The sequence below is a fragment of the Sander lucioperca genome, chromosome 4 (assembly GCF_008315115.2).
Source record: "Sander lucioperca isolate FBNREF2018 chromosome 4, SLUC_FBN_1.2, whole genome shotgun sequence".
NCBI classification, from domain to species: domain Eukaryota; kingdom Metazoa; phylum Chordata; class Actinopteri; order Perciformes; family Percidae; genus Sander; species Sander lucioperca.
In genome coordinates, this window is record NC_050176.1 from 30697999 (window position 1) to 30842177 (window position 144179).

The following is a 144179-nucleotide window of genomic DNA, read 5'->3' on the forward strand; positions in this document are numbered from 1 at the left end:
CATTCTGATTGTTGTGTCTTCAGTTATATCAAGAGTGCCTTGACATTTTCAGTTGAACATGTTATTTGTGAGGGAAACCACAATTGGGAATGAAGGTGACAAATGAAAGGGATGGAGGACGTCATGCAAAACTTGTTAAATATGCAATGCTAATAGTGACATATCTGATGACATGCCTGTGTGTGTGTGTGTGTGTGTGTGTGTGTGTGTGTGTGTGTGTGTGTGTGTGTGTGTGTGTGTGTGTGTGTGTGTGTATGCGCGCTTCTTATGGCCTTGTTATGGGGGGTGGGGGTGAGGGGTTGGTGGAATGGAGTGGAGTGAAAGGGTGAGGGATTTGTGTCAGTTACAATATTCGTAAAAGCCCTTTCAGACTTAGAAGCTACAACCACCGCGGCAAAACTTACTGCTCGCTCTGCATCCAGCTGCAATTGGCAAAGGTTTGACTTGTTTAAATGTAAGGGGCAAAAAATAGGAAAATCTGTAGTCTACCTGAAGGTGACAAGTGCATCTCACCTTTCCAGTTTGAAAAAGCCTTATGTATAAAAACTGAAAGATTTACTTGGGTTATCAAATGTGCATGCGTGCCTGCGTGTCTGCTTGTGTGTAAGCTTGGAAAAAGAAGCTGATAATTGGTTTTCCTCATGATCCATAGTCTTCAGTCACAGTAAGGCTTTATATACTCAAGAGGCCTGTTTGACAAAAGGTCTTTTTGTCCTGTGTCACTTAATGTCACAGTTGGCATTGCATCAATCCATATATTTTATCTTTTGCTAAATATACAGGGACATAACCTATTTAGACTATATTGCATCAACACTCAAGAACAAAGGAGAACTTTCCCTATTATGTCACTGGTTTTATCTGAAAAGTTACTGGCTGATGTAGCCTGATGTGTTGGAACTGTATGCCTCACTGAATCCTATTGTCATACCTCTATGTGTGGTTAGGATTTGGCCTGACATTACTGTTGAATTGAGTTGTCGGTGCTTCAGTGAATACTTCATGACTTGTGTTAGTACAGATCAATTAAAAAAAAAAAAAATCTGTCTACACTTTATATTTTTGTAGATAATATATATTTATTTTTATTCATTGTTGAATAAAGTTTAAATTATTGTATCACTCAAATAAGTTACTTCAATATGTGTGTGTGTTTTTTTTTTACTTCGAACCCCCACAGATTCTCACTGAAGATTATCATTTTTAAATATATACAGGAAAGCACAACACAGAAAACAGGCAGTTAGAGTATGGCTTTATTAGTGCAAGTATCAAAATCCTGTGCAATTCTAATCTTTTTCATATACTTTATGGGCGTTACAAATAGTGCACTTTTTACAGGTTATGTTGGTATAATTAGACTCAATACTGTATGTAATCTTGAAGTCTAACATCTCACTTTAAAGTTGTGTTGATCAGTTTGTTCTAACCCCTCTTGAAAATCCTCTTTGCGTCCACACCTTCATAGTTGTAGCTCTGTTGACGAAAGATTATGTCAGATACGATTATTATATAACTTCATAGTTTCTGCATCTGGCTGAATTATCAAGAGGGTTTACTCTGACTAATAATGAAATTCTAACATATGGAAATCGGTATAAGATTTATACATCAGATTTTGACTGGTATATGTGTATTTAAGTCATATTACAGTATTTTGTAACAATAAAGAATACCCTGTATCCCAACTACCAGCACCTTCTATAACAGCTTCCCAAGTATTTGATATAAAATGTGGATTTTTGGTGGGCTAATTTGTATGTACATAAATTCACCCCACCTGTATAAGTTCATCTCCTTGGACGATTCTGGTTGTTGTCAGTTGCTTTCCGTTGTCCTTTCTGCTGAAGATCCCCTTCAACATGTCTCCCTCCATGGTCCATGAGCCCTGCGGGTTGAAACATGAAAGTTATTTCATAACATGAATGCTAGGTGGGAAAGGTTTGGCAGAAGGTTGACTGTTTGATGGCTGGTACTGTTCGTGGTAGTGAGTTAAAATCAACTGGGCACAAGGATTACCACAATAAAAGTCTAAAGTCAAGCCGTGAACTAACAAATTTCTTTGCAGCTCAAAGGTTCAAAGTCTTGTGATTGAAATACCCAGCACATCTCTAAGTATTTAGAACTAAACAACTGATTACACTAAATGACTAAAATTCTGATAATTGGAGACAAACTTGAGTCTGTTCTCGTAAAGGTCAGTTTCTGAGTAATTATAAAGTGTAATGATAGAAAAGGTGCTTACTGATAGTTCTGTCCCATCTGCAAGGCTGTAGTCAAAGGTGACCCCCAGGGTGAAGTCTATTTCCAGAGTGCGGAAACTGCTGCTCTCCTTGACATGAAACTTGTCTCCAGTCTGTTGGATGGTTATCTTGAGATTGTCGTGAGCAGCCAGCTTTCTCTTCACCATGTTAATTCCTATTAACAGACACATTGAAATGTGTTCAATAGGCTCTGAACAATCAGAGGAAGTTTGTCAGGATTTAATCACTTTTTAAGCACATGTAGTTCCTTTGTTTTTGTTATTTATAGAGGGTAAGTAGGTACAAAAGCCAAATCACAAATATGTTCAGTAGGCCATTGTGCCGCCAAGTGTTTTCACGTGAGACTCCAGTATTTGTTTCAGTCTTCTATGTAAGCGTTTCAGAACTATTAACTAATAACTTGTTACTGCACATATTTTTTTAAAGCTCATAAATAAAACAAAACATTCGCACGAATTATCAGTTTGCTGCATAACTGACATTTTGACTTAGAAACAACTATCTTGATTAAATTAAAACTGTATCAGTGCTTTATCAACTGCATTATCAGAGCTTGATTATATTGTGGTCATCTTATTACACAGAGAGTAGACATGATAATGCACTGTGATTTTTCGACCAATGCATCAAATTCCACACTTTAAAAAATATGCTACTCAGCATTTTATCAGCTCAGTTTGACATCACTCACCCATTTGTTCCATGAATTTCTCATAGTTATCATTGCGATCAATTTTCCAGTTGCCGTCGAAGGTCATGGTGGCTGTGTGGGTGAGCTGGATGATTGTGCAGCGAGCAGTGTCTTACTCAAAGTCTGCCCCTCCTTTTAAACCACACACCCTCCTATCTCATCGTCTAATCTCAATGCTGATGTGGCCGTTTAAAGCTCATGTGTTCTTAAGGCAATATCCACAGCTGCAGCTGATTGGGCAATGCCATTGTCCTGAACTGAACCGTGCATACCCAATAAACCATACCATATGATACTGTATACTTTTTGAATAACAGTCGTTAACAATAGTTGACATCCTGTTTTACTTGTCTCTCTGTTTGCAAAGGGTGTTGGTCATAACTTAAAAATTGATTCAGTGCAGAACTGCAGTAACTAAGCAGGCAGCTACTAACTGTAAATTAAAATATAAATGTAACTTTAAACACAAATATGTTTTTAATGTCTTATGTTTTGGTCACTGTATGTTTAGCTAAGACCAAAAAAAAAAATAACTAAACAAACCTGAACCTGTTGAAGCATATGTGAACACAGTTTTTCCACTACTTTGAATTTGACCGTCTCTGATGTAATTTTGCTCTTATCACTTAGCCAAGTACAAATACAGCTGTGATCATTATGGTTGATAATGCATATCCAATGATACCTTTGACCTTAATCTGACCATTGTTGATAAAAGAGACCTCTGATATTTAAAGTTAATATTAAACTGGCACACTCATTGCATGTAACACTAAATTAAATATGATGTATTTTATAGTTTTTCTAGGTAAACATAAAGCTTATGCGAATGACAAAATTATCTGTGTAGTGTGTGTGTGTGTGTGTGTGTGTGTGTGTGTGTGTGTGTGTGTGTGTGTGTGTGTGTGTGTGTGTGTGTGTTTGAGTTTGGGAGTATTCTGTATACCGTATTTAAGTTCTATTTGGGACAACAGAATGATGTGAACACAATCTACTGACTCCAAACTAACTGGAGTGTCAAAAAATGTCAATAAAGTATTTATCTTAAATGGGCAGAGAGGTAAGGCAGCAAAAATGCAAATGAAAAGGTTTTTCTTTTTTAACATCCCTACCAAGTCTTAAAACATGCACAACATGTAAATTCTCTTTCTTATCTCAGTTTCCTCTCATCTGGCTAGCCTGACATGGTCATACTCAGATCACTGAAAACAAAAAAACTTGGATCAACTTAAAAAAATGTAAGTAATCGATCACACGAAATAGTTGACATTGACTCAAAGTAAATAATTTTATTTAGTTTAACCTGAAAAGTTTAACTCCAAGCAACCACCTTTTAAAGGTTGGGTCAAACTAATTATTTATACATCCGAGTAAATTAATTATTTTAGGTTGCCTCAAATAAAAAACCAACAGTTGTCATTATTTCAAACGTATAGTAAATCAAATTTGAAAAAAATGATTTTAATACATTTTGATCAATGACTACTCAGAACACTTTCCTTTATAACACATTTATATTTATTGTTTAGTAAATTGATAACATTTAACATCTGTTTCAAATGTATTAAGAGAAACAGTCTGCTTCAGCTGAACACCCGAAACGAGACTATTGATGTCATCAGAAGACAAATCATGGAGCTGTGATTAGTAGCACAACTCCTAAGACATCATGCAGTACCTATGGTGAATTTACCGGGACATACATTTTATAATTCAGGTGTGAGCCTTACGGTAAAGATCCATTTGTCCAACACAACTGAAGCGCGGTGTCGCAACGTCATACATCCATGGTTGATGCGCCACGCCCCTGACCGGCAGCTGATTGGACGAACGCGTGTCGTGGGTTTGGCTTCTCGAGAATTTCAACAGATCTAATAAAATTGCTCTGATCAAATGAATAAATTCAGTTTAATGTCCCGCTGCCAATTTATATTGTATCCATATAAAAAAAATGGATTCAAGAAAAATACACATTAAACGAACAACAGCAATGTTAGACTTTTTTCAGTGATTCTAGTCAGAAGCGAACTTCCCGACCTCGAATGTTGTGGGCGGGGCTAAGTTCGGCTGGCATCCAGGCTAATAAGTGGCTCAAGAGATCTTTGCCTGACCTTCACTTCCACCTCAATGAATCTGTCTCTTATCACACAAAAGACCTTTTTAGTATGACTGCTGTGATGAAATTGACAGGTAAGCTTGAGACATACTTGATCAAGCCCTGTTTGTAGCTAATCTTTAACACAATTATATCCCACAAAGTGTTATCCTTGTTGTATCAGCTACATAATAACATGGTCTATAAATGGAGATAACACACTGCAGTGAGTGTATGTGTATAAAACCTGTTGCACTCTGTGGATTCCAACATTTTACAAACTGTGAAGATTTCTTCGTAGCATCGATCCAAGCATAAGGGGTTTTGGGGTAGAACAAGGTTAGAAGCAATTGAGTAAGGCAATAATCGTTAACTGCTCCAAGATGCTCTGTGGCCATTAGATCAGATTGTGGTTGAATTGAGAACATATTACCCATTTGTTTTAGGGTTATTTTTAAGATTGTTTTGAGTACTACAGCTCTTCTTGGCTAGGCTCCAGGTTACATTTCAGAATTATTTTCTATTTAGTGACCTGTGCCCAGCCTGAGGTCCTCAAACAAAGACCTGCTCCAACTGTCTGAGTATGAACACCTAGGGCCTTTCTGAAAAGAGAAAACTTATAATACAGGGTAGCCTCTGGAAGGGAGGGGGGGGGGTTTGAAGAATACATCAAAACAGACAATACGCTGTAGCTAACACAAGGCTGAGCTAACACCACAAAGGCCTTATTCACAGCTGATTCTTGTCACTCATCATGGTAGAAAACGCACAGGTGTATTTAATAGGCTCGTTCGAGATGAGCCAGATCTGTGCAGAATCGATCGAATCGGCGATCGCCGCCCAATGCATGCGTCCGACTTGATCCCATAGACAGTATATAAGAATGGACCAACAGATCCCGTTGCTCTGGACGGAGACCAGTGAAAGCCATTAGAAGCACTTTTCCGGTGAGTGCTGAGCGTTACTGCACAGCCTCCAACTGAGAGAAACGATGTAAATGTGACGTTTTTATAAAAATAGGCTAACGATTGTGTCATAACCACGCGACTTACTGTCGCATAGTAGAGGAATTACCATATAGTACAGGAGAAGCTCGCAGGCAGTTTCGACTCACATTAGCTGTTTAAGTTTAATTACTAATGTTAACTAGCATTTTAGTTAGCAATAATTAGCCTGTGTCCATGTTATCTCCTTACATATACCTACGCTCTCCGTCTCTGCAAGATTGGGAATTATTGAGATTTCTCTTGGCACCGCTACCAGAAGACTTACAACTTTCAGACACGTTGCTCACATCACATTTACATTGTTTCTCTCAGTTGGAGGCTGCGCAGTAACGCTCGGCGCTCACCGGAAAAGTGCTTATAATATAAGGTGACCAGATTTCTGAGACAAAATCCGGGGACATTTTCAACTCAGAAGCATAAATACCTCAAAAACAGGTAATGTTTTTATCTTTGTAAACTTAAAACGGGGACACTGCCCCAGGGACGTCACTAGACCTAGAGCTGCTTGTGCCCCAACAAGCCCCCCTAGGGGGGTCCATGGGCATGCTCCCCTGTAAGAAAATTGTGTCTATTTTAACATTTAAATGCATCAATCTGGTGCACTTTGAAAAGAAATTCAGAGGTTAGACTTGATTATTCTTATCTATGGATGGAAATATTTGTGCTGTAGCCTGAACTATTTTGCACTTCAGAATTTTAACCATGCATACACAGGTGAAATAGTTTTTTTTTTATCCTAATCACCCCTGCTGCTACTTCATACTTGTACTCCACTACACCTCAGAGGGAAATTATGTAATGTTTACTGCACTACATTTATCTGACAGCTTTAGCTTTATTGCTTCACACTGGGCTTGTTTCTGCAGCAGCTCATTGAGTATCGCATACAACTAAAACTATTAAGGAAATATTTTCCTTTGACATTGGTCCAGTATTACAACATCGCTGCAGTCGGCAACGGCGAAACAAGACAATTGTCCAGCTTGTATTTACGTTCATAAAAGTGCTTGTTTTGCCGCTGACAGCCTCAGATTAATATTATAAGTGTCAGACAACATTATGGAAAGGATTTCTAAGGAGGTCGACCTTTCTGTTAAAGAGTAAGATCCTTTTTTTAAACATAAAAAGTCCGCAAAATTGCATTCGCTAAACCCACCAGACTCCATGTAATAAACAGCAATTTTAGCATCGTAAAATATAGGCATTCTAAAACATCTCTGAGCTCTGAGCAGTGCTCGCTCTGGCTGTCTTGAGCCTGCGTGTATAGGGTGCACGACTATACGTTTGGTCAATGTTTTCTTTCTTTCATTCCAATTTCGGGTCTGTCAGTCACAGTGAAAATCGGGGACATTTCCGGGGACAGGTCACCGAAACCGGGGACTGTCCCGGAAACCGGGGACGTCTGGTCACCCTATTCTAATATCCTTCACTGGTCTCCGTCCAGAGCAACGGGAACTGTTGGTCCATTCTTATATACTGTCTATTATGGAGGGAATATTTATTCATAATTCAAATTGAAAGTCCAAAGAGAAAACGAAGCAAGACCCTCCCACCAGCCGTTGGGCCACGCCTCCTTATTTAAATTGACACCTGTCATTTCTAAATGAAAAGCTTAATGTTAAATCGAGATGTAAAAGGTGAATCTTAAAATGTCAATGTCAAATGTAAAACATAAAATTCAAAAGATAAAATGTCAAATTGAAAATTGAAAATTATAAAGGGGAAAGGCAAATTCAACCAATCACCATGACTTTGGTGCAACTCGCAATTTTGACCAATCACCGCAACTTTTGACCAATAACTGGAGTTTCCCGCGACTTCAACCAATCCCAGCAGTCCCACGTGCCAGACTTTGCATCAGTATGTGACTCTGATACATATTGTTTTGAGTAAACACTAATGTTGAAGAACCTGCCTACACATTCATTCTCTAAAATAAAATAAATGTTGTGTCAGGCGGATATGATATGAGTGACAGAAGAGTTTCAGAGTTTTCAGCAGCAGCAGTTTCATGTTTACAATCAGTCTGCATCTCAAAAGTCCAGTTTTCATTTTGCTGCAGCTCCAGAGAATGAGCTGAGATGCTGGGTGATGTACTTTTTATTCAGTGTGTAGTTCATCATTTGTATTTTTTTTTTTTTAACTTATATAAAAATCTATTTTGACTTATTTGCTCTTGTCTTGTTTGAATTTAATAGCAAGTATGTTTAACATTAAAACATGATTTATAAAAGGTTTGTATAAAGGCTTTAGGCTGCCCTACATGTTATTATAGGCCCAGTTTTATATGCAACATGACTATATGCAACATATATTTTATACAATATATGTAGGGGGTCCCTGATCCGTCTCTCTTTCAGTTAAGCGGTCCTTGGTTTAAAAAACGTTGAAGCCCCCTTTTCTAAATACATGAATGTATTGATGCTGATCCTGCACAGTGAGAGGAGACAGTATACCAGTGTTCTGAACCTATTCAGCTTGTGACCCTTTAAAATAAAGCAGCATGCTCTTGTGTCCTCTAATCACAAGGTTTTTAGTGTGGACATAGATGAGCCGTGTCCCCTCTCAGATAGCTTGATGTATTTGAAGGTTTTGTGGGAAAAGTAAACATGATTTTGTGCTACATTTCTTTTCTTTTTGTCCCCCTATTATGACTCAAAATTGTCTTGGGACCCCATGGGAATCACTACTGCATGTTGTGGTGCAGAAGGCCTGTCGGTGGCGTTGTGCACCTTAATGAAATTTGCAGTCCACCATCTGCAATTTAAAAGTACACAAATAAAGGTATTTGTTGTTTTAATTAAACATCAGTAACAGATAAACCTGAATATAAAAAAGTGATTTAAAAAACTGTAAGGACACTTAGGCTAGATTCAATTAATCTAAGATACTCTGGCCAATGAGTTTCTCAAATAAAATAAATCCTTAAAGCTGCACTGATCAATATTTTGTATTATTAACTATGGAAAAAATGACTAGGTATAATGAAAAAGGGGTCGCTCGTAGTGACAAACTAAACTGACAACGTCCAGGTCATTTCTTATGTTTCGTAGCCTACAACTTCACTCTCACTGCTCTCTTCAGCACAATTTCAGCAGCAAGCAGCTGTTTTAAGTGAAAAAAAGTTCTGATAAAGCCACCTAACCAGCACCAAATGACAGATAGAAACCGTTATAACTAGCATAGTTGAGCATTCGGCAGCTAAAAAGCCAGATATTGCTCTCATGAGTAGGCCTGTCGCGATAGTCAATACATGGACTTATCGCACGATATATGGAAATGAGCTTGGTAGCTTTTGCTGACGCAATATATTGCAATTGATAATTTGTAAAATTGAAAATAAAGATGTATTCATTTTGACATACAAATGAATGTTACCAACATTTTAATTGTAGATCGTCTGCTTTCTGTGTCGGAGGAAGAGGCGTGGCTCAGGCATATCATTAAAGGTGCAGTAGGTAAGACTTATAAAACTAACTTTCTGTCATATTTGCTGAAACTGACTCTATGTTCGAGTAGAACTACATGAAGCAGGTAATTTAAAAATAATTTAATTTAAAAAAACTGCACCACCTACAGCCTGCAGTGTGATTTGCAAAAATCCACCACTCCCTGTTCAGATGCACCAATCAGGGCCAGGGGGGTGTCTCATTGTGTGTCAGTCACTAGTCATGCACACGCATTCATTCTCCCTTGTGGGGGGAGGGGCTTAGGAGACCGTTTTGGGCTTTAGCAGAAAGGGGGGAGGGACTGAGAGGTTGTTGATGTTCAAATTTGTTGGCTAAGTCCTGGATCTTCCCAATCCTACCTACAGCACCTTTAAACCAAAACTACATGTATTAAAATCATAGGATTTATTAATTATTCCCAAAACAAAAAAGTAAACTGATAATTGATTTTTACCAAATAATTCAAGTTTGAAGCTGATTTGACAGTAACCAGTGTATATTCTAAAGCATTTCTTCTTCATAAAACTTTGAATTGCAGCTGTTTGAAAGGCTCTATGACACTAAATAAACCTGTTTGGTCTTAAAGTCTAAAGCTACATGAGACTCATAGTAAACCTGCAAAATGTCCCCGAAAGAAATGCTCCCGTGTTGTTAATTTAATTATTTTCTTTGGATGACCAACATATACCTCCAGACAAAAACCTATATTTAGTATATTATATTTAACATATAAAATAATTATATTTTTGGGGTTTAGGATGCAAATGAGTGTTTGTCCCCTGATTTCTGCATCAAACTATATTACACATGACTGTAGTGCAACTTAACATTTAAACAACAATAGACTAGCTCAACTTAACCAAATTGCCTCAACAGCAACTAACTGGGATTAATTAAAGAAAGCCACAAACAAGGTTCTGGTTTTATACTCACGGCAAACGAGCTCCCAACTTGTTACAACCGGCTCACAGGCCACAACAAAAGAGGGAGATGCACAGCAACGTAACAATAATAAAGTGACATTTATTAAATAATGATGCAAACAAGAGAACGATGAGGTGTGATTGTCAGTATCAGTGATGAATGAAGGTGTATGGATGTAATGGAGAATGTGAGGTGCATGTTGTCAGTAGTTAACAAAGGGAAAACTCAAACAGAGAGAAAACATGTTGGTGCGCAGTCAGGAGAATGCGGCCACCTGGGGCCTGTTTCACAAAACCAAGATAAGGGATTAAGCCGGGATTTATCAGTTATCCTGGATGATTTAAGCCTTGACTCGGTTTCACGAAAGTGGAGGCACATAAATCACCATGGAGAATTATTCTGTACAGCTAGCCTGCTCCCGACCAGGCTAACAGCCAGGATTTATTTAATCCTGGAGCCTTTTCTGATCACCCAGCAGTGGTTTTACCCTATTGTTATCAGCCTGGATTAAAATACAACAGGTGCATATTGCTGTTCATTTAAGTACTGTTATTATTTAAAGTTTTAAATTATAATTATTCATGTGACAGTCATTGTTACTGTTACATTGCTGTATGAAGACTGCTGTTCATATTGTTGTTAGAAGTATGATTAATATATTATGGCAGTTGTTGAGATAATTAGAAAAGGCTGATAACATTTCAAATGTGTTTTAAATGAAGTCTGTTACTAAGGGCAATACACACAACGCTATACATTTCTATAGTTGACCAATGCACCTCGAATTATTTTAGTTGATTAATTTTTGTTTTAATTCTTTAACAATAAGGATCATGTTTGTTCCTCTTCCATGTGCATTGTATTTGGCATTCTTAGCACACAAATTGTGTTGTCCAGTAAACTGGGACTATAATTTGGGAGGATTGTACAATTTAAAGAACATATCCTAATTGTACAATCCTCCCAAATTATAGTCTTAGCTCACTGGACCAGTAACTATCTAGTGATGTAGGCTACTGTACATTCATGTAACAACAGGGAGAGGACACCTCAATGGTTTTTGACCTTATATTTTGTTGGGGGGGAAATAACTGATGAATATACTCTGTTCCATTCATGTTTACAGTGTGCATGGACTGTATCATTTAATTATCTTTATAGTTAGATTTTAGAGTCCAATTTCTTCAGTGTCTTTATTTTCTATGTCCATATATACAAGGGTGCAAGGAATATAATATGTAGAGAAGGAAACTCGTCCTCTATAAAAAATTTAAAAAAAACGCGAGAAAAAGCATGGCTGATAATAGCGGACCGACTGAATGATAGTCTAAAAATATACATGTATGAACTACTGCTCTTAACTGAAACCATTCAATGAGTCACTTGTCATTTGCAAAAACGAACAGTTGTACACTTTGCATTAAAAGCGAGCAGTGGAAGTTAATATGACTTAGGTAATTTATATTTTAGCCCATTAAAGAGAGAGGGCGAAACAGAGTGAAAGAGATATTTACGCATCATACTTTGCGTTGTAGAAAATTGATCTTCATGGTAAATTTCCTGAGTAACATTATCTTCTGCTTACTTTTAAGGCAAAGAGTACAACTGTTAATTTGTGCAAATGATTAGTAGCCTGATCCTTGAATGGTATGATTATGACGGTTTCAATTTAGAGCAGTGGTCATGTATATTTTTAGGCTGCTTACACATTCAGTCAGTCCGTGATCGTCTGCTACGCTTTCTCTCGCTGTTTCATTACAGCGGCCGTGTTTCTTTTCTTTTTATACAAATAATGTGTTTCACGTGATTATACTTCCACAAGAAGCTGCTGCTCACTCTGTATAAAGTATGAACAATGCGTATTCTCCATTTTAGCATCAGTAAATCTGTGATCGACCTCGTGGTCTTTTGAGGAAAGCCGTGGACGCGAATCTATCTGAATTACTTCAGCCTGGCTCGACCTAGTCGCTCCTCCTCAGCCTGGCTTGGCCTTCGTGAAACGCAGCAAGCCAGGATGCACAGATGAGACTAGGTCAAGCCTCGCTTTATCAATTATCCTGGATTTATATATTCTGCTTTTGTGAAACAGGCCCCAGGTCTCGGGGCAGGCAGGGTTAAATAGTCTGGGAGGACCGGCCAGGTGATCACAGTCATCTCATTATCGCCTCCGCTACACCTGCAAATTAACAAGACAAACCACAGTACACATGTACGACAGGCCCAGGGCCGTCACACCAACAAACAGACATCATTTTTATGCATTTATTTTAAAAGATTATTTGTGTAGCTAGTGTTTGTGTGTATGCAGTAGTTATTATATAGTTGTGAGGACTAGTTTCAGTTTTCTCACATCGCCACAGGACTTTTTTGGGGGGTGGCGGCAAGAAGCTTGCGCATAGGTGAGGATTAAGGTGACGGTGTGGGTGCGCAGACCTCATTCCCACCATCTTCACTCCTACCAGATGGACCTCCAGTGCCATGAGGGAACCCATGACGACCTTCGTCTGGCAGGAGTTGCAGGGGGCTGCCGGTGGTCTGGTCAGTTGGACTCCGCCTGTGCCTGTCCCCAGGTGTAGGTCTTCGGGGTTTGCTCCCCTAGCCACTGTACCCTCCCAAGTTAACCCACGTGGCTGTGGGGTTGCCTTCTTCCGCCTTCCCAGCCGTTGTGGTGGTTCTCAGACCAACATCTTCCGCCTGCGCTGCCGTTGGGGTAGAGCTTAGATCGGCCCAAAAAATCAAGCCCGAACCTGCCCGAGCCCGAGCACGTTGCGTCCGAGCCCGGCCCGGCCTGGCCCGACACATTACCTGTAATTATGAGCCCGAGCCCGATTTAAACCCGACAATTTTTTAATACGTGGGCCACTGACATTTAGAATAATACAACAAGGACGAAGCATGTAAACTGCGCTGTTTGTTTAGAATGGAACAGATCGCCAAGTGGATCCGAATGAAGAAACGTAAAAAAAAAGAAACAATGATGAACAACATATTGTTGTCATTGCCCACGACTTGTTTAAACTTCTTCCATACCTCCGACTTTCCTCCACACTTGCTCAAAGTTAATTCTTCTGTTTTTCTTTTTTTCTTTACATCTTCAAGCTCCCGGTGTGATGCGTGCGAGAGGAGCAGACTCCGCGCATGACACGTGCTGCATTTTGTGACTGCAGCCTAACTTTTGTACACATTTGTTACTTTTATATAGCCTATATATATATATCATCCGACCCGAGGATGTGGCGGAAAATAACGGCTCGGGCTCGGGCCGAGAATCTAAACTCTACGTTGGGGTCTCACTATTTACCCATAGATGGGGCTATTTACCCATAACTGGGACAGTGGTTGACGGGCATCAGGGCGTTTCCACTCACCGATGGGCCTGCATGCCACGTCTCTGGGGCCCACTGCTGCTCCGAGATCCTGTACAACTTAGCCTGGAACCACAAGGGACCAGTTACCATGTGTGCCACGGGGAGGCGTGTACGAGATCTTGGCAGTGGAGAGGCTATGTACCGGCTGAGGAGGCTTACACACTCAGCTCCTCTTTTCGCCCCTGAAAACAAAGGGCTATCCGGTGGCAGTAGCTGAAAGCACAGAGTGGCAAGCAGAAGCAGCATGCACTAAGTACAGGCACTATACTCCAGCACTACTGCACTGACGCATCACACGCCCTGCGTGCAAATGCGCACACACACACACACACACACACACACACACACACACACACACAGACCCACACACACACACACACACACACACACACACACACACACACACACACACACACACACACACACACACACACACACACACACAGACCCACACACAGACCCACACACAGACCCACACACACACAAACACAGACAGACAGACAGACAGACAAACCTACCCACACACAGACAGATAGATCCACACACAGACAGACAGACAGACCCACACACAGACAGACAGATAGACCCACACACAGACAGACAGACACACCGACACACAGACAGACCCACCCACACACAGACAGACAGACAGACAGACCCACAGACAGACAGACAGACAGACCCATACAGACAGACAGGCAGACACTATACAAGTACAAATGCATTTTCTTTTCCTCAGCCAGGCAGAAGCTTTTTGTACCACTTCTTCTTCTTTGGCTTTTGCATTATCTGGCTCTGAAGATCTACCAGCTGGGACCTCATGGTGCTCTCGGTCCTGTCCCACTCCTGCTCTTTTTCCTGCTGAGTCAGCTTCAGGCTTTCTGTGGCCTGAAGGAGGGATGCCTTGTCCTCCTTCCACTGGTTGAGATTACTCTCCAGCTGCTGCTCAGCCTTCTTCAGAGCAGCCATGAGGTTCTTGTTGCTTTTGCCTGCATCTCCAGCTGGGCTCTATGGGAAGCCTGGGATCTTTCCAGTATCTCCTTTGCCTCCTCTGCCTGTTTTCGGAGAGTTTCCTCCATCTTGCTCAATTTATCCTTCAGCTCCTGAGCTTGAACCCTCTCAATCTCCAGATAGCTCTCCAACATCACGTTGGTGGTCTTACCTACCGCGAGCATCTGTCTCTCTTTACGAAGCTCGATCTTCTGAGTCTCCACATTGTTTTTAAGGGCCTCCTTCTCTCCCTTCATCTGCTCCAATTCGACCTTCAGGTCTTCAGTAATGAAGTACTGCAGGTCGAGATCTTTTTGGGGTTTTCGCAGCCTGTTGCTGATTTTATCCAGCTGGGATTTCAGATACTCTGTTTCCCTGGGTGGGGAGTGGACACGTTCAGCCAGCTGAACTTTCAAGTCACACATCTCCCTCTGCATCAGCTTTTTGTCATGGCTCAAAGTGCTGCCCTCTCTCTGTTGTTGGAGCTGATCGAGGACATTGGCCAGCAAGTCCTCTCGGATTATCAGGTGAACTCTTCCCTCAGATTCACATTGGGTGAGCCTCGCCTCGCTGTCCTTCAGTTCATGCCGTACTTGTTCTTCAAGTGAACTGAGATAGAAATTAATTTGTGGTTCAATCTCTCTGGAGTGGAATTCCATGTTTTCCAACTTTGTATTCTGCTGGACCAGTGTTTTTTCTCTCGTTTCTCTTGTCTGCACCTTTGGATTGTCACAGTCAAATGACTCTCTGATACAAACTGCTGTCTGAGTGAATTTGTGTCAGAACTAAAGTTGGGTCCCAGTATTCATAGTGTGTCGTTATGACAACAACAACATGCATTCTTATGTTTTCAATCCAAATGGTTATTGATTCTATTCCATTCTATCTTTGATTCTATTGTTGCTATCGTATACCAGTTTGTTTATGTTTGAATATACAGTATGAATGTTATTATTTCTGATTATTCCTAAAATATGGCAAAGAAAGAACACTTTACGAAATATGGAAAGGAACAACATGGATGTCTTTGCACAAGAGCAGTACACACAAGTATGCGCCAGTAGGGACGGCATTTTCTCTAACTCCAATAACCACGTGCGCTCAGCAACTAGGCCTACCTATTATTTAAGATGTGCATTCACCACAATAATTTTTTTTTTTTTTTTTTAACTTTTATTCAAACTGTCCAATACTTTTTATGTTGGATTTGAAAAGCCGTTTAGCCCCTGCTCATGTTTATTTTGCACATGTTAAAAGTTGTCGTAAAGGAAGCGAAATATGAAGCTATCCCTATCCCTCGCTGCTGCAACAGTGAGAATTTCCCCATTATGGGATTAACCAATTATGATCAACCAAAAGGTCAAACAAATGATAGAATTATGTTATGCAGCTTCACAGTTTTTCTTCTATTTGCCACACAAGCCATTTACATATGGGGGTTTCCGTGTACCATCTTCCAATGCCACCCTGCCAAGACCTTTCGCCACCCCTTTGCCACCCCATGTCAAATTTTCTAGATCCGCCACTGCGGTGGATGCAGGAAAAACCGGAGATGAGACGTACAGGATGACTTAAATTTAGGACAGCTACGCTCGTTATTGTAAGTTCAATGATAAGTTAAAGTCAGTACTTTATCAAACCGTATGAATGTGTGTCCCAGGCCAGGCCATGATTGGAAATTAACTAACAATGTAAAGATCAACAAGCCACTGACAGATATGTTCAAATTTGATAAATAAATCAAATAAATAATAATAATAAATAAAAATAAATTATTTTTTGTCTTAAATCCACCAGCCATTTTCATATTATACCAACAATCAACATTTGCAGCATCCTGAGCCTTTTTGGTAAAGTTATTAAGAAAACTCAGCCTAGAGTAGTTTTATTCTCCCCAAAACAAGTTTCGTTTTTATTTTTAAAGAACTATACAAAAGAGGGTTTTAATTGATTTATTTTGCTTGTGAAGCACTGTGTGACTGTCTGTGATAAGTGCTGTATAAAAAAAAGGTCTCGTAGGTAAGTACAACTTTGAGGTAGGCTACTTGAGTATTTCCATTTTATGCTACTTTATACTTATTCCATTTTCCATTTTGAAACCCAATAACTGCTTTTAACGTTATTTGGTAACGTTAGGTAGGCTATACTTTCTGATTGAGATTATGAAAATAAAAACAACAAAATGTATGATGTAGCCTTAGATGCCACCCAGCGCTAATAGGCCTAAAGTAGGCCTAATTAAAACTAGCTCCACCCTAACCAGCTGCAACATTAATGTATCAATAATAATAATCCAACAACATGAATATACATTATTCTAAAACGGGCCACTCTGCATGGAGGACTGTTCTATAGTGCAAAATAAAATCCCATCAGTGATTTTCTGGGGGACTATCAGTGAAATTGTTCAGTTAGAGTGTTCGAGTTTGAAGCCCTGACACCAAATACTAAAGATGTCTTCAATGGTGTGTGTGATGCACTAGCTTCTGCATTCATGATAAACATTAAAAAAAAGGTTTGGAGATAGTTAAGTGAGGTCAAAACCAACCACTTCACAATAAAGCTGGACCAGGCAAACGGATTAGTGTCCAGTGGGGGTTCTGTTGTAAAGGTTAACAACTTAATTTCCTGCAGAGGTGAAACATACATTGCCTGCCACTGCTATCAAAAACAACAGTCATTACAGATATCATTTGTGAACCCACTGAGATGCGCAAGATTGAATGCATACATTAAAAACACTGATTTCATGGCCGGGTTGCTCAGTGGTAGAACAGGCGCACATATACTGAGAGGTTTATGCCTCGACGCAGAGGTCCAGGGTTCGAAACCGACCTGTGACAAATTTCCTGCATGTCTTCCCCCCCTTTCTCACCTAGCTGTCCTGTCAAAACATAAAGGCGGAAAAGCCCAAAAAATTATCTTAAAAAAAACCCACTGATTTCACTCATTTCCAACACGGATGACACCGAATCAATTATTCTCTGTAACAGTTATACTGTAATATGTTACACACAGGGTCTTAAATCAATGCTTCAAGTAAAACAAAATGCCAAACGGTTGTTGTTGTCTGTGTACAATACGTATGTATGTGTCTTAAAAAAGTATAACATAAATAAAAGTTTGCACCCTCTTTGTGGTAACCCCACTGAAGACATATGTTCTGCGTAAAAGTGAAAACTGCTTTAGTGACAATAACAGAAATGCACAGCAACAAATGTATATTTTGTCCCCAGGATTGTTATCTTCTGACCGACCACTAGAGAGAGCTCTTTACAAAATAATCTACTTTATATTATTAGAGACTTGAACCAATGTCTCTGCTGTGTATTACAATACTGCCACCATGAAAGTCAAGATATGCATAACTTTTTCTGTTCATCTGTAAAGTTTAGTCTTTATAAGAGCCACAGTGAGCAGATGGATAGCAAAGCTTGTGCTGTACAAAGGAAATATTTAGTAACCGACCACTCTTAAAATTATATTTTATTGAGTTACCTCCCAACAAACATTAGTGAAATTAAACAATCATGTCTTACAAGCACAGACATGGACTTGTACAGTACAGAGGCACCTGTTTGTTTCTTACAAAGGAAGCTGCATGGTTGGAGGTCTCCTTGCAAGGACATTGATTTATGACATTGTCTGAAATATAGGGTGAAGAAGTGTGATGCATTTACGCATGTGAAATTAATCCAACACATACAACATAGTTTAACTTATAGAGGCACAAACAGTAGTTCCACCCCTAATAAAGTTTACTTAGTTACTAGTTCTTATCAGAAAAAAAGAATACATTTCAAAAAACACGTTTAACTAACTAAATATGTAGATCAATATCGCAACGTTTGGTATAACTGAACATGGTATTCAATTTTTTTTACAGAAGCAGACAAAAAGTGAGTAAAGAGGTGCAATCAATATACAAAGTAGAGTGTAATGCTCATTTCAGACTATTTTAATAACTCTGTGATAGATGCGTTATGATACAGGTTTGCCAACGGCTGAACATGTATCATTTGCGACTTTTTTTAAATAAATCAACATGAAACCTACATCTTTGAAATGTAATGGTAGCAGTAGTTGTATGTAATATTTTGTGCCAAAGTACTGGTGAATGTGATGATATAAATCTTTAAATACACCACCTATAATATCTAAATTCTCATTAATTTTAATGGTTTTGATGCCAGTGTAACATATACAGTGTAAAACTCTCACAGACAATGAACAAAAATGGGTCTCTCAAATAGTGACAGTAATGTATTCGCACAAACATGATATCAAGCTATTGAATATATTTTTATACACATTAGTTATTTGGGCTGATAATAGAACAAATGCAGTACATGACAAAATTAGCAACTAAAGTATTTAAGATATATGGAAAATGCTTTGCTTATCAAAAGCTTTAGTGATTTTATGTACAATAACAATGTGAGAATATTTTATTCCAAAAATGTATCAAACTTGAATATCACTAACCTCTACTATTCATGAAACACTTCACTATTGTGTCTACGCTAAAAAATATAGTGAGGTCACGACAGATCATGGTCAAGCAGAAATGAGCAGGAAGAGCAATGGTACAGGTTCATCATATTAAAAATATCTGAGGATAGATACTCATTTTTTATTTATTAAACTGATCCAACTCATCCCTGCCTCAAACTTTACACAATTTTTATAAAGAAAATTTGACTACACAGTACCATACTGAAGCTTCTGTTAGATGACACGTGTGATGTTTTAGTGTTGAATCTGAATTGTTAAACTTTAGCTTTAACAATCTGTGTATTACAATTTAGTCTGTGGTGGACTCTGTGTCGGTGGGCTTCCTGGACAGAAACCACACCTTCATTGGGTCCTTCTTTCCTTTCATGGTGATGGGGCCCCGATACTCCAAATTAAACTGAGGGTCAGCGTTCTCAGCAGACTGCAAACACCTGCAATACAACATCAACACCATCATAAATCACTCGCGCTGTACGGTCTAGGAGGATTCTGTATTATTTTCACCAACTGACTGAAACGATTAAAACAACCTTACTTGTTTTAATTGTGCATGTGACATATATCTATATAAAAATAATTTTGTACAGTTCCAGAAAGCTACTAGTTAATAGAATAGAGTACTTTACAAAATAGAATATTTTATTACAAGAGGAAACAATTAAACAATATAACTAAGTTTTAGATGAATTAAACAATAACCACATGACCGTGAATGAGTTTCAGAAAATTTAAAGCATATAACCAGTTTATATATTACAGTATATGCAATGTATGGCAAGTGGATGAATTGTAATGGTGAATTATGTATAATGAGTTGTATGGGTGTAAGTCACAAGTTCAGGACCCCGGATGGCCTGAGGGAAGAAAACTCCTCCTCATCCTCTCTGTTTTGGCCTTAAAGTAGCGGTAGCGCCTTCGTGACCACAGCAGAGAGAAGAGTCTGTTGTTGGGGTGATTGAGGTCTTTTATGATTCTCTCCGCCTTTTGTCCTGCACCTCCTGGTGTAAATGTCTTGTGAGACAACTTGTTCTTTATGCCTAATACTGGTATTTTCTTAACAAATCACAAATCCTTTTTTAATACTGTTTAAACAACTCACAAAGCTCCTTCAAACCCACCTAATTTCTCTACAGCCAGTAATAAAATCCAAAAGTGACTTCACTCGAACAAAAAAAACAGATGACAATATGCCACGTATATGAAATAAGAAGGTATATCTACTTACCGGTAAGTGTATTCGGAGACATTTATTTTTCCTTTTTCACCAGTAGTTTCTGTACGACTTGTGAGGTTGACCGTATTTCCAAAAAGGCAATATCTGGGCATCCTCTGGCCAATCACCCCAGTCACCACTTCTCCTGTGTGGATTCCAATAGTAATCTGAAAAGAGGAGAATGAAAAAAAAGAGTCTTGATAGAGTCCTCTGCAATTCCACCGTATGTCAGTTATATTTAAACTAATTAAATAAATATGCCAAAAAATATCCCCATTTCTTGTTAAGTGCTGGCAAACCAAGCTTAAAAAATGTATTATAGGATATACAGAGCGCTTATCATTAGTCATATGCACTAAATTCATTACTCAATGCAGCACATGACGCCTGAGAAGATCAAGTATTTGAATAAACCTGTGTATATTTTTAATCAAGGAGGTAAATGAGTTGTGCTCCACAGAGAGGGATAAAAATGCTTCTTAGTTTGTTGGCACAAGTTCTTAAAGCTATCTACTGAAAAGGTGCAACATTTGGTGGGTGGATATAAGGTTAACTTTGCCAGAAAACACACAAAATTAGATATTTATTTTCTTTAGGTTTGCAATAAAGTAGCAATTCCAAAAGTAGCCCCAGGCAATTTTCAGACTAATATTTACACTTGAACTTGTAGGCACTTCAGCGCTTGTTGTCTACAGAGCATGAACCCGCTGAGAGTGTCTGAGACAAATGAGAATCTATTTTTAGACACCGGATCGTGAGATGATTTGAGTCTGTTTCTGCTACTAAACCAGACTACTCTTCTGCCAGTGCCATGTCCCAAATAAACAGCCTTTTGTTAACCAGACATGATTTTCCAAAGTCTCAACAGTCATTGATACAATAACAATCTCCAACAGTCAGTTAAACACAAGTCTGCTGTTTTTTATCCAACATTTCACTGTGCATTACTTCAGCGTCCACATGCACACATACTATTATGCTAAAATAAATCAAAAACTCTAGAGGGCAAAGTGTTGTGTTTGGATTAATGCCAGATGCATTGCTACAAAACAGTAACAGGAAAATAGTCTGAGAATCATGACCGAGACGTACTGTACACAATAAATATAGAAATATTGCTCATTGGCATTCATGTGCAAACACAAACCATCTGCCAATCTAAAAGAATTAGTGTTTAATTAATTATAAAAAAAAAGATTTTTGTGCCCAGAATTACGCCAGTCTACGATGTTATTTGGATAATTATATATTATGGAAATATAAATTTAAAAATATGATATATATCTCTATCAATATACAGTATCTATCACACTTAGTGTGTGCTCTGTGAGCTTATCAACACAAAATACATACAAATAACAGTATTTAGTTTTTGGCAGTTTATCCTACAGAATTGTATAGAGCCATACAATGCAGAAAACTTTTTCTGATCATTATATCACACCTGTACTGGTTGATCATCCACTTTGACTTGTCCAGCAATCTCCAGCATATCAAGAGCTAGGTGGCAGATGGACTTGGCGTGGTGTGTGCACGGCTCTGGTAGGCCGCTCACTGTCATGTACTTATCACCCACGGTTTCCACCTTTTTATAAAAAAAAATAAATTAAAAAAAATAAACCTTTTGTTATTGTTTATGTGCATTTTATCATAACCTTTTTTTGCTCTGCTTTACTTTGTGCTACGAAGCTTCTTTTTTTTATGCACTGTGCGGCTAGAAATAAACTGAAACACCCTGAAATAAACACTTAAACACTTACATCAGCTTTAAAACATTCAGGGCCTCTTTGAGCCCTGCTAAAACCAGAGGACCACCTAGCCATTCAGCTTGTAGAGTAAATATTACTTCTTTTGGTGACCCAATGCCTAAAGCCGATCCCTGGAAGTGCCGAGGTCTGTTTGACTTCTTAAAGTGCATTCTTGTCTGAAAGCCTGACAGTAAATCTGCTCCACGAGGCCTATAATATTGGACAGTCCCTCTGTAAAACTACACTGTTTAGAAGTTAGTACTACTCTTCTTATGGTGAAATACTCAAGTCAACTGATATAAATAGTCACTCACTGACTTGTATGTGCATAATTGCATAACATTATTCACCAAGAGGGTCTGTGTGCTTCACTGGTGCATCTAAGCTGAAGAAGCAGCACAGGACACAGTAGTCAAAAGCCCTCAAATCCTCAATTTTAGATCGTAGACTTCTAGTTTTTTGTACACTTTGATTATTATCAGTTTGCTGCGTAGATCCTTATTTTTATTTGTGTACATTTTAAGAAATGTACACAAATACATGATATACTTTCATGGTATGATTCTTGCTTCCAACCTTGTATACATAAGGATTGTTCCGAGAGTCTGTCAAGATGTCAAAACGTGTGTAAACATCATTGAGTAGGTTGACTATCTTGATGGCTCCCTCGGCCGAGGCGTGCTTGCTGCAGAAGGCATTGAATCCTACAATGCCACTAAAGAGGATGGTCACGTTGTCGTAGCGTTTTGCTGGGACTGGACGTTTGTGTCGCAGCTCGTTGGCAACAGATGGCGGCAGAACGGAATAGAGCAATCTAAAAGTGAAGAAGAGAAAAGAACATTTTGAGCAAAAGTGTAGTTATGGTGTACTCGAGCAGCAGCGTAATGGGCTTGGGCTGCCAGAGTGAAGTCCATCCTTTTGGATCAGCATTTTATTTGCTCACCCACCACCTTTTGGGCATTTCGCTACACAAGCTGCTCTGAGATGGGAGGGTGGTGTTTCTATGGTAACTGGTTAGATCATGGCGGCCTGTTAAAAGCTAAATACCTTCCATGATGCATCATAATATGAGGACACATAATACATACAGAACAGATAACAGTCACCACACAAAAATCTATACATGGAAATAGAGTATACAGTATTTACCCAGGAGACGAGACTATACGTATTCATTTGTAACATCTTTTAACATACAAGGGCATACAGCGTTTTTTTTCTCTTAGTAAGGTGCATGCCTGAATGGCAGCGAAACAGCATAATATGTTTTCATTATCAGAAAACAGTGTTTTAAAGTTTTAAAAGGCAAAGACAGAACAGCAGCAGTTCTCTTAAATATTCAGAGAGGAACCATGAATTCTTTTCAATGTTCGAGTCCCAAGGCGCTTTGAGACCGGAGAATGGCGAGAATAATAATATGGGGATCTAAGAGGCAGAGTGAAAGTATTTTCCTACAAGAAGATGGGGCTTCTACAGCAGTGTTTCATCCTCTCCAGCTGTCAACCACTGCTGTGCCAAATTATTATGACAGGCCCTTTTTTGAAAGCCAACTGTCTTCACGATAACAGGGACTGACGAGTAGTTTAGGCAAACCTCAACGTGGGTATAACAATAGCTTCTGACCCTAGGTGGTCCTACTGTCACGTAGGACATAACTCTATGGGAATGACACCTGTTAGTGTCCTGCTGTATCTTCAGTGTTTCTTGTCTCAAGTCTGTCCTCAAGTGAATATAATTTATTTTTCCAACAAACAAAGATAAAACAAGAATGACAGCACTGTTATTGTAGTGAGTTGGCGGTTGACTTACAACCTACAGATAATGATAGGGCTTTGGAATACAATTACATGTAATAATGACTGTAATATACAATTTATACTCCAAGGGGTCGCAATGTGAATTTAAAGGATTACTACATAATAACCAAAATCAGAAAGAAACTATATCTGGTACATAACACCATGACATTATCTTATCTTTCCTTTTTCCTTGGTAAGTTCCAAGTAGTTTTACCTCATTATGCCTCTAAAAATATTTAAATTAAACTATTTGAGAAGATGAACATTCTTTGTTTGAGCTGCTCACTTTGGGTTCACAACTCAACCAATAAATATCTACTTCAGCAGGTCTGTGGATAATGTAGTAAAACTATTTACATGATACATTGGTATGCGGTTGTAATTCCTCTACTGTTATTCCCACTAGAAAACTAAAAGCTGAAGCTGCAGTTTACACCTGAGGAAAAAATGTCTGACCTGTCTGTCTTTTTTTTCTCGTCCTCCAGGGCCCTGAGTGTGTGCTGCAGACGATCTGTCAAGATTTCCAGCTCCTGGGTCAGCTTGTACTCCTCACGAAACTGCTCGCCTAGCAGCACCAGGTCACGTGTGGCGTCATGTAGCGGGATGTCGCTCAGGTAAAGCCCCCTTCGTGTGAGATCATCCAGGTTCATAACACTAGAAAAACCGGGAGAGGAGAAAACAGTGAGAAACTCATTATTGCTGGTGCTACAGTGTTATTTTAAAGCAGCCATATTATGCTCATTTTCAAGTTCATAATTGTATTTTAAGGTTGTACCAGAATAGGTTTACATGGTTTAATTTTCAAAAAACACCATATTTTTGTTGTACTGCGCCACTCTCTCTCACTGCTGCAGATCCTCTTTTCAGCTGGTCTCTGTTTTAGCTACAGAGTGAGACCTCTTTTCTTCTTCTGTACTATCTTTGATTGCACTTGCACATGCCCAGTAGCTCAGATGTAGATCATGTCAGCTAGCTAGCTCCATAGACAGTAAAAGAAAGGCTGTTTCTACAACTTCGGTCAGTTACAAGGCAGGATTAGCTGGGAGACTTCTAAATGAGGGCGCACATGTAAGTAGTTCTTTTGTAGATTATGGTGAACTTGTGTGTGTTGTAGCAGTGCTTTGCTATTGAGAACGAGGTAGCATGCTAGCGTTAGCATGCTAGTGTTAGCATTAGCGTTAGCATGCTAACACTAACGCGAGCTAATGGTCGCGGTTAGCCTGCTCGTTTCGGCTTGTGACGTCACAAGTCGTGCCGATTTTGAACAGCTCACCCAGAGACTGAAGGCAGGACACATTCAGAAACTGTATCTCACTCTAAACAGCATGGATGGATTTTTTTCAAAGTTGGTATGTGTGTGGAAGCACCAGAGACACAACATAACACCCCAAATCCCAGAAAAAGTGTTTTTTTCATAATATGGGCACTTTAACAGCAAAATGGCAGAAAATGTCTGATTTGTGTCTAAGTGTAGAAAGAAAACTATAGCCTTTGTTTTCTTGGTCTTTGTTCATATCAATAATCAGTGTAAATTAAACAGGACATATTAAACGGAACATAAAGTGTGAACCACTAGCAATGAGATCACCATTGTCCTTTCAGGGCTGAGCCTACTGTTTCCAGATAAATGTTCTGTTGTTAAGGGTTAGTTCAGACACTGTGTTGTATCAGTCTTATCTGGTCAGGTGAACAAGCCCCTGTTGTTTCCTGTCAACCCTTTGTGAACACACTGATCTTGCCCTCTACATAGTGTCTTCAATCTGTGAGGATCTTTTCAACCCTGCTCTCCTGGGTACCATATTTCACTAGAAATGTCTGATTGGCTACAAGGGCGAGGCTAATGGAGGTCACAACAGAAGAACCAATGTAATTATGTAGTATATGACCATTCTATAACTTTCTATAAACTTTGCTTAAAGGTTTGTTATAAGGGAGTCCTATGAACTTTACTCTACATTCACTGAGAACATCTGGAAATTGTTAACATGAGTAGGGGTCCCCCCAAGACAGAAGAGACCTTTTTTGGAGTTGTGCCAGATAACAGGCATCGATTGGTCAGTTATCCATCCAATGGTATACTTACAAAATTACGTCCTATGATGATACAATGCATAGGATATAGATGTTGCTCACACAAAGAAAAGTCGGAACGATTTTTGGAAGAATTTGGATTGGTCGTTCTCCAAGCTCTCTGCAGGAGTTTGTAAAATTGATGCTGAATCTTTGTTTGTAATAAACCTTTTTATAATCAAGAACAGTGTCGGCGGATTCCTCTTCATACAGCATCACAGCATTACTATTTAAGACACCACAATTACCATCTCACAGGTTTCTCTGTGGGGTTTTTTCTCTGACCATGTATCGCATGAAAGCGATATAGCCTATTTCTTGGTGTCATAGTCCATTGCTGTCAAAACAAAACTATTAAAGGGGTATTCCCCCGATTTTGGACATAAAGATCTGTTTACTTGTCACATGGAGTACTACTTATCCTGTGCAAACAGTTTTATGTCTTCTCATAATGAAATGTATAACAGAAAGCTTGCACAAACTGGGGGTGTGGAGTTTGATTGGCTTGGGCATTTGAAAGGCAGGGAAGAGAAGACGCTATCAAGTTTATAGGAAGTGTAGGATCCAGGGTTGTTGGAGCTTGCCCCCAACTTCATAAAAGTGCCTGAATATCCTTTAAAAATGAAATAAATGAGGCACACCATTGCACTAGGTGACATTTGTATTTATTATGGTGAGCATTTTGCCAGACACTCCTCCAAAGCGCACTGAAGGAGAGTCTGGCTACTCCACACAACCGTCGGGATGGGAAGAAAACTTGCTCTGGTTTTATGGCATTTCTTTAAACCAATCAGAATCGTCATGGGCGGTGCTAAACTCTGCACAGAGGCGCTGCAAAATAGTTGTGCGAGAGAAAACTCAAGATTGGACAGATAGTCTAGCTAGCAGTCTAAATTTACCATACATAGATCTGAGTCAACAATAGTCAACAATAGTCCTCATAAATCCACCGAATTTAAAATTCCAACACAAAAAAGCAGAAAGAAACTGAAAATACATGCATCCAGCGGAATTTCCTGCATCACCGGAGCAATCCCGGAAGTGGAACGCGAAGGATATAGACTAATCCCACATAAACTGCCCCGCTTCCGTAAATACTTGCTATCACATATTAATCCGCAACTGAAAATAATCCCTAACGAGCGCACTATTTACTCCTGTTTGAGTAACATTTGCTAAAAACTACAGTGCCCAGATGTTTTAGGTAATTACTGAGCTTTTTCGTTTTTAAATGAAAGAATTTGTTTGTGACCCATTTTTTAAGATTTAAGTCTTCAGCCTCAAGGCCATTTGTCCCTACTCAACACCACAAACAGAGTACAGTAGGGAATGGAAAAGTATTGAGAGAAAGACCAACACATTGTAGGTACAGTGACCTTCCTGCATATTACCAATATAGTGGTACAAAGGAAACGGTAAACAAAACTGTGGAGGCAACTTGTCAGTTTTACTTAAAATGCTGGTGTATGTATATAGTGGGATTTATTTTCTATATGCATAAAACAGCAATGGTATTCATCAAAAATAAAATTAACACCTTGGAATTTCGGATTCCAGGACTTTAATCTTCAGAAATTGGCGTGTACCCTTTCAGTGGCTAAAGAGAATCAGTGTTTTTGTTGTGTGTATATTCAGTTTGCTTCTGTCAGGACAGACTGTGCGTTTACCTGGGTGAGCAAAGAAAAAGGATGTTCTCCGCCTCTGGCAAGTAAATCATCTGTCCTTTCAATCTTAGACAGCTGATCTCCACCCCCGTCAGCTCATCCTCGTTCTCTATAGTCTCTACGTTCAGTAGCCCCTCCTGTCAGGATTACATCACACTTATAAACTATTGCATTATATGTTCTTCTCTACATCTGCTTCAAAACTGGGCACCAGTTTAGCTCACTCTTTATTTTTAAATCTGTATGTTTTTTTCTATTTGCCCAAAGTATCACATGCATCATCCACCATTTGAGAGTATTAGTTCAGATTGTATGAGTGTAAAAAATAATCAACTTTTAAGTAGCATCCCAGGAGTGGCAGCACTGTGAGACCACTCTCTTCCCAGTGACTACAATCTGCTTTATTGCATTTTCATGGCAAGTCACGGCAGCTATTATATTTAGAACCTATGCATTTTGCCTCCTGAGTTTCCATTTGCAATATGAAATGCTACATATCAGTTTCTTTAATTGATTAATTGTTTGCATGCTCAGTAATCTCTGCATGTAAAAAAGTGTTATGCAGATGCTTAAATTATCAATCAGCTAAAATGATCAGTGAGCTTATCAATATTAATATATTAGACTATAAACACATTCTGTCATGTACAATCAAACCCTGTTCTGGAAAAGAATGCTAATATAAGACAAGTATTGATGTGATTGGCCAACAACGCTGTGACAAAAAAACTAATTAATATGGTATATCTACCTTGCTTCGCAGAACAAAGACGGTGTTGATGTGGGAAAGGATGCCATGAAAACTGAAGTCAATGTGAGGACGGACTAAAGAAAAAACTGAAGGAAGGATACAGGTACCAGGCTGGAGCTGTGGAATAAAATAAAATATACATGTTTCAGTAACATGAGATTAAAAGTTTTTGCTTTACCTATATAATTAATAACTGCAGAGACTGAAACAAATACAAGTCAACTAAAACATAATCAAGTGCTGACGTGATGAAACGGTGTTTGCTGCATCATTTAAAACAGACTGTTACATAATTGGATGTGAAACCACACCTGAGGCAGGATTCGATAAATGGCGTTCCCACACTGTGTGAGCATCAGGTCTTTGTCAAACATGAGGTGAAACGGGAAGGATTTGCAAAACGTGTACGGGCTGATCCGAGTCTCCTGTGTGCCGTTCTCCTCAAAGCCATCCAGGTCCTCGTAGAACGCCTCTTCCTCCGAGTCCTTCTCCTCAATCAGAAACTTGATGTGGTCGCACTCTGCACTTTTGGGTTGGATCATCTGCATTACATGGAGTTAAATAATAGATTGAATATTGATGTTATCGTTACAAAACGGACATAATAGTTTAAATGAAATCAAACGTTCCTATATTGTAACACTGTTACAGCAATTAATAAAGTGTAATTACATATTTCACCCACACAATTAGGTGTTTCATTAATAATATTCCATTAAAAATGTCATTGACCTTGCTGTAAGTCTTTTATAGAATTAAGACCCTGTAAAATGACATTATTCAGAGGGTTTATGTGCATAAGGCATGCTGACATCAAGCTGCTGTCTCTGCACCCTGTTTCCACAGCAACAGTGGCTAATATTTCCAGAAATTGGGTGTCGCATTTGGAGCGCCATTTTCTGTTCTTTCATTACACACACAATTACTGAAAAATATGATCCTGTCTGTACAAGATGATTAGGTTTGGGAGAAAATGTTGCTCGCTTATGAAACCAAGAGAAAACTCCAGCCAAAGTACAGGGGCTGTCTTTGGAGGATAATGTGCCGCAGTTATTGGTACAGATTACAGGCTGTGATTTGTGGGCTGCACATTAACAAACAAATAAAAATACCAATGACAGTTCATGACATCAAGTTATTCATACTAGTTTAGACAAAATCTGATTAGTGTGGTCGGGTAAATGAGCCAAGATCAAAAACATGGATCTCTCCTCAGGGTGAATTATCTAATAAATGAGCAGTCAATGGCCAATTTAAATTAATTCACAGTTTGATAGTTAAACTAAAACTGTCAAAGAAAAAACTCCCTGGAAGACTCCCAAGCTAGAGACTCTATAACTTAGATCTAAAAATGTCCTCTGACTCACAGACATTAGCCTAAAAAAACTCACTGCTGAACTGCAGTTGTCACAGTGCTGCACTATTCACGTTTGTATGTTTTGGAAGTTTCTGTTCTGTTTAACCTCTTCAGACACACACACACACACACACACACACACACACACACACACACACACACACATATATATATTCTAAAACATTACAGAGACTAGAAGGCTTCACTGAATGTTAAACCATAAATTAAGAGAGGAACAGGGAAACAACATAAAGTCATCTTCATTCATCATCAGTAGCAGAGTGAGCCATTAGAGCTGCGGGAATAAAAGGAACAAAAACAGCAAGCAGACCTTCATCTCTATCTCTGTCCCATGGATTTGTTGAGCGACAGTTTTAATGATGCCAATCACAATGTCTTGCAGGCCTTCTCTCTCTGAGTAGTAGTGAAGAATCAGATTGTTCCCCTTCTCTGCATCGGTGCAGCGGAATGAGGGAGCCCTCATCCCGGGATAAATGGTACCCAGGTGGTCATGTAGGGCATCCAAATTCTGAAAATTTAGATTAAAAGATAAAATATGCAAAATACAATTACGGCACAGTTAATTAAAACCTGGCTGAGGTATAATAGATTGATGATGCTGTACATTAAACATGAATAATTTAAGAGGTATGGGACGTGTGAGAGACAAAAAAAAGTCTCAAGCCCAAACTGAGATTACCCTAATGACATCACTATGTTATTTTCTCCTCCTGAGCCACACAAGACATTATACAACGGTTTTCCATGGCTGAGCAATAATCCTGGTAATGAGTAAACAGACGTTCATGTGTGAAATCAATGGAGTCCCACTTTAAACATTGCATTTTAGAAACAATGTTGGTTAATGATACCATCCAGCTCTTCTACATTCAAAGAGGGGAGAGCCTACCTGCAGGAATTCACGAACATTTGATCCTAACACTCGTAAGATGGTGTCATATCCCGACTCTTGGCAAAATTCAAAAAACATCTTCCCAAACATCTGCAGAATGTCTCCTGCATCAATCTCTGAAATACAGAAAGGATCTCATCAGTATTTTATCTTACAATACAAATTCCTGTTATAATATCACCACATAGTGTTGTTTTTATTCCAATAATTGAAAAGAAAACTGTTGTTACTTACTGAGAACTTTGCTTGCAGCAGAAACAAGATCGTATGTTTTGCCATCTTCATATATGATTCTAACAAGGAACTGACCCTCAATATCAAGCTGAGCCTCCCTCCTGCAAACAAGGTGAAGCCATCATTCATGAGAAAATGTCACAGCAGAAATAAACAGTAGGCAGAAATACATTGTTGGCAGCTTGTTTGACAACCAATAGTTTTGCCTTTTTGGAACTGCTTAAATCACAGAGGGACTTCTGCTTACAGCAATAACACAATAACAACGTATTTGTCTAATTTGTGGCCAGACAGTGAGGATTACGGTAACAAAAGAAAGGTTTCCATATTACTTTGAAGTGGTTGTGTGCACAAATACAGAAAATCAGGTTTAGCGCCAAGCTCAGACTGCTATTTATACATTTGACAACCCAATTTTTACAAAAATGTCAGAAAAGTTAATGAGGTTCTGATTAGTACTGTTTAACAGAGAAAACAGAAATGATTTAGAGGCCTGGGCAGCAGCCGCCATTCTATCACAATGTGTAACAGCTGAAAAAACATACCAAGCCTTGAAAGCTTTTGTAAAGAAAATAATAATTTATTTTCAAATGATTCAGCTCATCAAAGGTCTCAACGCGACCAAACATGATAAATTGTGCATTAAATAACAATGAGTTAAATTTGCAGAGATAACATAAGATGGTAGCTGAAGAATGACCACTTTGAAAACATTTACACGAGGCAGCTGCTGCCTTTTTTTTTTTTATTTGTCTTTTTTTAGGCAGGGTCACATCTAGGGCAGTTTGAGCTAAACATCTCAACATGCTGAAAAAATATATCTTCCCTCCGCTCCCACCCCTTCCCTCCCTCTCTTTCTCTCCATCCATTTTTGGGTTTTCATTTTTATTCATAGGGTGATCGGGGTGGAGGGAAGAGTGTCTGTGTTGAATGTAACACATTCTCCCTCTATGAAGCAAACGCATTTGATTGGGGAGTCTACTTTATTTATATATACAAGTATTCCCCACCATAATTGTATTCTTGGCAGTCTGCAGAGCCCCTGTCCAGTAAAAACCATGTGTCTCCTAATTTGGTGATTTTCAATTTTTCAGATAAACTTAAGCATTACCTGTTATTGGCTGAGAATATTTCTCCTACATCTTACACCAATTTAAAACTAATCATTTGACCCACCATGTTTTTCTTAGCTATTGAAAAGTAGATGTTGCGAAATAAAAGTTACTAAATAAAAGTTATTACTAAACTGTTAAAGTAATAAATAAAATATATATATATATTTTTAAATCCTTATTATTAAAAAAGAAACTTGAGACTTCATTTTAGTTGCCTGGTTACATTATTTCGGGGGGGAGGGGGGGGGGGGGACTGACTAATGACCTCAGTATTTATAAAAGCCTGGCTACGGCCCTGTTTCAAGGTACTTAACTTGAGTGCTTCTATTTTGCTTTTTGCTGCACATTTCAGAGGGAACAGTTTTTACTCCACTAAATTTATTTGTCAGCTTAGAATTAATAGTTACTTTGCAGATTAGTTTTTTTGTTTGTTTTTTTGCATGCAAAACATATCACCATTTCATAGAATATATGATACATTGTTTTAGATTAAACTACCCAAAATATATATAAAGCCATAGAGATTAGTTTCACCTCGGCCAGCTACAACATTAAAATGTTAGTCACACATTAATGGAGTAGTAATAATAGTCAAATAATATATAACACTTACAGGACCACTTTTCCTCATAATGAGTAGGCCTGGTTTTACTTTTAGAAATTTTCATACATGCCTATTTTTACTTAAGTTAGATTTTGAATGCAGGAGTTTAGTAATATTACTTTTCGGCATGAACAAATAGGCCTATTTTCTGGCATCAAATGTCAGCCTACAATTATTGAAGCTCTTGTCTAAAAGTGAAGTTTCTATTGGTCAGAATTTAAAATGTGATATTTACCAACTATATGAGTTTCAGTGTGAGTCTGCAGAGGATGAAGGTTAATCATTAAAGTAAAGGCAAATGCCGGCCTTTCCCAGCTAACAGTGTGTCAGCTGAAGGTGCTGGCTGTACAATAGCCCTGTCTTGTATCCTTGTTGTGGTCTGATTGGCCACAGTGTAACCTATGATACCAACAGGGCCAAATAGTAAACACACGATCCAGAAACTCACTTGATGTCTTCCCACACTTCCGGGCCATAATTCCTTAAGACGAGGAGCTCCAAGGCGTGATTCACAAACCCATACTGTAAATGTATGATGATAAAAAGAATTTAAAAAAAAATACGAGCAACGTGAATATTATTTGATGGAAACAGGAATTTTTACTAAAACATACCTGGTGCCTGGCTATGTGTGTTTCGTTAGCCTACGATGTATTATATGCTAAAAACATAGCCTACTATGCGCTTAAATGCATATTCTGCTCAACTGTTAATATGCACAGTTCAATCAGGAAAATGATTGTATAACAGCTACATAGCGGTCTCCTAACAGGAAATGTCAAACGAAAATGCACCACGTCGCGTGACAAATAGACTATTTGCCAGCATTAAAACATAATACAAAATATTCGTGAACATACCATGATGACAGCCGCTCTTCTTTTTCTTATTTTTAAGCGAAATCCGTTGGATCTGACTCAACCTTCATCGTTAGTTACAGATGCTGATCGTCTCTGCGTCCATTCCACCTTTTTTACCCCTCAGCTAACAACTGACAGTGAGTCTGTCCAATATCAGATCAGACATGGTCTTACGTAAGCCATCCCAGACCAATGAAAATGCAGCTGCGTTGTCCAACTGATGCTGATGAACCACCGCAGGCAACTAGTTTCTGATGTTTAACATCGTGTTTTACGCTATGCACTTTAAACTAATGTTATCTGAGTACCGTAACACAAAAATAAACATAATATATCTTCAAAAACGTCAACAAAGCGGATATTTTTCAAAAAAAGTCACATGTATGGAAAACCTTTCAAAAGATGTAGCCTATCTTATCATCATTTGGAAACTCTGGTGGTCCTTTACTTTAAAAGCAGCAATACCATAATGTTAAATTATTTTTAAGGGTAATGCATTCAAAATGTAGGTAAAGTAAAAAATGAAAATGGTAAAAAAAAATGCACGAGGTAAAAGAAGTATCAGCAAAATGTAGGCCCTACTATCCAAAGCATAAGTGCTTTGCATATGATTAAATTACTATTATTTATGCTTTAACATCTAATTAGTAATTTAATGTTGTAGCAGGTCAAAAGGGAGCTAATTCTAACTAACTTGATATGCTTTATGGGTTGTTTAATCGCTAACAATAAACCATAGCCTATATAATGATCTGATCATAGGTTTCTTTTATGTAAAATCCTAATCTCCAAATTAAGTAGTAACTACAGCTGTCAGTACAAGTATGTAACTTGAGTAAATGTACTTAGTTACTTTCCACCATTGCATATCATATCTTATCATATTATAAAGGTTTGTGTCAGTAGTAACATTTAACATTGCAAATCTTTTATGTTACAGAAAAAGCTACTATATACACTTTGGAGTCACTTACAGTAAGTATGTTAATGTCAATATTTATTGCACTTTGATTACATTACAATAATGATGAAAGCACATCGTTATTAGGGATAGAACATTCATTGTATTCCTGATGTGTCGTTTTCCCGCTGTAGCCTATAGGAAAGGAGTACTATGAACCCAATGTAATAAATACAGTATAAACAGTACAGTGGGGAACATTACGTACATTACTTATATTAGGATAATGCAATCTTAGAATGCGTTATATCTATGGTCTAAAGTCTAAGTTTAATGTTATCACAAATATATACTGGAGTTGGAACCACACACCTCTGGAAGAAGTTATTGACATGTGAATTCATGGTGAAACATATCTAAATAAAAAAAGAAAGTAAAGATAACATGAAACATCTGTGATCCTGCCGGTATATTTCTATTAAGGCACCTGAATATGCTGATTTTTTTATTATTTATTCACTGCTGCTGCACTGATTGCCACCAACGAAATTGTGTTGTGTTCATACAATGACAATAAAGTATCTTGAATCTCAGTTTAATAAGGCGGGATGTCTCCTACATTTTTTAATAACTTTATAATTTCCTTCAGCTTTTCCAAATTATTTGTTGTGAAATTCTCCACTGAAACACACAAAGCTAATTCAGTTTTTATCTTGAATTCTTTTGCCGTACCAATAGGCCAAGGTGCTTTTAGCAGCTGTAGTCTCAACAGATGTAAATGGACCAGTCAGATATTTACAGAAACAATCTTAATAAAAGGAACCAAACATTACATTGAGGATCAACATCCAAAAATGTATTTCATATTATGCAAGATTATGTATTAAATTCTTTACAGCAAACCAAAAGCAGTTTAGGTATTTTGTGCCTCTTCAATGTTACATTTAACAAAACAGTCAAAGAAAGCCATTTGTATATCATATGAGATCATATTACAGAGATGACTCATTCTGGAAGAAAAATAAAGGAAGTGAGTATTTCTCTGCGCTACAACCAATACATCCATGGCTACAACTGTGCAAATGGATAATTGTACAGAGACAAGACTCATGTTTGACAGCAAACTGACAAGTCTGTAATTAAGCAGCTGCAAGAGTTTGACTATAGACACTATCATCATTATTTAAACAACCCAACCCAAAATATACAAGGTATTCACACTGGGTTCACTGGATACGTTTATATTTCGTCATATCTAATGTTTTTGGGCTCTTCAGCAGCTTGATTTAACTTCAGAGTCAGTTTTAAATGGCGCCTCCAAAAAGTAACAAACACCAGGGATGTCTTCTGGGAAGTTGGCCGGAAGCTCCAGTCTCCTCCTGGGAACAAAGACAAACTCTGGCCGATTCTTCAGCAATCTGGGACAAAGAACACAAATAAAACATGAATCTAAAAACAATGTGGCAAATTATTTGACGCAAGAGGAAACACAGTGCTCTTCTAAAAGTGAAGTTTCTTGGCTAGAGCCCTTTGTGTTTTTTTTCTCTGTAACAACCACTTCTGGCAACAAATAATATTATACAGTATTGGCTCATTAACGTCTGACATCTATTTCGCTTTGTGTCTTTCAGTCAAATAAAAATGTTTTAGAGCGAAGTTAAGAGTTTGCATTGTAAATCTAATAGAAAACACAAGAGTTATTTGCAACTTGAATTAGCTGTGTTACCTCACCTGTGAGTTGTAGGGCTGATGTTGATTTTTCCAGGTTGGCTGCAGGATTCAAACTTGTTGGCCATTGTGACATTGTTACCGAAAAGGCAGTAGCGCGGCATTCTCACCCCAACTACACCAGCCAGTACTGAACCAGTGTGGACTCCTATACGCATCTGAGGAAACATTCAACATGATTCAGGCTTCTGCTTGTCTTTTGTTCAACAATACTATTACAGTGCATCAAAGGCTTCCACTCCACTCTTTAACCATACATGATTGTAGTTGTGGTGCTGGCACTGATACAGAACCCTGTATTTCCTTCAGGCATCTGCAAATGAAAATAGTCCCTACATGATTTACTCCAGTTTAAAGGTACCCTGTCAAGTTTTTGACAACTAGTAGCACTATGGAGTAGGCTTGTGCCGATTGGTGATCAGATCGTATAATTACAAACCAGTTTGCCTTCTCTTTTCCATGCATCTGACACCTGATGGGCTGTCTTTCGGGCTGTAACCCAGCCTCCTGGCCTCCCGACGACTGCCAGGGGACGGGAACTACATTAGGTCAGCCCGCACCGATTAGTGTTAATGGGGTCTAAGATACAGCAGCTAACATTAATGATCGGGTTTCCCTAGTGCAGAACGTTTGCCTCCAACACGACAAATAAACTAACATTACAGTTATAACGTGTACAATTATCACATTAGGAGGCAGAGGAATAGCTAAATTTGACGCGCAGATCAACAGAGAGCCAGATTGTGAGAGAAGAAATCGCTAACTGCTAAACTAAAGTAGCTAACAGAGCTAATAGCGTGTAAACAACTGTGGGATTAGCGAGAAAGTTGCTAAAAGAAGATCACTGAGTGCTTGATGAACTAGTGTAACGTTAAGTTGTAAATGTAAAGTGCATAATTTGCCGCTGTTATGAAGAATATGACCATAAATGCCTTATGACGGAAGGAAGGAAATGCACTTTTTGTAGGATACACAAATTTACTGAATGTAAGCAACTTTTTGAATCTGTCAGCTACTGTAGTTGCATGCTTTTTTAATTAACTTTTTTTGATACTGTATGTCCATTGTTGTCAGCGGCTAGTTACCATACAGTAAAGATGAATGAAAAGGCAGATTTTGGTGCAGAGTTAGGTACCATTGAGGACACTGAGGCCAATCCTCTGTAATTATTCTGGTAATTTGAGGGGTTTAATGACATGAGGATTTTACATGTTGCTGATTATGATATTTTTAGGTTAAATATCTTAAAATGTGAATGTTTGTAGGCAAACAAAGATGTGCCACATATACTGTCTGTTATACTTACATTATTAGAAATTAAATATCTAAACTCAAGACACCATACTTTTTTTTATGGCTGCGCGTTTGCATCAAATGGAAAACTAAATGTCTTTGACATAATTTTGTAAACATTTCCCTGTAATTTGCCATTTTTGTGTTTACTTACATCAGTATATTCAACAGATCTTATACTTTCCATTTATTACTTTTAGTTCTTTGATATGGTAGCTTTACATAAAATGCATTTTTATATTACAGTAACAAGCTAAAGCATAATGTAGACAGTTAGTTTCTTGATTTATTCACTGGTCGATGTCCTAAAATCTCTACGGACTTGAAAAAAATGTTCACCTTAGTGACAGCAACTATATTCTGTTAAAGTTGGAATATTATTTTTTCAAATGGGATATTTTTCTTTATAAATGAAAACTTCAATAGAGTGGTTGTATGAAAACTCTCTTGCATGGTTGACAGTTACATCATCAAGTTGAATAATGTGTAGTATGCTAATCAACACTTGACCCTTACCTGTATTGGTTCTCCAGTTGGTGTCATAACTTCGTCTGAAAGCTCCATCATCTTTAAGGCCATGAGTGCAATTTGGACAGCGTGAGTCTCGCTTTCTCTGTGTAAGCCACCAGCTACGCAGTACGCATCACCAATGGTCTCCACCTGAATACAGCAGATGATCATTACTATGATTTTTAACCTGACAACTGAGACAGAGAAAAGGATTTCAAAAGCTGTGTGTGCACCCTCCTTCCTTATCAGTGAATCTATACAGTGCTCTCATCATCTAACCTGAAAGTTTAAACTTTATTCCACTTTGCAATGTAGACAGTATATCTTGAGCAAAATTGCAAATGTGAAATGGATATTCATCAAAATGTCTTTAGAATTTGCCTTTCGCTCCATCTTGTAGCTAAGACAAAGGGCAAAAAGCTGAGGAGTAATAAAACTTAAACTCTAATAGTAGCCTACTTGATCCATGGTCATATTAAAAAGTCCACACCGGTTTTTTCTTCTTCTTTGTACATATAAATCTGGAACCGGAGAGCACTCAACAGCTTTGTGACAAAGACAAAGTGAAACTATTTTTAGCCTCATACAGTACATGTGGAGTGGAAACAGGGTCCTGAAGGAACCTCGGACTTCCTAGCGTTTTACGAGATATTTGTCAAACATGCTGCTCACTCTGTTATGCTTTCATGACACTTTGATTACATTATCCAGCTTCCCTGTAGATTAGCAGCCTTTGGGAGACACTATGGTAGTTGGTTGAGCTATAGTCTCTTTTTTTTAATTAAATGTGAAGGCAAATAATTTATCTTCATACACCATATGATGTACTACGTATGATTCAATTGTCAAAAGACAAAAAAGTGCATTCGTTTTTTTAAATCTGTGAGCTACTGTAGTTGTTTTTTTTTCAGTTTTGTCAGCAGCTACAGTCACCTTTTACCTACAGTTAAAAGCAGATTTGTGTGTGTTTAGTGAACTACAGGACATAGCCTACATGTAGAGGCCATACAGCCATAGCTACTGTTGAGGACACAGAGGTTGTATGCTTCTGTGAATTTGAGGGGTTTTGAGGCTGATTCTGATAATAATTTAGGCTAAATATCAGAATACAGAACAGAACATCAGAAGATGTGACTGCCAAAAATCAAACAGATGTTTTATTCTCCACCACAATTATACTGCAGCATTAGAACAACATTTGGGGAGGCCAAACTATACAAAATATAATTGAACCGTTAGATTAATAAATAAATCTTAAATGTTATTTCTTTAAATATTCTGGCTACAGGACTGTAAATATATGTGTTAGAACTAAAAGCATTTAGAAGAAAAATGCTATTTACAAAGGTGTAAATTAAATTTCAATGTTGTAAAATGTTGTAAAAATATCGTCACTTTCTCTTAAATTGTATTTAAAACGATAGTGGGATGTTTTTAATCTGATTAAGTATTGTACCATGTCATTCACACTTTGCAATAAAAAAACAAAGTTGGACATAATGCCAAGATTGTTCCCCTGCTGATGGAGCTAGTTTCTCGACCTTTGATAATGAAACTTAAATTACATTTTTACATTTTGTAACAATACTGTATAAATATAACTGTCTAATGTCAGCTACTTCTGAAATGTCTCATACTTTATATACTACACTCAGCAGTTGCAATAGATTAAAAAGGGCTAAATTGTTAACTTTGTAAACAGCTTGTGCAAATCAAAATAATGCTCAGCAGTACAGTACTCTTATATTCCATTAACCTACCTTATAGATATCAAGCTCTCCACACTCATGGTCAAACCTGGTGTACAACTCACTGAGCATGGTTATCACTTGCATCGGGGTACAGCGTGAGCAAACAGCCGTGAAGCCCACAATGTCAGAGAAGAGCATTGTTACTTGGTCAAACTTCTTGGCCTGCACTGTTTGGCCCTGCCACAGCTGCTGCGCCACAGTGCCGGGGAAGATGGAGAAGAGGAGGTCCACTGTCTTCTTCTTCTCCTCCTCCAGTGCCTGGTGAGCGTGCTCCAAGGCTGCCTTGGCCTTCCCCAGACGCTTCTTCAAACCGTCCTGGGCTTTGGCCTGTTCACCAACCAGCACCACGTCACGCAGTGCGTTATGAATAGGGATGTCTGACAGGTAGAGGCCGCAGCCTGTTAGCTCCTCCAGCTTGTCCACACATGGTGAGCCCAGGAACAAGATGGCGTTGGACTCTGAAACGTAGATCATCTGACCTTTAAGGTCCATGAGCTGAAAGAAAAAATTAGATGATGAAAAAAGTTCATTTTTGTGGAATTTGCTAAACTTAGTTGGAATGTAAATATTGGGTCTAGCTGTCCTCATAGCTCAATAACTTTGTTCTTTGAAAGAAGACTGATTAGGATTACTGTGTAGGCTACATCCTGGAGCAAATGTCTCCTATTATTTAGTACTAGTTATTCTTATTATATGTACACATTTCCCACAGCCAAACAAGGACAAATGTTTTTTTGCTCTCAGTGGCACGTGTGCACTTGTAAATATACAATGCATAAATACTCCTTAAGACATAATAGACATTTAACCATTTGACATAAAGAAAACCAAATTTGGATTCTGCCTGGTATTTATAAAAGGGCAGCTGTATACAGCAGTCCGTCAGCTACAAGAGTAAACAATGTCAAAAGGGTTATTTACCGTATGTTCCAGTGGAACACTTTTGCTTTTTTTTAAATACTTTCTAACCCAAGTACATTTCTTACTAGGCAAGGTCAAAATATCTCAACAACTATTGCTATAAAATGTAGTACAGGCATTCATTATTCACCTACTGACTTTAGTGATCCTCTGACTTTTCTTCTATAGGCCACCATGAGGTTGACATTTGTGGTTTAAAGGTAAATGTCTCGACAACTATTGGATGGATTGCCATGAAATTTGGTGCAGACATATGTCTTTGCGGACTTAAGTGATCTCTTGACCTTTTATCTACCGCCATAAATACATTCAAAATGTAGGACATTCCCATCAGCATTAACTGTACTATGAAATACTAATGATAACTAGTATGTGAGCAAAGAGAACCCTACTAATATCTCATGCAATAGCTTGAAGTATTTAAGGATTCAGCATTAAAACCAAAGACACTATTTTGAGGCACATACTTCCTACCTTCTAACTTTTTAAATTATTATTACTATGACACCTCCCTTGTGATAGTCATTACATTTACTTCACCACGACAGCTAAAGATTAAACAATATTTTGGGACCTGAACTTTTATCACTTGGTTTTCTTATCAAAGCCTCACAGAGCCACGAGTGTGCCTGTAAACTTAGCCTTCTTAACTGTTAAAACAACAATAGCTATAGGTACAAATTCAGCTTCAGGAATATTTTGAAATTTCTAACATAATGAATGTTGAACGTGCCACTTCTGTCAGTCATGTTTGTCTGTAGTAGACTTGTCAGCTGAGTAATACATAATGAGCCCCGGATGAAAGAGACTGAGACACCTACTGATTTTTACCTGTTTAAATTGGGCACTGTAGCTACTAGCAGTAAATCTACCACTGAATACTAGTGTTATAATAAGTGGAGGCATCTCTGGCTGAATGCTGTTATACCACTGCCATGTTTACTAACAAATAATTTATTTGTTATTGTCATGGCGACAAATTGCTGTGCACCATCACATAAATAGCACGAGCATGGCTGTGCCTTTGATGGATAAAATGGTTTGACATTTGCTTCTGATCTCCGTTGGGGGTCAAATTTTGATCTTTACCTCAGGCCAAGTGCACCCGAGTACAACACTAATACAGTAAGCCCGACTGCTTATAAATAGCATGATTTTTTCTCTCTATCTTACTATCAAGACAACGGCCGGAAGACCTTTTCCACCTCATTAGTCAGTGACGTCACTTCTCAAGTTGTTTCTCCCAGACATGTCGACATACCTTCCCTGTGTTATCTGCGATGGAGACTCCATGCTTGATCCGAATGATAAACTGTGTGTTCAGCATGGTCAGAATCCCTTGAAAGGTACATTTGATCTGGGGAGAGACAATAGAAAAGTGTTCTTGGAAGGTAGCAGACCGCCTCAGTGCATCTTTCCTGAACAGTCTCTTCCTAAGCCCGTGTCCTATTTGTACCAGACCCAGATCCTTGTCCAGGATCAGATGGAAAGGGAAGATGGTGGAGAACAAAGAGGTAGGAAGGGTCCCAGCTGAGGTAGCCCGCAGCGGACTGGGGGTCAGATTTTTAGCATCCTTAACTGCAACTGTGTACAGAAGACTGGGCTGCGGGCTGGACTGCAAGATGCTGTCTTTGGCACTGGGGGTGTCAATCAACACATCCACAGTGGTGTGATACAGCAGGCGGGCTGCAGCTTTGATGACTCCAGGGAAGAAGAGCTCAGTGGTTGGGCGGGGGTTGAAGAAATAGACAGTAAGCAGACCCGCATCCTTGTCTAAGCACAGCACCGAAGGTTCGTTTACACAATTCTCTCTGCCCGGGTTAGGCGGCGTACTCTGTTTCAACAAAACATTGAAGCTGTTGAGGAAGTCGTGGAGAGCTCCCCCCACCACCCTCAAAATGTGTCCGTCCTCCTCATAACACATGTTGAAGAGCTCCTCGCCAAGAGCAACTTTCAAAGCTTCCATCTGGATTGCTATTAGACGAATGAAGGGAAACAGGTAAAGATGTAAAGCCGAACAATACCCAGCATTTTAAAATTTAAATTACACATTTTATAATTTGAGCTTCAAGTTTGGCATTACCCGTTTTGGTTGAGTAAATGTTCATCATTTCCACTAAATGTTCCGGTTCATCACTGCAACTCTGATGCCTGATGTCTGTACAGCAAACTATTGGACTGCAAGATGACAAATCAAAGTCAGACACATTAAACAACTCAGTGGAGCATGTTTTTGTTCAATACATTAGACAACAGTTGCAACTATCTATTCTTTTCATTATTAGTCAATCTGCCAAACATGTTCTCAATTAATCGACTCGTTGTTTTGCCTAGAAAAAAAGTGAATTTATAAAGTTATAATTTCCCAAACCTCAAGCCTTCCTGTCTTGTTTTGTTTGTCTGACCAACAGCCCAAAATGATATTCCATTTACTATCATATATGACCAGAAAAAAACTGCAAATTCTCACATTTGAGAAGCTGCAACCTGTGAATGTTTGACATTTTTTGAGAATTTCATTATCTGTTTGCCAATTTCTGTAATGTGTTTTTCAGCAGATTTGTAAGGGATGTCTCTCTACCTCCAGGTATAGCAGCATCACACCTTATTGTTGTCATCATCATTTGTATCAAGAGTAGCAAGATACATTTGTAAGGGATCTCGAGGTAAACAGAGAGTCAAATGGTTCTGTAAAATTGTAGTATCATTATTGTTATTAGGAATACAAGCTGTGGTGGGTACAGGCCTACCTATAATTTACAACAGCAGCAGTAGTAATTGTAACAGTCTAGGAGGAGTATAGTTGTTATTGGCAACTGTATATAAAAACACACACGTGTTACCTTTCAGAGTCCCTGGTTTGATCTGATAGTCTCATCATTCGTTGGAGGGCAGTGTGCAGCCTTTCAAACTGTATGACAAAATGTTAAAGGTCATCGTCTGGCAAGACTGAACAGCAGCTTTAATTAAAGGAGCGCCCACAAATACTTAAAAAAAAAAAAAAACACCATTACCATTAAACCAATAATCTTAATAAACAGTCATGATGTCTGTGCGATAAGGCAGACATGCGACAAACACAACTGCAGTCAAGATGTTTTTTTCTTCATAAATAAATCTATGTGATACATACTGTAGTTGCATGATGTGAATATTCATGAATATAATATAACTCACCTCTGGACATGCCAATTTTCGGATGCTCTCCCCAAGTGTATGCAGGTTAACTTTGGCTCTGACTGTTTTCTGTTGAGGTAGATCCCCACCTATTTTTCCGTGCACGTCCTTAGAAATGGGCAATAAATCCGCGGCGCCAGTTGAGCGCTCCTCAAAGTCTCCGAGCTCATTATTTTGGGCGCTACTGGAGAAAGGACACTCTCCTGGTATCTTCAGCTCTTTCAGCTTCGCGCAGAACATCTTCCCCGCTGTATAATCTCTTCTTATCTAATTTCGGGAGGAGACAGTCCTGGTCGAGCAGCTGCGGTCTCTGGGAGAAATTCCATCATCTGGTGTGCTTATCCAGGATACCTTCCTCCTCGCGACCCGCTGATTCAAATGATCAGCTCCAAAGCTAGAGACCGCATACAATATTCATTGAAAACTGCACGGGCAAATGATTGCAGGGAACTATCATTGCCAAAAGCCAATGAGAAACTGGAGAAAAAAGAGCAGTAGGCCAATCCATGTGCAAGTAGGGCTGGTGTAGCTCAACCTATCAGCAATGAGACATTATTTCCAAGCGACTCCTTGCATGCAGTAGACTTTTCTATAAAGATCAGCCTACAGACTAGGGTACCATAATACGAGACTGGTCCCCCCATTAACGAATAATCCTATTTCTGTTATGATCATTTAGGACTACGTGCACATGCCTGTGGTGCTTTAGCCTATAGTGTGTTTGTAGTCTTTATGGTGATATTAATTTTTCAAGCTATATTCCTACGGAATACTAATAGTTTCAAAATTGTATTTGATTTGATTTCATTCAATTATTCAACTAATATTTTATGTTTTATCTCTGCCTGTCTCACACACACACACACACACACACACACACACACACACACACACACACACACACACACACACACTATCCCTAACTTCCCTGCTGTATTAAAATGAATTAAAATCATCACTGGAAATATTATTGTTATTTTGTAGGGCTGCCTGCAGCTAACAACTAGCAACTAATCAATTTCACTAATCAACTAATCAATCAAATTTGAAGAATACATTGTCAATGAGAGTTCGCAGTCGTCTGAAGACATTATAGACTTGCATGTTCAAACACTTCTACACCCAAACACATTAAGTTCACTATAAGACAAATGAAAGCAGCAAATCTTCACATTTGAGATCAAGAACCAGCTCATTTTAGGGTATTTTCCTTTAAAAATGACTTAAAGGGGTACTTCACAGATTTTACCGGTTAAAATCTGTTTGTAGCTCTTGGGGTATGAAAGGGTAGTGCTGCCACGTCTGAAAAAAAAGGTATCAATATCACGTTATTACGTGAAAAGTTTATTGTAATAACAAGATATTTTTTACGTTATACAGTAAAAAGATAGCATGAAGTAGAACTTAATCAAATCGTGTATATTTCGCAATTTATCTGTCTGCACACTGTGTCTTTATTGAAACAGGAGTTTCATGTTCTAACAAGATAAATTATCACGTTATAACGTGAAACGTTACATCTTACAACCTTTTAAATGATCATGTTGTAACGTGATAATTTATTGTTTTAACGTGAAAACTTTCACCGAGCTCAAAATCCAACATGGCTGCTCACTGCATCAACAGTAGTGAAAGCTGTAGTAACATATAGTCTAAGTCTAAGTTCTGCGGTAAATGGAACGCACTATAACACATTCGAATCTCCGACCAACCTGTCGATTGAGTTGGAGACTGTCCTCTCCTGAAAAACGGCCACATAAGTCGTTTGTTCCAGCAGCAATTACGACTCATATTTACTTTTAAAGTGACGGCGTAGTGGTTACGGCGTAAGCAAAGCAGGAAGTAAGTATAAGCGCCAATTTCCCCCTTATTCCGGTGACAGATGGGTCAAACAAACACAGGACTTTCACCCAAGAGACCGGGGTTTGTGTCCTGTTTGAAAATAAAAGTAAATGGTGTGTGTTTTTTAACTTTAAGGAACAAACCGAACAAACTGAACAATGTCACGTTCTGCGTCACGTGCGTAACCAGAAGTGAAGTAAGGTAACTGATGTACTGATTTGAACCCAAACCAAGATCTTTTTTAAAACTAGTAGTTTTGGTGCCTAAACCTCCAATCTGAGATTGTTTCACAACGGTAATGATGTGTTTAAAACGCTGACCTATGTTCTGTGGTTTAGGTTGTAACATATCCTTCCACCACTAGGGGCGCTAACTTATGAAACGCTCCTATGGGTCGTTTTAGAGGAATAAGCGACCTATATCGTCATATGGTTTGGAGGCTTGTTGTCGAGTTGCATTGTTGGTAATGTAGGCACCAGGTTTTGACAAGAAAGAAGAAAGTGTGAAACTAAAACATCCTGCCAAAAAACTTCAGGCACATTCAGCACACAAACAGTGACACATTTACAGAAACATTGATTAATGTGCTTCATGCTTATAAAGAAATGAAATAGAATAACTACAGTTTTAGCACATTTTCCACACTAACAGGTCTGGTGATTTCTTATATGACACAGAAAACACTACACTGTGTGAGTTTAACTGTAACTTGAAGTGAATTCCATTTATTTTATTCTGTTTGTTCTGTTTGACTGTTCAGGAAATGGTTCAGTGATGATTATACATGTTGGGTGATCATTTATTAAATGTAATAGATTAAACAAAAATAGATTTTATTGGCCATGATGAGGCTACCACACTGCTTGATGGCCTTGTTTGGTCTGAAAAGAGAACGTTCATAGTCTAACATAATAAATCCATTTCAGTTTAAATAATGAACAGCTTTATCATTTGGACGTTTTCTCATTTCTCACAGGATAACTCTGGATGAGCATGCAGCTTACATTGGCAATCTTTCAGCAACAAGGCCCAGGATGTTCCTACTACAAGAAAAAGGTTACAGGTCAGAGATTAAAGGGGGAATCCTTCCATTAGGCCCAGAGTGGCCACACTTAATGCAATTCATTAAACTGTGGTTTTCACTGTAAACTGAAAAACTGCCCATTTTGAAATGTGCAAGTTATTTTATCAGTGACACTGTTATGGTGCATTACGTTAAATGATGAGGTTTTAGGTCAGTGGTAGGCAAATAGCCAAATCTTTCCGTCTCGTTTTTTTTTTTTTTTTTCTGTCATATAAAACTGTGTAAAAGGCTCATGTAACTCACAAATATGTAAACATTAGTTTATAATATCTAATAATAATGAATACCCCTACATGAAGAGAGGCATGAACGCATTCTTCTGTGGCTTCTGTGCTACATTAAGTTCTGCATTAGTCAGTTTGAACTACCAGATAAATAACAATATATAAAAAAATGAATTAATCCACTTTATTTATAAGTTCTCCTTGAATTCAAACACAGTTTTGACCCCATGGCTTAGCTGTTTTACTTGAACAAATAGGTCAGAAATGATGTAGCGATTACATATTTTTTTTCCCAGGGAAACAACAGTATTTTAATTTAGCCATAACTAATTAATCCAACTGTTTATCATGTGTAGATAACCTGTTATTATACAGTATATTCCCATATATGAGTTTCGAAATAAGTATTATCATAAACCGCTGTAACTCTGTTAGCCCATGGAGAAAATGACCTTCAGACACAATCCTAAAAAAGTTTTCTAAATCAAATTATTCTTAAATGAATCACAATAAATAAAGAAATTGAAACCATACTGGCATGCATCTCCACAACATCTGTACTGAACATTGCTGAAAAAAACTGGCCCCTGGTTGAACCTTATTGCTGACTCTTGGTTTGATTTGTTGGACTTCTTTAGCCTTTAAAATTCCATAGTCTATTGAAAATTCTTTGTATAACTCTTGTATGTACTGTTCTGAGAAGAATCTCCTTAAACCTTATTAAATTTAAGAGAATGGATTTAGGGGGATGTTCATTGAGACTGTGCTGTCACTTTAAGAACGTACAGTACTGTCAGGGCTACGTTAAACCAGCTGTATCTAAATGTGAGGGTCCTGTCAAACATGCCTGCTTTTAAAAACCAACTGAGCTGATAAAGGTTGTTAAACATCTCACATGCTTTTATTTTTCAAGGAAGAGGACTTTCACACAATCGCTTAAAAGTACAAGATGATAAAGACTAAATAAATGAGGTCAACACTACAAATCAGCCATGTGTACTGGGCCTGTAAAATGTGTTCATTCAAATTTTACTGACAATCTGCTACATTTAGATGATTGATTTTGACTGCTTGTATGAGATTAACCATTTTAGCTCCCAGTACGCCTAACAAAAAAAAAAATTAAATCACTGCATCACATGTCAAAATAATTCATTCTATATGACAGAAGTACTCCAGATTTCTTAGGTAAGGTAAATGCAAATGCAGTTTGCTGCAGTGACATTTTGAAGCAGATCTTGCAGGCAATCATCAGGTCTTAGTGACCCATCTGCCGCCTCTCAACAGGACCCGGAGGAGATGACAGCTGCACTGGCATGAACAAACCTCTTTCTCATGACTATCTACAACATGGGCCTACTGATCTGTGCCAAGGTGGGATTGTGTTTCTGGACAGAAAAGTCTTGGCTCTGGGTTGCTCTGTGTCTTCTTGTTGTATTTTCTCAGAGGTGGAGCGCTGAAGCAGAAGACGATGAATTGTTAAGCACCTTTCCTACAAAACTGAGGATCTGCATCAACAGAAAGAAGTGGTGCTACAGTACTGTAAGTGTGAAGACACAACATCTTTATCTGCTTACAGATCTCAGAATTGAGCTGGAGTTGATTACTAGACTCCTTCAATTGTCGCTGTTAGAGGTTGCTTTTGGTTGTCTGTGCCGATGAAGATGTCAAGATGTGGGGAGGGAGGAGGCAGCTCTCAGCCAGGGCTACAAGGAAACAGGGAGAGGTGTAAACAGAAGTATTATCAGCAAAATGTATAAGTATTGAAAGGTAAAAGCACTTATTATTCAGCATAATTTCACTTCTCAGTGTTGATTGACTGAGTCATTACTGAAGCTACTATTGTTGGGAAGTTTAATCTGTAAGAATGCATGTTTTATAAAGTGATTATATTGTGAGTAAAAATCTTAATCTTCAAAGGAACTAGTAACTAAAGCTGTCCAACGAATGTAGTGGAGTAAAAAGAACAATATTTCCCTCTAAAATGTATTAAAGTAGCATGAAGTGAAAACATACTCAAGTAAAGTAAAAGTAGCTCAAAATGTAGGCTACTTAATTCAGTACTTGAGTTAATGTGCTTAGTGTAATGCCACCAGTGGAATCGGGCATAATGTCTTCTCTCATTTTTTCACATTTGCCTCTCAGATGTCCTGGGGTAAACCTGTGAGCGATGGGGGATGATCGAGGACCACCCTCCAGCGCTTATGCCTCACTAGGAGACCAATGATATAAGGCTAAAGTCATTTGCTATTCAGAGGCAATAGATGTGTTAGTTACATCAAGATATTTCCAGCGGATGCCCGGTTCTGTCCTGTTTGTGGAGAAGATTTTTTTTTAAAAGTAATAAATTAAACACCAACAGTAGACATGCTATAGACGTACAAGTACCATTGTTATTGTTGTTAATGCCCACTTTTTTGTTCTCTGTTGCTCTCTCTCTTCCCCCAATATGTTTTCTTTTGTTCTTTGTTGTTGTTTCTCTCTCTTTTTCCATGTCCTGTCTCATATGTGGCTTCCTTTTAATCGCCTTCCTTGCATTATTAATAATAGTTTTTTATAAGTATAAGTAGCACTGAATGATAGCCATATGTCTCCAAATTGGCAACTTTCAGTGAAAAGTTTTGCTGATGGTACAGTTTAGACATTATCTGATGGCCTTTGAAAAGTTTTAGGGTACCATAACCTCATCCCATGGAGGAATATGTGATCTTTCCACTGATACAAGAACATAAAGAGCACCAACACATCATAGACAAGGTTTCCATTGTGCAGGTATATTTGCTTACATTGCCTGATATAGACAAAAAATTAGATTGGCATGAACTAGATTCTTCTTATAGCTTTGAAAGACCAGCAGAAGCTTGTTTTATCAGTGTATGTAGCTAGTGAGCACAGCATGATCCCAAATGTTTCACTGCTCAGAACAACTATTACCAATGTTGAGGTCATGAGCTGGCATGAGACTAAAAGCAATATAACAATTTTGTCTTTCCTCCTCGGATATTACATAACTGAACAAATCAAAATGTAAACTCTGCTTAAGTCCATAAGATGAATGTGCATTTGTAACTCGAGTTTCCATAGTGCCTGCCATATATTTAGTCCCTGCACACGCTCGTTCAAAGATCCTACTTTGTTTATGATATGTAGCGAGAGATAGCTAATCTCATCACAGCCCAGCACAATAAGTCCACAGGAACTCAACAGCCATGACTTCAGACAGTTACAATGTATATACTAGAGCTGCACTCAGTTTAACAAGAAGAAACTTTTGTCAGGCAGATTGCAACATTCAGGCACATACAGCCCTTTAATAGATACTTCTATCCAAACTAATCTTGTGTTTTCTTTTCTACATTTTCAAAATAACGGTTATTTCCACAAATGTTAGGCCTACTTTCCAAAAAGAAACTATACAATGCAGTCATTACATCTGTTTGCTCATAAGTGGTAGCATAAGTGGGGGCCTGTTAAATTTGTCAAATTTTACTGACAATCTGCTACATTTAGACAATTGTTTTTGACTGCTTGTATGAGATGGACCATTTCAGCTCCCAGTACTCCTAACAAAACCTTGATGATTTTATCCAGAAGCAAAGTTAAAACAAAACATGACTGACCTAAAACTGACCTCACTTTCGACTCCACTTCCGGGCATGTGCTTTATTTGACTTTGTAATAATGAATAAGAATAGTTAATAAGTTTGAACACATTAAGTGTGCCGGAGCTGTAATGTGAATCAGATTCAGCAGGTCCTTTCATCTACAGATATTCATGCAGTTTACCCACAATTCATATGCTCAAGAAAGTATCCTTTGTTTGGCAAAAAGCAGTTAACTGTGTACTGGTATCTGAGTGCAGCCTTTGATGATGATTTTATTTTTCTGTTGAGTTCAAAGAGTTTTAGTGGTTATGTTTGCTGCAAGCGATAATAGTAAGATGATAAGTAAGATTCCACTTCTTCATGCGTAACAGCTACATACAGCATCTCTAACCCTGTGTCCGCTCACCCTGCTTGGCCGATAGCATGCATGGTTGACATGTAATAGCCTGAGGCAAACAGGCAATGTGCCAAGAAACAGGGTTTTACTTGTGACTCTTTGCACTCTCCTTGCATTCTTTATCCTTGTAAAAAAAAAAAAAAAAGAAGTAAATATAAAAATCCATATAAAAAGCTGAACAAAAATATAAGAATGTTGAGGCATGTTTGAAGTGTTGCATAAGACGTTTGTCATGGGCACTGATACTGGAATAATTAGATATAGTATGCCTCGATCCTAGTAAAGCCGAACCAGAATTAGAGACGCACTTCATACTGTACACTGCACTCATTAGCAGTGAGCACTGAGCAGTATGATTGACTGGAGAATGTTTGAAGCTATAGCGACTATGTTTGTGGACTGGCAGTTTGAAGATGAACCATTAAATGTTTAAATATTTTTCTTAGTTTAATTAAGCTGAAAACTACAATGGGACACATTTAGTTGCAAAAGCACAGAATAGGAAAAAAACAATGTAACTCTACTAACAAGGGTGTGGTGGAAAGTAACTAAGTAGCCTACATGCACTCAAGTTATGTACTCAAGTACAATTCTGAGTTACTTGTACTTTACTTGATATTTCAGAGGGAAATGTACTTTTTACTTGACTGCTATTAGGTACCTGTAGTTACAAGTTTTTGCAGATGAAGATTTTTAAAAACCACTAATGAGCATATAAAATTCAATGCATTGATATACAGGAAATTAAATCACCCAACAGTATAAAAATGAATACAGTTAGCGCTACTTCAGCCAGCTACAACATAAAATGCATCTTTGATGTTACTGTAATAATAATAATAATAATAATAATAATAATAATAATACAATAGTATACAATATGATAATGTAACAATGACAGAGCCCGTTCTGGCTGCACAGTAAGTATTGTTATACATTTCCTTGATCTGATATACTTTTACTAAGTAAGATTGAGAATGAATTTGTTTTTCTTGAAACAGAGAATTTTTGTTTTCCACCACTGGCTGTTTTCAAACGGGTTAGGGGTTGGATACTTTCACCTCCTCAGGCCATTTTAAAAATCCATCTGAGAAAAATATGAGTAGGAAAAATCACTTCATGCTTCATTTTTAGACTCAAAAAGGTTTGGAACCACAATAATGGATGTATTAATAGTAACTCACAATAAGTAATTCAGCAAACGGTTCCAATTACGAATGACCCTGAATGCAACGTAAGTGGGCGGGGTCAGTGTGGTCCAATAGAATGCAGCAGCCAGAGACACGTTGACGAATACTTCCTACAACAGACATGTCAGCCATCAGCGCGTAGAGAACAGCAGCTAGCTTAGTTATTTAACATTACTCGACTCCACGATGGTAAGTTTACTGATAAATTAGCTAAACGAAACGTCCATGCCTCTTTCCGTTCAGCTTTATATTTTACAAGATTACTGCCAGCCGACAGCGGCTCCTCGCATACGTTAACGTTATAAACTCTGTCATCTGGTTCTCTCTCAGGTTACTTAACGTTACTTCTCTTGTGTTATCTCAGGTTGTTACAGTCTCACAGTCCTTCGACACAGGGACCATCCTTCGTGTCAGAGGCCCGCTGGAGTTCAAATGTCAGCTGGACCGCACAGATGGTATGTTCATGGACATGTTTACTACAGTATATTTGAACGTAGTGGTTCCCAAAGTTACATACCATAAGGTTTAATCGTACTAGCATGGTTGCAGTGCCTATTTGATCACAGGGTTCACTTTCCTTGCTGATGTGTCCTTCCCGGTTGCTGTATCATTTATTTAGAAGCATTCACAACCTAGCTTTTATAACACTACCCTTAGGACCACCGCCAGGATTTTAGAAATACTGAGATACAAGAGTCCTACATCCCTCAGTGCAACCAAACCAACCCTAAACGATTTCTTTAATAAGCCACTAAGAAATGTTTGTACACTTTTAATTTCCCACACTTTATATATGATTTTAACTGCTATATTATATAATATTATAATATTACCAAGGACCTTTGTGTTCCCAATGGTAGCTTCGGCCCTGCTTCCTGGTGGTTTTAATGTAAAACTGAATCTTTGGGAATAGCAGTTTTAGCTGCTCTACCTGCAGCCACATGCAGAGCAGGGCCACTGATCCATACCATCATATTCATTACAAGGTAGAACTCATTGTCATTCTCTACATTTACAGTCCCTTTTTTACACACACAAAAAGTAAAATGCTGATGCCTATTAGATAAAGACTAATCAACATCAATAAAATGCAGTGTCACACAAAAGGATGTGCACTGGTTTCATTATGTTTTAAAATTGATTAATAGATCAAATACATATGGCAGCAAAAGTAGTACAATACCAGCAGGTTATAAAATATACGAATGAATGAATAAATAGTTTATTTTGGTTTAGCCTACATTATAATGAACAAAGCATGACAATTTGTGTGACTATGCATATGACAAAAACATTATTATACACGTTTACACTTATCATTTTACACAATCAACAACCCAAAAAGGAATAGGAGGAAGCCCAAGGCTTATTTTTGCCTATCCTATACTATATAATGTGTAAACAGTGTAGTAACTGGTAATGGGCTAATATTGTCTCTGTCTGTCTGTCTGTCTGTCTTTCAGCACTGCTAATACGCAAATGCATCTCGACAACATTTGAGACTCTTCACTCTCAGGTGAAGTCTGAATCCTGTGTTCTAACAATCTGTGACAGTCCTGTTATTATTTGGCCAAATAGAGGTGTTTATGCAACACCTGAAGAAATATCTCCAAATACGCTGTGTGAAGATATACACCAATGGATACAGTAAGTTCAGTTTAATGTATCTTTGTTATATGGAATCCTCAGCTTTTTGCTAATTTAGTTTGTTTTAAAACAAAATTAATTCTAATTAAGGTTTTTATTTATTTCAGGACAGATGAACAAGAGAGTGCTGGCAAGAGATCTGCAAAAAAGAAAAGCAAAAAAAGTTCAGCAGTGGTATGTAGCTACACGTTATGTTTCTGGAGATGGTTGGAAGTTGTGATTTTTGCTGTATTAACTGTACTAAGAGAGAAAGCTGTGAAACACTGCAAAACACTTTGTTCTCCCCCATGTGAACCACTAGATATAACCTAATTATATCTGCAACGATTACTTTCATTATCAATCAATCTTCAGATTATTTTCTCAATTAATTGACTAATGGCTTGGTTTGTAAAACATCTGAAAAAAGGGTAAAAAACGCCCTTTACAGTTGCGCAGTACACAAGGCGACACCTTCACCTGTCTTGTTTTATCTGATCAACAGACTAAAATACATTCAGTTTTGTTTGAAAAACGCTAATCATAGCAGAGGATAGTTTGTTTCCATTAGGTCACTGCTAGCTACTGCTGACAGGGAGCCACTGTGCACAACTCAGTGTTCAGTGATAGTAACACTGACAAGTATTCTTTGTAAATTAATGTTCTATGGACAGGGATAGCAGCCTTTTTGTAAAGTACACTCAGGGAAGCATAATAATATTCAGTGTCTGTCTAATGTTGTTTATTTTAGCAAACACTGCAGATTAATTGTTTAGTCTATACAATTTTCGAAAAAATGCCTGTTACAGTTTCTCCAAGTTCAAGGCAATGTCTCTTTTTGTTCGACCAACAGGCCAAACTCAAAGATATTTAGTATACTATCACAAAAGTCTAAGAAAAACAGCAAGTGCACTGATATATGATAAGCTACAACCAGGGAATTATTTGCATTTTTGATTAACAAAAATGACAAAAGCAATTAATTGATAATGGAAATTGTTGTAGTATATTCTAGTCAATAGTTTAAGCTCTAAACCTAAGGATGTTCACATATGCCTTATTGTCTTTATGGTGTCTGTGTGCTTAAATGTAAATTCACCGATGTCATTCAGAGTGTCATTAATCTTCGCCTGATGATGGAGGCAACAAAGACAGGTCCTCTTTCGGCCCCGATCCTCAGCAAAACAGTCCAGAAATCCCACTTTCTGTCTACAGCTCTTCCCATTGACTGTGTCGTCCGTACCACCTGCAATAACACAATCAAAGAGTATGTCTTACCTTAAAAACATTTGATTTGATATCACTGACCAAAATGTTAAAATAATACTGTATCAGTGTCAGTAAACTTGAACTCACCACCAGCCACTACCATGAATTCTGCTCACTGTGAAATATTTTTCTTCTGGTGTTGCAGTGCCTTTGAGCGCCTGTTGGAGGCGCTAACACATCAGCTGTGTGAGATGGAAAAAGTGATCCTGCAACACATGAAGGGGACCACGCTGCTGGTTCCTGAACCACTCCACTTCCTCCTTCCAGAGCCAAAAGGACTAGTGACCGTGGTTTACCCAGCAGGGGTGTCTGACAGCCAACTAGAGGCACAACGTAAGGTAAGAGCCTCAGACCCAGATTCTTTAAAATCCCAAACAAAAAGGCAGTTAGTTAAAAGCATAGCATTTTCTTTGCTTAACTCCTGATTTATGTTCATTTTTAACATTTTATCCATTGTATTGTTCACAAAACTCTGTCTAAGTAGGAGCTGCATCAACAGTTTGAGCTACCAAATGACTGGCCCTATTTTAGAAGAGCCACTGCTTACCACTTTCCCAATGAGCCTTACAAAGATGGTTACCTCCGAAACCCTCATCTGGTCCTCACACATCCATCCCTGGACAACGGAAAGGTGCGGCTAATCACCAAATTAAAGTCTGTCACACTCTATCTCCTCTTTTGAAGATGGATGCGGAGACCTAACCTTGATTTATCTTCTCTTATGTGTGTATCTTTTCTCAAGGTGTACTCGGTCCAGGGGATCTACAGCTATCGCCACTACATGCAGGACCATATGGATGACAATGGCTGGGGCTGTGCTTATCGCTCCCTCCAGACCATCTGCTCCTGGTTCCAGCAGCAAGGCTACGTAGAGCGGGCCGTGCCAACTCACAAGGAGATTCAACAGGTACAGTTAGCGGTCCTACGAATCACATACTAAATATAAACTATCACAATACAATAGAAATGTTCAAGTGACTGCTTTTAATGGGCTCTCACCTTCCCAGGCTTTAGTGGATGTCGGAGACAAACAGGCATCCTTTGTTGGATCACGCCAGTGGATCGGATCCATTGAGGTTCAGGCTGTTCTAAACCAGCTGCTTGGGGTCACTTCCAAGATCATGTTTGTGAGGTGTGTTATGTCACGCCTTTGGATAGCAACTTGTGTGACGATGTGCTGCATGTACATATTATTTGGATTCATCTAATTATACATGTTTGTGCTAATTAGTCAAGGTTCTGACTTGGCATCCAAAGGCAGAGAACTGGCCAACCACTTCCTTACTGAAGGGACTCCCATCATGATTGGTAAGCTGGAAGTCTTAACTTTTTTTTAGAACTGTTCCTAAACAAGCATTTGGGCCTTTAATTAAACTTAAACAGGTTACACAAACTTTAAAACCCATGGTTTCCACGGGTGCTTGAAATACTTGAAAGTTTGTGTATTTGAGGGGGGGAAATTAAGGCCTTGAAGGTTTTTGAAAATAGGCATATATCAGACATGAGTCATTAAAAGTACTTGAATTTATATATTTTGTGCAAATATAGAAATTGAAGTTCTTTTGAAATTTTTTTTACTTAACGTTAGTACATAGGCTACATTTCGCTGTCTGCATGTGTGTCTAACTAGCGTAAATCTTAATTCCTCATCACAAACACAGCCTTGGTAAAATCATGGTAAAGGTATCTTTTCACGTTACTTTTTCCTGTGTTGCAGGAGGGGGAGTTTTAGCTCACACTATTCTAGGTGTGGCATGGAGTGAGACCACCGGGCAGATCCGCTATCTCATCCTAGATCCACATTACACAGGAGCAGAGGACTTACAAGTTATCACAGACAAGGTAACAGCATCTACACTGGCTGCATGTCTCTCTCTAAAGTGCCCTTTTCACGCCCTGTGCAGTGTTGAATATGGTATGTATGTTATCGTTCCCAGGGCTGGTGTGGTTGGAAAGGACCAGATTTTTGGGATCAAACTGCGTATTATAATCTGTGTCTGCCTCAGAGGCCAAAGGTCATCTAATCTCTCACAGCCTTTCAGACGGACATCATCTGAGATTGGTAACGCAGCCGCAAAACTTTGGAGTGACACTATGACCTTTGTTTATGTGTCCAGCATTGCTTATTTCTGTAATGATGTTAAATTCTTGTAATTAACGTTTTAGATTTTGGTCAAGTGCTACATAATCTATTGTTTTAGCAACAAAGGCATAACTAGAGATTGATGTAATTTGGTATTGAAAAGAGAAATTATTTATATCATGTACTGTACTTTTTCATTATTTAATAAGACAGAGGCTCGTGAAAAATGTATACTAAATAGGCTCATTTCATTCGGAAATACAGTTCATCAAGGTCAACAGAGTTTTATCATTGCTTTGTGTTACCAGTAGACAAATTGCTGATTGTACAAATAATTAAACTATACAGTATATTTTGTCCTAAATGTTTCTTTGTTCCTTATTCAAATCTTTTTTAAGTTACAGAGCTGAACTGATTAGTTGATTAATATATTAGCTGATGAACAGCTAATCTATTATAAATATAAATATACTATACATATATTAATCGTTTTGGCCATTTTTTAAGCAAAAAAATGCCAAATATTCTGAGGATTTGATAATTTTACATTGCGAATTATAATGGGCCTTTTTCACAATGTTATGACATTTTATAGACAATAAAATAATAGTTAGTTGCATCCCTATTACAGACTACCAAATAACACAAGCCATTATTGTTTTGTATTCATTTGTAAACAAATCTATACTCATTCATATGCATTCTGTATTATATATACATTTGCTAGTGAATACAGTGACATTAGACTTATCATCATTTAGCTTTGGACCCCCTAGAAACATTTAAAGTCCATTAAATGTCCTTGGTCCCACTCTGAGAACTACTAGTATAGAGAAGAAGCTGTGCTTGAATGCAGCCTGTCTGACACAGCTCATTATTGAAAAGCAATCACGGCGTGTAATTGAGTTTTCACAACCAGTCGGTTGTCCAAGTCAAATGGATGATTTTCTCTTCTCACCAGTAGGCATAAATGTTGAGTTTTCTTAAAAGTTTTTAGAGCTATGACCGGACGGTTTATTTTGCAGAAACTTTTTGATACTCTTTGTGATTTCTTCTCCATGGGTGTATTGTGTTAGTTTTGGACAACCACAGAAATAACCCCCATCCACTCCTCATCTCTACCCATTCTGCATAGGCATGTAAATTCTACAACAGTGACCAGACACAGGTTTATACGATAGATTCACCCAAGTCCTATTGTCCTAGGACATTGGCATTTCACTGGTGTTTGTCATTTCTAGGTCTAACAATGTCATTAAGAGAAAACCCGTGACAAATTATAATGTCAGGGGACGCGCCTTCACATAATCCCCTTTCTTGTTAATGGGTATGCACTAGGGAGAGCAGTTACTTTGGCATAATATATCACCGAGGAAAACTAAATGACCTCTGGTCTTTTCCTCTACTGGTTCTGATTCTTGATATGTTTTAGTAGTTTAAACTTTTAGCTAAATAAAAGGCAAATCACTGCATTATTATTAAGCTGCTCAAGAGCCAAATGTCTGTCACCCAAGAATTAGTCAAAAAAAAAAAAGAAATTTGCTTACAACACAAACAGACAAACACAATATAATATGAATCAGAATCAGGTGTAATTGCCATGTAGGTTTTCACATACAAGGAATTTGTTTTGGTGCATACCAATAAACATAGTAAGAGGAATAAAAAGCAAAATTATTGCACAAGTCAGGAAACTTAAATTAAAAAAAATGAAACCATACTATACAATAAAAAACGTACAAAATATCTGTTTTAAAATAGAAGAGCAAATTTTAATGTAGCAGTCCCGTCTCGCATTGACAGACCAAATGTAACAGTTGACGCACGACACTTACTGCTCTGCATCAGAGCAGCCGTTGCCAGGAAGTGACGTTGCCTAGTTACTAGGCTCCATGTCAAGCTGACAGCCGCCAGCTGTAGCCCGCTAACAAAAAAATTGTTTTTAATGTAACTGCGTTTCATTTACTTGTCTTCTCAACGGAACACATCCTCTCTAAAGAAGTAAATGCAACTGTAACGTGTGACCCTTCACAAGGTAAGATATTGTTGTCATACAGCTAAAGTTAGCTAACCTAAACGTACATAGTTGGACTGAGTTAGCTAGCATACTTTAGTTAGCTAGCTATCGTCATCAAGTGTGTGTTCTAGGTTTAAAGGATGCCTTAACTTCATGGTGGGTAAAAGGTTGGAAAGTACCGTTACCATAGCTTGTCTGTCCAAATATCTTGCTAAATTTGATTAAGCTAACGTTACAGACACTGCTAGCTACATTTAGATATATTTGTTCTTTTGTTTTGTTATTTAATTATCTTTTGGATAAAATACACCATGGAGGGACAATGCATGCTAATGTGTTTGTAGGTTTTGTCTCCTTAACTACAAATCATGTGCAATATTTATGGTTTGTCATTGTCAATTAATTTGCGAAATCTTGAAACCTGCTTGAGATGTGTATTCCATCACAGACAATGTTTTTTTCCAATGCTAGTGCTACATTCATAGATATAGAACAATATCTATGGCTACATTATTGTCAAGTATGCATAAGTGCAGCTCTAAAAGTCTTAACTGACATCTCACAGCAGTAATGTCACAAAAATGAATGCAGACTTGATTTTCTCTCTGGATGGGTTACACAACTTAAGCAAGTTTCAAGAGTATGCTCACTGATTTTCATGTTGTATGGAACTGAATTGAACCCAATGGATGCAGTGGAGTGGTAGAAAGAAATGCAATCTATTAGACACAACAGCATGGCATGGTTTAAACATGAAAAACCACTGCACTGTTCTTTAACTTTTAAATAATCTAACGTCTTAATCTTACACTGCCTTACAGGTTCATTGTGTTAGGAAGACTGCCATGTTTAGCCCCGGGGAGCTAGAAGGTGAAGTGGATCATTCGTTTTTCGACAGTGACTGTGATGATAGCAGCAGAGATGGAGGGGAACAGCTGGAGAAAAGTTTGAAGGCTGAAAAGGAGAGCCCACCAGCACATGAGAGCCTTCATGCAAAACAGACTGAAAATACAAAAAGTGGCTGGTCCCTGAGAACTGATGGGACCAAAAAAAACCTGAAGCCAGTCAGCAACAGAGCAGAAAGGAAGGAGAACAGCTGTCAGTCAAAGGAAGAAGAGAAGAGCAGGCAGTCTGCTGTATCATCTGTTGCCTGTACATCAGATAAAGCCATCAATAATAGCAGTGATAGTGAGGAAGACTCTAGTTTGCGCTCTAAAAGGCCCAAGGGAACGTTTATGGCTTCGTTGGCTGAGGCCAGAGAGGTAGATAATAAGGATATGTACAGCCAGAGTCCAAATGAGTCTGAAGAAGAAGCATTGCCATCCAAACTCCCTGGCTTGAAAGGAAGAAATAAACAATCTCCCAAAAAACTGATAAGAAATCGGGGCACCCGAAGTCCATCCCCCACTTCAACCGAGAGCAGCGTAGACATAGACTCAGAGAGCTCCTCTAGCAGTAGCAATGGGAGAAGCAGTTTAGAATCCCCCACCTTTCCCAGGCCCAACAAACCTTCTGTATCCCCTGGTGGGAGAGGGACTCGAGTGGGCTCAGCAGAATCTCAGGATGTGCCTATCGGCCGTACAGAGGAGTCAGAAGACACAGTGACAGATGTAAGCCCCCTCTCATCTCCTGACTTCAGCCCTCTCCAGTCGTTGGACCTGAACCACACAGAGGCCGAAGAGGGAAGCCTTAAAGAGCAGCAGCAGCAGGAGAGAGTGCCCTCCAGTGGCCTTAGCGACATGCATCAAGACGTGGACTCAGACCAGGATGTAGATGAGTGTGAGTAAACTTGTGCCTTTCTTGTCTGTCAGGTATGTTTGCTATGCTCTTTGCTTAATATCAATGGTTCCCAACCTATTTGGCTTGTGAACCCTTAAAATTAGCAATATCTACCTGTGACGCACCTCATCACAAGTTAGGGCCTAGTGTGTGGACATTAGTTTTGAGCAGTTCACAGAGAGTGAATATTCATTCTCATATCGTTTGATTTGGAGGAGTTTAAAAGACTGAAGAGGTAGGCCTATTAATGACTTTACAAGAAAAAAATATATTAAAGGAAAGTCAGACGTTGTGACCCTTAGATGGGGAACCAGTGATCTCTACTGTAAATCTGCTAATTTAGATTTGAGTGTGGTTAGATTTTATGTTATTATGAATCGTCTTGTTCACATGCCCCATCCACAGGGACTTATAAGACACCAGAAATACATTTGCAGTGGTGAAACATTTGTCAGACAAGAACATAACTTCTTACATTTAACATAATATAACATAACATTGCAAACAAAGAACTTTGTCCTCTGTCCCAAAGTCAACAAATAAAAACCTGCCAGAAAAAAAAAAAGGTTCCCTTGCTAAAACACAACTCAAGTTTTTTTTTTATAATCATCCATCCAGAAGAACTTATAACGAATGACGGACATTTAACAAAAGAAAGTAGCCCTTAAAACATCATATAATCGGCAAAAAAAACATGAAATCGACCTCATCTTCAATCTCACCTAAATAACAAACACGTAACGTTTGCTTATTCTCTTCAGGCATTAAACTACCTGTATCTATAGCTAATGGTAATCTATCTGAACACTACTGTGCACACAGAGAGTTTTGAGTTTTAGTTGAATTCACATAAGACTCTAAACTGTAGTTCCTGAATATGTTCGTAATTTAGATTTGTCCTTTTCACAAATCAGGCTCGCTCAGTTCAGAGAGTCAGCTTGGAGGTAAACTGGTCTTCCACTGTCCTGGAGGGAGAAACAGGAAGAACTACTCGTTCACCAACGCTGAGGTCCGACGCATAGATCGTGAGAACCAGCGACTTCTTCGGGAGCTTTCGCGCCATTCACCAGGGCCCAGACCAGGAAGTACAGCGAGGAAAACAAGCTATGTGGCCCACAAGTCGCCTTTTAGTCGCCTCTCTCACAGCGCACTCAACAGGCAGCGGGAACAGCAACGCATCGAGAGGGAGAACCTGGTGAGTTTTGTCTCTTGTGTGGATTGATACTCAATTTAATATAAACACTGACTGAACCCTAAACATTAATATGAACACGGGTATTCCTGTCACTCTATTTTTTTCTTTTCTTTTTGATTTTCAAGGTATTCAGTGCCCTTTAAAATAAAGTTAGATATTTTGCTTTATGTCTGTGGTGTTATTGATGTAATGCACACAATGTTACAATCTGCACCTCTTCAAAATTACATCAGAATTGTTTTTTCTTTGATTCTCAGAGTCTAGGTAAGTAGCATATAATCTTAAAATTAGGGCTGGGCAATATATCGATATCGTGATAACAGACTAGATATTGTCTTATATTGGATATCATCATATCGTGATATGACATAAGTGTTGTCTTTTACTGGTTTTAAAGGCTGCATTACAGTAAAGTGATATCATTTTCTGAACTTACCAGACTGTTCTAGCTCTTCTATTATTTGCCTTTTCCCCACTTAGACATTATGTCCACATTACTGATGATTATTTATCTATAATCTAAGTGTGAAGATATTTTGTTAAAGCATCAATTGTCAACACTAGATCATCGCCGCAATATCAATATCGAGGTATTTGGTCAAGAATATCGTGATATCTGATTTTCTCCATATCGCCCAGCTCTACTTAAAATAAATTTTATTCCTATGTCTGTCTTTACATTGACATATAAACAAAGGCAAATTAATCTTGAAACAAATCTGTGATGGTACATTTTCAAAACTCTAAAATTAAACAAACTAGCTAAAGTAATTCATTTGAGCATCAGGTAGTAGGGGATATTGGTGCTGCTGTGTCTCTAGAAAGAAATGTCAGATTTCTCATTTTTGTACATCTAACTAAACTGATACGTAGCTGCTGTTGGCTCTTTGAATGTTTTTCATCTCTGGGTTAACTTCTGTCAATGAGAATATACTGTTTGAGTTCTTTTTTTTTTAATTGTTCCATTCCAATAACACCATGCTTTCATCTCTGTTAAAGTACATATTTTCATAAAATTAACTCACACACACATGCACAAACAGGACCTATACACATGCATTATGTATAGAGAAATGTCAAAACGAGAAGGCTGGCGCCCCGAGCAGTTGGGGGGGTTTGGTACCTTGCTCAAGGGCACCTCGCCACACACTCCGTACTTGGTCCGTACAGGGACTTGAACCAGAGACTCTGCATTTAAATGTTCTTGTAATTTCTTCTAAACTATTGTAGAAGCAGAAAGATAAACGTTTTCTGGAAGAATCTGCAGGTGAGGTAGTTTACGTCATCAGTCACAATTGTCATAATGATACAATTGATTAACATCTTTTTGTAACTTAAGCCTGTGGTTTTCTGCAGTTTAATCGCTTATTATTTGAATAGATATTTGCCTCCTGAAGTTTACATTCATTTAAGGATACTAGTTATTTGGGTTGAGTTTGTGTCAGACTAAGACCACCCCTAAAAGCAGACACAGATGGACTTGGACAGATGGCAGCATGTGACACGAGCATTGCCACGGAGTGACATTATAAGACAGTTCAGCCTTTGCAGCTTTGGCCTCTCACCCCATATATTAACTCTGGATGACGACTTTGTGATAGAAGCGAACAAAAAGCAGCGTTTAAAAAAAGATTCAGAAAATGATAATAGGCAGCCAGCAGAGTGTTATTGTCTCCTCTGACTAATGAAAACTTGCATTTTCTTCACCAGTATTGTCACATGTTTCTCATTATTGCTGATTAGAGATCGTACATTAATGCTGATTGATGTTTTTATCAGAGATATGGTCCAGTCATTTTCAGGACAGACTGTTCTCTCTCTTGCGTCCATCTCTCTACGCTGTAATTAGTGCTCCACGCCTTCTCTATTCTTAGAGTGAAGTAATTGAATCTGCCGTGTGCTGCTGAGTGTTTCCACCCCACACAGCACACATGTAAGACACCCCGTTTGCCCTGCACAAGTAAAACTACTTCTATGTATTTCAAGATTGGCCACGATATATCTTCATTTTCTATCAAATAAGTGATATTAATACAGAGGGCTAGATTTAGTTTGAAGAGTTTGAAATTATTCATATATTGGCAATGCAGTAGGTGAGCAGTCTGAATGCATTTAGAAGCCTTTAGTGCCTTTATGACCTCCGGTGGACTTTCTTAACTTTAGAAAAACAGTCTCTTGACTGTTGAGCTTTTTGCTGGTTGCATTGCTTCATGTAGAGTTTTTGCTCAGTGAGGGATTTTTTGCACAGCATGCATGTGGGAGTGGGGCTGCATGTATGACATTCAGCCACTTGCCTACACTGTTTTGCCTCGTGCTGTTTGGTTGTGTCTAAGCACCAGATATTTTTCTGTTTTCATAATTTAATTTGGAAATGTTCTTTATTTCTGAGTCAAATATTTGTTTATTTTCTGAATGATACAAACACTTTTTAAATGTTATATGTTTATATTATATGTTGTGAGCTCAGTGAATGAAATGCTAGAAAAGCAGTTTATAAAACCACTTCTGCTGTATTTTTAGTTTCTTATGGCTGAATTCTGGCATAACACTCTCCGAGGCACTGATGTTTTTAAGAGCATATATATGAATCACCTTTATATTCAAAGTGATGTATAACTTTCACAAGCATTTGACACTAACGTTGTGTGTGTGTGTGTGTGTGTGTGTGTGTGTGTGTGTATGTATGTATATTTTGTGTATATATATATATATGCCCACATCTTTCCAAGGTGAACCTGACTGATATCCTGGAAATTCACATGGTAAACCTGGAGGTTTTAACAGTTTGCCTGGACAATTAGCATTCACAGTATATTTTTGAATCGCTACTTACTAGGTCAACAATGTCATTGCGTTTCTTTCAGGCTCTCCTGAAAAGGCTGGAGTCTGTCAAGCCTACACCTGGCCTAAAGCGTTCAGAACAACTGGAAGACTACCAGCGTCACATTGGATATGCCGGAGCTCCTTCATACTCTGTCTGTATGTCCACCGCCAAAAAAGAGAGGTCTACCAGCAAGACACCCTCAGGTAGGTAACTTGGGTCTAGAGCTTCCAGCTTTTACTGTGTTGAAAATGTGTTATGTACCCTAAACTGTATAACAACATGGTGATTGAGTAGCTCATACAACATCCTCAGCCAAACAGATAGGAAGACTGTTTAAATAACAACAAGGTGCCTTCTTGGTCATATTAAGACTATCTCTTCAACCTCTTAGGTAGTATTTAATATATATACTGACAAACCACAGTATCAGGAAATGTGGATAATCACTTTAAGACGATCCCACTTGTGAGGTTGCTGCACACAGTGAGAGCACCTGTGCTGCCAACCCTAACTGAGTGTTTTGATCCCACAAGAGCAGTTTGACGCCAGCAGAAGTGTGTGTAGTTACTTTGTAGCAGCCTGATGTTGTTCGCATGTGATGATTTAATCAAGGGAGGATCAGCATGTGGCACTGCGCTGCTCTTCTCAAATTGAAGGCTGCAAATTTACCACACATGTCTTGAGCTGCTGCCGTCAGATGGCTGCAGAAATTAAATTAACAGAAGAAGCCTTTTATACAGTAAAAAGCAGCTGTGGATGACTGATGCTGGTAAGAATCACCCATTAATTTATACATAAGTAATGACGCATTTTCTGATGTTCTTCTTGTCATAGCAACATTTTTTAGTTTATTTAAATGTGTGTGTGTGTGTGTGTTATGGCCTGTTATAGTTGAAACATTAAAATATTAAAAGTAAGATGTATTTTGATGTATTTTCTTTTTCTCTTTTATTTTCTAGAAATTCAAAAGGTACATTCAGTTTCTGATTTTATTATGGAACAGTAAATCTGAAATCAGAAAATATCTCTCTGTTGTTCACACCAGCAGGTCCCAGGATGGCCAGTTCTGCCCACCACAGCTCCAGAGCAGTTTCCACCACCACTGACTCTGGGAAAACACCCGTACCCAGGTCAAAAAACAACTAAGTGCACCCAACCAGCCTGGTGCTGAGAACTATGCCAGATATCTGATCTACAAAGAAGCACATCGCTGGTTCCCTTTAGTGATACTGTATCTGTTGGTATCCATTCATCACAAAAGATTTTGTTTCAAAGGTACTAATCTTAAAGAATCTCTTTTTTCCCACATGTATGGGTTCACCATACCTTTAGTTCACTTAATCAACTATTCAGTGATTTGTGTTGTGCTGCTTATCAATTATAAAGAAGAAGGACTTTTTCCCCATTTTTTTATGCTGAAATAAAGCAAATTGTGCTAGGAGCTCTGAACTATTGTAATGCATTTGAGTAGTTGTGGCTTTTGAGTACTGCAGTAACTCTTTACGACAGTTAGCTAGCTGTATTTTTTTTTTTTTTTTTTTTAAGATTATTCTTGGGGCATTTTCGGCCCTTATTTTGATAGGACAGCTGAAGACATGAAAGGGGAGAGAGAGGGGGGAATGACATGCAGCAAAGGGCCGCAGGTCGGAGTCGAACCCGGCCCCGCTGCGTTGAGGAGTAAACCTCTATATATGGGCGCCCGCTGTACCAACTGAGCTATCCGGGCGCCCAGCTAGCTGTATTTTTGTAAGAAATATGTCCTATATGTCAACAGCCGTGTTGAAATAACAATTCATTGTTTCAGTGAGTGACGTTTCCATTATATGTGCAATGTTTTTGTTTGCCCCCTTTTCTCATATTTGTACAATTGACGATGCGCTAGAGAGTTATGTTTTTAAACAATTAAAAATATATATTTGAAATATTATTTGGGTGTTTTGTTTATTCTGTTGCTTATAAAGTAAAGCTGCTGGTTCCAGCAGTTTGCTATTTTACAACTTTAAAGAGCGCAATGGTGGAAAGAATTTTTTTTCTAATCCCTTCTAAAACATACTTGTACCAATTGAGCACATGCTACAATTGGTACAAACAATAGCTTTATTGGTTAGGGGAGTGGTTGTACATGAAACTACTCAATATATTTCTGTGGTACTTGAATATTTTACACATTATTTTATTATAGGTTCTTTACAAAACCAAAAATGCTGTGGTACAAACCTCTCAGCTACTTTATGGTTGATATCATATGCTTGATATTGGTTGTCAACAGTGCAGACGACAGATCTTTACCAAGAAATCTACCACAAGTGAAAATCAGGGTACAGTTACTGGATGTTTTCCAATATAAAGATTGTGGATATTTTGGCAGAATCCTAATTACTGTATTTTAACTGCATGTGTTCTTAATATTTTTTTTACTGAAGACATTTGACATGTCACAGTAGGAAAAGCAGGTGTGAAAAATACATTTTTGTCTTACAATGAGTCAAAAGGTCTGCTGTAAAAAAAAAAAAAAAAAACAAGAAACAAAAGGCCTATTTAACTGCAGATGACATGTTGCCACTACAACAGAACATGCATCCAAAATAATGAACTATGAGATTAATACATCTTTATTCTTAATAAAATAATGTGTGAAGTGGGATACATGGGTCAGAGTGTTCACAACATAACACATGGGCCTTAGCAACTGCTGTACAAACTTGACTCTGATATATGACAGGTAGTGACATCATCTTTTGCATCATCACAACATCTCCACTGAAACACTGGCTTAAAAGACTGTTTGTGCGTTGTAGATGGGATATATACAGATTTATGAGGAGGCATGTTAACCCAGGTTAAGTATACATACCTACCTGTACATGCCCACATTGTAATTCACCACAAGCTGTTATCACTCTATCGCAATAATTAAGACTTAAACCAAGTGAAGGGTTTCCTTGGGGACTGGGAGATTAGAAAGTTTATTATGTGTACTTCTTGATCTCGTCGTACAGCACCAACACAAAGGCACCACCCATGCCTCTGATCACGTTGGACCAGGCACCCTTGAAGAAGGCTTTTCCTCCCTCATCCTTAAGGATCTTCTTCCAGCAGTCGATTGTGCCCGTGTACATGATGTCAGCTGTGGAAATGGAGACATGAATAGTGAAGCACAATGCCCATAGATGCATGCGTAAAATGCAAATCCATCACTATAAGGACATGATTCCACAAGCATGAGTGACGCTCACCTCCTTTGCGTCCAGACTGCATCATCATACGACGTCTGACGGTGTCGAAGGGGTATGAGACAATACCAGCTGCAGCAGTGACAGTCTGGGCGATCATCCAGGTGATGACGATGTGAGTGTTCTTGGGATCTGGCAGCATACCTGTATGAGGGAGGAGTTAAGTCACCCGCTCGTCATGAAAAACTAAATGCACATACTACATTAAAAACAATAAAATCAGGTCGACCAGATGTGCGCACCTTTAGCTGTGTCGAAGCATCCGAAGTAGGCCGCTCTGTAGATGATAATGCCCTGCACTGACACGTTGAATCCGAGGTAAAGACCCTTGATGCCATCGGTTTTGAAGATCTTGGTGAGGCAGTTTCCAAGACCGGTGAACTCTCTCTCAGCCGCGCCCTTGCCGATGTCGGCAGCGAGTCTTGTTCTGGCGAAGTCCAGAGGGTAGACGAAGCAGAGCGAAGTCGCACCAGCGGCACCGCCAGATGCGAGATTACCAGCGAAGTAACGCCAGAATTGTGTTTTTTGATCCACACCACCAAGGAAGATCTTCTTGTACTTATCTTTGAAGGCGAAGTTGAGGGCTTGGGTGGGGAAGTAACGGATCACGTTGGCCAGGTTGCCTCTCCAGAAGGAAATAAAGCCCTGCTCCTTTGGGATCCTTACCACACAGTCCATGATGCCCTTGTACTGCATCTCTGCGGTAATCTGTTTGCTGGCATGCTGGACCTACAAGTGAAGATAATAAAAACATTAAAAAGACACATTAACTACCTTAAATGTAAATAATTATCTTATAACATTTTGTGTAAAGGAACGTTGTCATGTCTCATGTTCTATTAACGAAAAAAATATACTGTTTTGTAGCTTATTCCAATTTTGAAAACTTCTTGGATTTACTTAATCTTAGTCGGTCAGGCATTGCTTTGTGTAGCTGTAGGCCTACCAGTCTACATGCACACTCCTGTCACTTGAGAATCCGCTGTGTATTAAATTACATAGTTCAAGTTAAATTTAGCAATTCAATTTCACTAAATATTAGTGCGAACATCTGTTATATTGGAGTAATAATACACTTAATAAACGTACCAATAGCTCACAAACTACTATTATGTCCATTTTATTGACACAAATTAGGAGGCCTCGTCACCATCGCCATCATAGCAGCAACATTACAAAGTGCAGTGCGTAAAACCATCTCCACATTGACGCAGGACCTCTCACGTGCCCCTTGACATTACGCACCAGACCATAGGAACCAGACCATAGCACAGTTGGACTTTTTGTCCACAAAAACCTATTCCAAATTTACATTTTAGCGATTGGTTTATCAGTAACCCAACATTTACGCACACTTTACGCACAAAAGTATGAACATGAAGCCATGCTTTGGGCAACATTTGGTTCAATTAGTTTACCTGCAGCAACAATTTGACTCTCTCAATGGGAGCGACAGCTGTTTTGGAGATGGCAGCGGCAACGCCACCGGCCAAAAAGTCCTTCAGGAAACTGACCACCGCGTCCGACATGGTTGGATCTTTCTTGTGCAGATATGAGACCCCTGACTTTTCCCAACTTCACCAAGGTCCTCAAGGAAACCCAACGCCCCTCAAAGTGGACGAGGCACCCCCAATGTGTCCTTATATAACGGCGCCATATATCGCGAGAATTTGGAGTGATGGATTTGCGTTTTGGCAAACAGATTAACGAGACTGAATAAATATCCGAGGTTGAAGTTCAAGACGTGCGCCATGTTTCCTGAAATCAAGATAGGCCAAGCCGGGGACGTTTAAAGGACACAATATGTGTAATTTGATTATGATTAAAACATGTATTTATTTGTAATCTAATCTAATCCTAATCAGAGTAAAGTATGTTACCTTCATCCCTGCTGGTCCAGCCTTTTCATCCATAATCCAAACATACACTTATGGGTCAAATGAGTTTCCAGAAGCCTTTACATAAAGAAAGGAGTTCTATATAGTGTATCCTGAATGGGACCAACTGTGGTGAACTTTTTACAGTCATTCTACAGAGTATAGACCAGTTTTAAGATTATACAGCATAGGTGTATATGACCCTGACAAATACAGAGACTTGCGAACAGTGATTTCCTTTATCTCATTATTTTCACATATAAACATGCTTTAAGACTACTAAAGGCAATCACAAATTAAAACCCACATTTCATTAGACCAAGGGGGATGTCACTTCAGGTTGAGAGGTTGAATACAACCTGTTTATTCTAGGTCAGAGGTCAGATGGATGGCGTACTAAAAGGAAAATAAGGAAATAAAGCATTCCGTTAAATCAAAACCCACAACTTGCTCTAATTCTATTTTATTTAAGACTGTTATTTTCCACTCGGCTTACTGACAGTTTTGCTGCACATTCATTTTTGGCACCTGTTGAAAACCCGCGTCAAGTGAACTCGAGATAGGAAGAAAGTAAGAGCGGAAAAGACAGTTTGTCTTTCAAAATAAGTTGCCACCATAAAGCAACAACATGGTTTTAGTCAATTTTGTTGCGTAAAATCGTACCGGAAATGTAATTCTGGCTAACTTGACAAGTGGGGGACATACTGTATGTGTCTCGTGCACATAAGCAATATGATCCTAAAACGAAGCCAAGTTGGCTGAAGAGACTTTAGACATTCAGCGGTGTGGTTTGATTCCAAGGCTACTCCATTCATGTAATAACTAAACGTGGGCTACGGCGTTCAATTTTCTATGAAATATAAACAATGTTGCAAATTTCCTGGTGGCGAGAAGCTCAGTAACGATTTTACAATAATAAACATTTTAAAAATGTATTCTTTCTTTATTTATTTAATATAATCTTTACAAACAAAATTCGTCTTAAAATGTTTCATTTTCATTATAGCAGTGTCAATTGTAAGATGAAAAATATGAAACTCAAGAATATCTCAAATACGATACTTCAGTAAAGTTTTTGAGGTTTCACCCTCGGTTTTCTTCTCAGGACTGTAACTGCCACTCATGACCACTTGGTGGCGCTGCTTGACTAGTCATCCAAAGGAAAACTTACACAGTTTCAAGATGTTTCCTAATATCCACTGATAAAACCTCAATAATAACGATAATTATAATTATACAATTCTTATAAATATCACTTACAAATATCACATTGATACTAATACAGTTACAATTGCAATGTTTGTCTCCATATGTTATTGTATAGTTTTTCTATTTGTTTTTCTTATATTCTTAGTTTAGTTTTTATATATATATATATATACCTCTTTATTATTTATTCTCTTACTTTCCCCTGTTATCCGTTGCCGTCTTTGTGCTGCTGTAACAACTTCATTTTTAACAACTTAAGATCAATAAAGGTTTATCTTATCTTAATTATGATATGGAACAACTAATAGGCCTACACTCCTGTTCTCTTTTATCAGGAATCACCCCACTAATTCTTATGAAACAATTCTAATTGTGTTTTTATAGATTTTTTTTTGCACTATTAATCAAGTTTCTGTCGCTAACATGATGGGGAAAAACACTGAGACTGAGTGGTGTAAACTTACAAAGTAAACTGGGGTAATTGCTTATTAAAAGCTTTCTTTGATTGTGGTTCTACTTTCCCATCTCCATGGTGTTGTGCTGTCTAATAGTCAGTGGGTGGCACTAGAGAGCTGGGTGACTTTACAGGACATCACTAGCATCCCTAGAGTGCTAGTGTGGTACCCAGTGAAACAGGTGCTTTTCCTCATTTACTCCACTCTCCACTCATAACAATACAAATAATGCACCACTTTACTTGTTTCCCACAGGGAAATATTCTTAAGTAGCCCCCACCAGCCAGGTCAGAGGTCAGGCTCAGCTGCAACCTTAGAGCGGGTTAGGGATTCAGCATCTTGTTCACTTCAACACTTGAGTTAGGCAGATGCTTGCTGACACAGGGGCTTGCACCTGCTTTTTGGCGAGCAAAAGTCATATTTTTTGGCAGTTTCACAGTACATAGACTTATCCAATTCACATCTTTCTCCTCTAAAGCATCTTCATTCTGATCTGTCAGGGATTGCCTGGTTGTATGCCATTGTTTAAGTTTACAGTTATTTATACCTCTAGCAATCTTTTTATGGCAACGTAAAAGTAAACTACTTCTTAAGTTCTCTGGATTGTCATCCCTGTTTGTATGATTGAGGGAGTTTCAGCAAATGTCCCTCTTCTATTATTTCCAAAAAGGACTTTTTTTGTAAAACTCAACAAGTGCTGCTCATGTATAATTCTCATCTAAATGGTAGTATCTCGTAACCATTTGCATAGGTTGGAGTAGACTTGGCAGAGTATGTTGACCTATAGAAAATGTGCTTCTCATATTACTCAACTCCTTGTTTAGTGCTGTTGAAACTCTTTTTGTACTATTATTTAAATCTGATCTAGATTTGCGAAAGTCGTTGCTGAGTAACCTTGGATCTCGGAGATTGAAGGAGGGGTCGTGGAGGGGGTTTGGGCATGGATTTGCATTTTGAGTATGAAGAGCTGCAGGTGTCAGACAGTTAGACCCCCCCCACCCCCCACCCCCGCCACACACATAAACATGCACACACGCAAAGCCGTTACGCACAGCTCCAACACCAATACAGTCACTGATTTTATCTGTTAAGAAGCAACTGTAATGAGCATCTTTTTATTCCTCTGGTCCCCTACCGTCTTAGACCTTAGACCAGTAGAGACTCAAAGATAATGGAGATTATGAGTGTCAGACAGGGTTAAAACCAGAAATATTAGGGTCAAAGCTCACCAGCATGGGCCCACTGGTTGCTTCTGACTCCAGCATGTGATTCAGACTGAATTTCTGATTAGGATTGTATTCTTTTATAAACAAAGTCAAATAAATAAATTAGAAAACCAGCCATTTAGTTGTAAATGGGAAATAAGAGCTCAGAAAGATAAGATACAATGAGATTAGTTAAGTTTAGTAGGTTTACTTTGATGCAGCACAGATTTGTATGACACCTTACAATAAAATTTTGAACCATACATTTACTTACTATTATATAATTTTTTATGATTTTGTCTATCTTAGTTGCTGTATCACTAAGGCTAATGTTATTCTACAGTATATTTTGTTATTGTCAACAAATCCCATTTAAAGACCCAAACCAACAATCTGTAAGTGTGTCTAACCAAGCACGTTGGTTCCTACTGAATACATAAATATTTAAAAATGGCTCACAAATTTATAGTTTCACTTTTTTTAAAGGCTGACTAATTTTCTAAAACAGCTGGTCACTGTAGTTTTTTAGGAAATATTACTCAGACAAAAGTAAATAGTGCATTTGCTGAGGACTATTTTCCCCTGCCGATTAATGCAAAATTATTGCTCTAGTGAGTATTTATGACAACAGGATGATGCATGCATGTGGGACTGAAAATAAACTTTTAATGAAGGAACATGTCACCCAGTGCAAAGGTGTGGCTGGTGTGTTTGTAATTGTTTTAAGCCCACAATGGAGCTCTATGGCACAGATACACAAACAATACTGGTTTGGTTTCTCATTGCATTGGTTGACAATAAGACAAATATAGAATAATGCCAGCCTTGGCCTTTTAAAAGAAATAACACCACAATCTTAACAATTATGCAGAACAATGGAGGATGTAGTGGAGGAAGTAATACTACATATTACATTGTGTTTGTGATATATTCAATAATACAAGCCGCATTATCCAGCACATAACAACAGGGCTATGGGTCAACAAAAGCTCAGTTCCTTCCTCAAAGAAGATCATGTTGGCTGTTTATTCCCTCACAATGCTCGACCCCGTGGGTCTTCTGTTTAAAATCAAACAGACAGGCTGGGATGCACACTAAGTATCCCTGAGCAGACTTAGAGACTGAGCTCTCCAGGGCTCAGGGGGAAGATTATTTAAGTGTTTCCCCTCTTCTTCTCTTTGGTACCACTATTGGCTGTTGTCCTGTTTTCATTAACCTTAAAGAGGATGACTATATGAGTGAAAAGCACATGTTTTTGAGCCTGTGTGTAAAAGCAACAACAAAAGAGACAGCGTAATGCAGCTGATGTTTTCTCACCCACAGTCAGGGCAGTGCCCACGGCAGAGCAGCCAAGGTGGACAATCACACACACACACACACACACACACACATAAATAAACACACAGCTGTGGAGAACGAGGAGAAATCCCCATGACCAATCAGGAAGACCTGGAGACACACAGTCAGTGGGGGACGAAGGAATGGACATGGCGGGAGTGGGGGTGGAGGGTGAGAGACACAGAGGCAGAAGGAGCGAGGTTCATGAGAAAGAGGGGTGGGGTGAAACTGAAGACTGGAGGAGAATATGAGGGCAAATCTGGTGCTGAGATGGAAATATGGAAAGAGAAAGATGAGTGTAAGGCGGAGGGGGGGGGGGGTTATTGCTGTTTGGCCGTGATAATGTGTGAGTGACATGACTGTTTTTGAAACTCACCAACAGTTGTCCTTGTATGGTTATCATCTAAAAAATATATACTAACAACGTGTGGTCTGGCAAGGCTCAGCACAGAGCAGAATGCTGGTCTAAACATACCAGTAAGTCCCCAGTATGACTAGAAAATCTGAATTCATAGACAGTTTTTGCCATTGGCTACACTGCATATTTCTTAATAACAAAACTGGTAACAGAGTGGAAGTGATGGTTTCAGCACACCAAACAAAGACTTCACTTTAGTGGCCAGATTTGACAAACGTCTCCAAATGGGAAATTGTGAAAACACATTTTAATCCAAGCAACAAAGAACTAATAGGGATATCATGGACTATTTGCTAGACATCTTAGTTGTATGGTGTACATAAACTACACTACACTCACATCCATAGGCTGTGTCTTAAATCACTCCTTATTTACTATATAGTGCACTATATTCACTATTTTCACTATTTTTTTTTTTTTGATTGTCCAAATTCTGAGTGTATGATTTATTCTACATGTAGTGCCTTTAACATTTTCACTATATAACGAAATAGTAGTGGTCATTGCATGTCCCACAATGCAATGCTCTGACTATTAATTTTGCGACACTACACCTATCAGTGATGAAAAAAAATGACGGGGAATCAGATTTGTTTTGTGATTGTTTAGTTTTTCTGTGATTAGTTTATTACTATTCAAGCTAGCTAATATACTAGCTGTCTGAGGCTAATGTGTTGCTAACAACGCTCTAAGTAGCTGTTTATTTACTGTTAGTCTAACTTATAGCCTATATTCTTATATATTTTCTTCTTTATATTTTTTTTAATGTGAGCATTTACCATATTAGTTACTGTGTTGCACTTCCTATGGGGACTTAAGGTTTGTCTTTCACCGGTGATACTTTGTTTCATCCTTGTATGAGGGACAGTGTAACAAATGTAACAGCTAATCTATAATTTGGGGAATCTTGGGTTTCCTTGTTACTGCACTAATTCATATTTACTGTATTCTATTCTATTTCTGTACGAATCTCCCCCGACACTACCTACTTTAGCTAGTTTGATGCATCATATCTACGCCCGCACGTGTAATATACCTTTTATATCTTATTATACCCTAAAAACACTTTTACTTCCCTTATTAAATCTTTGTACACTTTCTTATTAATTACTCAGTCAACACAGCATTACATCTGACTTAGGACACTTAAGATATGTGTATGAAAATAATGTACTGCATAGACTCTGTCACTGTCACAATGTTTATTCTTCAGCTGTGATGTTGGGACAGCCCCTTCACAGATTAGCTTCCCTAAATTGGATAAATTAGACAAAGTAAACTTTGCTCACAGTCCATTTTCAGGTTTTAGGAAGGCTGTAGGATAAGTATGATTAGGGTTAGTCCAAATAGAGGAGAGTGTATGTGATAAGATAAACTCAGACATGTTATTTCCATTTATTATTTCTGCATTTTGTTATTTAACCTCAAACTTATTTTTTATGCCCCTGTTTTAGAAGTTTTGGGCCTTCTCTGATAATTCATCTTTGCCTAAATTCCCTGTTCTCGATAGGACGGTGCTTTAATTAGCCTTGAGCCAAACTGTCGTAAGAATCATTGTTCCATAATACATCCTGTGTATCCTAAGGTGCACAAATGTAAATGCAGCCAACCCCCACAACACAACGTGAAGCACGAACAAAAACTCAGTTCTTTGCTATGACGTTTCTGTCCCCTTTTACCTTCCTTTACCTTGTTTTCTTTACACAAAAGTGTAGAAAATTTTAAATAGCCGCACTCATCTCTTGCTCACAATAAAAGAATTCCATTTAGACCAGCGGTCGCTCAAGACAAACTAATTAATTCAGAGGAGTAATATATTTGTAGCACCCTCAAGATGAAGGTCCCTCTCACCTAAGTGTGTGAACTTCATTCATCCATTCTTCTTTCTGCTCAGAAAGACAACAACCTCTTCAAACCTCAAATCCATTTAAAATGGATTTCGAACCCTCTTAACAGCCCTTAGTCCCAAATTAGTGGGGTCATTTTAGCTGTGAAATAAGTTTGTAATGAGGAAGACTTTGTCACACAGCTTGTTAAGAGTTTAACCTGTAGTGTCTCTATTGTGTGATAGTGCTAGTATGTAAATGTATTGGTTTTATCATGCACATTATGTTGTAGAGAGGTTGTTCTTCCTTTTGGAGAGCACATCTTTTATGTTCATCTTGTATTCAGAGTAAAAACCATTAAACACTAAGATGACTTCACCCAATTATACACAGGAAGGCTCTAGACATTGTAAATTATGTTGCAGTTTTATATAACAGACATTATGTGATAGATATAAAGGATTTTTAAAGTACAACCTGAAAGTAACTTATTTCAAGTGAAATAAGTCCACTCACAAGAGAGCAAAATGTATGCCACTCTATTTATCTTAAGTGTTATGATTTATTTCCAGAATGAGACATACCTGAAACAATTTGTCAATTATTGATCATCAGAGAATTCAAGTCCCCCAGGAAATAGTTCCGCCGAGGAGGTATGCCATACATTTTAGATTTTAGATTAGATTTGACTGTTTTGACTGTTAGTTGAGCAATTTGAAGATGTCCCTTTTTTGTGTGTGAAGGGCATTTTAATGATCTATTAATTTAATTAATAGTAAATTTAAATGAATTTAAAGTGCTCATATTATGCTCATTTTCAGGTTCATAATTGTATTTAGAGGTTGTACCAGAATAGGTTTATGTGGTTTAATTTTCAGAAAATGCCATATTTTTGTTGTACTGCACATTGCTGCAGCTCCTCTTTTCAACCTGTGTGTTGAGCTCTCTATTTTAGCTACAGAGTGAGACATCTCACTTCTGTACCATCTTTGTTGGGAGTCGCACATGCGCAGTACCTAGGTAAGGACGACTAGCCAGTCAGAAGCAGAGTATGAGGGCGTGCCATGCTAGCAGCTAGGCGAGCATTATAAAGTGTGTTACAAAGTGACGCACGTTAGTCACAGAAGTAAAGGGTGGACTACAATAGAGCTGTTTGGAGCAGTTTGTGAACAGTGTTTTCTGTTGGAGATGGTAAGTCCCTTTGGGGTGGACTTTGGGCTTTTTCACTTTGTAAACCTATAACGTTCACAAAAAAGATATATAACACAATAAAGGAAAGGGGAAAAGCCAAAAAGCATAATATGAGCACTTTAAATAAAGACCAATTAATCACTAATTAAAATAATTGTTAGTTGCAGACCCAGATTATTGTTTCCCAAGTTAGGTATGAAAAATACTTTTAATATTAACAGTTTGATAATTACTAATAAAATAGTTATTAACCCAGAGTGTGATTTTGTTCTTCAGATATTTTGACTTCACCAAAGTTGAGTGGAAACTTTAGCATCACATTTCTATTCTATTCTATTCTGTCCTTCACATTTACACCCTCTGTGAATTAATTATTTCAAAAACACCATCTAAATGTCACACACATTCAGCCAAATGTAATGTCTTCATAATTGTCTTCTCTCTGTTGAAACACAGTGTAAGAAGATCTGAAAACCTTAAAAGTAGATTAGTCTAAAAAAGCCTTAACACCTTTGATAAATCAATTTGTTTTGCTGTGTGTGTGTGTGTGTATGTTGTGCTTGTGTGCCTGACAATGCATCACTGACCCTTTGATTGGGGGATAAGTCGCTGCATTTGCGTCCATTCCTGATTTGATGGCCGAGAGAGGGCTGATTGACCCTGTGACCTTTCTGTGTGGGGCGAAGCTCCTCGATGTCCGGAGCTCCTGTCAGCGGGTCAATAAGCGACGGCTGCTCGGGGCACGCTAGGCCTTGGCTAAGTGACCGTGCCGGATGACCACCCTCTGCTCTGACTCTTATGCCTCTCTATGGCCATCAGTTAACCCCCCACCCCTCCACCTCCATCACACACGTGTTTCTCCTCCCTCTTCCTTCCTTCCCCTCCCAGAGTGAAGCTTGGACTCAGGACTTAAGCTCAGGTTTGTACAGCTGCTCTACAAGCTTTCACTGGTCAACAACGGAAATGTTCACTACCCCATCATCATGGCAGTTTGGGATGCAGCAATACTTGTCCCAACACAGCACACACACAATGCCACATTATAGTATACGTATACATACATTGCATAAATTATATAGTAAAAATGCAAACATCAATTAATCAATACAATCCCTGCAAATAAACTCTACCGTAATGCAAACTCACTGTCATTATCTGTATTTTGGCAATATAATATATAATTTTGGAGTAACCATTCAGTGAAAACCCCCTTACAAGCAGTGTATAAACACCTAATGTATGGTTTATAACAATATGATGTAGCTGTAAGCAGATATGTGTTTATTTAAGTCAACAATTATAACTCCTATGAAGAACTCATAACTTGTGTACAAACAGTTAATGAGTACTTGATAACACAACAAGGCTGTCATCATATATAATGACATTAGATCACACATATTTACAATGTGTTGTAAAGTATTTATTAATGGTTGTATAAATCTGTCACAGGTGGGTTTAAAACATGTACAAATACATGAGTTGACATATAATCTGTGATTACAACTACGTTATGTTATCAGGCATTCCTTATCTGTTTATACACAAGTTATTGATGCTTTATATGCACTTAATGCACTTCAAAAATGTCCTTAAGTCTGCTTACAACTACATTATAGTATGTTATGAGCCATATACTAATTGGTCATATGCTGCTTACAAACACTAAGTAGGTGGGTGGTTAAAATAATGTGCTGTTGCTATTGGTAGCCCCTTTCCAAAATGGCAAGGATTTATGAGTTGTAACTTGAAACAAGCCTCCCATTTTGTACATTGTATTTTTATTGTATTGTAGGTATTATGGCTGTTCAGTCATCAGGAAGTTTACGAGAGTTTACAGATTGTCATATGCAAAATGTTCTCCACCTACTGTGAGAAAAGTTCAATCTTTGTTTTTATCTTTTACTTTGAATCTCCAATCTTCAATGTGTGTGTGTGTGTGTGTGTGTGTATATGTATATATATATATATATATATATATATATATATATATATATATTTATCTGATGTGATTGTATGAATTTGTCTTATTCTGTCAGCAGATTTGGCCCAACGATGCAACAAATTTGTTTCTTGGAGCATGTAAAGTCTCGGGCCACAGCTGAAAGCAGCCCATCCCAGTGTGGACGTTTGTTAAAGTGAACAGGGTAATGAATTTTAAACTGCTATAGTAACAGCTCTTAGACATGTGGTTTTAGTGTGTGAGCATGGGTGAGTGGGTGGGCGTGTGTGTGCGGTTGGGATTTGCGGTTGTGTCTGTGTCTATGTATTTTCTATAAATGTAGAGGATATGTGCATTAATGGGGGTGGGGGTTGGGAGTCAGCCTCTGTGTACGTGTGAGTGTATGTGCTGAGGATAAAGACCTAGCAAACCAGCCTGGCTTAGTTGACAGGTGACAAGGGTTGTTTTGAATGGGGATTTTGTAATACCAACAGTGAGGAAAAAGCCGGGGTACCAAGGGACTGCTGAAAAGAGAGAAAGAGAACTTTTCTTCTTGCAGTGACGGAAGAGAGAAAGGGCCATGAAGGCTTCTAGGGACTTAGGGATCCCACTAATCAAACTGCTCCACCGTCTAGCGCACTCATTTTTATTCAAAACGTAGAAATGCTAAATCATTCCAATCGGATTGATCCCTGTGTCAGTGCCTGTGTGGCATTTTCATTCTCTTCTTTTCGCCGTGTCCTCAACTTTGACATATCAGTCAAGCAAGGACAGAACTTTTACAAATAGTACTGATCCAGAGCCAGCCTAATGGTTAAGAAGTGGCATTTTAAATGTTGTTTGTAAATTAGCATAAATTAACAGGCCCTCTTGAAATGAACCGCTTCAAATCGCTTCGTCTACATGATATTTTGTGTGTTGTTTCTCAAAAAGTACTGTAACATCGTGTGTGACATGAAAGAGTAAAGAGAGACAAAAGAGTACTGTGTGTGGATGAGGGTGTGTAACAACACATACAAACCATTGTATGTAAAGTAATACAAAAAGGTAATATTCTATTCTAACTGCTTAATTCTTAATAACACTTATTACACTCATATAATGTTGAATTTCAACTGCCACCACTGTTTACGCACCAACTGACCCATCCACTGATAATATTAGCGCTTTATTTTTTTACTCTTAAACTGGCAGTTTAAAAAATTCAACCCCTGTCACCGTTTACACACCAACTGACACTTTAACTATGACAGTATAACTATACAACTATATAACAGTGGACCCACTTCACACATCTTTAGGGCTTTAAGAGAAAATGCAATAGCTTTTATTGCTACACCTCAACTGATGATTTAAGTGCTTTAATCTCACACTTTCTTTTGACGGTTCAACTGCTTTCAGCCTCTACACCAACTGAGACTTCAATTAGGTTTTACTCTTCAACTGTCAGTTTAAACACTTCAGTTGACATTTACTGACAACCAACACTTCAACTATTTACGGTGCACACACTTCAACTATCTCTGATATTTCAACTTCAGTGAACATTTCAGCTGCTGTCATTGCTAAATGTTAACTGATAATTAAACTGCTTTCATCTTCCCCACTTCAACAGAGACTTCAAACCCTTTCAGTGCTTTAACTCAACTCAACTCAACTACAACTCTTACACATCTCACATGCAAACAATTAACATTTTAAGACATGTTAACTTCTTTACAGTGTTTGCACGCACAGTTCAACATAAGTGGCCACACTTAAATTTTACCCAGAAAATAAGATTAGATAAGATTCCTTTATTGCCATTACATTATACATACAGTGAGATTCAGGTGCACTACCTGAGACAGTGCTCAAAATGTAGCCTTTTCTAGTGAAACATTTTCTTATAAAATGTTCAAGACATAATAACTGCCTACACACATAAACAAACACACAACAAACTTCAGTCATAACAATTACAAAAATCATGCCAGAATTTATAGCAGAATTTTTCATTTCTTAATTAACTCAAACATCAATCAGTTTAGTTTAACTTGCAGTTGTGGAAATTGCAAATTGCACTTGGAAAATGTGGTTCAAATTTTTAGAATGTGTCTGTCTTCTCTTGTCTTGGTGTGTGTGTGTGTGTGTGTGTGTGTGTGTGTGTGTGTGTGTGTGTGTGTGTGTGTGTGTGTGTGTGTGTGTGTGTGTGTGTGTGTGTGTGTGTGTGAGATGATGGCTGTAGGGGAGATGGGGGGGGTGTGTTGTTTGTGTGAATGTGTGGCATTTGGGAGGCATAATATCTGCATGATTATGTCTGAGTCCTGCAACCTTTTGCTACTATATATCTTCACACTGGACCTGTCTGTCTCTGTGCTATCAACAGCTGCTCCAAAATTAATGTTGCTCCATGTTACAGTTGACACCTTTGACCTTTGCAAAGTTTTATTTATCTGATGTGAAACTCCTCTTTCTTCAGCTAAGTCTCTTGTTCCCCCACATAGTATGAGTATGTCTTCAGTGGCTCTGAAGGAACTTTGTAAAATGTCTGAGAAATATGTGTCAGAGTTATAGGCTTGGGCATTACAAACTGACTTTTAAAATTTGAAAGGTTACCAGGGAGGGTCTAATAAAAATATTGGTTGCATTTTGGGAAATTCCCATATCTTCACCCATATTAGGATTAAAAATCAGGATATCTTAGCTATTTATTCTGTCTTTTGTGATGGGGGACTAACACTTTATCTCTCTAATAAATCGGGATATCTGTGTGTGTGTGTGTGTGTGTGTGTGTGTGTGTGTGTGTCTTTGAAATATCTCATGAACCGTTTATTCAATCTACTTCATACTTGGTTTCCTGGGTACCCAATGAACCCAGGGTTTGGAATTTGGAGCAGTTTGGACAGAATTAGATATTGGATTAAAAAAAACGCTGCCATAACTTTGGCTCTTCCGTGTCTACCCTTCACAATAAAAGTCCAGCTTAAATTCACTCAGAGCATTTCGCTAAGAGGAAGTCAATAAAAAGGCATTTTTGCCAACACTAGAAATCAAACAAAAGCCAGACACTATATCGTATCCAGTTGCTGTGAGCTGTAAATTCCCCACTTCTAAGCACACAGCCATGAATCCAAATGAAGGCAAATGTCTGTGATTAGTCCACATTTTAATTGTGATATTTTGTGACTAAATCTGCTACGTTCTCTGTCAGGTAAATGTAGTAGTACAATGTTTTCCTCTGAAGTAGTACACAGTAAGTCAGCTATACAGTGGGGTTGCATATGAAGTGATTTGGATTCCTTTTGTAAGTAATTTTGGGGTACAGTGGTTCTGGAGAAAGCTGCAAGCAGCAATACCACAGGCCAATCAATCGGCCCGTTCCAAACAGGCACATTTTGAACGAGCACTGTACTTGTAAAGTCTAATGCTAAGGCTTATTGCTTGCATTCAATTCCCTGTGAGGTCCATACAGGAGTTACTCAACACTAACCGCCATATCTACATGTAGGCATACATTTACCTTTTAATCTACCGTAGCTTATTCTTTATACTTGTTTTTTAATACTAAGCAAGCTTCACCATACTAATACCTACTTATAATAAGTTAGCTCTGTTATAGATAGGTGACCTGAGCTCAGTGTTGAAATTAGTTCACCTAATGCATGCTGGGATATTCTCTGTGCCTTTTTTAAGGAACAATTAGGTAAAGACAGCGAATCAATTATAAATGTACAGCTCAATAAATTAATCACATAAAGAAATCAAATGTAAATAAAAACACATAACATACACATAACACATACAACACATGCAGTACATACACTGTAGGTAGGACTAACTAATGTATAATTACTCGCATAATAGCAATCTACATAATCATTACATTTTACTTTTTACTTAAAGCTTTACTTTTAAAGCCAACTTTATTTATATAGCACATTTCAGCAACAAGGTAATTCAAAGTGCTTTACATAAAACATTAAAGACCAATCAAAAACAATTAAAATGTTAATTAAAGAGAATAGAAAATAAAAACTATCTAAAATAGAATAAGACGTCGAATAATAAGCATCACATAGACGTCTTCAGCCTTGATTTAAAAGCACTGAGAGTTGCAGCAGACCTGCAATTTTCTGAGAGTTTGTTCCATGCATAAAAACCGAATGCGGCTTCTTTATGTTTAGTTCTGACTCTGGGGACAGAAAGCAGACCTATCTGGATGGTTCATAATGTAGCAGCAGATCAGAAATGTATTTTGGCTCAGAACCATTCAGTTTTTCTTTTTACAAACCGACCGTTCTAAATCAGTGGTCTAATTGATTTTTTAGGAAGACCTGTAAAGAAACAAGAATAGAATCACATTAAATTACAAAAGTTTAAGACAATATTAAGTATGTTTTTGAGCTGTTAAAATGGACAATTATTGCATGAGTTGCAACATACAATGTAATCTGTTGGTTTTAGCACAAACATGCATGTTATTGATTTAATTATTCAACTGATGCACATTGTTTCTTTACATAATGTTATTACTTCATAAACACTTCATTATGCACAGTTGTTACACTCTAAGTGGGTTCCCCTCAGTAACTGGACTAACATCAGAGTGGATTAATGGCTGCAGTGAACAGAGAAATTGGTAATTGTATTTAAAAGAGACAAGTTTTTAGGGTTAAACACCCTGCTGTGACCCAGCCTGTCCAACGGAGAACATTTACCCAGGCAAACAGTGGCCTCTCCCCCACCTCCACCCCCACCCAACACACCCACTATAGTGGCCTGTAGCACCCCCCAGGAATGAAAAGAGGAGCACTGACTCAACTCTGATCCTCTCTACCACTGTCCGAGATTAATTCGTGAAATCATTTAGTTTTTGTGTGGTCTTCCCTGGCTGTGAGGAGAAAGGATGGACCGGGTAGAGAGAGAGAGAGGAGGGATCCAGCTCGAGTCAGTGTGGGAACCACATAGGGAGAAATCCCTGGCTGATCCTGGCCAAGACACTTTGTTTTTCTCCCATCCGCTCCCACCCCTTCCCTCCCTCTCTTTCTCTCCATCCATTTTTGGGTTTTCATTTTTATTCATAGGGTGATCGGGGTGGAGGGAAGGGTGTCAAGAAAGCAGGGGGCAGTGTGTGTGTGTGTGTGTGTGTGTGTGTGTGTGTGTGTGTGTGTGTGTGTGTGTGTTGGTCGGCTGATGCCAGTGGATATAGGTGCAGGCCTCAGACCAGGCCTGCCAACAATAGGGCAGTGTTGTTTGGGTAGTTGCGTCCAGGACTCTTGGACATTCTTCCCATGTCAGTATAATCACTACTGGGAGGTAGCTCCATTACGGATTACCATATCATTAATAGTATCCATGACTTTTGTTCAAAGGCTACTTGTGTAATGTTGCCTTGTGGATGACGGCTAATCCGCTGAGCTGCAGCTGTAGGAAAGAAGAGGGGTAGATCCCACCATCAGTCTCTCTCTGCCTCACACACACACATACTCACTACTCCACACATGCTAACACATATAGAGGCATCTCTCTGTCCAGGCCCACGGGGATCAGGCCCCTGAAAGACAGATACAAACAACAGTCAAATACAAAGTTCCCCCCATAGAGAAAAAGAAACATCCATTCTACACTTCCCAACTGATCCCCTCCTTAAAGCCAAAGACCAACCCCCTGCCTCCCCTCTTTCTCTCCCCTTCTCCTCCCCTGTCCCTGAGTTGGCTCTCGTCCTCCCATTAAAGCCCCTCACTCTTTAGCGCAGCCCTCCTCTCAGATGGTGGGCCAGATTAGGAGGGGAACAATAACAGTTTTCAATGTAAAATGTGCATCTTGTTAGTCCTTTTTCTCTCCTCTCCTATCTTATGATGGGGAGAGAAAAGGAGAAGCGTAAGCGGCCATTCAGAAAGTTATCTGTGGGTGTCTTCTCCTCACAAACGATGGCTTGTTCTGTGGCAGTTTTTAATCCTCCTATTTCGCAGTCTACTGCTGGATTTTAGCAGAGAATACACAACCGAAACCTACAGACCAGGGTTTCCGTTGGCATTTCAGATCAGCATTCAGTAGATACAAAGTTTTTAATGGATGTATCTTTATGCATTATCTTTATGCATTTTCTTCCCGACACTATTATGGAATGAAAAGAGAAACTTCTTGGCACTGACTAACTTAAATGTTTTGAATTTGTTCTTACTTTATGATGATTTGATGCTAAAAATTAAATTCGAAAGTACAAATTATTTTAGCAAGCCACTCCTTATGATACAGATTTCTTGGGAAAAAGCAGCATCACTTAGATATGAAATCAAGCATTTGGCATGAGACTGATAATGTAATGGGAGCCTCTTTAAATGTCCTATTTATTACACAGAGCAGAGATAGAGTGTCTGCAAATAGTGACATGGTAATATCTCTATTACATAATGTATTTTTACCCCATAGTTTAAATTTATTCAGAACTTTGCTGTATTGTCTTTACAAAGCAAACATACAGAAATCATGTACTTTCGTTCTGAATAGTGACATTGAAGACTTTTTTTTAGATTAATGTCTGATACCAAACAACGTATAATCTGTTCAGACATTCACAGAAGCAGTTTGTTTGATCGTTGTTTGAATGGATCCCTGCCCCGCCTCAGGAAGTCTGAGAGTCACCGCCGATGTTGGCATGCTAGTAGGGCAGAGCTGCCAACTCTGAGTGCAGCAGATAGGTCTGAATAATGCACTCTCAAGCCCTTGTTTGTTTTCCTAATAGGTATTAATGTTGGGTATAAAAAAAAACGCTCCTTTGTGTGTATGTTGGCTCTGTGCTCATAGCGGGAGATGGAAGGGGTCAGCAGGACTGACATTTTGCAGCAATGTCAGAAAAACTTATTGACACAATAATAATAATAATAATAATAATAATAATAATAACTCTTAATATTTTTGTCCAAAGCTTTCAACTGCATCTCACGGTCTCAGTGAATGGAGTTTAAAATATTGAATTTGCTAATAGAGGATGAGATTGGGTAAAAAGCTATTGAGCAAACCTTTAAATTAAGGTTATTTTGCCATACTACTATTCCCAAGGTTATGATTAATCTTCCCCATTCACTATCTATGAAAAAATGATCACTGGGAACAATAGGCATTACCAATTCAAATTTATGACAACTGAACTCAGAGTATAAATTAATCTAATCTGCATTAGTTTATATGATGGTTCATATCATTATGAACTTTTAACATCAGCTGTTGGTCCAGTTGGAAAAAAGTGCACCCAAAATGAATGTACTATTTTTAAATTTGGTGTTAAAAAGAAACTATTTAATTTTAGTTGTAGAAAAAATAAACTACAAAAGACATTATTTGATAATTACATTGGATCCCTGTGCACAGTAAAAAATAAAACTACTGAAATGGGGTTTTTTCACATACATGTTGATAAACAGCACTAACAAAACAGATACAGCATATGTAATAGAAATAACTTTTTTTCCTTGGTCATTTTAATGAAGGTTATAAGCGACTTGTTTAACTCTGTAGACTGTACCACGACATTTAACTTGAAATAAAAGCTGTTCTGACATCCACATACTGTGCCCAGGGATAGAAATAGGGTCTAGGTTAGATAAGTTAAGTCTCTTTTCATAAATAGCACAATTCAGAGTCACGAGTGCACCCTGGTGGCCTAGTGATTTAAGACTGGCCATGTCATCACAATGTCTCCATTCTGAGTCCGGGTGAGGACATTTCTTGCATGTCATCCTCCCTCTCTCTTCTCATGTTCTGTCATCTCTCTACTGCTATAAACATAAAGTCAACAAAGGCATAACAAATAATAAAAAAAAAAAAAAAAACATTTCATAATAATGGAGAACTGCCTCAGCAGCACACAAGCAGAGCCTGCTTTTGGTTTTTCTGATTTCTGCCTTTAACAGTTGGGTACATACTATAAAACACCCTCAAACTTATGAAAAGATAGTAAAATATGTATATATACATAGACGATATATTTCAAATGATCAATCAAAATCCCTGGTCTTTCTGGCAGCTCGGTCTGTCTCATTTCATGAGTGACTTGTATTGTTTCAAACTGATTTACTGCCTCATGTGGCTGTTGTTCCATAGCCTGTGTTGTGCTGCATCATGTTCTTGGTGTCGGACATGGGTGCCCTGCTGTGAAGGTCACAGTGAGGTCACTGAGGGTATGACCGCTTCGCCCACCACCATGATGACCACTGACAAAAACCACCAATCAGACTGTTTAAACACTGTAAAACCAAAAGGAAACACTCAATTTACAATATTGTTTCTTATTTTGAAAACCATGTGTCTCTCCTCTCAGTCTGTGGATTTCTTTGGTTCTGCTTTATCCTCATTTATCCTAAAAACTAATTAAAAAAAAGCTCTTTCAGCTCAATTAAAAGCATTCAGTCATACTATCAACATTCACATGAGAAAATGTATTTGCTGGATCTCATTCAGTTTGACCGCATGCAGTCACTTGAGATGAAGTCTTCAATACTCACTGGCTGCCAGTCTAATTTCTTCTTTATTTCTCTTTCTGGATTGGTTACTCAGATCGTGACCTCAGAGGGTGACCTGAGAGGGTGACCTGTGGCGCCCCGGGGTCCCCCCTCGCTGGCCCTACGCTGGCCCTGAACACAGCTAAATACGGAGGAGCGTCCGGACAAAAGGGCAAACATAGCATGCTCGCCCCTCATAAGTCCAGCCAAGCGCACAGGGAGCACATTAGGACCTCTGGGTTTTATTTACCCTTTCTTTTTGGCCCTGCAAAGAGTTGACTGGGGCGTCAAGTTTGTCAGGTGCCTCAGCTGTGACCGTCTGACCACATCACACACACGGTCTTTCACATTCCCAATGAGCTTCATGTTGCATTCTCCTGATTCACGTTGTCGGATTCCATATTCTCCGTTCGCCACTGAAGCGTTATGTTTGAGAAAGATTTCTGGCAGGAATAAACCAGCTTCAGTACAACCTATAGGCTTTCTCATAGAAACCTTCACACGTGAATGCAGCCTCACAAGCACGAGAGTGATTGAAGCTGAAAGGACAGCGGCTCTTCTCATTGAATCCCAAGATAAGAATTCCAGTGCTGCTGGAGATCTTGAGCTCTTGCTGAATAGAGGAGAAAGAGGCGAGTTAAGTGTGTGATGCTGGGAAATAAGAAGTGAAGTGACGAAAGACACAAGAGCGGTTTACAACTCAACAGGATAATTGAATTATTTCCATTTTGAGGCAAAGATAAAAGCTTTGCTTCTAGTAAAGTCCTTCAGGATTTCACTCAAATTATGCTTGACCAGGAACAAACCCTTGTTATATATCATTTAAAGGACAGGTTTACCCAAATTACAATTAAGCATATTTTTTTCACTTACTCTGGTGTTATCCAGCCATGCTAATAATTTTGCTTTTATCTGGTTACTTTACTGAAGTAAAAGATATTCATTAGTGCATTACTATAACAGATGTATTAGCATGTTAAGTGTTATAGGTCATCTCATCAAAATGAAGCTAATTTAATAAGACATACTTTATCTGTGAAGTAACTACTAACTACAGCTGACAAATAAATGTAAAATCAAACTGTACTAATGCAAATGTATTTAGTTATTTTTCCACCATTTGGGATTTCTTACATTATACCCTTATACTCTGGTTCATCCACAGATTTGGGCTGTCAACTATTTTCATTTCATAGCGGCTCTTTGGTAGACAGTAGTTCCAATAACAATTTTGAAGTTGCTCCTTAATATGGAGACATTTTGGGTTTCTATTTGGGCAAGCCAAAGAGGGTTACATTAAGAACTTTTAACTCAAACAGCAGGATTGTTTTAAGAACAACAGGAAATGTATGGGTTAAGATCAACTGCAGATTGGCTTGTATGATTATCCATTAACATTTAGAAATTGAAAAGATTGTAGTACTGTGTTTTAAAACATTAGGTAGATCTTAACCCATCGATGGGTTGAGATAAAACATTGTAAAAAAATATTTTGAAAAATTAGTTATGGTATGTATATATTCATGACTTGTAAACAATGTCAGACATCCCCCTGATAAAGGGCCGGTGAATGAAGCTTGGTGAACTGGAGAGAAGTCAGAGCCTTGACATCCTAACAAAAGCAAAATGTTGCAAAAAAAATAAATTTGAAATGGCATCTTTGCTGTTTATTTTTCTGAAGGAATGCAAAATAAGGTAAATATCTTTATTAAGGGTACTTTCATTTAACATAGTCTTACAAATATGAATAATTTATTGATGTTGTCCAACTTAATGCCATTAGTCTTTAACAAAAAGGCCTTAAATCATAAATTATGCCACTCTACTGGAGACGTCTTGTGAAATTACTCACATGGTGTTATTGTTATATTTGCCTCCTCTTTACACATACTCCCTTTATAAATGCACACAGGAACTGGAATGTATGGCACTCTTTGTCTAACTACCATGCAAAATTACCTGATTTATCTCGAGCACTTTCCGATGTCACACTGTCTGTGCTCGTGACAAAAGTGTCCCTTGTTGTGGCACACCAGATAACCAAACCCACCCTCGTGGAACTCGCAGCACCACATCTAAACACGCTCTCTCAACCTTTTGTCCCCCCAAAAACAAAGAACTGCACTTTCTCTTGGCAAATGATGCCTTAATTGTGCAAGTTAACAAGCTTGCTCTTTTTCCCATGAATAACAAAGAGTTTGCTCCCAGTTTGTTTCTTTTTGTTTGTTGTTTTTTTTTTTTTCTTTAACTCTTTTCTATAGTGTGTTGTTGCACGCTTGTTGGACTGTTCCCATGCTGCTCTCTCTGCCTCCATATTTCTCAGATCACAGATGTCTGTGTGCTCTACACGAGAAAAAAGTAACAAAACAAGAAGAAGACAAAGATCAAGCAACACGTGGGTATGACTGCAATGATGGTCCACAGTGGGATATTATGTACAGTATTCATTATGTTTTCATTTATATCAGAGATGTCTTTGACCCTTCTTCTGTTCTCACTCCTTTAAAACACTGCTCCTTTTATCACTCTATTCATTTTTGGCTCAAATATCTCAGTTCTAAATGGAGGTAGTGTTGAATGGGACATCTCCACGGATTTGCATAATCTGATGCTATTGCTGGTGAGCACATAGAGGGTTGTGCCAAGTGCAAGAAGGTGAAGCCGTCATACTTTGGCAGGGGGAAGAGAAGACAGTGAAAAAGCAACTTAGTCAGATTATCATTACTGATATGTTCGACCTAACAAAAAATTTGCCTTGAACATCATGATTATACATTCATTTTCTTGAATTATCTCTAGAAACGTACCTTTCTCTATGAAAACCAAATCATCACATCAAATGTCACTTCTTACACTCTGTGTGAGCTCAGTGATGTGCTCTCACCAGAATCACTCCCAGACAATCAAAAGGCATTGATATGTGCTGTGTTCTTTTCTCCTAACAGACTCCATTCATGTCTGCTCTCTTCTTACAGCGGCCGTCATTCTTCACACATTGCTGGTGCTAAGGCAGTAGGATGGCTGCCTCTCTCTGATGGGAAACTGTTGCTCATGTGCTCTGGGTTGGCTGCCAAGTTTTGGCATTATTGGTAAGGAGGAGGGTGGGGTTGGAGGGGGGAGGTGTACAGAAAGGAGGCCCTTTAAACCCTGTGAGATAGTGGTATTTGTTGTGGGAATGATCTTCATCCCTTTCCCCCCTTTTCTTAACACTCCCTCTATCTCTCACTGTTTCTGTTTCTCTCACTCTCTTCTGTCTCCCGCTCCCCACCTGCTCTGTGTCTCTGTCTTTTCATGCTGGGGATCAGACGACCATCCTGAGGTGAGCCGTCAGAGATCCGATGCCACTGGAGGACTGTAATTACCAACCAGCACTGTGTGTTGGATTTCTTACAGCTTGTGTACTTCTTCTTTGGCTTCGCTCCCAAAGCTCAACTGTACCCCTTCTTCACACACACACACACACACACACACACACACACACACACACACACACTCTCACACACACACGAGCAACACAAACACACTACACCATGGTAATGGAAACGAGATCTGCTGTTGCACTCTCAAGAAGCTTAGCTAATCGTCTAAGCCTGGCTTCAGTGTTCATATGGGTGCAAAAATCAAAACAGGAGCTGTCAGACAGGGCACTTATGGGTCCCTCTTTGTGGGACAGCAGCTAACCTGTTGGACGTGTGACCCCTTAAAGGAATAGTTTGACATTTTGGGAAATACTATTAATTCACACGAGATAGAGAGGACTGATACCACTCCCATGTCTGTTCATTAAAGCAACAGCTAGCATGTGGTTAGCTTAGCTTAGCACAAAGACTGGAGGCAGGGGAAACAGGGGAGGGGGGGAGGGGACAAATAAGATATATTGTGTTGATCAGTGAGCTTTAGAGGTGCTGGTAGGCAGATCTTGTCAACTTTGGATAGAACCCGGCTAGCTGTTAGCCCTGTTTAAAATGAAGCGTATTTCTCAAACTCGCAAAACTATTCATTTTAAATGAATGAATGAATGAATGAAGCCTAAATTATCCAGGCTTTAAACAGAAGATAGAATATTTTGTGTCAGAGTGTCAGAAAAAGTCAACAGATTTTTTGTGTTTTCCATCCTGACTCATTTATCATTACTGTTTAAAATCTCCTTATTAAATCATTTCTGTCTACACTTGAGTCTGTAAAACCTTTTTCTTAACACATGAAAACAAATTTGCAGGAACCGTGAGAATTTCAATCGCTTTTCATAGGTATCAGCTTGTTTCAAACATTTATCATCACATCTGTGTCTTGAAACCAGACAGAGGCAGGTCGCTGCACTACAATGAAGAACAATGAAAACTGATTTTAGAAAATACAAACGAACAAAGATTTACTTTGGGGGGAAAAGTAGAAATATTCTCACTGCACTTGCAAATGTCACTTAAAGACAGGATTGTAGGGACTCCAGTCACAAGCAAAAAGGACTTCATAAGAAGATTTTTCCAGTGACCCCTTAGATTATTCGTAGGGATCCTTTGGGTGAGAGAAAAACTAAACCAGGAGGGAAGAATTTATTCATAATATTCCTAAAAATGCAGACAAATGTAACACAATAAAAATGTTTACCTTTATCAATGAAATCATTTTGAAAAAAGTGTGCACATACTTTTAGTATCTCCGTTATAAATTGTAAACCGTAAAGCCGTTTTATGGTTCTGCGGAGGCTCCACGCAGAGCTTTCGCCGTAGCCTACGTAAGTGGCCTGATGTTTATACTTGTGCGCTGGTGTGTGCGTCGAGCCAGCATGTGTGTGTGTGTGTGTGTGTGTGGGGAGTGTGTGTTAAGGCCTTTTTATAGCTGTGCGTCGAATTGACGGCGGAGCCGTAGCCTTACGTGCACCTCTCGAAAAATGTAACTACACGTCGCAGCGACGCGCGTCGCTCAGCCGTGGCTTGCTAGCGTTGCATTTCTCCCGACTCATTTCCTGGTTCTCCTTCTCCAAACAACATGAAATCAAGGAGAGGGTTAACTTTTCCTGCTACAGATTTCCCACCGGTCAGAAAGCACAGGGGAGACACTTTGTTTCCCTCACTATGACTCTAGAGTAATCGCCGTCACTCTGTCACTTCTCCCTCTACCACACACTCCCCACACACACACACATGGCTCGACGCACACACCAGCGCAAAAGTATAAACATCAGGCCACTTAGTAGGCTACGAAAGCTCTGCGTGGAGCCTCCGCAGAACCATAAAACAAGCTTTAGAGCGAGGGAGAAAGTGAGAGAGAAAAGGCGATTAGCGAGTACCGACTCTAGAGTCATAGTGAGGGAAACAAAGTGTCTCCCCTGTGCTTTCTGACCACGGTGGGAAATCTGTAGCAGGAAAAGTTAACCCTCTCCTTGATTTCATGTTGTTTATGGAGAAGAAGAACCAGGAAATGAGTCTGGGAAAATGCAACCCTACCCGGCCTTTACTATGAAGTTGCAATGCAGAAATTAAGCTGTAGATTATCTGTTTCCTTGTGAGAGGTGGAAGAATGTAGATCTTTCACCAAAGTACCTAAGTAGCACAAGTTTAAAATACTCCACTACAAGTAAAAGTTCTCCATTCAAAATGTTTCTTAAGTGAAAGTACTGTAGTGTTAGCAGCAAAATGTGCTTTAACGCAGAATTCAGTGTTATATTGTTAAATATTGTAATATTTGATTATTATTAGTATTACTTATGTTCTAGTTGGTCGAGGTGGCGCCAACGTCAATGATTTTATATACTGCTGGGTCACTTAATCTGTAAAAAAGCATCATATTTTATAAACTGATTATACAGTGGGACATCATCACATACCGTTCACCATACCTATAGATTGGCATGGGGTACTTTCCATAAAATCATCTCTCAATGCAAATCAAACCAGCTATGAGGCTAACTGAAATAAAACCATGCCAATCTCTAGGTATGGTGAAGGGTATGTGATGATGTGGGGCTATTTTAATTCCAAAGGCCAAGGGAACTTTATCAGGATGCATAGTATCCTGGATCCATGAAATAACTGGCCTAAAAATAAAAATCTGCCTGCCTCTATGGGAATTTAACATAGGGGTGTACTTACTTATGCCCCCTGTATTTTAAGGAAGAACATTTATTTATTTACGATACATTATTCATTCACAAAGAAAATTGGTGTCCTTAAAGGTCGAATTTTTCCTAATTTTTTTAATTAAGGCATTAAGATCAATTTCCAAAAGATGATTTTTTTATTCCTCTTTTTAGTCAACTTTAGAATGGGTTCATAAATGTATGAGCACCACTGTATGTTTTGTTGGTAAAATCCTAATCTGCAAAGTTACTTTAACTGTCTGATAAACTGATACATATAGTGAAATAAAAAGTACAATACTTCCCCTCTCAAATCTAGAGCATAAAATATGAAATTAAATACAATGATTAAACACACAACACAGAACAACAAATAGGTTATATATGGGCGCCTGGTTAGCTCACCTGGTAGAGCAGGCGCCCATATATAGAGGTTTACTCCTTGACGCCGTGGGTTCGATTCCGGTCTGCGGTCCTTTGCTGCATGTCATTCCCCCCTCTTTCTCCCCTTTCATGTCTAAGCTGTCCTATACAAATAAAGGCCTGAAATGCCAAAAAAGATCCTTAAAAAAAAAAAAAAAAAAGGCTATATATACATTTATAAGATACAGATTATAAGACTTATTCCCATCATCGTCCCTCTTTCCACACAGTGATGAAACTTGTTTTTTTCCTCATAAACTGGCCTGACGATACTCATCACATTAAGTATAGACTTTCAGCGTGAATCGCATTTTCCACATTCAGTGATGAATAATTTTTCTAAAGAGCGGATTGTTAATGTTCAGCATGTGATATTAATGCGGAAGATAAACATACTCAAAGTGAAGCTTTACCACTGCAGCTCAGTTTACATGACAATAAATGGTCCTTTTTTATCCGTGCTCATTTTATTATTATTCATGTGATGTGCTGCAGTTAAATCTTTCTCATCTGGCTGAACATGAGTCTTTTTCCCTGTTTAGAGTCAGGATTTAAACCAATATTGGAGCTGTAGGGATCCATGTATTTCCTCAAAGCCTTTTCTCTTTTATGGTATTGTCACTTTTCCATCTGCGTGGATGCTTGTCTTTCATTGCTTTCATTTGCTCTCTTGTTGCTTGTCTTTTTGGTCAGGGGCTGGTTAATGTGGGTTTATCCAACCATCCAGGCGATTAATGTGAGCTTATCCATGCATCTGTACCCATCCACCCTGAAACGATTCTTCTGTCCATCATATCTGTCCATAGGGGTGTCTACATACACATGCATCTACAGCACACCTTGCTTGTTGTCTTATAGGAAGGTAAAGTATTATGGCCTACGTTGACACAGCAGAAAGGTATGCGTAATGATTCTCAGTTATTTGTGTAAACATGTCATGTGACTTCTGCTTCTTAAAGGAAAACTGGAAGAAAAGGGGTTTTCTGGAACCCTCTCAGAGAGAAACTTTGATTTCATGGTGTTGATTATTTTTCTTCGCAATCACTCAAGGATGAAGCACAAGAGACGCAGAGATTGTTCCCCTTTCAGATGCACCACAATGGGGCTCCTTGGTTAAAATAAAACACAAGCACAATTACTTAAAGAAAGACAGAAGGAGCCTAGAAGTAGTTTAATGCATTGAGTGAGACTCTGTGGTCACATATAGCAGACACAAGCTTGGCAAAAACATTTCTCTTTTTTTAATCAGAGTAATTCCTTATTCTGTTGGAGGCAAAAGGCCCTTACAGTAACTTTACCAATATGGCTTTCCTTTAGAGAGTGAGAGAAAAGTTTAAATGGCTTAGGAGTCACTGTTAAAACAGTTTTGTTGCAAATCTTACAGATTTCTTTTCCTGTTAATAAAATTGTTCAGGGCAATGTAATGCTGCTCTCAAGGTTCTATGTTTGAATGAAGAACACATTTTACATTAAAAAAAATAAGCGCCAACTTCCCTGCATAACATCCCTCTTTACTCCTGATGAATAATCAACCTCATTTCCATAAACAGATGGAAATAGTCAAACTTGGCTAGTTCCAAAGAAAAACAACTTTTGTCAACACATCACAGTTGCTTCGGTTTCCTTCATTAAGAAACTGTGGTCCTTGTATGAAAATCATAATTGAATTACTTTGCCTTATTGGGTTCAATTTTGTTTTTTGCATTCAATCACAGATTTGAATGTTAAGGAAGGGGGAGTGTTGAGTGAGTCAATAGTTTTGTTAACTGCTGTTTGTTTAAGTCAGGAGCGGGTGGCCCAGTGGGAATCTGGCTCATGTCTGCACCCTGAATACCTGCTGTGACACCCATTAAACCCACAGATCAGCCCATCAACAGGTCTGTGGACCAGACTGAAGAAAACTAGTACAAATAGTGAGCCTTTTGTTAAAGGTTGAGCCCAGTCTGCCTTGTCCTAATGATTCATTTTACTATGAAAAATGACTCCAAACAGATCTAATTTACTTTAGAATTGTCTTCATAAAAAGACATGTAAGCTCTTGGTCAGATGTTAGTTCGTTTTCTGTAGCCTATATTTTTACTCATCAATAATGTGTCAGTAAAAATCACAAAATCACTACTAATTCACTGAAGATTGAAAATATTTTTGAAAAAAACATTTCGAAATAACATTTCACAAAGTTGCACTCGACATATTTTTACTTCTCTCTTCAAGTCGTTTGTGTTGCTTTTCTTTGCACTTTATTCCAACAGGAAGGTAAGGATTGTAATTTTCGAGATCAATGGATGTACGCACAGAGCGTCACCTATACGCACCTAAAACTGAGTGTAAATGATCCCAAAACAAACTGAGATTTAGTCAGAGATATTTATTCACAACATGTACAAGATCTATTTCCATCATTCACAAATATATAAATTAAAACAAAACATAGCAGAACTATTTACATGGCATGTTGCGCACTGTGCAAACTAAACGTGTTTGGGTGAGTGTGACTGATAAAGTTGAAATAGTGATGATCGAGTCCCTGCACCGGTGACAAGTATCCACCGTGCTGCTGTGTGTGCGCAGAGAGCGGCACTGTTGGGTATGAGATGCCCGGGCTGCGGGTCGAGCTGTGCCAGGAGAAGTGTCCCGGTGGACTCTGCTGGTACACGGAGTCAGACGGACTGTGGCTTTGGTGCTCCGGAGAGGAGTGCAGCTGGCTGAGGTAGTCAGACGGTTCTGGCATCGAGGCGACGGAGCCGAACACAGGCTCGGTGACCACACGGGATTTAGACTGTAAGAAGGCGAGGATCCGTGCGTACTTGATATCTTTGGTTTCAGCCCTGTCCTCTGTGGTCAGATAATGAACCAGGTTCTTCATACACTCGTGGTATCCGTAGTGGAAGTAGTTTGCAAACTCAGCCAGCAGCTCACCTGGAATGAATCACAGTAAACAGCGATTACAACCCTGCAGATACGAGATGATTAACAAGTCTGACTGACGCAACGTAGTTTTTGTGCGTAAAGCTGGACTCGCAACAAAATGTATACATGTAAATCCGGTTAAACTAAAAATGACACGACTACACAAAGAACTCAGAGTTCTACCGAATTAGCATTGTAGAAATTCTCACACTGTCTATTAACAGACATGTGGGGTTGAGATGCGTAAAGTCGGAGCTCTGTAAAAAGTTGACTCACCTTTTTCTCTCCCACGGGGGAAATCCGCTGAGTGGAGCGCTCGCAGGTACTGAACTGTCATTTCCAAGATTTCAGCTTTCTCCAGTTTCCCAGAGTTCTATCAAAATATCCCAAAAAATCCAATATTAGAAATTGTTTGACTCCAAATGGCATGGCCAGATTATTTGATAAACATTGTCTGATAAACATGATCATGCTAAATTATCAATACTGTAGAATAAATAAGATATATCCAACACAAATTTTACATTACACTTTACAATACCTGTTTTGCCAGGGCCATTGGTACAGTTTTTCCTAATTCGTTAAGGCAGCGATTAATGCGGTCCCGTCTTCGCTTCTCAATGACTTTGTGGGAGATGGGAGTTCTCTGTGAAAACAGGGAGAGAGACAACATGAACACACAAATATAATATAAAACACCTCATTCGCAGCTATTGTGTTAATCAGAAATATGAACATAAAACAGCCAGAAAGGTATATATAAAAACAAATGCAGCTACGAAATATTTTGGAAACTTGATGATAAGATCTATAAATCCCGGAGTTTTGCGCGCCGCGCGCTGCTGCTCCAAAACGCGCGGGGGACAGCTGCGCTCCGAGCATTGTATAACTCTGACGCCTTATTGGAAATGTTTGAAATCTCTTTTAGTAAATTTAGAAAACTGTAAGTGTTTGTAACCCAATTAATTATATTATAACTGCCAAATATTCCGTAAGTGTAAGATAAGCTATTTACACCTGTAGCGCGCCATGGTTATCCTGTAACGCGTGCCACAGAAGTGGTGGACATTAGATTTCCCCTCCACAAGCATGAAAATTACTCCATGTTGTAGTCGAACAATATTCGATGTAAATACTTAAATACAAAATCCCATTAAGTGACTCAAAAGTGTTAAAAGTGCAGCGTTGACAAAATAGTTCAGTCCTCAGAATGCAGAACGCACATGGAGCGCGTACCTTCCTGTCTTTCATTTTAGATGCCATCGACGAGTGTCTGACAAACTTCTTAAAAAATCAGTTCAGCTGGAAGTAGGAGAGATGTGTTGTTGTGGCAGGAGATGAAGCAGACTGAGGTTTGAGAGAAGAGCTGGTCCTTATAAAGGGATCATCCAAGGGACTCTGGCATTCATGGTGTAAATTATTCCATGGGATTAGAGCCATGCATTGGGTAAATGTGTGCATTTAGGATCAGTTAAAGAAATAGTAAAAATCTAAAGCCATGGGCTAGCAGGGGGGCAAACCTGCTTTGTTAATCCACGTGGCTGTTCAAAAGACACGTGATTACTTTTGGAATATTATTTGCATAGTAACAACCCAGGCGGGAAATAAGAAGTGAGCGTTGGGATCGCTTGATCCGGCGGGGCGCACTGTGCGCACTGAAAACAAAGCCGGCGAGAAAAGAAACCCTCTTTCTTCCAACTCGCGTTTCTCACACGATTGCCTGTTTACAAATCCCAGCAAGCGATCTTAACTCTCATCCAAGCCCGGTCCGAGTTTTAAGGCCTGTCCAGTGTCATTAGAGTAATTAAGTAAGCCTTTAATAGGCTGTTCCGCCAAGTTCAGGGGAGATCTTTTGGAGACGGAGTCCCCCCGTTTGTTCTCGGCGTTTCTCACACGACTTGGTGACACGTCCATCTTTTATGAGAGATGGCAAGCTTTTTGTTTACATTCTTTATTTTGTTGGACTCCTCGGCAGGTGTGTGATTAGCCCTGGCACACGAGCGTCGTCTGCGTCAGGGCCAGCGTCTCCAGCAGCCTCTGGCACACGAGGGTTACCCACCACTGGAGACTCTTTGGAGAGGCTCAATTTGTATCCTATTATCCTATAAGAAAATGTCTATTCAGTCGAATGAATAGTTTCATTGGCCTAAATTTTAATAATGCTGTGAAAGAAAGGGAGAAATAAAGAAGAATGCAGCTGGTGTGAACGCGCATTATTCCCCGTCACCTGCAAGATGGGTAGCCTGGAGACCCCTATTCATTTGCCTAATTTCGGTCAACTTAACAAACTTTGGGAGAAATTATACTGCCATTGTTATGAAGGGTGAAGCTTTCTGATCGAATTAACAGCATGTTTTGATCCGGTAAATGTCATTAGAAAGAAAGAAACAATCGCGTTTAAAGGGGCCTGGGTAATGCGCCAAGTGGAGACGCCAAAGCGCAAACTGCACAAAGGGTGCTAGTAAATGCCACAGGGGACTTTTGTACCCTCACATTGCTGAAGTTTTTCCCCCCAAACAAAGGGCATTATTTTATACTTGAATACATTTCATACAACAATTGGCTGTTTTCTTCAAACATATTTTCACAGCAAGGTTAACAACAGGTTTATTGTGTGCGCTCCTCACAGATTCAAACTGCTCTCATGCGCCAAAACAGTTTGCTCCGATTCTTTTATTTGTCACTGAGAACGTTTTAATCTGGAAACTTTTACCGTGCTTGGATATATTTGATCCTGTGAGCGATGTCGAAGAATAAAAAGCAGCGGAGGTTGAGAAAGAAAGGCTCACAAGACATCTGAAGCGTTTGGAGAGTTTTCAGAGCACCATGGAGAGAAAAGCGAGCGAGCGAGACGGGGCCATTAAATCCAATTACTTCACTGTGCAGTTTTAACACTTTTTATGTGTTTGTCCTTTGAAATATGGAGGGACTTGTGTGCTGTTGCTTTTTTTAAACTGAATAAAATACTGGAAGTTTTTGCTGACTGACTTTGTAAATCCAAATCTTGCGTCAGTAGGTCAAACGATGCGTCAGGATTTACTGTACAACTGCGATATGAAAATATTTGATTAAATAGTCTGACTACTATCTGATTTTATAGATGCAGTCATATATTTATATTTCTTAATCCACTACCTATCCACATTTTTACATTCTATTTTTATATTCATCTTTTCGCAACCATTATGAAATGGTGCCATTATTGTTTTATTTTAAAAACTGCTTGTAGTTTGGGAGTAGTTGTTTTATGAGCAATATTATTCATCGTATATAGGCCTACATAAAATATATTACATTTCTGCTTGAATTTGACTGAGTTATTGAGAATTGCTGCAATGTGTAGGGCAAATTAGTATTCATTCTTTATAGATTTTTATTTATATGTCTTGATTGCATTGGTCTAATTAGCCCTCATAAGCACTAATGTGCAGTATGTTATAGTAGAATATTTAATTACATAATGAGTCACTGCTGTATACTTTATTAATGGAAATAACTATTTATCAGGTCATTAAATGATGCACAGCATAGCTACACGCAAAAACAATACAGTTAACAATATGATGCAACACGAGCTTTAAGGATTGGGCGTCACTGATATGAGACCATATAGAAATAATGTGGGCATAAGCATTATGCTTTTCCTTTCTGTATATAGATCTGCTGCAACTGGCTGAATAAAACCGGGATATGAATCCCATTTATTTTTCTTTGACGCATTATTCTCTCTCTGTCTGCACATTCAGTTAGACTGGTCCTGTTAGTGCGTGATGTCACTGTCATGTCTTTATTTTCTGGAAAATATCTTATAGGCCTATGCTAATCAAAACACAGCATCCAGTCTAATGTATCACTGTCTATTTTCCATGCAGCCCAGAGCAAGGGAATATTCAGATCCGTTAAAAGTTCAAATGAACTGAAAACAATCAGGTGAGAGCAGAGATGTGAACATGAAACTGAAGATAGCAGACCACTAGATTGTCCTTAATGTGTATGGTATTTACGTTTACAGTAGCCTATCTACTAATGCACACGTATGTTGCATACGGTTTACGGTTGTGCCCAAATAAACTGCAGTTTTTGGTTCTGCGTGAAAAACAAACAAACACAACTTATCGGCTGCTGTAATATTTTATTGCAAGTGTGTCTGCCCAGTGAATTTGTGGTGACTTAATCGGTCGTTTGCAAGTCTATTTTTAATCTCCGGTGGTATCACTACCATCCGTCATATAATCAATCCTCCAGCACAAGCCTAATCTGTACACAGCAGCTCAGTGTGTGTGTGTGTGTGTGTGTGTGTGTGTGTGTGTGTGTGTGTGTGTGTGTGTGTGTGTGTGCGCGCGCGTTTGTTGTCAGGCGCTGCGCTCTGACCCGTGGTGACCTCAGAGGGCCCCGGACACAATCCTTTGGCTTGGGGCGCCACCCTCCGCCTGAACCGGAGCAGTTCACACGGTTCCCGTTGAGCCAGCTGGGTTCAGACTAGCCTACATGGTTCAGCAGCTACAGGCCCCTTTGAAAAACAAATACAGCAGCAACAGATGCTGAAGATTTACTCATTAAAGCGTGTAAACATGGGAGCAAAATAATATTATAGTGATCGTCCAGAAGGTAAAAGTATTATAAATCACTATAAACCCCTTAAATATCAATCACAATGGTTTTTGTACCTTAGGAGATGAAAAAATGAATGATATAAACTCACTTTTTATCCTCCAGACATTAGAATAATGATTTATAATAACAAAATAGTTCTTAAAAATAACTGAATTGCGACAAACCAATGTTTAGTGGGGCTATTTGCAATATTTAAATGTGTCTTTAAAAAGCGTTTACACATTAAAGCTCTATGATGCTCTCTTTGTAAAGTGCAAAACTGCTCCCTCCAGTGGTCCATTTTGGAAACGCAAGTGGCCTGTTCACTGAAAGATATTTTAGAGATGAGAATCTACACTGAGACTTGTTACAGTTTTATACAAACAGACTTCTGCAAACTGTTATCTCCCTTTAAACTATATATATATATATATATATATATATATATATATATATATATATATATATATATATATATATATAGTGATATCTTAAATCATAGATTAAATAAATAACTCACATCTGACAATCAGGAGATTAACTATACTATAAACAAATTTGAGAGATACAATAATACTGGTCCTGACACACATTTTAGGATATGATTTGAAAATGTGATTTTGGGTTTGTAGCCTGCAGTGAGGTTTATAACTAACAATAATCTTAGTCTAAATCCAGATAAAACTGACAGACAAGATAAACTTTAGATCTTCAATGTGTAACCAATGATTTTCCTGACAAAGAAAACAGAAAGCAGAGTAGGGATTTTCAAGATGTATGGAGAAAGGATGAGTCAACACTCCAGCAACACTAGTTGAACATTTTATTTTGATGCGTTGGTCTTACAATAAAGTTGTTCTTCATAATGAAAAAACACACTTAATATGTTTTGAACTCAGTTTTGCAAACATGTAAGTTTGGTTTAGTGGTGGAAGATCAGATCCCTTACTTACTAAAAGTAGCAACACTTCAACATAAACATACTGTTAGTAAAGGTACTGTATACTTGACGTACGTGAATGTACACAGGTAGAGTAGGCCTATTTAAAGTATCAAAGTTAAAGTTCTCATTATTCAAAGTGGAACCTTTCAGGGTGTTCTAGTATTATATAATAATCGGAGCAGCATTTAGCTAGGATTGAAGAAATACTAAGCTCAAAGAAAGAAAGTCTCTAAAAAAAGTCACTTATTGTAGTTATTAGAATAGCTGTTCAATAATATTTTCTGCAAGTTTTATTTAAATGTATAGCTGTTGTATTTAGGAAATACCTTTGGAAATCAGCAGCTGCTTATAACCTCGCTACCAAAGCTGTGACTAAAAAAAACGGTCTCAGTATTTGTGTCCATTTTCCCTATCATTTGTAACCGATCACATATAGTTCTTTCCAGGAAATCTTATATGAACATTTAAAAAGCCCTCTCCATGTTGACAGGAATAAAAGTCTGATGGAGAAATACTGAATCCTTTATTTATTCGGTTCTATTTAAAATAGTCAAATCTAAACGTAGGCTCATTAGTCATAACTTATTGGAATCAGCCTGAATACTGTGTCATGTGTACTTCTTTAACTGAAGAATATAATAGATTTCTTTTTTTTTTAAAACATCTCCATCTCAAATGTAGAGTCATAATATACCATAAATACTAAAATAAAAGTATCAAAACATTTTTTCAATTCAATTTAATTCTATTTATAATATCAAATTGTAACAAGAGTTATCTCAAGACACTTTACAGATAGAGTAGGTCTAGACCACACAATTTACAAAGACCCAACAATTCCAGTAATTCCCCCAAGAGCAAGCATTTAGTGTGACAGTGGTGAGGAAAAACCTTTTAGGGAGAAACCTCGGACAGACCCAGGCTCTTGGTAGGCGGTGTCCAGTTGGGGGTGTGATGAACAGTGGCAATAATAGTCACAGTAAAGATAATGGAACAGTGACTAGAAATAGTAGTTGTAGTAGTTCAGGGCGTAGCAGGTCACTGCAGGGCATTACAGGATGTAGCAGGGTGTAGCAGGGCACTGCAGGGCATAGCAGGGTGTGGCAGGGCACTGCAGGGCATAGCAGGGTGTGGCAGGGCACTGCAGGGCATAGCAGGACGTAGCAGGACGTAGCAGGGTGTAGCAGGGTGTAGCAGGACACTGCAGGGCGTAGCAGGGTGTGGCAGTGCATAGCAGGGTGCAGAGCAGGATCACGATGACAGTTGCAACCACGATTTAGGTGCCATCCTAATCCAAGGAAATTGCGGGGCGAAAAAACATAAGGACTCCGGGGAAAATCTCCCCAGAGCATTATGAAATACAATACTTGAGTTAAAAGCCTACATTACTCTCATTTATTGATGTTGCTTATTTGTTGTTTCTCTTTTGCTTATCAGATTGCCTACATGGGTCTCCACAGCTTAGAATATCAATACTCATTATGATTAATTTGACTGAAGGCTCTTAATAGTTTATTAGTCAGAGTACATGTGTGTGTGAAGTCTCAGTTTGTCTGCTTTCAGCTTTTCTGGTGTTCAGCCGAAATCTGTGACCCAACAGAATGCGTACTCTGAGGCGCCGTCTACATGCCGTAAATCATTTTGTGACTTTGCGGGAAAAATCGGACCGGGCAGAGGCACTAATAAATACTATACAAAACTAGTGTTCTTTTCACTGTTAGTCTTGTTTGCTATTACAGGTCATTTATCATCATCAGATGGTACATTACACAGTTTCAGAAACGTGTAAAAGTTACATATAGCCACTTTAAGTAAATGTACATAATCAATTAAAAAATTCTCTGTAAAATGTAATTCAAAAGAAAAAATGGCCCCTGTGACTGATGTATTTTTACATATGACATGACTATTATTAATACTGATGCATCAACACATCAATAGCATTTTAATGATGTAGCTGGTTGAGATTTAGCCAGTTTTTAAATATTTACTACTTTATATTCCACTACATTTATTTGATAACTTAAGTTACTAGTTACTTGCAGATTCCAATTTATAATACAAAATATAATTAACAATTAAAGCTGCAAGCAGCGATGGACGGGCCCTCGCGCCTCTGCGCGTGTCTGGGTTACTGGTGGACGCCACTCCTTGCGATCGTGCATATGCGCGGCACTCAGACACTGCAAAACGTCACCAATGAAAAGGGAACTCCCTGCCGAGTTCAACGATACCTCACACAAGACTCTACGTCATACAGTTCATTAGCTGTGAAAAGGGGCGTGGCTTAAACATAGGGGGCGGGCCAAACCATCACCAATGAAGAAGGAAGTCTCTGCTGAGTTCATTGATACCTCACACAAGGGTCTACCTTAAACAATTCAAATGTTTGGAAAGGGGGCGTGGCTTAAGCATAGGGGGCGGGCCAAACCATCACCAATGAAGAAGGAACTCTCTGCTGAGTTCAATGACACCTCACACAAGACTCTACCTTAAACGGATCAAATGTTATGAAAGGGGGCGTGGCCTGAATACGTGGGCGTGGTTAAAGTATAGGGGGCGGCTCAGTATCACATGTCGACCACACATTATAAGTTTCATGTAAATCGGATGATGTTTGTCATATAAGGCGCATTTCCTGTTGCCAGCGGGGGGTGCTATGACCAAAAGTAAATATTGGCCTGTAGATGTCCTCAGACCTGGACCCTTGTCAATCCTGAGAAATTTCGGGCAGATACGACAACGTACACTCAAGTTACAACAATTTCTTTGTTCAACGCTAAACACTCAAAATGGCCGCCACGCCACGCCCACACCGTTTGACGAAAAGTTTTTCTTTTAATAACTTTTCATCTTTAAGATGTTGAGGTGGTACAGACCAAATTTGAAGTCCGCTGGATGAAATCTCTAGGAGGAGTTCGTTAAAGTATAGCACCTTGACTTTTTGGTTGCCTACTTCCTGTTGCCACTAGGGGGCGCTATGACTTTGAGCCAATATTGGCATGTAGATGTCGTCAGGGTTGGACTCTTATGAATCCTGAAAGGTTTTGAGCCAATTGGACAATGTACACTCAAGTTACACCCACTTCCTGTTTCGATGGCAAAACGCACAAAATGGCTGCCCCGCCACGGCCATGCCCTATGACGAAAAGTTTTTCTTTTAATAACTTTTCATCTTTAACTTCTTAAGATGGCACAGACCAAAGTAATGGTAGTAGTAGTAGAAGTTGATCGGATGAAATCTCTAGGAGGAGTTCATAGTCAGCTGCAAAAATGGCTTGACCCCAAAAAAATTCTGACAAAATATTTCTCAGTGGTTTACAGTAGTATCAGATGTACTTAAAAACATACTAAAAGTTTACCAAAGTTTGACTCCAAGAAAGGCCCCATTTTCAAAATGGCGGCCGTCAGGTCCTTAAAATGACCATTACTCCTTTGTATTCCTCCTAGACCAGGAATACTGGTGCCTATTACGTGTTTTGGCCATCTAATATTCTAATTAGCATATTTGCATGATAGATAAGTGATTAAAAGTACAATTTTATATTAAAGCAATTGGTTACAAACATATTTATGTGAAAAATAAGGGTGAATACAATTACATACAATTTAATAATACAATTTCCCTTAAGTAACTGCATATTTCTCCTCCTCCTCATATCATTTGAATAAATTCATTAGAACTGTGTGGTACTGTAAAATTAGTCAAAACAGGGTACCGCTAACCCCTTTTATTTTTTGTGTTTTATTTTTTTACAGATTTTTTATAATGCGTTTTGGTTTTTTTGCCTTTTGTTTTTTATACGTTTTTTAATACTTTTCTTATTTATACATATCTTTTTCCATTTTCTTCAGTTGTTTCCTCTTATTCTGGTTTATTTTTTATACTTTTTTTGCACTGTGACCTTCCCATTAGTCGTCACACTCTTCCTCCCATAGAGGTTGATTATAGTGATTCTCACAATTCCCAACTTGACATGGTCCACAAGCAGGCATGCATGGTAGTCCATATATTAGAGCTGTAATCGGGCCTTAAAAGTTCGGCCCGAAAAGGACCGAGCCCGACAAGTATATTTTGATTGACAGTTTTTTAAAAGCCCGAACCCGTTTACAGCCCGACAGTACAAAAGGCCGTCTATCAGCAGTGATTAGAGTAGGCTACATGTCGGAGAATAGTGCGGACACGCGCTTCACACAGCGAGCGGGCACACGCACCACTCGGCGGAAAGAGGAGAGAAAGCACGCAGCACACAGCTATTTTGTCTTTCGTCAAGAATGAGTCATTTATACATTTATTCGTGACTAACGTAGGCTATAGGCCACTTGGACGTTGGAACAAAGAAATAAAATAAGTCCTCCAGAGGCCAGCCTCTGTTTCACCTCTTCAGCATCACGGTAATCGAAACGCATCACCTGACCGCTCATTTACCGCGCAACCTGGAGCGCAAGCCCGAGCCCAACCCGAGCCCGTGTAAAATGATAGAAATTAAGACCGAACCCGACGGGGGCAGAGATCTTCAGCTCTAGTCCATATGCCCTGCAACTGTTGTTGTGTTTGGCAGGCAGTTGTGCAATTGGATCATCTGCAGGAGGCTTTCTGGGGCAGCAGTCTTACTGGTCATAACTGGCAGGAACCGGTTGTCCACCAGTTTCCATCCCCAATCCACTGTGTTCATGTCACCTTCCTTTCCAATCCACACCATGATCTGGAAGTAAACTCTTTGGCAGTGGTATTTGGTTGAGGACTCAATTGGAGGCAGACGTTATGGGGTAACAAATGATTTGGCGGTAACAATTTTCTTGCTAAAAAGGTTGTAGCGTAAAGAGGCAAGTGAATCAGTACTCTTTCCGCCAAACAACACTGCCATTGCCTTGGTCCCATGGTCCTTTATCACATTCCTTGCTTGATGTAGGAGCAGAAACACATTTGCACAGGACTGGATGGTTGATTCACCATTCACAAGTTTCTGGAATGCTGTCTGTTTGCCAACACTAGAAGTTGTATCACATCCTGTGAAGGCATGAATAAACAGCAGCTGGGAACACAATTCACTACCCAGGACTTGTTTCATCTCACTGATGTTGTACACTTTGGTAGCTTAGAACGAAAATAGAGGCCTCTATTGTTCATCCCAGCATAGTAGAGGAGAAGAATGAGTAAGTCTGTATCCTCCCCTATCAAGGTTTTGGGCTGATGTTTTGAGGCCTTGACTGCAGCTTTGACAATGTCCACGTCTGCATCACCTGATGCGGTCATAAGATTGATAAGTCCTTGTTTGTTGCAAGATCTGGAAAGGAAATCATCCTTTCTTCCCACAAACTCAGTCTCTGCATTGAAGTTAACGATGGGGTGAGTGTTTTCACCACGTCTCTGATGCGTATTGTCTTTGATGGAAGGACCTTCGCTATAACCAGTGGTGGAGGGAGTACTGAAAGTAAAAGTACAAATAACCAGAGACATATTTACTTTAGTAAAAGTAGAAATACCACAATGACAACCCTACTTAAGTAAAAGTAAAAAGTAAATGTACTTTAAGTATTAAAAGTAAAAGTACTTGCATAACAATTTATTCTCAATCTTATAAATAAGAAAAAAAGTTGGTTAGTTCGTTAGTTTGCACCTTGGTCAGTGAGGGCGCTATGTCTAGCGACCCGTGATTTACAAAGGGCTGGTTCAGTTATTTTGATGCTGAGCTTCGACAGTATCCATACTATCTACTACCACAAACAAGGCCTGGCTTTTTAAAAAAGTCCTTATCCTAACCAGCATAAAACGGAAATATTTTGTTAGAATCGGAATGCGGTTGGTTTTATTCACGGATGTATTTTAAACGCATCTTACGAAGCCTGGCGGAGAAGAAAACAACGCTGTGAAGAGAAATAGATGGCAACTATGATTTAAAAACAGGAATAATAATTAAAAAAAAAAAAAAAACATTTTCATTTTCACTTTTACCGGAGGCTGTATTACCGAGAGTCAGCGGTGCTGCGCCCAGGCTCTGGAGCACCGGAGCCGGCTTGGAAGCTGATGACGGATCGGCGGTGCCCCATATCTTTGGCAACAAAACTTCACTAGTGAGACAAACGTGTGACGGTCAGGAAGCCGTTTTGGCAGGGGGGAAAACTGATCAGAAAATGTAACGGAACGTTGTAGAAATGTAGTGGAGTAGAAAGTAATTGCTGCAAAATGTATGCACTATTGATTCTACTTAAGTAAAGTACAGATACCTAAAAAATGTACTTAAGTACAAAGTATTTGTACTTCGTTACATTCCACCACTGGCTATAACCATCATAAACGACTGTTGCTTTACCATATGGCGTATGGCAGGGATTCCCAAAGTGTGGTACGCGCACCCCCAGGGGTACGCGAGCTGCCACCAGGGGGTGCGCGAGAGGAAAAATGTAATGGCGGTCTGTTTTTTTAAGTGGGATTTTTCCATACAATAAAAAAACATGAACAGTAAACATTTCCTTTGTAATCGCTTTTATTTTAAATAAAAAAAACTATAATTTATTAGTTTTTGATAGAAACGTACGCACTGCTCTTCTTTTATGCACTGCAGCCGCTAGGCTACATGCGTGCCAACTCATTTCATTCATTCCATATATATATTATAAATATGCTTAACTGGCTGAAATCAGGGAAACTGTCAAGTGGGACGTCTTATGATAAAGTTGTTAGTCACAAAGGAGGAGAGGGACCAAGAGAGAGTGAGGAAACCGAAGAGGAGGGAAGGAGATGGCAAAAAAGAGGTGATGAGGGTGAACACCAGACGGGGAAAAAAAAGAAGGAAATATGATGACAATTATCTGGGTCTGTTCTAGCAAACAGCTGTCTGAAGCCGTCTTATCTCCGTCGTCACCTGCACACGAAACATGGCAATTTAAGTCAAAAGCCCCTTACATTTTTTAAAGCAAAGTTGGAGGAGTTGCAGAAAAGCCCAAAAAAAAAAAGCAGTTTCATTCATGCGTTGGGTCTACGAAAGACGCATTACGGGCTTCATATCTGCTCAGTTACAGAGTAGGGAGAAAGGGGCTGCCGCACACAATTGCTGAAGACGTGTGTTTGCCAGCGGCCAAAGAGATGGTGGAGTGTATGATTGGAGAGAAAGAGGCAAAAAAGTTGGATGTGATTCCTGTGCAATTTTATTCAATGTACTGTCGTTCTAATTTCCATAACCGTTGTGTTATGATGATGATGATGATGATGATGCTAGCTCCACGGTCATGTCTCCCTCGCTCTCAACCTCTTCTCTCTACGCGCTCAACTCTAGACACGCTCGCTCAGATTTTCACAGCGTTACAAGTGTGCCACAAAACCAACCAATCGCAGAATCAAAAGGTCAATTCTGATTGGCTGTTCGTTTCCAATTAGATCGCAAGTAGCAGGAAACAAAAATCTAGGAGGAACAGTCTTTTTCAGTTTACACCTGTTGGTACAGCAAATACTGACTACAGTGGAGCTGTTCGACTAATGTTACTGGATTAAAACACATTTCGGTCAGTATTTTGTATTATTGACTTATATCACAGAAATGTCTTAATATTTGTGTGTACTATAATGCCGTTGTTTTCTTTGACTTATATCTCCTTGTGTGTTTAACGTTAGTTTGACTCATCCTTCACAAGCAATCTAGCTCACACACTGCAGCCGACATGTCCTCTGAACAGGCCTCGCAGCACTGTAACTAGCTAAGTTAGCTAGGTCTCGCAATGCGAGACTGAACAGCAGTAGACCTGTCACCGCCACATGTAGCTAAGTAGTTTTTAATACTTTGGTTACATTACCATATTTTATTAACCTGAATTATGTTGCTATATTAGCTTGCGAAGGAGCTATCCGTTGCTAACGCTAATTTATCTCAAAAAGCAGAAACGTTAGCTAACTACTGCCAAGATATGATTTCACTAGAGACCAGAGAGGTGTTGTAAGACTCGTCAAGTGTTGTCATGTGTTTACACTGTCTTACAATGAAACCATATCTTGGCAGTAACATTAGTTAGCTACTGCTTTTTGACATAAATTAGCTAGCTAACGTTAGCGTTAGCAACGGATAGCTACTTTGCAAGCCAATAAAATATAGCCTTGGCAAACAGAATTAAGGTTAATAAAACACGATAACTATGTAACCAGTATTACAAACTTCTTACAAGTGGCTGGATTGTGACATTTTAGGTGTGTTCGGATGAATACGTTGGATGCATAGCTGGACTTTATCCATGCTGGGCTAATGTTAGATTGCTTGTGAAGGATGACGTTAGTCACACACGGAGATATGTAATTCAAACAACGGTATTGACCCTTTGCAAACACGTCACACGACCACGTGACGGCGCCATGACGGACGGCGGAAGCACAGGCTAAACAGTAGTGGACGAGCGGAAGGTTTCATAGTTTCAATCAGTTTGAAATACATGACACTAAATAAACTGTATTTGTGGCTTTATATGGTTTCTTCTATTGAACAACAAGTTGTCGTGCCGTTATCGGTCGAGGTAGGGCATCTGGTAGGTGCTCACAAAGAGCAGTATTTGGAGATAGCAGGATTGGATACCGACCCTTAATTCGTTCTCCCTCCGTTTTCACGGACCTCATTAAATCACAGAGTCTGCCCGACTTCAAGTTTTAGAGTGCCTTTGTGACTCTTAACAGACACAAAATGCAATTAATATGTCTGAGCCACATGAACAGGGCCCTTACGTGTCAATAAGATGCGTTTTCAACTCAGACATTGTTTAAATTCACCTACCCTGGTCCCTGTCTCAATCCTGCTGGTAGCTAGCTTGCCCTGCTAGCTGATAGCCGTTAGCTGCCGTCCGGTGAGTGTATTCAGACAGGCTTCTGTGATAATCATCCCAATAATAATCCGCGGAGCGGCGGTGGTGTGGCTATGTCCTCCAGAGGACAGGTCACGTCACGTCTTGAAGTTTATTCCCCCCTAAAAAAAACAGTAGTGTGGTAGTAGCTGGACGGCACTCACCGGACGGCAGCTAACGGCTATCAGCTAGCAGGGCAAGCTAGCTACCAGCAGGATCGAGACAGGGACCAGGTTATGTGAATTTAAACAACGTCTGAGTTGAAAACGCATCTTGTTGACACGTAAGGGCCCTGTTCATGTGGCACGGACATATTAATTGCATTTTGTGTCTGTTAAGAGGCACAAAGGCCCCGACCACTGCCATTTTAGCTCAGTGGATGCTTGTAGTACGTTACTGCAGCTTCTCAGTGTTACCTGCACTGATTCGGGTCGGGGTTTTTTCTATCGAAAGTACTCGCGTAGCATAGCGATCAAGACTAACGTAAAAATTGACCGGAATTCTCCTTTCAATTAAAAATTTATATAACACGTAGCCCATGTTTTTAGAGGACATGGTCGGTCGTGGCTACCCATACCGTTGTTCACTGGGTGTGCCACTGCAACTTCCTAGCTAATGGATGCCTGAACACATCCCAGCTCTTGGAAGTGCAGTCATTAATTATCTATCACACGTTAATCCATGCAGTAAATCACGGAGTGTCTATGATCAGTAGTAACCACACATAATTGTAACATCTAGCCATCTTCTTATCTGTGATTATTTTCGCTGCGTAGCCTATGTTTAGATTTGACCAGTGGATATTACGACGCGATCGGCAGCAGCTAGCGAGCCGTCCAAAGCTAGCTGCAGCTAGCTCGTCAGCTAGCCGGGGTAGGAGCTCCGCAGACCCGCATTTAACTAGTTTTTGAAGCTAGTTTCCGTGCTATGTCATCTTTAATTTAACCGATATTTTTTGTATGTGTGTTAAGTTAAATGATCAATGGAACGGCTTTCTTTTTTGGATATGTAGCTAGGTCAGTGAATAACCGGTTAGCTAGTTATGTGGGTCATCATCGGCTTGGACCTGTTAGCTGGTTAGCACGGCAGCTAGCTGGTTGAGGATCATTTTATTTATCACTCATTTCCATTTGAAACAGAAAGGCAATACATACACATGCTTGTGTTGGTGAGGATTACTCTGCACATTGTGAATGTGAAAACACGAACGAAAACGTACGAGTTTAGCTTGCCGTCCATCTACAGCATAGCTCTTCCGCCGTCCGTCATGGCGTTCATAATTCGCGCGAGTGGAGCGTGACGTCACTTGCAAAGGGTCAATAGTGATTAACACAACTATTAAGGCATGTCTGTAATATACCGGTCGGTCAATAATATAAAATACTGTAGATCAGTGCTTTCCAACCCTTCTGGTCTGAGTTTCCCCCCACAGCCCTGTCATATAAACTCACATACCCCGCCCTATCAATTCCCAATGTATCCACACTATTTATCATATTAAAGTGAATATTCTTACATTTTCATGCAATTGAACTGTAAACATTTAGGTTGGTTTGGTCAGAAATTCTACTAGCTAGCTAGGCCTTTTACTTGAAGTGTGGTTAATGTTTCAAAATTCATCCATTACTTTTAGCTAATCATTTCAACTGTTAGTTAAGTCAGTAGGCCACTTTTAGCTGTTTATTTCTACCATTGATTACTTCGCTATATGTTTAAACATGTGTTGAGCTGTTTTAGCTGATATATTGTTTTAAATCAATCATAATTCAATTATTTTAATTAGTTAAGCTGCTCCACAATCTTTCCAAGTACCCACTGGCTACAGCAGAGATACCCCTTGCTGAGGCATCACGGCAGGTGTTGCGTCAAAGACTGTTTCCCTGTAGATGTCTTTCCTGCTACTTGCGATCTAATTGGAGATGAACAGCCAATCAGAATTGACCTTTTGATTCTGCGATTGGTTGGTTTTGTGGCACACTTGTAACGCTGTGAAAATCTGAGCGAGCGTGTCTAGAGTTGAGCGCGTAGAGAGAAGAGGTTGAGAGCGAGGGAGACATGACCGGAGCGCAGCAGCGTCTACCTGTGAGCAGAGAAAGACATGCAAATACATTTATTGTGCACGAAATAGGCTTTTGTTTACTCAAACTGAATTGTTTTTTGCGAGTGTACATTTCTGTTCAAAATGCAATGTAATGCACTTGCAAAATATAGTTCTCTGTGCTCAAAACATACAATTACTCGCTCAGGAATGTGACACATATATAACGCCATAACTGTCACCCTTTTTCCATGCCAAGCGGTGAACCAGGGAGCCATCGTCAAGAACATAATACTCAGTTGGTGGGATGGAATCCAGGACAGTTTTGTTAGATTTCTTGCTTAAGAACTCAGTGACTGCCTGTGCTAGTTGGGGCTTGTTGGCTTTACAGAAGATTTCCTTGCCTACGAACAGGGCTGCAGGAAATGAGCAGAGCTCATAACTCATTACCTCTTCCAGTGAAAACCATCCTAGATGGAATCCAGGATAGTTTTGTTAGATTTCTTGCTTGAGAACACAGTAACTGCCTGTGCTAGTTGGGGCTTGTTGGCATTACAGAAGATTTCCTTCATTGGGCAACTTTGATGGTGGAGTCATCTGCAAGGGTTTTTGCCCGGTCTTTCCGTTTGAAGGATATTCTAAAACAGGTTTTCCAATCATCTTTTCAATGATCTCATTGCCAACAGTCTCAAACTCATGCACATTCACCTCCTCTTTGGCAACAACACCAATTAGAATGTTTCTCAGAGATGGGTCTGGAGAGAATGGTGTGCAAATGCTAAGCTTTTCCTTGATATTTTCTAGATCAGAGTGATCTCTTTTCATCCTTGCTTCTGAGGATTCTCGGTGCTGCTCGCTGGTCGTATAGGTGAAGTCATTGAATTCCTGCATGGCGTTGTTGTATTCAGATGTGATGGGTGTAGACATGGTCCACAATGCTCGCATTTCTTCAGTCATTCCACTTCCATGGGTCAAGCCTCCACTGCTTTTCAAGGATTGCATCAATGTCTGCTCGATGACAAGGTCAGTGCTAAGGCCTGCCCAGTACTGGTTAAATAACTTTTACATTTAATGTCAAGTCTGTTTTTAAGCAAAAAAAGGGTATGTCCAAAAACACATACTGAGTAGGAGTTACATGACATAGGCTAAACCCTTTACATCTCTGGTTCACCCCAAACAACCTTACAGTAATCTCACAAAATCATGTATTCCATAAGTATTTAATCATGTCAGTGCAAATTAGACAAGTCCAATGGATTCATAGACCCAGACAACATAGGGTTAGACACCAAGATTACTTGGATAGGTCAAATATTGAAGGACTTAGGTAGATTTTTTAAGGGTGTCCTGCCCATCTTGGACGCCATCTTGAAAATTACACCTTTCTAGTGGTCAAACTTTGGTAAACTTTTAGTATGTTATTTAGGACACCTAATACTACAAAACCAGCAGAGAAACCTTTTGTTAGAATTTTTTTAGGTTTATGTGTTTTTTTTTCATTTATGCAGCTGCCTAAAAGTACGACATGTGGAAATGGCCAAAATCGCACTAATTTCGAACTTTTAAATAAAAATGGCAGACTTCCTGTTGGGTTTAGGGTATGGCTACAACGACGTTTTTTGTATGTCTTGACATGCTACATATGTGTACTAAGTTTCGTGAGTCTACGTTAAACGCACTGCAGGGGCTCAATTTTTTTAACTTTGTTCTAGTTCTAGTGAGACATTTTTGTGCACCTATTCCTGAAACCCTTAAAATACGTAAATTTTCACCAGACTTGATGCGACCGCCAATTTTGGTGAGTTTTTGCATATGTTAAGCCCCTCAAAAAGCCAATTCATTTGCTGGGAAAATAATTCCTTCAGTTCCAATAGGGCCTTCGGCGCTCGGGCCCTAATGAGTACTTTACTTTTAGAAATTTAAGTAGGCTAAATTAATTGTTAATAATTCTGTACTTTTACTTCAGTAACATTTTGACTGACGGGATTTTAACTGTAACAGAGTGTTTCTGCATTGTGGTATTGTGCAACTTTTGCTTGAGTAAGATATCTGAGTACTTCTTTCACCACTGTTTTTTTAATTTAGTCCAGTGGTTCCCTACTTAAAGGTCAGGCCCCTCCAAAGTGGCACAAGATAAATTGGATGGATTGTGAGATGATTAGTCTATAGCCACGACATTCCACTTCCGGGATTGCTCCAGTGCTACGGGAAATTCCGCCGGATGTCACTATTTTCGGCCAGATTCCGCTTTCTTTGTGTTGTAATTTAAAACTCTGGTTGATTTACGAGGACTATGGTTAACTGCTCCTCAGTTCTCTGCAGGGTAAAACCAGACAGCTAGCTGGACTATCTGTCGAATCTGAGTTTTCAGTTCCACCAAAATAAGTTCTTCCATTGGAGACTGAAAACTCATCTGTTCATACTGCTTGCATGATTCCTGCACTTCTTGGGGTTGTGCCCACATGGTTGAATGCACTTATTGTAAGTCACGTTTGATAAAAGAATCAGCTCAATAAATGTAATGTAAACTTTGGGTCTCAAATAACCCTTTCAATTAAACTATCGGGGGGGGGGTATTCAGATCCTTTATGTAAGTAAAAGTAATAATATATCAGCGTAAAAGATACTCTGTCACAAGTAAAGCTCCTGCGTTAAAAATCTTACAAAAGTAAAGTATTTTCAGCAAAATCTACCTCACTTCAAAAGTAAAAGTACTGTAGAATGGTCCATTTAATTAGTGTTAGCTTAATTTGAACTATTTTACTTTGGGCAGTTCAATCTATAAAGGAAATGTAGGCTATAATTGGGTCCTAAAACCTTCAAACAAGTTAAACATATGTTTGTGCAATTAGTTCAACCTGTTTTTAGAACTACCTAAAGAAATGACTGTATCGTGAAACAAAAAGGCATGTCGCTGCACCAGAATTATGAAAAATGAACCTTCATTTTAGAAAATACATGAAACTATATACTAACTTTGTAATGCCCATATTTAATGCTGTCTTTTTTAAAGTTTATCCTTGCACTGCTATAGTTTTTATATTACTATGTTTACATTATTCTCTTATATTGTCCATATTTAATGCTGGTCTCTAGACTGTATCCTTGCACTATTGGACCTATTTGCACTAGCACCATGACACACACTCTCATACTGAATCACAGGGTCAGTTGCTGCCCTATCACTGCAAGTGTCTCATGCTTATACATCCCTTAGTACATTCATGTGGATTTTTTTATTTTTTATTTTATTTTATTTAGTATTTTTTAATTTAATTTCCCATGCTATTCACGTGGATTTGCTTTTTTATCATCCTGTTTGTGATGTATGTGTATGTTGTGTGTGATGTCTTAAGCTACTGGGACCTTGAATTTCCCCTTGGGGATCAATAAAGTATCTATTGTTATGGTCACAGCAAACAAACACAATTTAAATGTGACCGTCAACATATTGATAACACCAAACCCGAGGATAGTGAAAGTAAATCAAAGTTTATTCACAAATTAACTACGATTAATTAACCAAAACTATGGGAGTCTGGAGGTCTGGCCAAAATGAACAAAAGAAGGGAAGAAGCCTAGGCCAACCCATCAAGGGCCGTCGGACCCAGAACTTCCCCCCCTAAACTAAAAAGTAGACTAACTAATGAAAACAAAGCCGCGAAAGCTAAACTACCAGACCTCCATCCTCAAAGCAATAAAATAAAAGAAAGACAACAGAAGACAATGATGATCTGTGCTGCTTCAGTCTCTCCCCAATTTCTGTCTCCCAGCCACTTATATCCAGGGGCGGGGCCACCCTCAATCACAGATCAGGAACACCTGAGATGAATAGAGAGGAGGAAAGAGCAGGGCGGGGAGCACATAACACTATCTATCTATCAACTAATTGATTTGCATTGAAAACAGGCTGGGATATTCTTACTGCACTGGCTGACTTTTTGTTTAAGTGGTGGTACCGTTAGTACTGTAGTTATTCCTTCCTGGAATGTATTGGAGTAAAAGTACAGAGTAGCTCTACAGTATACATTTATATTTTTCAATTTTTATTGAAAAAACATTCAAATATAGAAACACTGCAGACATGTACTCGACATAATGGTACAGAGAAACAAGAATGTCTATTTAAATAAATAAAAATAATTTAAAAAAAAAAAATAAATAAAAAAAAAATTATTTATATATATATATTTATATAATTCGGATAAATAAACATTGACATCAACATTAAACTCACATAAAACTCCAGCGAAATTAGAGGTGACTTTTGTTATTTTGCATTAACGTTTACTATTACAATTAATTAAAAGTTATATTTATCAAGTTCAAGATGTATAATGACATTTTTACACTCAATTTTAATTTTATGATTAGTTTTACACAGTAGCCTATAACATCTTTCATTCGAGTCAAAGAAGTATACACACAGGCTGTTATTGTACGTTAGATGTACAGGGATTGTCACAACATATTGACCAATGACAGCACGCCTCTCAAACTTTAGGTAAATCAACACGTGTGGTCGCTCCTGATTGGCTGAGTGTTAAACGCTGCTTGCTCTGTTGCTTCCTCAAGACTCTCGATAAAGCCTCCGGATCTGCTGCTGCTTACAGGTCAGTGCGAATGTTTCCCCACCTTCAGCCTTAATTGTCCACGCGTACATTAGCGTCCACTAGTTTAGGCCTATGTTGTTGTTTTTTCAGAGGTTTGTTAAAAACGTAATGCTGTAACGAGCCATCGGAAAATATGCTGCTCTTCGCTTATTGTTGCGTTAACATAGACCAGAGTCAAGCCACGTTTTGTATATTTTCTCGGCATCATATCTTTATTTCCGTTTAATCTCTTATGGTTACATGGACAGCGTGTTCAGTCAGTATTATGCCTTTAATCAGAATAATGTGTTCGTCTCTCTTATCTGTCGTTGTCGCTGAGAAACTCCGTGAATGTCCAAAGCTGATCCTCTGAAATAACAAGAGATGGACACGTAGCATCTGATCAGACACCGTGTGTGAAATGATAACGATACTTTGTTTGGAAACTTGTTTTGTTTTGTTTATCCCCGCCTCACCCACTTTGTGTGCAACATGGCCTGCACACTGACGCCATTGTTATAAAATAAGATTACGACGAGGATAAAACAGGAACAATGTCACCATTATCAAGCGCAAGTAGTGGCATCCCCCGCCATAGCTTCTTACTTCATATGTGTGCGTGTAACGTCTAGAACACATGCACAGCACACTGGTTTTTCAGGTTTTAGCCACTCCTATTCTCTCATTCGAAATGTCATTGGAAACTTGTTTGAGTTGTATAATCCATCAGTGAACATAAAGTTATGATTTATTTCTTTAGGAAAGGTTACTTTAAAAGTATAAAGTATCGCGGTATAGGCTTTTCATATGAATCATGCATTACTGGATTTTTAAAGATTGACATATCAATATTTGGGAGTTTGAAAAATCTGATCATATCAGCTGATGTTCATTTTTTTTAAACTTTTTTTTACATGGACACATAAAACAAACATGCTTGCTAAGGATTCCTAAAATTCGTTTTTAAAGGAATTGTAACAAGGATTATATGGGGATATCAGAATCCACTTTATTGGCCAAGTATGTGCACACATACTTGGAATCATGGAAACAAATGTCTGCCCGAGGTGTAAGAAAGTACATTCAAAAATGTAATTTATATGCATTTGATCAGTAGAGTAGTAGACCTAGCCTATATATAATTTGTGTAATATACATATATAATGTATGCAGTGAATTTAAAAAGTACTGCATACATTAGAGAGACAGACGTTATTAAAAAAGTTGGACTTTTTCTGCTATTTACTATCCAAGTAAAGTCAGAAAACAGATACTGGCCAGACACGTCTTGTATTGTGAAGGTTTAGGAGCCTCGACCTGCTGTAAAATGAAGTGTAGGATGTTGCAGCAGATCATAACTGAAGACTTGAGGCGTTTTTTTTGGTAAACTTCCCCTTACTGGAGTCTGTGGAATGTATCTCTAGTGGCTGTCATTTCCCTCCTTTTATAAACCACATTTTTAAACCACTAGGTAATGCTCTTCTGGCAATGCTGTGTGCAGTCACATGCGTATTTACAGTACAGACACGGGATGATTGAAGTGACCGTGCAGAGACTCAATCATGTGTTTGCCCTTGAGTACAGCAGGAGCTTTCATTACAGCAAACAGAGAGGGTGGTTTTGTGCTTTAGGAGCTGACTGGCACCCTGTTGTCACTCTGGTTTGGCCAGTTGAGAATATCAGTACCAGCTTGTCTGCCTGTTTTGGGGTCGATGGCAAGCAACTTGATGTTTGTTTACACAACAATCTGAGTGAGACCTTTCTAAAGCAGAAATTTCAGCTCAGGGCAGAATTTGGAAAAGTCATCCCAAACAACTTTCACTGATGAGACGTCATTTACTGACTAAAGTGTATTCAAAAGAATCATGTGAGAGCAGCAAGTTGGGGTTCCGGCTTAATGAACCAACCTCAAATTATCATGCTTCTGCTTGGAGTGTTAAGAAAAGAATGAATTGCTGTGTGAATGCTGTTTCTCTGAAATGATTTTCCAGTGGAACTTATTAGAAAATATCAGCTAATTAAAAGAAATCCTCCCATTCCATTCTGGGAAAATAAAATGCAGTTAATAACATAATTCACCCCAGAGTATGATGATTCATATCTTGAACCATTTTGTACAGTATATTCAAGCTCATCCAGTCAACAATGTAGTCCTGCTTTTTTATTTATGTCCGTTCAGATGCTAATATTTTACTGTGGTTATCACCAAAAGTACCTCTTGTTTCATTTAACATGGCTACTGTAAAACTAATAGATTAGCTCATCAACAAAATAATAATAATAGGCAACTATTATAATTGATTAATTGTTTGTCATGTTCAAGCTAAAATGCCAAACATTCCCTCAGCTGTGAGGATTTGTACAGTATGTGTAATGGTACACTGCATATTTGGGTTGGTCTTACGAAACACACAATAGGATGTCATAAGATAAGATTAACCTTTATTGATCCCCAGCAGGATGTTCGGTTTTTGCAGCAGTACAAGGACAGAAATAAATGCAGATATGTATAAATAAGTAACTAAATAACAAGAGGTACATAAACTTAAATAAGAATAGAATAAAAATAGAAACTATGTAAGAGCATTTGTAGACAAAATAACAGTGGTGTGACTATTAGCTGTAGAGTCAACAGGTCTATGCAAACAGTGTACACAAGACTAGACTATGTCATTCTGACATTTTTGATTTGCATTCAGAGTCACTGAAAATGACCTCAGAGGAAGAGTGAATGGCTCAATGTCACCCTGTTTAGTTTGTGACCACTAGTAGAGCGATGGTTTTTACAAGTTGGTCCTCACTGTTTGTTCATGCGCCTGAGGACACGATGCATATTCCTTCTGAAGATGTCATTCTATTTAGCTGATTAACAGTTGGTTGTGGTGGTGGTGGTGTAGAAGTCTAGCAATGCAACGCAAAAAGGCAGTAAAAAAGAAGACTGCTAGCTAGTAAACGGTGCACTATTTAAAATGTTTTGAAAAATCTGCTTTGCGAATGTTTTCTCTGTAATGTAGATACAGAAGACATTTGTAAGATGTTAAGGAAACGCATAATGTAGTATCAATAAATCTAAAGATCACTTTTGTTTCTGAATAAGTAAATACTCTTGAAGAAGGTTCAGAGGGACTGAAATGTTAGTTTTCTTTAATAAATGGTGATGCTATAAGCAAGAACAGAGTGCGGGATTTTCCTTTTTTTCCAAGTTTGTGATATTTTCCAACGAACCTGCACAGAAGAATTGTTGGATGTGCGAATGTTTCTTCGAAAAGTTTCCGAACAAGAAACGGCCGACCTTTAATTTAGAGTTTCTGCCCAAATTTTACTGAGACTCGTGCACAATAATTTCAAAACAACAGCACGTTTTCTTTCACCTACAGTGTAGAGGTCATGCGCCTGCTTTGTTGGTAGCTGTTGACCTTTGTTCCACTTCACAAATCCCGTCCTCCACCCTCCCACCTCTCCCCTACATTTCTCCACTGTGAGACCATGTGACTGGGAGTGTGCGATTTCACTAGGGAGGTCTGGACCTGCAGTCTTGTGCATGGTATTCTTGTGCAAGGTCAGCCTTTGTGTTCTTTGGGTTGAATGTTACTGGAGGAGGATGGACACGAGGCAGGCAGAGGGGTCAAGCACATGAAAGTTGTCCCACTGAAGCCACATGAGCTTCAACAACCATCAGTTATAGCCATGCATTGACAAACATATGCTCTCAGAGGGTTTTGGTTGTCTCTTCCTGTTCACACTTTTACAGCTTCCCCCACCTAGAGTGTCGCTCATCCACCATACATATCAGCAGAAAGTGGTCTATCGGTTGTCTGAGAGCATCCTCATGCTATATCTCTGTAAACCTACACAGGAAAATATTGAATCATCCTTCGATTTAGATTACTACCCTCAGGGCGTGCTGTACTATTTTGTAAATCTGTTGAATTATCAGTGAGGTAGTGGCAGCTGGACTGAAGCAGATCCAACAACAGGATCCAATAAATCAATAACGCATGATTTTTCAGTTGTCAACATTTTGCATTTTTAGAACAGAATCAATAGTGAACTGCAGTATGTGATTGTTGCCTGAACACATTTGGTGTCAGGTAAAAAAAAAATGGTTTGGCCTTCCATTTTTATGTATTGGGTGGTGGCAGTACGCTGTCACGCTGTTTCTCATTAATGAGATCCTTTTCACTACATACCCAATTATTCGGAACTTTCTTGCTATAACATATTTATTCTTGTTAAACACTAAACTTTCTCTATATATCATCTTGGTTAAACAAGAGTCATTTCTTGCTCTAACATGATAAGTTGGTATGTTGTTATAACCATAAACTTCCACATGTTTAAATTAGGAAAATGTCCAGTCTGTGACTAAATTGAATACACTGTGACCTACATCGGCTTGACAAACTGACATTAACTGATAAATACGGTTTGATTACATTGTATTTCTTAATCTGGCTGAGACGAGTATCTTTCATTATTTATACTTTCTGATCCTCGCAGGTTATAGTCCAAAACACAAACGTACATAAGACAAAAAAAGTGTTCTATTCAGCTGTTTGTGACCAGTTCGTGCGGATTCATCTAACAGTTGAGAGAAAGCTGCAGAAGTGACCGTCTTGTCAAAATGGGATTAAGTAAAGTTTGTTAAAGGGCTCCATGTGTTAATCCTCCTGTGATTAGATTGTAATAATGAGCTTAAATCATTTAACCTAACTCTTGCTGCTCAGTGTCTGTTTTTTTTTTTTTTTTAGCTTTTTTCTATGTGCGCCATTCCTCGAAGAGGAACTTACATTTTTTTAAGGAAATCAAGTGTGACTGACCAACCATGTGTTGGTTTTTTTTGTGTAACTTCCTGGCTGTGGTTTCAAAACTACAGCTGTAGTCTCTCTCAAGCTGCAGTCTTGATGTTCTGTTATGTGTCAAATGAACCAGCTGCCCTCTCCCCCTCTTTTTTCCAGTGTCTTGTATGTGCTTGGGTGTGGGGTGACTGGCGAGCTGGCTCTGCCATTGGCTTATCATCTTCCCAGTCCAAGTATGGAGAGCAGAGGTGGTGTTGGGGGGGGGTGGGGGTTTGTTGCATTACCTTTTGCCTTTTTAACAACACTCTCTCTAACTTCATAATGCATATAATTGTTAGTTTCAGCTTTCAAATTTTGTTCATCTCAAACAGAGAAACACAACACATTCTGATATTTATAAAGCTGTAACAAAGTTGTAATTTGAAAAATCCATTATGAACACTTTATTTTTCATATTAATCATCTATTTCTGTAGATTTTAGTCGTGTTGAGCGTTATGACGCTTTAGCATCAATGTGATGAAATATCTTGATTTGTCAATTTCATTTGCTGAATTAACCAAAAACTGACATGCCTTTCTGTTTATAGTATCCATAAAATCCAGATAATATCCAGAAAATTGTCTTAATGGACATATACATTGATAACATGACATAAAATTACATATACCAGGATATCATTTAAACAGGATTTTTCTACACCACCCTACCACTGTTTCAGCATTGTAACATGTTTCTGTTAAACTCCACAAACATCCATGTGTATTTTGCTTGATACAGCCACGGCTGATTACACTTGTTCACTTTTGGGCTTGCTACCTTTTACCTTGTCTTTGTTGTTGCAGACACGTTCAGCAGGAAGTGTATACATCCACATGTCCACATTTTATCCACAGTTTACATTAGTCTCAGTTGAAAATGCAAGAAAATAAGGTGTAGATCGTGGAAATTATAACTATTCATCTTAGACTCCAAAGAATGTGCACATACGCTCAGGTTCAGTTTAGTCAATGTTAGTGCACACATAACTCTGGAATATCAGTATACAAGTGCAATTTGTCAACATATCTATTATGTAGAATACAAAGACCTTCTTGTAATTAGTGTGTAATTCTTTGTTTGGCTATAGTTTCACTAGTTTGGATGCTCGGCAACACAAGAATTGCACACACTGTGAAAAGATAATGTATGATAAGATATTAGTAATTTTGTCTTGAATAAACATTCCTGAAAAAATGTTAATATCACTCAGATCGGCGATGACTTCATTCTGAATTCTGATTGGATTTGTGGCCACCATTACCTTTAAACTAGTTTTACGCATGCAGACAGACACGTGCACTAAAAGCTTAAATGTCTATATTGCTCCAGTGAGTGCGTAGTTTTGCCTCACACGTCTGTGTTTCTGTTTGAGAGGGGCAGGTTTCAGCTATTCATAGTTGTGAGAACCTCAGAGGTCTATTAGAGGTCAGTGGGAGTCCTTCTAATAGCAACTGCTGCCTGTCAGGGCCTGTCAGATAACTGTAGCTCTCCGCCCTTGGACACAGTCTGTACTTTTCTTCATATACACACTGTGGGACTGTGAGTATAGAGATTTATTATATCTTCATTTGTCAACAATCATTGCTGACGTTTTTGAAATATCCATTTAGCTTCATTTACGTTTATCCTGGTGCTGACATACTGAAGTGGGCGATCATCTTGTCTTTCATAATGGTTAATAGGAATACCTGTAAGACTTACTGTAGTGGAGCATTTGTGAGGTTTAATGTGGAGTTTTTGATTTGTTGTATTTTATTTTTTATAGAGTATAAATAGAACCAAACGGCTTTAATGAATCTTTTTGTTTTTATATTTGAATATATAAATTAAGGAGATCATGTCATTAATCTCTTTTGACTGTCTTTCATCTTTCTGCACATTCAACAATTTACTGCATTTACAGTAAGTTGTCATTAAAAAAAGTAACTTGTTTGGGAGCTTTTCTACAAAACTTTGGCACTGGTCCCAGTTGTCATAGGCCCTGTGTTAATTATTGAAGTAGGTGAGAAGTCAATTGTTACCTACTGTACTGTGTGTGGCAGTTATTTACCTACAGGGCAATTGCCGTTCTATCTACAGGTCAAAGGAGTTGAACATGTACATAAAGCCGCAGAGTCTGATAATAAATAAAAATAAACAAAATATTAAATGTTGAAAGTGTGAGTTACTAATTTATGTATTTCGGTATTCAGATGTAATAGCCTCATTGAAAAATAACTGCTGGTTAGATATATTAGCTGGTGAGTTTAAAATTGGTCTTTCTTGCCACAGGCTCATCTAATCTTTTACATTAACATGTAATTAGAAGTCATTTGACTGTTCTATTAAAATTTTAGTGGAACAGAGCCATATGTCCAAGACTTTGAAGTTTGAAGTTTCAGCCCAGTGAGTCATTTCTAAAACATACCAGACCAGAAAGTCTCACTTCCCTTCAGACATGAGTAGAGTAGCATTCATTGTACAGCGTCTGTGGTTGTTTCCAATTTCCATGGAGGCGCGTGATCTTTTAAAAGTGTGCGTGCAGTCATATTTCCTTCCAGTGTCTTTGTTGCCAAAGCTTTTGAATGGGATAGCACATCTTCCTTTTGTATGCATTGTTAATGGTAGTGCAGAACAAGAACAATGGCGAACGTAGAAGTATTTTCAGCAGCATATTTGACCTAAATGTCTAGTTCTTTTAAACAACAGATTTCTGCTACTGTAGTATTTAATTTTGTGCTCTGAATGATCATCTTTATGCATATCACTTCAGTAAATGTATACTACTTTTATAGGAAGGCGTAAAACAAGAATAGCTGAGCATGAAATGAGATACCCCTGATAAAAGGAAATCAATTAATGATTTAAAAATACGGATAAACGGACGTATCGGCTGGACATCGGAATCGGCCGATCTTTGCCCTATTTACTGTCATCAGCCCATTGGCAAATAAGGTGACGGGCACAGATGGCAGTAGCTGATGTTTATCTATTTTGCACTGCCACAATGTTGTGTTAATTGGTCTGACTCATACAAGAGTAGCCTATACCCTGCTTCATTCATTTGTTTCATGTCATGATTATTTGAATAGGGACAGATGCTTAGACATAGACATTTGTGCAACACATCTCCAATGTACAGCATCACAGCATTTATAGCTATTGCTAATTTCCAATGCCCGTCCCAAAAAAGAATGTTCCTGTGACATTTCAAGTGTACACCGATTACCTTAAAGCTAATAAAAATCAGAGAGATGACCTGGAGGCCAAGAGAGCACAGACCGACAGAATGACCCAGCCCGTGTTAACCACAGCATTCGAGAAGGTGAAATTCCGTGGACAGCGTACCTTATTGACTTGTAGCATGCAGCTAAAGACACAGGTAACGTTGGCTTACCGGTAGCCTGCAGCTTGACTATTCTAGACCCCATGCCACTGTCGGAGTTGGAGATGATGGAAAAACAGAAAATCCTCCTGCTTCCTGAGTGAGTTATAATATATAATATATTTTTTTATGATGAGATTTATTTGTTTACCTGGCTCAAAAGAAAACAACAAGCATCGGTACTGACATCGGCCAAATGAAAATTTTACACATTATCGGCTGAGAAATTTGCAATTGTTGCACCCCTAATTACATTTTATTTTTTATAAAAAAAATTATTAAAATCAACTCAAAACTTTATGAATTTTAAGGAGATTTCTGACCTATTTATATTATATACAAGGACATATTGTTAAGATCTTTAAAGCCAAGGTTTCTGCGGTTAGGAGGGTCGAATGAAATTGTCATATCAATGTTTAAGGTCTCAAATCTTTTGTTATCTGTCAAAGCCAAAAATAAGAAATAATACTACATAACATGTTTTTACATGTGGCTCTAATTGAGGATGAGATTTTCTTTTGCTGGGGCAGCTGTTGATTTGAAATATGCTTGATTCTTGGGTGGTAACAGTTTTAAAAAATGTGTCGTCCTGGTGGCCTAATGGTTAAGACACATACCATAGAGCTTCAATATCCCCTGTCTGATTCCAGCCAGGGACCATTACTAAATGTAAGGGCTGCAACTAACGATTATTTTTGTAATTATTTAATAAGAAGATTATTCTCTTGACTAATGCATTAATCCATATGACATCAGAAAACTGTTAATCACAATTACCTAGATCCCAACAAAAAATTAATTTTTTTTTTTTGTTAAACCAGCAGAATAATCAGAAATTGACACATTGTAGAACCTTAAACAAGAAACAGTTGATTCTTTAGTTAGAAAACGACTTAAACAATTAATTAATTATCCATATAGTTGCTGATTAATTTCCTGTCAATGTACTGTACCTTTCAAGCTTTTAAACTATCAATTATAGACATAAATAATCTTTAACTAATAAAGAACAGTACAAAATGAGTTAATGTAAAAAACAAACATTTATTGGATGGGGTGTATTCACAGATGGTAGAAAATTGCCTGTAACTCTGAATGGGACCACTATTCTTCTTCTTCAGTGTGAGCGGACTCTCATGTTGCTGTGTAATGGTCTAAAACAAGAGACCCATTAATAAAAAGATAAGTACTACCTCCTGCTGTATCACCACACATCCCCATTGTAGACAATTTCCTTTTAAAATTACATTTTAAATTGCGCAAAATGACACCGTAAATTTACAGTAAATAAGTAAGTCTCTGATTACACTCAATGGTAATTTTATGTTAAAATAAAACCAATATTTTCCAAACATATCTCTGACCTTAATTGGAACAGAGATACAAATGCAGTGGCGTAAGGTAGTTACGACGGGCCCGAGTGCATGCTGGTTACTACACACACACACACACACACACACACACACACACACACACACACACACACACACACACACACACGGCGTTCAGCTTGCAGATGAGCTCAGCATGACAGTCTTCACAGATTTTGCACCTAAACTAGCTACCATGTAGCTAGTCGTCACATGATCAAATCGAGACTTGACATCAACATATTACCCAGCAATCATCATTGCGTATCTGTATATAATATTTACCAAAGAAAATAAAATAATTATTCATTTAATTTAGTAGTTTTTTCATAGTTCATTTATAGTTTATGTAAAATAAGTATATTATTTTGTTATTTTTCACTATTTTACAAACCATGATGGAAATGGTTTTGCCTTTTCGAGGGCATATAACCTATAGCAAATGGAACTGATTTTCAATGATCGTGAGATCTTCTTTGGGCATAGGAGTATTTCCACGGTGGCAATCTGAATCACTTGCAAGGGCCCATTCTCACGCCCCTGCACACATGCAGAAGAAGTGTAGACTAAATGTTTCAAATGTAATATGGTCCTGTCTGTGTTTCCCTGCAGGGTCAGTGCAGAGAACAGTCATGCAGGCTCAGGAGGTCCTGAGACAGCTGCGGATTCCCGAGTTGGAAGATTTTCGGCACTACATGCGCAGCTTGCCCACCAATGCACTCATGGGCATGGGTGCCTTCGCCGCCATCACCACCTACTGGTTCGCCACCCGGCCCAAAGCCCTCACACCCCCCTGTGACCTCGGCCTGCAGTCAGTGGAAATCCCAGTAGGTGTTCTCTTCTCTTTTTTTTTCTGGAAAAATCTAATATCCTGAATGAATTCATGCAATGTGGATCCAACAGCACAGAAAACAATGACACATTGGCCCGTCCGCTGTCTTGTAATCCTGCGTGTTAGAGGAATAACTGAAGCCATATCCAACTACTGGAAGGAAACCAGTCAGCAGACCTCATTCAGCAGGAATGTTGATGCAATCCTTCCCAGGAACTTTAATACCAGCTAAAGTTGTTAAAAGTCTTTTTGAATTACAAGCTTTGACATCATCACTGTTTGTCACACTTAGAGTACTAAAAAGTTACCAGCACAGTCAACTTTACCTTAGCTGGGATTACATTGGTCTTTATCAATAGTGTCAGAGTTGTCATTCCTGAATCACGTTTTTAATGGCACCCTTTTAAAGGGTTTATTATGTATAATTAATTGTATTTGTGGTTAAAAATCAAAAAAATCAAAGCTTAATTTAAGCCACTGATACAATGAACCTGGTTGTGAAAAATGGGTTTGGTTGATATGTATCCTCCTTCAGCAGGACACTTGCTTTGTCTTTTCAGCTTAAGTTCTTTAATTAATGGACAATTGACCACCGATCATCTCATTTACAACTGCATGGATTTAAAACCCATTATTAATAACCTATTAACATTAACTGCACAGTTATCGACGTATTAGAAATTAGTGGGTATTGATTAGTGGTTTATGAACATTTATTAATTTAAAGAGGAATCAAGTAGATTTTTCACAGTCTAGCAGCCCAGTGGTCATTCTTACAGAAGGAATGACTGATCATATCGGAAATATTTCAGGAGACACAAGAACCAGTCAATGGAAAGCCTGGCTTCCATTGAATATATATGGCTTGCACCAACTACTGCTGCCTTTTGTCCCACAATTTTCTGTCATTACACATTTCATCTTAAATTCTAATTGCTGCTGCATCATCTACTGTACAGGATCCATGTTTATATCAGAGGAACCTCCTGGGGTCTCCATCTTTTTATCTGTGCTTACGATCAGAGAAATGTGTCCTGAGGTTGAGGTGTCAGTGCTAGTCGTAACTTTGTGATTTCTTTTGTCGTAGGGTGGAGACCGTGCACGGAGGTCGGTACTGAACGACAGCGACGAGCCCATGACACACTTCTACAGCGATGCATGCACGATGTATGAGGTGTTCCAACGCGGGCTCAAAGTATCAAGTCAGTATATCTCTTGCACCAATTACGTATGATACAATTCTTTCAGTGAATGTACAGTAGATAAAAGTGAGCTTTTATTTTCTTTCACAGATGATGGACCCTGTCTAGGATCGAGGAAACCAAACCAGCCGTATGAGTGGCAGTCTTATAGAGAGGTAAGATGTGGATCACAGACATTGAACATTCCACTTGTATGTATAAATCCATAACTAGCCGAGTCACAATACATTTTAAAAAAAAAACTGACTTTTGTTTTGCACAGGTGGCAGACAGAGCAGAGCACATCGGCTCTGCTCTCCTTCACAGAGGACACTCTCATACAGGAGACAAGTTCGTTGGCATCTTTTCCCAGAACAGGCCAGAGGTACAACACATGGCATCATCCGTGCGCTAACGTTGCACAGTTCTGACTCTGATCATCACACAATGAAATGTAAAAAAGTTTTTACAATCAATTGTCACCAGCCGAGAACTAATTGCCATCATGCATTGCAAATACTGAAAAAGGTACATTTAGATGACTGCTGGACAGGGGCACTGTATTCAGTCAGAGTTGGGGGTGCTACGAGAAGGTCAGTCTATATAAGGATGTCATACTACAGTAAATGCAGAGTAGGGTTGGACGATGTCCCCTAAATTGGCAGTTGACGATGCTCACAGTAAAACATGGCGATGGATGATGATATCGTCATTGGGGGGGGCTGGTAGGGGCAGTTTTTTACAACTTCACCTACTTTCACTTAACTACGGTGCAGTAAAGTCAATCAGATGTCCGTGATCTGCGTAAGGACAGTAAAGTGGGACGTTTGCGTTTTTTTCTGTCTCGCTCGAGACCGCTGTGTCCAATGTTACTAGCAGGTAGAGGGGAAAAAAGTAGCTTCCACTTGAGGGGCCCATCTCGCACCCGTCTAGCACAGCGCAAAGCCTGACGCAAGTGTCTTTGCTAGTTTAAGACCGACACACTTGTCAATTTCCCATCCAGTGCCCACGACTAGGATTAGTGTGTGTCTGACAGGGTGGGGCGCATGGCATCACGATGATATCATCCGTCGGCACAACCCTAATGCAGCGTGACATTCATGGTTTTTGAATTAATTTAGATGACCAGGATTATTTATATTTCATAGTTATTAACAACATTTTAGACTCATTTTAGAATGTTTTACACTATAACAGACAGCACAGCAACACAACTTGAACACCAACATACTGTTGGCAACTGTCACAGCAACTATACAGTCAACAACACGGAATGAATGCATGAGAACTGCAAGGAGAAGAAGAGGGAGTGACTCAGCACCGTTGCTGCTGGATGAGAGTAATGACCTGAGTCGTGTCCAAATTTGTTTATTGATTTTGCCATTTGACGCACTAGCCTGGTTCCACACCTCTGAATCGCTGCTCGCATTATATCAGTGAGTCAAACATACTATCAAATTAATTTAGTCTGATAATCAGGTGCCTCTCTACTACAGTATATAGCCCTCCATACAGAATTCTCGTTTACATGCACACTAGTATCCTGGTTTGGAGTATCCTGGTTATGTTTTGTGCATGTAAACAAATCCTGGTTTCGGAAGTTTGGATGTCCTGCCTGTAGTACTCCTGCTGTAGCCATATTATGAGCATTTTCTTATTTTGGTGGGTGTTGTGAAGTCATTTCCTTCAGATCATTTTTTTTTTTTTTACCATTAGTAATTTTGATCTGTTTTCTGTGTTTTTGTCTCTTAGTGGACCATTTCAGAGCTGGCCTGTTACACATACTCCATGGTGGCAGTTCCATTGTATGACACACTCGGCACAGAGGCCATCGGCTACATTATCGACAAAGGTACACAAAAGTTCTCTTTCAAACACTAACCACACACCACCTGCATTGTCATCGCAGCGCTCTAGATGAAGGACACAGAGTTGTGATACTGACACAAACTAAGTGGTTAATTTGGTGCCATCTGTTTTCCAGCCTCCATCTCAACAGTGATTTGTGACGTACCCCAAAAGGCTCGGTTGATTCTAGACTGTATCAGTGGGAAAGGACGAACGGTGAAGACAATTGTGCTCATAGAGCCCTTCGACAGCGAGCTGGTGTCCCGTGGACAGGAGTGTGGCATTGAGATTCTGAGTTTAAAGGAGTTTGAGGTGAGAATAACAACCTGATCTTGGGCGTCACTATCTACTGAGCATGAACCATCAGCAGATGTTCATGAAACTTTCTCCTGTTGCTTTTTGAATCATACTGTTTTCAATTATGTTCTGGTCAGAACTAAATGGAAATTAGGCCGTGAGGCACTGTGTTTTTAAAGTATGATTGTTCTCAGCACTTCCCGCAAACATGCTATGTCTCACTGTACGGTTTGTAATTGTTCCAGGCCATCGGTGAAGCCAATCTCCAGAAACCAGTGGTGAGTAGGAATAGCACACCTCATTTGACCTGTTGATTATTACGTGACAAAAAAAGCTCCTAATTCTTACTAAATTACTACAATTACAATTATTTTGACTTAGATAATTCACTTGTAATCAGCAGAATTCTTTCTGAAAGGAAGATTTTTCTTCTTTTTTGCGCTGTACTAAAACATAGCATCTTGCACATTTTTAATGCAATAGCAATTCAGGCTTCATATGCATGAGTGTAGATCTGTGATCTGATTACAGCTCCCTAAACCAGACGACCTTGCACTAATCTGCTTTACATCCGGAACCACAGGTAATTACACAACTTGTTTGCAACTTTAACCTTTTGAAAATGTTATTTTTTTACCCCATGTATAATCATGATCATTATTTTCCTTTCAGGAAACCCAAAAGGTGCAATGCTTACTCATGGAAATGTAATCTCCAACACTGCAGCTTTCATTAGAATTACAGAGGTAAACAAACACACCAGCTAGACTTGGAAGAAATTGTCTAACAATGTATGTTTGATTGTAGCCCTCTTGTTTTAAAGGTGGATGCTTCTGCTTCTCTTAATTCAGAAATATTCCCTTACATTTTTTTTATTCATTTATGCATTTAAAATGATTTTCAGTCTCAGCATGAAAATACACTAGAACTGAACATCAAAGATAAAGCAGTAAAGTACAGTAGTCTTTCTAGTAAAAAAAAAAGCAAATACTATCTTCTGTCAATTAAATGAAATGTGATTTTGAGTCTCTCAAACTCTCCATCCGATCTCGCCATGACATAATACGTCACAAAAATGTCATAGAAGTCATATATATATATATATATATATATATATAGTATGTCGTAAACAAGTCATGAAAATGTCATGAAAAATATAAAATCATAAATCATAGTGTAGGATGTTATAAAATATATAAAAAGTCATAAAAATAGTATAGTATGTTGTAAAAATATAAAAATTCATAGTAGGTTGTAAAAATATCAAAATTCATAGTATAGAATGTTCCTCTGTCCTGCTCCTGTGTATGTTGTCATCCAGGGCAAGCTGAAGCCCAACAATAAAGATGTGCTCATCTCCTTCCTCCCTTTGGCCCACATGTTTGAGAGGGTGGTGGAGGTACAGTACGCCATGCTTGACCTGCATGTGTTTTGTTTTGTGTTCTCCACAGGTACACTGCATGCTGAACCTCCATGACATTCATGTATCCTATCTCCCCCTTGCTCACATGTTTGAGAGGGTTGTGCAGGTATGTGCTGGACATGTTAACCTTCAGATGTATTGCACAATGAAATTATAAGTGGCGTTTAAATAGTCATAGGACTACTGTCAGAATTATTATGAATTATTAAATGATACACTTAGAAATTCATCTTTTTTGTAAATGATCAAAATGATGATGAAATGATCATGATTTCCTTCAAACTTAACTTCTTGAGCTTTGGGGCTGAAACTCGTGTACTGTATTGGCACAGGTACCAAAAGATTTCAAATGATACCCAGCTCCCTGCAGCTTTAAAGAAAATGAGAAACTGTGTTTGGTGTTATGCAGTGGCACCAAAAATGCCACGCATGTGTTGGTCAACTTAATGTCCTCCTTAGCTGTTTTGATGAATTTGTGATCCATAAATGTTCACGCATCCTTGACCTTTTTAAAGGTGCTGTAGGTAGGATTGTGAGGATCCAGGACTTAGCCAAAAATGTGAACATCAACAACTTCTCAGTCTCTCCCCCCTTTCTGCTAAAGCCCAAAACGGTCTCCTAAGCCCTTCCCCCCACAATGAATGAATGTGTGTGCATGAGCAGTGATTAACACGCAGTTAGACACCAACAGTTAGTTTCAGCAAATATGACAGAAAGTTAGTTTTATAAGTCTTACCTACTGCACCTTTAAGATAACTTAGTAGCATGACCAGTAACACCTTCTGAATTTGGAAAATACAGTGGGTTTAAATAACACACCTTGGATATGGAGTGAAATGTCCACAACAACACTTCCCCTCCCTGTTGTTAAATTGTGAACGATTTAACTTGCAACACATATAAATAAACAGCTCTCTCTTCATCAGTGTGTCATCCTCATCCACGGGGCTCGAATCGGCTATTTCCAAGGCGACATTCGACTTTTGATGGACGATTTGAAAATGCTGCAGCCTACAGTGTTCCCTGTGGTTCCACGTCTACTCAACCGCATGTTTGATAAGGTCAGAGTTTATCTAATGTTACTCATGTTAAAGTCTACCAAAGTCAGTTAAGAAAAGAGCCAGCTGACTCATGATTTTCTTTTATTTATTTATGCAATGTTTAGGCCTTTTTCAGGCTTCTTCAATGTTTACCAGGGCTTTATGTGTAGAGCTTGCATGTTCTTCCAGACTTTCTTTGACATATTATTATTATTTTTTTTTATGACTTTTTCATCATACTACACTGACTTTTTTCAACATACTATACTATGACTATTTTATCACTTTTTTTCGACATACTATACTATGACTATTTTTTACATACTATACTATCACTTTTTTTTGACATACTATATGTTTTTAAATACTATACTATGACATTTTCATTACTTTTTTTGACAAACTATACTATGAATTGTTTCAATATAGTATACTATACTATAATTTTTTTCAACATTCTATACTATAACTTTTTTTTTCATGACTATTTCGACCAACTATATTATGACACTTTATGACTTTTTTCTACATACCGTACTATGACTATTTTTGACATACTATACTATGACTTTTATCTTTTTTTTTCTATTATTCAGTGGCATGGTAAACTAGCACCAGCAAGTAGGCCCAATAGACTCTGACCCTTGGATCGATTCCCTCTGGGCAGGGCCTTTTTGTGTGGGGTTTGCATTTTCTTCCAGACTTTCTTTGACCATACTATTCTATGACTTTTTTATGACTTTTTTCGACATACTATATGACTTTCTTCAATATATACTATGACTTTTTTTTTTTTATCACTTTTTCCACATACTTTGTCACTTTTTTTGACATGCTATACTATTATTTTTTTCAACATACTATACTATGACTTTTGGACATACAGTCCTATGACTTATTTAATAGTTTTTTTCAACATACTAGGCAATGACATTTTTATCACTTTTTTCGACATACTAAACTGACTTTTTTTCCCGACATACTATCCTATGACTTTTTATCCCTTTTTTTCGACATTCTAACCCATTACTTTTTTCGTCACAATATACTATGGGCCCTATCTTGCACCCAGCGCAATTGACTTTGTACACTGACGCATCATCATTCCTATTTTGCACCCGACACAGCGGACTTTTCCCTCCACAGACTCATGTCGGTAAATTAGGGAATGAACTTGCGCACCCGCGGGGCGGTTAAGCAAAAAGAGGAGGTGTGTTCCGGCGCAAACGTTCCCTAGTGCTATTTTGCAGTTTCAGAAAACAATTCCGCCACAGACCAGGAAAAACCTAGTCTAAAGTCAGTGGTGCGTTATTCAGATGCTATTTTAAGGGTGCATGCTTGGCCGTAATGTAGAGTGTGCACACCGCCCATACACTGTGCTTCTCTCATCTCACGGACCCAGCAGTTCCCATTTTTGCAAACAAATAACACATACATACATAACATACATAAATACAAGGAAAAATATGACCTTGTTTTACACAACATTTCCATGACTCATGGATGACTTTTTTTCGACATGCTATACTATGACTTTTTCAACATACTATACTATGACTTTTTGTCACTTTTTTGACATAATATACTATGACTTTCAGCATACTATACTATGACTTTTTTTCTACATATTATACTATGACTTTTTATCACTCCATAAGGACGTGGAGTGTGGACTTGTAGCTGTAGAGATGCCAGTTCACCTGCTGGGCACTGCCAAGGTGCCCTTGAGCAAGGCACCAAACTCTCTGTACCGCTCAGGGCGCCTGTCCAGCAGTGCAGATCACTCACTCTATCTCTCCATTTGTGCATGTGTGTGTACTATCACTTTTTGTCACTTTTTTTTGACATGCTATACTATTACTTTTTTAACAGTTTTTTCAACATACTATGACTTTTGGTCATACTACACTATGACTTTTTTAATAGCTTTTTTTTAATCACTTTTTTTCCAAATACTAAACTGACTTTTTTTCGACATACTATACTATGACTTTTTTGACATGCTATGTAGAGGTCGACCGATAGTGGATTTTACTGATAGCTAGGTTGGGCCGTATTTGCCGATAACCGATTAATCGACCGATAGTATTTATAACTTATACAGTTGACAAAATACATACATTGTTTAAAAAAAAAAGTCCAGACGCTTTTGCCAATAATCAAAATAATAATGTCATATTTATTGATATTACACCCACAGCAATGCTACACAAGCATGTGTGTTGTCTAAAACAGTTCTCCTACATATTTGGAGTCATCCAGTGCAAAAATAAACATAATGAGCATTATAATTCATATAAAAAGGACAAACTATTTACATTTCTTCAAAAAATGCCCAAATGTATGCCAAATCTCAAAACAGTGACGCCATTCTTCTCTGTAGAACGGTTTAGAACGGTAACAGACGATCTCTGACCTGGAGGGATCTATCTTTCCCACTTTATTCTCTTTGTTCTCGCTTGGATGCCCATATAAGGCGTAATGTGTGACGGATCTGCCTTCCCATTGGTTGAAAACATAAACAAAGGCATCATGGGAGATTCCCTTGTCGGTAGCACCTACTGTCTATGGGTAGCACGGAGTTAGCGGCAGAAATGACAGAAAACGTGATGAATTATGGACATCAAGTGGATAAATCTCGGATGTAACCGTTTGGATTTAATGCTCAACAACCCCGAAAAAAGGCACAAGTTCCAGGCTGGATAGAAAATCACCTGTGAAGGCTAGAAAGACACCCCCGTGACGGCTAACTCGTTGGCTTTTAGCTGCAGCAATCAGTAAGTGTCTACGTTTAACTGTTATTAAATTATCTAAATATGAATCAGAGGTGCCGTTTAGGATCGTGGACGATCCTTTAGGGTTCTGATTCTGACATTTGGGTCGGATTTTTGTCAGTGTTTTAACCGCTTGAGGTAAGTTAGCCTACTACTAATGTTTAACGTCATCTCAGCCTCGAAAGCAAACAAACTGTTGTGCTGTTCTTTCTCTACTAATGCAGCATCTATTCAACAAATTAATAACTTTATAATGATATGACAAAATGTACTGTATTACATACCTTTTTGCTGTCGATGCTTTAAACGAGCATCTGATGTCAGCCTTCTCCGCACAGCATGTGCTCTCCGTGCAGCGCGCAGTAACACGTGTCGAAAATAAACAACACGAGGCATCAGTGATCGCCTCTAGAGGCCGCTATTGTAATGCATGATGCCAGCAGACCCTTCTTAGCTCTCGCGTACTGTGTAATGAATGACATCGGCAAAACCGATGAATCGGTCGACCTCTAATACTATGCTATGACTTTTTGTCATACTACACTATGACTTTTAATAGCTTTTTTCAACATACTATCCTATGACTTTTTTGTCACTTTTTCGACATACTATATACTATGACATTTGGTCACACTATACTATGACTTTTTAATCACTTTTTTCCCCACATACTAAAAAGTATTTTTATCTCTTTTTTTCACATTCTAAACTGATTTTTTTTCAACATTTTCAAGTATGACTTTTTTCGACATACTATACAATACAATAGCTCAGGCCGCAGGGAGTTGGGTTGGGAACCGGAGCATCGCTGGTTCAAGTCTCCATAAGGACGTGGAGTGTGGACTTGTAGCTGTAAAGATGCCAGTTCACCTGCTGGGCACTGCCAAGGTGCCCTTGAGCAAGGCACTGAACCGCTCAGGGCGGACTTTTGGTCATACTATGACTTTTTTAATAGCGTTTTTCAACATACTATCCTATGACTTTTTTATCACTTTTTTCGACGTACTATACTATGACTTTTTTTATCACTTTTTTCCGACATGCTATAATATGACTTTTTTAATATACTATACTATGACTTTATCATTTTTTTTCCACATACTGAACTGACTTTTTTACGACGTACTATCCTATGACTTTTTTATCACTTTTTTCGACATTCTAAATTATTACTTTTTTTCGACACGCTGTACTATGACTGTTGGTCATACAATCCTATGACTTATTTAATAGTTTTTTTCCAACATACTGTCCAATGACTTTATCACTTTTTTCCACATACTAAACTGACTTTTTTTCGACATACAGTTACTATACTATGACTTTTTCGACATACTATACTATGACTTTTTTTATCACTTTTTTTCCGACATGCTATATTATGACTTTTTGAATATACTATATGACTTTTTTTTCCACATACTAAACTGACTTTTTTACGACATGCTATACTATGACTTTTTATCCCTTTTTTCCACATACTAAACTATGACTTTTTCGACATACTATATGACTTTTTTCGATTTACTATATTATGACTTTCTCTTTTTTCAACACAATATACTATGACTATTTTTCGGCATTCTAAACTATGACTTTTTTTTCGTCATACTATGCTATACATTTTTTATGACTTTTTCCGACATGCTATATGCCCTTTTTCAATATATTATACTGACTTTTTTATCACTTCTTTCGATATACTAAACTACTGTATGACATTTTCATCACTTTTTTCGACATAGTATACTGTCTTTTTCATCACTTTTTTCGTTATACTAGCCTATGACTATTATGACTTTTTTTTTATCACTTAATTTGACATACATATGACTATGACTTTCCTTTAAAAAAAAAAAAAAAACTTAAAATATTCTACTGTTGTGTAATACTTTATTGGTATTATTCAACATTTTAATGAAATTCTTACTAATTGAAACTATTTACACTTTTTCAACTATTCTCACTACTTCACCTTCTTCTTACCCAATTATGCCAGCAATCCAGTCTAGCTTTAGCAATTTAGCTTCTCAGCATTCACAAGCACTTTCTGCAGGAAATATTCTAGTTTACTAATTCTCCAATTTCTCTGGTCTGCTGCCTTGTTTAATGTTTGATATAACTTTTGATTTAAAATTAAGCTCAATTCTTCACAGGTTTTTGGTCAAGCCAACACGCCTCTGAAGAAATGGCTGCTCGATTTTGCTTTCAGGAGGAAGGAGGCAGAGCTTAAATGTGGTGTGGTCAGAAAGGACAGCATGTGGGACAAACTCATCTTCAAAAAAGTGCAGGTAAACATTGCATCTTTTGTTTTTGTTTACTTTTTCCACTTACTTTAAAAAACAAAAGCCTACTTACATATCACGCATACTTTGCTTTGAATGAGGCTCGGTCCTCTGTTAGCAGGTACTTCTACCGAATGATAAATACCTATTTCTACACATTTTGTATTTCTTGATATTGTTTAAGTTCCTTACAATAATCTTATTATTTGAATCACCAGTGGGTTTAATGATGTGTATAATAATGTATGTTATGTATAATAAACAATGGTCTTCCTGTTTGTTTCACACTTTGCAGGCAAGCCTGGGTGGTCGTGTCAGACTCATCATTACAGGAGCAGCACCGGTGTCTCCAACAATCCTCACTTTCCTACGAGCTGCACTGGGCTGTCAGGTGAGCCACATCCACTCGCCCATCTCATTGATTGTTTGGCCAGTCTTTATCAATAACTGTGTTCGTTTTGTTTTCGTGAATGCCACTAAAAACATGCTCTACGCTCCAGTTTTATGAAGGCTACGGCCAGACTGAATGTACAGCTGGGTGCTCCATGACAATGCCCGGGGACTGGACAGCAGGTAACGACTCTTGTCCATTCTCATGTATTACAGCCCATGAGTGACATTTGGTTTTTTAAATTTGAACCATGAAACTGAACTGTGACTATTTTGTGTCTTCAGGTCACGTTGGGCCTCCTCTGCCCTGCAACGCTGTTAAGTTAGTGGATGTGGTAGAAATGAACTACCTGGCAGCCAATGGAGAGGGAGAGGTGAGAAGTGTTTTTTTAGTAACAATCAAATACATTCAGTGGGTGGGAAAATGTATGCACTTGCTTTGTATTTAACTAACAGTACTTTGTAGAGATACTTATACTTAAAGGTTAATTCTGGAATTGTTTTAACTTTTTATTATAAATCAAGACCAAAACCAACAGTGAATTAATCTCATCAACCGTCAGTCTGTATATACACAGCCCAATAAAACCCATGCCAAGAACTAAAAGCACATGAAGCCATACTGTTGCATTTGTGGTGACATACAGTATTTCTTCATCACAATTAACATGGCCAGTGTAGCTTATTCTAAAACAGCTCCATGTTAACATTTGCTATCTCTGAACAGAAGCTTGATATCAGGCATAGTTTATGAAAAGAACCAAAAGAAATGAGAAAAACTGTATGATAAATCTTTTATTACAGTGTAGTTTGGGTCAGAAAACACACTTGACTGCAGAGGAAAATAAAGAAAGCAAAGTAAATCATGATGAACACAATGAACAAGTTAATTTTCCAGCAAGTTAAAGAGTCTAAATGCTAAAGTCGGCATGCTAACATACTCACAATGACAACAAGCTGATGTCTAGCAGGTGTAATGTTTACCATGTTCACTATCCTAGTTTGCATCATATATTTTGCTAATTAGCACTACACACAAAGGACAGCTGAGGCTGATGGAAATGGCATTAGTTTCTGACCAAATATCTGCAGTATTGGACAAATATAAACCTTTGACCTGCTGGTGGTGTTGGAAGAAAAGTCAGAGGATAACCAAAGTCTGATTCGTTCTCTTGGCTATCATGAATGTCTGTAGAAAATGTCATGGAAATCCATGCAATAGCTGTAGAGAGAGTTCAGTCTGGACTAAATTGGTGGAGCAACTGACTAACCTACATTGCCATCCCTAAAGCTGCCCCCCTACAATGGATAAAAATGGTATTGTCTGCATATGTGCCAGTTTCTAGAAATGGGATTTTTGTCAATGTTATCGTCTCTCCCTCTAGGTGTGTGTCAAAGGACCAAATGTATTCAAGGGATACCTGAAAGATCCTGAGAAAACTGCAGAGGCAATCGACCAGGATGGATGGCTGCACACAGGAGACATTGGGAAATGGCTTCCTGTAAGTGGGGCAGGCTATTCATCGTTGATTGTTGTGGATAGATAGGGATGTCCCGATCAGCTTTTTTGGACCCCGATCCCGATCAGATGTATTGAATATCTGCCGATACAGAGTCCCGATCCGATACTTGTATTTGCCTAAATAATAAAATTGCACACCGTTTTTTTGTTTACAAAAATAACTAAGTAAACTAAGTAACTAAAAGATGTCTTCAGCTTAATACACTTAACTTAGTTCATTTTTGTCTGCTGACCCCCGATCAGTAAAAATAAATAAAATAAAAAAGCCCATATCGACTCTGGTCGGGGCATCCCTATGGATAGATGTATCAAGTGGAGTGGCATAGCATCAGTTGCAACCTTAATTTCAAGTTGTGTTTTTGTTCTGGTTTGTTGCAGAACGGCACTCTGAAGATCACTGACAGGAAGAAGCACATTTTCAAACTGGCACAAGGGGAATACATCGCCCCCGAGAAAATAGAATGCGTGTATAGTCTCAGTGATCCAGTGGCACAGATATTTGTTCATGGCGACAGCTTACAGGTTAGTAATTAATGTGAAACTGGTTCTTATCATAGTGAACAGTACAGTTTCTAGTTTGGTACAGTTGTGAGGCACTGATCTTCATGTTATCCGTGTTGTATTTTCCAGGCATGTTTGGTGGGGATAGTGGTACCTGATCCAGACTTTTTACCTATTTGGATCAAGAAAAAAGGGATTGAAGGCTCCTACTCTGAACTGTGCAAGAACAAGGTGAGAGTTATTACTATAACAGACTCAAATACACCGCCACACTTGTTGCTATGCATGCTAACATTTTTTTTCTGACTGTTTAGGATGTGAAGAATGCCATTCTAGAGGACCTTCTGAGGTTGGGCAAAGAAGCAGGACTAAAGTCTTTTGAGCAGGTGATTGTTTGACTTAATCAAAATAACCTTCAAGTTCTAAATCTAGCATTCTGCTGCATTTGGTCAGGCAGCAAATCTAATTTAAATGCAAAATGTTTGATTCAACATGTTCAAATTAGAGCTGAAATGATGAGCTGATTAATTGATTTCATTGACTGACAGAACAGATCGGCAACTATTTTGATAATTGATTAAGGCCATATTTACATATCATATCAGTTGTAAGAATGTGCTGCTTTTAGTATAATTTCATGGTAAACTGAATATTTTGGGGCTTTTATTTTACTTGTTCATTCTTTTTTTGCTCTTTTTCTCTGTAGGTGAGAGAGATTGCGTTACATCCTGAGCTGTTTTCTGTCCACAACGGCCTGCTGACACCCACCCTGAAGGCCAAGAGAGCTGAGCTCCGGAGTTACTTCAGAGAGCAAATTGATGAACTCTATGCCACAATTAAGATATAAACTTGGAATTGGGGAGTACTGTAGTGAAGGTGACAGTCCTATAGAGCACACAACCAGAATAAAATTGTCAATTGAGGGGGCGGGGGGTGGGTTTGCTCGATTTGTCTGCCAGTGCCAATTTGAGAATCTCAGTTTGAGGTATGTATTGTCCTGCTTCATCTAGTAATTGTACAAATACATGTTTCCCACTATCACTGGCTAATTAGTTCAGAATATGTCATAATGATGTTAAAAAACACAAAGGCGAAATGTGACCTGCTCATGCCTGAAACTGCCATTAAGTCTGACTACTTCCAGGTCAGAAAGGGGAAAACATTTCTTGCCGTTTTAATTCTTGGGAGACAGAAATGGATCCCATGAATATGATTTCAAAGTGACTAATATTGACTATTTATATATATATATATATTACACCAGACTATTTAATGTTTTGTTCCATCTATTAAAGTTGGTTTTTAATGTAATCTTTAAACCTGTAAATAGTGTATCTGCTCTAAAGTCTATTTGTATGCAGAGTATTGTACCTGATACTCTGTAGTTGTAGTTCCCTGCATTCCCATGTTTCTCAATGCTGAAGGACTGATAAACCTGTGTTAGTCCACAATTTAATTCATGGCCTTTTGGGAATCCTGTTGCTTAATGGACGTTTTGTGCCTTTTTTGGTCGTTTTTGTTTTCTTTTAACAAGGCATGGTTTATTTGTTTCAGATTTCAGTGCCACAGGTTGCAGGATAAAGCTTCACACTCAATTGTATTATGCATTTCAGTTTTCACGGTAAATATTTTGAACACTGGTATCACGGTTTCTATTAAAAGAAGCAAGTTTTTCCAAATTAATTCCATGAAGCATTTCACATTAACTTTTCTTATGTAAAAACGGAGCAACATTTCAGTTGCGACTAAATATTTTGTTGTGAATTCAGATGTTTTAACTAGATTATGATCTTCTCAGCACGTCGAGGCCTCCTTGACTGTTCAAGCCATATTGTTTTTTTGTTTTTCTTGAATGACTTATGATATGAAAAGGGCAAAGGTGCAGTTTTG

General features: G+C 38.6%; 9 protein-coding genes and 1 long non-coding RNA gene across 14 annotated transcripts in view; 3 read left to right on the forward strand and 7 right to left on the reverse strand.

Annotated features, from left to right (window-relative positions):
• Positions 1–1238: 1238 nt before the first annotated feature.
• fabp2 (fatty acid binding protein 2, intestinal) lies at positions 1239–3143 on the reverse strand. Its single transcript, XM_031276779.2, has 4 exons — positions 2956–3143; positions 2246–2418; positions 1781–1888; positions 1239–1476 (listed from the first exon to the last, which is right to left on the reverse strand). Exons 1-4 carry the CDS (start codon positions 3020–3022, stop codon positions 1426–1428), a joined length of 399 nt encoding a protein of 132 aa, XP_031132639.1. The 5' UTR covers positions 3023–3143; the 3' UTR covers positions 1239–1425.
• A 15113-nt stretch (positions 3144–18256) lies between these two features.
• gucy1b1 (guanylate cyclase 1 soluble subunit beta 1) lies at positions 18257–33772 on the reverse strand. Its single transcript, XM_031276900.2, has 13 exons — positions 33632–33772; positions 33220–33293; positions 31053–31153; positions 30816–30934; positions 30237–30434; positions 28860–29090; positions 28549–28665; positions 27801–27934; positions 24520–24717; positions 22841–23078; positions 21961–22101; positions 20529–20683; positions 18257–19734 (listed from the first exon to the last, which is right to left on the reverse strand). The coding sequence occupies exons 1-13, from the start codon at positions 33632–33634 to the stop codon at positions 19593–19595; spliced, it is 1851 nt and encodes a 616-aa protein (XP_031132760.1). The 5' UTR covers positions 33635–33772; the 3' UTR covers positions 18257–19592.
• An 839-nt stretch (positions 33773–34611) lies between these two features.
• gucy1a1 (guanylate cyclase 1 soluble subunit alpha 1) lies at positions 34612–44152 on the reverse strand. Its single transcript, XM_031276899.2, has 8 exons — positions 43913–44152; positions 43579–43646; positions 42819–42913; positions 41997–42709; positions 39824–40309; positions 38070–38213; positions 36264–36418; positions 34612–35950 (listed from the first exon to the last, which is right to left on the reverse strand). The coding sequence occupies exons 1-8, from the start codon at positions 44150–44152 to the stop codon at positions 35806–35808; spliced, it is 2046 nt and encodes a 681-aa protein (XP_031132759.2). The 3' UTR covers positions 34612–35805.
• Positions 44153–52317: 8165 nt separating this feature from the next.
• On the forward strand, positions 52318–57596 carry ufsp2 (ufm1-specific peptidase 2). Its single transcript, XM_036000042.1, has 12 exons — positions 52318–52443; positions 52619–52709; positions 53718–53901; positions 54009–54075; positions 54993–55147; positions 55295–55487; positions 55634–55780; positions 55892–56056; positions 56157–56281; positions 56381–56457; positions 56867–56991; positions 57087–57596. Exons 1-12 carry the CDS (start codon positions 52441–52443, stop codon positions 57171–57173), a joined length of 1419 nt encoding a protein of 472 aa, XP_035855935.1. The 5' UTR covers positions 52318–52440; the 3' UTR covers positions 57174–57596.
• Positions 57597–59059: 1463 nt separating this feature from the next.
• cfap97 (cilia and flagella associated protein 97) lies at positions 59060–66435 on the forward strand. Of its 2 annotated transcripts, none has more exons than XM_031276820.2 (5): positions 59060–59267; positions 60071–61028; positions 61943–62223; positions 65088–65250; positions 66093–66435. In XM_031276820.2, the coding sequence occupies exons 2-5, from the start codon at positions 60095–60097 to the stop codon at positions 66191–66193; spliced, it is 1479 nt and encodes a 492-aa protein (XP_031132680.1). In that variant the 5' UTR covers positions 59060–59267; positions 60071–60094; the 3' UTR covers positions 66194–66435. The 2 variants fall into 2 exon arrangements, with proteins under 2 accessions (XP_031132680.1, XP_035855936.1); XM_036000043.1 differs by having other exon boundaries at positions 66096–66435.
• A 1220-nt stretch (positions 66436–67655) lies between these two features.
• Positions 67656–69964, reverse strand: slc25a4 (solute carrier family 25 member 4). The gene is made up of 4 exons (XM_031276822.2): positions 69699–69964; positions 68523–69009; positions 68284–68424; positions 67656–68174 (listed from the first exon to the last, which is right to left on the reverse strand). Exons 1-4 carry the CDS (start codon positions 69807–69809, stop codon positions 68017–68019), a joined length of 897 nt encoding a protein of 298 aa, XP_031132682.1. The 5' UTR covers positions 69810–69964; the 3' UTR covers positions 67656–68016.
• Positions 69965–97079: 27115 nt separating this feature from the next.
• On the reverse strand, positions 97080–99124 carry helt (helt bHLH transcription factor). Its single transcript, XM_031276921.2, has 4 exons — positions 98873–99124; positions 98178–98282; positions 97913–98009; positions 97080–97645 (listed from the first exon to the last, which is right to left on the reverse strand). Exons 1-4 carry the CDS (start codon positions 98897–98899, stop codon positions 97170–97172), a joined length of 705 nt encoding a protein of 234 aa, XP_031132781.1. The 5' UTR covers positions 98900–99124; the 3' UTR covers positions 97080–97169.
• A 12819-nt stretch (positions 99125–111943) lies between these two features.
• On the reverse strand, positions 111944–131033 carry LOC118494813. The gene is made up of 3 exons (XR_004897008.1): positions 130956–131033; positions 124240–124246; positions 111944–111954 (listed from the first exon to the last, which is right to left on the reverse strand). It is a non-coding gene; the product is annotated as an uncharacterized LOC118494813 (long non-coding RNA).
• acsl1a (acyl-CoA synthetase long chain family member 1a) overlaps positions 118545–144179 on the forward strand; it is a 25700-nt gene continuing 65 nt past the window's right edge. The window contains exons 1-21 of one of the 3 annotated variants that reach the window (XM_031276956.2): positions 118545–118643; positions 128809–129023; positions 130116–130230; positions 130321–130385; positions 130493–130594; positions 131962–132061; positions 132194–132369; positions 132600–132632; positions 132886–132937; positions 133027–133100; positions 133806–133883; positions 134704–134838; positions 139748–139882; positions 140172–140267; positions 140377–140449; positions 140552–140640; positions 141652–141768; positions 142167–142310; positions 142419–142520; positions 142604–142675; positions 142996–144179. The exon at positions 142996–144179 is cut by the window's right edge and continues 65 nt beyond it. In XM_031276956.2, the coding sequence (XP_031132816.1) occupies positions 128829–129023; positions 130116–130230; positions 130321–130385; positions 130493–130594; positions 131962–132061; positions 132194–132369; positions 132600–132632; positions 132886–132937; positions 133027–133100; positions 133806–133883; positions 134704–134838; positions 139748–139882; positions 140172–140267; positions 140377–140449; positions 140552–140640; positions 141652–141768; positions 142167–142310; positions 142419–142520; positions 142604–142675; positions 142996–143136 (2094 nt within the window). In that variant the 5' untranslated portion in view covers positions 118545–118643; positions 128809–128828 and the 3' untranslated portion in view covers positions 143137–144179. Of the gene's footprint in view, positions 118644–124845; positions 125002–128808; positions 129024–130115; positions 130231–130320; positions 130386–130492; positions 130595–131961; positions 132062–132193; positions 132370–132599; positions 132633–132885; positions 132938–133026; positions 133101–133675; positions 133754–133805; positions 133884–134703; positions 134839–139747; positions 139883–140171; positions 140268–140376; positions 140450–140551; positions 140641–141651; positions 141769–142166; positions 142311–142418; positions 142521–142603; positions 142676–142995 lie in introns of those variants that run through there. The other 2 variants (XM_031276958.2, XM_031276955.2) reach the window with 2 other exon arrangements.
• primpol (primase and polymerase (DNA-directed)) overlaps positions 141937–144179 on the reverse strand; it is a 7315-nt gene continuing 5072 nt past the window's right edge. For both annotated transcript variants that reach the window (XM_036000044.1, XM_031276961.2), the window contains exon 14: positions 141937–142461. The gene's annotated coding sequence lies outside the window, so the exon portion shown is untranslated. The remainder of the gene's footprint in view (positions 142462–144179) is intronic.

What these genes read in the sequence shown, in the direction of transcription:
- slc25a4 (XM_031276822.2), bottom strand. Translation starts at nt 69,809, where the DNA reads ATGTCGGACGCGGTGGTCAGTTTCCTGAAGGACTTTTTGGCCGGTGGC. An exon ending in ATGCTTCGACACAGCTAAAG is followed by an intron (nt 68,425 to 68,522) that starts GTGCGCACATCT and finishes TCCCTCATACAG; the next exon opens with GTATGCTGCCAGATCCCAAG. An exon ending in GCAGTCTGGACGCAAAGGAG is followed by an intron (nt 68,175 to 68,283) that starts GTGAGCGTCACT and finishes CCATTTCCACAG; the next exon opens with CTGACATCATGTACACGGGC.
- ufsp2 (XM_036000042.1), top strand. An exon ending in TCAGCTGGACCGCACAGATG is followed by an intron (nt 52,710 to 53,717) that starts GTATGTTCATGG and finishes TCTGTCTTTCAG; the next exon opens with CACTGCTAATACGCAAATGC. An exon ending in TACAAGTTATCACAGACAAG is followed by an intron (nt 56,992 to 57,086) that starts GTAACAGCATCT and finishes TATCGTTCCCAG; the next exon opens with GGCTGGTGTGGTTGGAAAGG.
- gucy1b1 (XM_031276900.2), bottom strand. An exon ending in GGACAGAGATAGAGATGAAG is followed by an intron (nt 29,091 to 30,236) that starts GTCTGCTTGCTG and finishes CATGTAATGCAG; the next exon opens with ATGATCCAACCCAAAAGTGC. An exon ending in GAGAAAAAAAAGACAGACAG is followed by an intron (nt 23,079 to 24,519) that starts GTCAGACATTTT and finishes CTTCACTTTTAG; the next exon opens with ATTGCTCTATTCCGTTCTGC.
- gucy1a1 (XM_031276899.2), bottom strand. Translation starts at nt 44,152, where the DNA reads ATGTTCTGCGCGAAGCTGAAAGAGCTGAAGATACCAGGAGAGTGTCCT. An exon ending in GAAAATTGGCATGTCCAGAG is followed by an intron (nt 43,647 to 43,912) that starts GTGAGTTATATT and finishes TTTGTCATACAG; the next exon opens with TTTGAAAGGCTGCACACTGC. An exon ending in GAGAGCTTGATATCTATAAG is followed by an intron (nt 38,214 to 39,823) that starts GTAGGTTAATGG and finishes TGCTGTATTCAG; the next exon opens with GTGGAGACCATTGGTGATGC.
- cfap97 (XM_031276820.2), top strand. Translation starts at nt 60,095, where the DNA reads ATGTTTAGCCCCGGGGAGCTAGAAGGTGAAGTGGATCATTCGTTTTTC. An exon ending in GCATCGAGAGGGAGAACCTG is followed by an intron (nt 62,224 to 65,087) that starts GTGAGTTTTGTC and finishes CGTTTCTTTCAG; the next exon opens with GCTCTCCTGAAAAGGCTGGA. An exon ending in TACCAGCAAGACACCCTCAG is followed by an intron (nt 65,251 to 66,092) that starts GTAGGTAACTTG and finishes TGTTCACACCAG; the next exon opens with CAGGTCCCAGGATGGCCAGT.
- fabp2 (XM_031276779.2), bottom strand. Translation starts at nt 3,022, where the DNA reads ATGACCTTCGACGGCAACTGGAAAATTGATCGCAATGATAACTATGAG. An exon ending in CAGATGGGACAGAACTATCA is followed by an intron (nt 1,889 to 2,245) that starts GTAAGCACCTTT and finishes TTCAACCCGCAG; the next exon opens with GGCTCATGGACCATGGAGGG. An exon ending in AAGGAGATGAACTTATACAG is followed by an intron (nt 1,477 to 1,780) that starts GTGGGGTGAATT and finishes TTTCGTCAACAG; the next exon opens with AGCTACAACTATGAAGGTGT.
- helt (XM_031276921.2), bottom strand. Translation starts at nt 98,899, where the DNA reads ATGGCATCTAAAATGAAAGACAGGAAG. An exon ending in CTAAAATGAAAGACAGGAAG is followed by an intron (nt 98,283 to 98,872) that starts GTACGCGCTCCA and finishes CTGTTTTCACAG; the next exon opens with AGAACTCCCATCTCCCACAA. An exon ending in CCCCCGTGGGAGAGAAAAAG is followed by an intron (nt 97,646 to 97,912) that starts GTGAGTCAACTT and finishes GATTCATTCCAG; the next exon opens with GTGAGCTGCTGGCTGAGTTT.